Source organism: Sceloporus occidentalis, unplaced genomic scaffold, assembly GCF_023333645.1.
Source record: "Sceloporus occidentalis isolate IW3139 unplaced genomic scaffold, rSceOcc1.0.p SCAF_22, whole genome shotgun sequence".
NCBI classification, from domain to species: domain Eukaryota; kingdom Metazoa; phylum Chordata; class Lepidosauria; order Squamata; family Phrynosomatidae; genus Sceloporus; species Sceloporus occidentalis.
Window position 1 is genome coordinate 3,700,062 of NW_028317002.1, and position 144,179 is coordinate 3,844,240.

At 40.3% G+C, this 144,179-nt stretch overlaps 4 protein-coding genes across 4 annotated transcripts; 1 reads left to right on the forward strand and 3 right to left on the reverse strand.

Annotated features, from left to right (window-relative positions):
• Nucleotides 1–4,190: 4,190 nt before the first annotated feature.
• LOC149300899 (zinc finger ZZ-type and EF-hand domain-containing protein 1-like) lies at nt 4,191–57,997 on the reverse strand. The gene is made up of 56 exons (XM_089484469.1): nt 57,782–57,997; nt 54,261–54,405; nt 52,936–53,130; nt 52,552–52,723; nt 48,577–48,776; nt 47,929–48,139; nt 47,586–47,702; nt 45,798–45,973; nt 44,483–44,581; nt 44,071–44,162; nt 43,567–43,712; nt 42,405–42,516; nt 41,991–42,221; nt 40,876–40,970; nt 39,012–39,157; nt 37,805–37,938; nt 37,535–37,605; nt 37,304–37,418; nt 36,330–36,489; nt 35,885–36,006; nt 35,668–35,790; nt 35,193–35,362; nt 35,007–35,088; nt 34,684–34,885; nt 34,111–34,253; nt 33,432–33,672; nt 32,860–32,939; nt 32,224–32,308; nt 31,088–31,571; nt 30,687–30,851; nt 30,383–30,502; nt 30,117–30,278; nt 28,631–28,760; nt 27,737–27,875; nt 27,150–27,315; nt 26,643–26,905; nt 26,153–26,328; nt 25,732–25,852; nt 25,306–25,436; nt 16,957–17,237; nt 16,374–16,548; nt 15,750–15,882; nt 15,355–15,551; nt 13,972–14,091; nt 12,253–12,447; nt 11,693–11,793; nt 9,833–9,968; nt 9,543–9,546; nt 8,734–9,107; nt 7,692–7,835; nt 7,003–7,171; nt 6,448–6,546; nt 5,097–5,262; nt 4,683–4,833; nt 4,473–4,544; nt 4,191–4,265 (listed from the first exon to the last, which is right to left on the reverse strand). The coding sequence occupies exons 1-56, from the start codon at nt 57,821–57,823 to the stop codon at nt 4,191–4,193; spliced, it is 8,556 nt and encodes a 2,851-aa protein (XP_089340595.1). The 5' UTR covers nt 57,824–57,997.
• A 3,938-nt stretch (nt 57,998–61,935) lies between these two features.
• On the forward strand, nt 61,936–65,359 carry LOC149300900 (neuferricin-like). Its single transcript, XM_089484688.1, has 4 exons — nt 61,936–62,212; nt 63,621–63,761; nt 64,048–64,231; nt 65,149–65,359. Exons 1-4 carry the CDS (start codon nt 61,936–61,938, stop codon nt 65,357–65,359), a joined length of 813 nt encoding a protein of 270 aa, XP_089340814.1.
• A 2,015-nt stretch (nt 65,360–67,374) lies between these two features.
• LOC149300901 (ankyrin repeat and FYVE domain-containing protein 1-like) lies at nt 67,375–92,401 on the reverse strand. Its single transcript, XM_089484470.1, has 25 exons — nt 92,323–92,401; nt 85,821–86,013; nt 83,234–83,352; nt 82,718–82,853; nt 82,314–82,437; nt 81,952–82,101; nt 80,805–80,970; nt 80,098–80,302; nt 79,041–79,109; nt 78,144–78,343; nt 77,904–78,001; nt 76,412–76,637; nt 75,948–76,046; nt 75,258–75,411; nt 74,601–74,769; nt 74,123–74,241; nt 73,236–73,392; nt 72,423–72,623; nt 71,785–71,961; nt 69,463–69,610; nt 69,166–69,256; nt 68,652–68,776; nt 68,147–68,293; nt 67,801–67,891; nt 67,375–67,507 (listed from the first exon to the last, which is right to left on the reverse strand). Exons 1-25 carry the CDS (start codon nt 92,399–92,401, stop codon nt 67,375–67,377), a joined length of 3,576 nt encoding a protein of 1,191 aa, XP_089340596.1.
• Nucleotides 92,402–97,129: 4,728 nt separating this feature from the next.
• LOC149300902 (ubiquitin-conjugating enzyme E2 G1-like) lies at nt 97,130–114,113 on the reverse strand. The gene is made up of 6 exons (XM_089484471.1): nt 113,964–114,113; nt 107,583–107,652; nt 100,250–100,352; nt 98,494–98,591; nt 98,111–98,289; nt 97,130–97,216 (listed from the first exon to the last, which is right to left on the reverse strand). Exons 1-6 carry the CDS (start codon nt 114,111–114,113, stop codon nt 97,130–97,132), a joined length of 687 nt encoding a protein of 228 aa, XP_089340597.1.
• Nucleotides 114,114–144,179: the final 30,066 nt, after the last annotated feature.

The window sequence follows — 144,179 nt, forward strand, 5'->3', positions numbered from 1 at the left end:
GACCATCAATCATTATGAAAGACAAAGACTCTGAATATGTAGCTGCATGAATTAAAAAAATAAAAAACACAAAAAAGATAATATATTACAATGACAGCAACCTTTTAATAAATGCCTGTAAAAGCTCTACAATATTTATAACCATGTATACTGAAGCCTTTAAAATCCATTGTAGTTGGTGTCAGATAAAATATTATTATAGTGGTAGATGTCTACATAAAACTTTTCACAAGGTTTGGAACTCCTTCCTTGATCTGAAAGAAGATAATAATGAGGTATATTTGCAGTGATTTAAGGTCACTCCTGTGCAGTTATACTTTTGACAGAGGAAATCCATTCAAATACACTCTGCAGAGAAGTAGGTTGAAAAACGGTGTGGTATTTTTGAGCCAGTAACGTAATATTTTCTATATTAAGGCCATTAATAAATAGCTTGTACCCAGGCTTCACTATAGGGAAATATTTTCCTTTTCTCTGGGAACTGGTAACATTGTACTGGCGCATTCTATTGAATTACAGATGATCATGTGACTGCCCGCACCACGCAACTTTTTTTCCATGTCCACACATTGTAAAATAAAACAAAATATTGCATATTCCTCTACATTCCTTCACGATCTCACATCCTGCTCTTATTTACTGTTGGTATCACATCATATGCTGCCTAATCTAAGGCCTGGTGGCTGCACATGTGCAAACCATGCTTCACTGTAAACAGGCACTGCACATGTGAAGCCAGTGAAGAGCAGATCTGTTGTGATATTGGACAGGACTTTTGGCAAGTGTCACATAACTTCTGCTCAAGTCTATCCTGTTCATGTCAGCTGGACAAAAAATATAATGTACAATAACATAGTATTATATTTACCACACAACATAAGAGGTGGAAAAATGAGCTAGTTCAGTGCCTCTAAACTTTGCACTTCAAGACACTGGGGTCTGCAGCCTTTTCACCAGCCGGTTACACACCCCTGCGCACACCAGCCCGTGTTAATGGAAAGAGAAAAAGTTAGGGAAGTGAAGAAGCTAAACAGCCAATCAGGGCACACTCTGTGGCCTAAACCCCCGCCATTCCTGCTTGGGTGCAGATTGATATGGACGAGGGTATCTGTCTCTGCACTGGATTAATCGGGTAATATACATACCTGCTATAGAGCCAGCTCCTACCTGGTAGTATCTGACAGCCCCACACATTAATCAGCTCACAGGTAGCACAGGTTTTGACAGAAGTGATCTACTCTTTACTTTGACTCCTTCAAATTAATTAAGTCTACAACAGGATGGGTACTCAGGGCCCCCCTCCCACTCTGGGGCTCTGGAGCAATCCCTTCATGTGTTTCTTGGTGAATCCGGTCCGGTATGACACCATACGCTGACACACACTTATACTAATACCATATGATCACATACATTCACACACTCTAACTCTATGTACTTATACATACACACATAACCCTCTCATACCTCCTCCTTATCTCTCACCCTCTCTCATCTTTATCTCCTCTTCCTCTCAGTCATCATTCTCTTGCCCTCTACCCTTCTGCAATCCACAGTGCAGTCACTTTCTCTCCCTTCTTTTTACTTTGCTCTCTCTTCACTGCAGCTTGCTCTGACTTGCAAGCCCTTACCTACTACCAAGTGGTCATATAATGCCCTGGGCGCCCATGTTAGAGCACCCCTGCATATCACTATGCTGGTTTATTACACACATACACAAAAGAGTAATTGTTACTTTTTTCAACAACAACAAAAACCTCACCCCAAAAAGCAGGTTGTGCAAGTGTTCCTTTGTGCATAGAAAATACGCTTAAAATTTGATATTTATCACCATTACAAGCCTGATGGTTAAAATGATATGCAGTGCTATTACCTGTCAAACTAAAGACATGTTTATAAAACATTAAACGTCTGCTTTCCATTGTCCTCAGCATCTCAATGTTGTTGCAACTGCTAGTTTAGTAAACGAAATAAACGTAAAACAAAAACAGATGCATCCACTTTCATTTTATTAGTGATTTTTTTTACAATATATTTCTCTTAATATGCACATTATGCAGAGATAATATCTATACCTTTTTACAAGTGAAATTTATATGCTATTTTTTCTTTACAACAAATAAGAAAAAATAATTAACCCAATAACAAAACACAAATTAAAACATTTTTTTGTGTTAAAACATGTAAAGAAAATCTCAGAAAACAATGTTAAGTACGGTGTGTTTCGATAATAAAGTGTACATATTAGGCACATTTTGTCAGCATACCATTAAGCCAGTAATGTATTATTAAATGGTAGTTGCCACATTAGAGCACATGATGTTTCTATGCATCATTGAACAGTCATGTTTTGCATCTTGCTGGGCACCACAGTGTAAATGACTCTGAATATCATTGGAAATACTAGTTTATGGGCTAGTCAAGGCATTCATCGCATTGCATTCAAGTGCAAGAAGAGAGCTAATTATTCTTCCTTGAAATTTGCTATAGAACTTACATATTTCTGCATATGAAAAAGACAGCAGGCCATTCATGTGAAATCTGTAAATCAATTGTTTTCAATGTAGAAAAAGACGAAAGGAATCGTGTTTAAACACTGTTTTGATGGCAGGCATACATTATGCATTCCACTCGTGCAATAAGGAGATATCAGGTAACTTTGATTTGGGTTCTTCATGGGGAGAAAAATAAAATGACAGCTTATAATGAAATCGGCACATCATCTATATCTTAAACCCTACCTGTCTGCAAAGTGTTAAGTCTCTTGCTAGAAATTGGCTGAACAAAAAGTAGAAGAAACCCTTATGTATTAGACTCCTCCATATTCAGAGTGCGTTAAGCTTACTCGGGTCAGTGTGGTTTTCAGGGCACTTACAAGGAAGTGTGTTTATTGGCGAAATAAACTGTAGCAGACAAAAGTACTTGTATAATTAAAACATTGTTTAAAGTTCACATCATAACACGCAACTCTGTTTGTTTGCCAGGAAATTCATGCGTTGTGCCTGCGCTACAAACACAAAGAAAGAAAAACGTATTGTGGTTCATGGTAAAAGGTTGCTCGCAGAGATCAAGGTCTCTCCGGACTAGCTGGCTAACAAGCAAAAAAAAAAGTCTAGTCTATCTGAATGGGATTTATAATCCAAGCAAAAGAAATCCAGGGCTGTATTTACCAAGGCGTAAGTGGAGCAAGTCCGAGGCACAGCGCTTCTAAATCAATAAGCAGCAATACTCCAAGGGTTGCTATGGCCGCTGCCCCGTCTTGGTCTGGATAACTATGGCCCGATGAGATTAAGACAGGATCAGTATGCAATATTATAAAAGTTTGAATGTAAACATTTTATACATCTATTTGGATTTGAAAAAATATGCTACCAACATCTTAAGACTGTGTAATGAAAAATAAAAGCAATACCTATACCAACAATTCAAGCATTCCTCCACAGGGAGCTAGCCAGATTATGTGCACTGTGTGAAGTAACTGCGCTGAGCCATGTCTGTGTGGTAAGTCGATACACTGTTTATCTGCACCCGTTCATAAACAGAGACAAACTCAAACGCCAAGTAGTCAGAAGTTGAGCAACGAACAGGAATATTCCACTGGTGTACCCGGTGATCACTTTCCGCATTCAGCACCAGAATTGCTCGTTATCGATAACCCCATTTTGTGGTGAATCAACCAGTCCAAAAGCAGTATGCAGGGAGTTGGTTGTGAGAAAGCTGCGACAAAACTTGTCAAGTTATCAATCAATGCCAAAGGCAACATATACGCATACATCAAGGGGGCGCTACTGATTGACACACTATTTTAGGGGATTTAAAATTAGACCTTAACAAAAAAAAACAAAAAAAGGATTTAAAAGTTACTTCTGAAGGACTTTAAATGCACAGAACAAAATATTTTCCCAGTTTTCCTACATTTGTAAAACTCGCTAATCTCCTTCAGATACCCAACCAACGCTGCTTGCAGCCAAACAAGGCCACCGCTCCATAATAAAGTCAAACCGATCACGGCTCTGGTCTTTAAAGCTCACTAGTGCACACGTGTTAAGCAGCAGGTGGAGTTTGGGACGCGTTTCCGATGCGATGTGCTTTCACAGGGCTAATTTACAACGAGGTGATAATCCATACGGCATGCTGCATCAGCTTGAATGTGAACTCGATTCCAGGCTACATGACACTTATTCACCATAAAATCACACGGTCCAGACGCTTGTTGATTTGTTTGGATAGTTCATGGCAAAGCTTATGGCAGCAATGTTTTTCAGTGCCTAAAAACAGTAAATGATTATTAACACTTGCTTACTGGGGGGAAAGCCAGACAAATCAATTAAGTGTATAATGTATATAACTGAAGACATCCAACCTTGCAAATTCATGTACAAATACAAATATTAAAAGTCGACCCATGAGCAGTAATATTAACAGCAGCAGCAGCAGCAGCAGCAGCAACATAAGGCATTTCACAAGAGACGTACCCGTGTCGTATAATTACACAGCTGCTCTTCTGTGGTTAAAGCCAAGAGATAATCCTGCAAACAGCCTGACTCCTGCAAACAAAAATGTGAGAGTCCTGTGTATTCACTGTGTGGGTGAAAATGCTTTTGTTGCTTTTTTTTTTAATTAATTCATATTTATAATATTCTAATCATTTAAGTCCATGTTTAGTATGAGGCTATCACACTTACGTCTGCTCTGTTCTCTGCAATATAAAAGAGCTCAGTGAGCGCCCGATGCAGGGGAAGGAGGACTCCGTTACTGCCAGTGTCTTGACAAGTAGTCTCCTCTAAACGGGTAAATATTGGCCACAGCGGCTTTAACAGTTTCAGATCAAAGACCCTACAAGAACATAGATATAAGAATAAAATCACATATACGAACGTCGAGATTCACCCAATCAATACCTTAGTCAACCATTGAGAGGTAGCTTCACTATAACCCACAGATGAAAGAGAGAAAAAATGTATAAATATGGTAATCAAATAAAGAACTTCACAAAAATAAAAGTATCTATTGGGAGGCACTGTCCCATGTTAACAAAGATAACTGTGGAGTTAGGTCCTTCAGGGTAATTTGGTAATAGATATATATATATATCCTACCTCACAGGATTAAGCTGCAATATCTTTAACAACAGATGGATCGCCTTCAGCCGCTGGTGACCAGTCTGACGACACGCTACGCCAACTTGCCAATCCCAGATGCTGGACAGAGGAAGGTGGGGGACGACTCTTTGATCAGACAGCATCTGCTTTATAATTTCAAATCCTACAACGTAAGATATATCGATCGTTAACAACACACCCATTCTTACACAGAGGTGCTGGTGCTTTTATTATTAAAACAAATTAAAAGCTATTGAGCTTGTACACATCTCAATCTAAAAATTTTTTCGGCATGCAATGTAAAAACAAACCTCTGCCACTTATATCAGGAAACATATATGTATTTTTGTATTTAATAAACATTTTCAAGCGCAATAATGACTACTACATAACAGGATGCAGATTACTCTCTCCACCTTATGTATCAGTTTGTCTTAGTCTGTCAATTCTTGTCTTGTCATAAACCTCGAATATATGCGTCGCTAAACGTAGGATGCCTCTTCAGCGGCGTAAAGCATCATTACCCACATACAAAAAAGGGTTTTGTAAAACTGAGGAGCTTAGAGTAACAGAAGAGGAGATATGGTGTGTGCCACTTATTATAGCTGGCTCCTATTCACCTCCTTGCCAGCAATTAGGATGCTCCTGAGATGATTCCCTTACCAAAAAATACCTCGTTGGTCCTTGTAGGAACTAACAAGTGTGTGCACACCTACACAGCTCAAAATCTGTTTGCATCATACATTTGGAAGCCAATCCAGACATAGTGACTGAGCCTGGAGACAGGGACAGTTGAGCCTCGGGGATTGTATATCAGCACCTTAACAATACACTACAGATAATGCTGGCCCCTAATATAGTCCCCCCTTTAATACGGTCCTGTAGTCACACTGACTCACGATGCTTAATTAGAAATTTACAAAAGATGTACAAAAAATGGAGTAATATGGAATACAACAAAAGTACAAGATCAATGGCAAAACACAAGATGATCCCAGTTGTTAGTGCCTTTATTTGGAACAAAATAGATATTTCATGATACAGTTTCTGTGGCAAATAGCCAGGTACTTGCCCTAAAAGCTCGGTGGCTTTTGGCATTGGTTTTCCGTCTCTGCACCTTAACATATGCTCTCTAATCTACAGCAGCAGCAACTTATAAATGGGAAAAAAAGCCATGTACATGGAAAATCACATGGTCCAGTTAGGATAACTTAGGATAACTTATGAGTTGAAAAGGCGGTAAAAAGTCAAGAAAATGTAAGTTTATTTAAAGCAGATAAGGTAAATATTTAGAAGTATATTTATCGGTGGTGAAAAGAAGGGTAACCAAGCGTGACATTGCACCAACCTGTCTGAAAACGCCCTCGGTGTCCAGCAGCCACGGTAAATTTGTAGCCCCATTCAGTGCAACTCATGTCAGATGTAAACCGGTAGAACAATGTGTCCCCTACACAGAAAAGTTAATATTGGAGCATTAGCAAATGCATGCAATACAATTATTTTATTATTCTACAAGAAAAAGAAAGCATCACAGAAATACTTGAAATGAATGATTACTGCAAAGATTGTGTGTGAAGAAAACAAAATGGAATGCGTCATATTCCACGCGTACATTTCTACTTATCCAAATTCAGTACAAGCTTTTTTCATTTGTGTTGCACTCAGAAATACGCAGTAAATCTCCTCCTTTCTTTCTTATGTTATATGTTGAAGGAGCCAGGAGCCTTCATGCAGCCCAAACTAGACTCCAGCTATGGAACTCAAAATTCACTGTGCGTATGGTGAACGGAACATCAGAACGCTTTTACTCCTGTGATAGCGTTTAGTACATCGCAACCAAGATGCTGAGCGCATTCTGTACTGTATTACGGTAAAACAAATGCCACATAAATGATTAACCTACCTGGAAGCTCAAAGTCTATCCACTTTTTGGGTGGCCCGCTAAATCTGTGCAGGTCTTGTTTCAGGTCAGAAGAGCTAGAGATGACCAGCTCATCACAGCCCTCTTCTGTGTTACATTGCGGGTCAAACTTGACCGAGAGGTAAATTGCTCCAGGTATGTGAACCTTATCCTGTACACAAAGAAATGTAATATCTTAACATGATTTGAAAAATAAATTTATATATATATTATATATATATATATACATACATACATACATACATACACACACACGGTATGTGTATAGCCCATTATGTGGTTACATTACATATCTGCACAGATGACATTCTAATTAATACTTATTTGCTTTCCTAAACATTGGTTATCTAGTCTCACGTCGCTTAGTGAAGACATTAGCAGGATCTACCATTTGCACTTAAAAAGAACATTCAGTGAGATTCTATTCAATGTTAAATATTACTGAATATTAGTTCAAACCCAAGCTTCCATACATTTTATAGTTATTTGTGTGTAAAAGCAGATAGTATGAGCTGCATAAAAACAACATACTGACAAACAACCCTGCCAGTTTCTTGCCTGCCAGATACTCCACAAGCCCATTCACTGTGTAGAACGTGCTAATTTAGAGCCTACATAGAGCCTGGTAAGATTGTATTGTTGCATACGATGTTAGGTTGTAGCCACCGTACCTCAAAGCTGGTATTGTTGTTATACGGATGTTTGGACTCCCGGACCTGAACGGCTGTCCCAGGCTCCTCCATGAACTGACAGGCGGTGAGAGCTACGGTCCCCAGCATACTGCTGCTACAGCCACCAAGCACTTTCTGTAAAATCTGAACAGCCACAAGGACTTTGAGCATTCACAAAAAATACTAGATCAAAACCAGACTCTTAAAAACCATGCTGGGTGAGTGCTATTGTACGGACTGATGGTAGCATGAGAATTAAACGTGCAAATCACATGACACGTGGGTACACGACATGTGATACCGCTAATCACTCTCCATGGACATATACAGTATAAGTTTCTTAGAAAGAAAAACCCGACTGCAGAAAAGCCAATATAATTCTGTACACCTTACCACCTGCCGTACAAATTGAAGACATATTAAGTGCTTCAACTTGTATTATTATCAAGACAGCATCACCCCTATCCCATATGTGTTTAAAGGAGAAGTTCCATGGAAAAATAAACATTTTTCATAGAGGGTTACAAAGAGCGCTATATACAGAAATATAGTTTAGTACTTGGGAACATGTAAACTTTACACGACTTGTTCCAATACACTTTCTTAATCTGCAGACCTAGAGGTTGCTATTGTAGGCAGTGTTGATATTTTGGGTAACTTTCCTTTATGACTCTTAATGGAATTGATAATGTACAGATTGTACAAACAGAATGGAGTTCTGTTTGTACAATGAAGTTCTTTCCTCCATGGACTTTCATGAATTATTCTATTGTTTGCCACAAGGCAATGAGATAAGGAGTCAGGGTGTTTCTCTAGTAGATCAGTAGATAACAGAGCTATAGCACATACAAACGGCTAATATGCCGTCATTTCAAAACATTATGTTTAAAAAAAAAAAAAAAACCAGCACAATATTTTTGAACTCCTATTTTTAACCAGACACTGGTCAGTTGTATCTATAAACGACTAGAGCTGGAAGGCTGATCCACTTACACAATCCTCGATTCATATAAAGAGGATTTAACCACAAGGTTATTACTACCTTTTCCCACAGCTGTTTCTCCTCCAGATGCATTAGCATATTCAATATATATGTTATATGGGCTGCTCCACTCAGTTCCAGGATGTCTTCATTTAGCGGGACTCCATCTGGCCATTCAGCCAGTAGGGATGCCAGTACATGCCGGGCATAAACCACGGCTGTTGCCTCGTTGACATGATAAAGGTAATCGCGCACGGCTATTTTGCTGCGTGAATCGAGCTCTTTGCGGAGCAGGAGAGAGCTCTTGGTGCGCCGTTGTCTGGCGTAGCTGAGTTGAAGGTCGCTCTCACTGGTTATAATTAGTTTTTGGCTGACTGGGTTTGTCTCCTCTGTTGCCTTTTCACATTGTGTTGGTTTTATCTGCAAAATGGAAGGTTACACATTCAAGAAAACCATTTTCACTTTAAAAACATGTAGGAGCACTAAAACCATAGGCATGGGAAGCAATGGTTTCAATACATTCTTTCTTTGTACACGTGAAAAGTTTCCAAAACTTTTTACGTAAAATAAGTGTTTCACTCTTATGCAGTACAAAGATTTTTATACATCAGTGAAACAGACCAAATATACAATTTCCACCTGTACCCAGTGGCGTATTCAGACCTACATTGATTAGAACTAGCCCAGGGTGGAAGGTCTAAGGCAGTCCTACTGGAGGATCAGGCGTCCTGGTTTGCTTCTGATCCATAGGAGGTTGGGGAAATCTCAATTTGCACTATGGAGGTCTGTGCCCATCTCAGTAGTGCTCTCCCTCCATGCCGCACATCCTTTAGAGGACCTCATGTTTTATTGCTCTAAACAGAGGACATATGGCTTGAGGACCTAAGGGGAGCGGGGCTCAACCTGGGTGAAGACCCACTTAAATACACCCTTGTCTCACTCCAACAAGATTATGGAAACCTAGACTGTTGGAGGAACCCAAGTGATGCACAAAGGTCAATTTTTCAACATTGCTCCAAAACGTCAAGGCTTATTAAGTCTTTAGACTCCAAACACCATTTTATAAGCAATTTGGCTATGTGTTTGTTTGACCATAATATATGGAGGAATAAAAAAAAAATAGATAACCAAACTTAAATAATAATTGAATCACACATACCATGCAGAGTGGGATAATCATATCTGTGTCTGTCACACTCAAATTCGGCTCATCAGATCTTGAAAGTTTGCACGGTTGCCATTTTTGTGCCATCTTCTTTACCTTCTCATCCATCAAACCAGTGTTTTCATCAAACCTTCGAGAAGACAGGGATGCAAGTGCGAGATCTCCGTTAATTATTACATAGTAAGATAAAACAATCAGCAGATATTTAGTTTGTTTACTTTAGGGTCAAATGATACAAAATGGCATTTTTGGGAACTACTACACTTGTGCATTTGGATTTGTACAAATGGAAAACGAAGCAGAGAGCTCTGAATTTAGTTTGTATTGTGTTGTGTTGTTTTTTCACTCACTCACTCACACTCTCAATGTCTCTCTGTCATCCGCGTTGCCGTCTCCTTTTCCGCAGCACTGCTTCTTCTCTTGTTCTTCTGCCTTATTTCTTCAGCCACTTCTCCCCGATATAAGGCAAGAATAATGCAGACGGATTTGCAGATTGGTCTACATTATTCTGGTCTCTTGGAGTATTTCTTCAAAAGGTGGAGCCACAGCGACACCACAGATCCTCAAATCAGGGGAAAGGGTGTGCGCAGAGTCTCCACCCTTTTGTGGAAGCGCTCCGGGAGACCTGGTTAACAGAGCTGACACCAGGGAGAAGCGGGCGAAGAAAGAAGACAGAAGAACAAGAAGATCTGCAGAGAAAAAGACAGGGACACAGGAACGGTAGACGGAGAAGGTAGGGAGACATTGAGAAATAGCATAGCATAGAGATAGCATAGCATAGAGATAGCGTGAGTGAAAAGGGAAAGTACCGTATTTGCTCGATTATAAGACGACCCCGATTATAAGACGACCCCTCAAATTTTGGATCTTATTGGGGAAAAAAAAGAAAAGGCCTGAATATAAGACGACCCTAATGGGAAAAAAATCAAAACCACTGTTTTTGTGTTTTTTTCTTTTTTCTTTCTCACCTGTCAGTGGGAATAGCAGATCTATATGTCCCATCAACATGTCCCATCAACATGTCCCATGCTCCTCAGTCACGCTTAAAGGGGTCTGGGAATCATGGGAAATGTAGTTCACTAGGTTGTGCCCCTAATTGAACCAGCTATGCAAATCATTCCTACCTGACAGTCTATGCTCCTCTTCACAAATTGTGAACAGGAGCACAGACTGTCAGGTAGGACTGATTTGCATAGAATCATAGGCACAAAACGTAAAAAACGAAGCTGGGTCAGGTGAGAACAGCGCGACCCACGTGACCCGCGCATCTGTTATGGTCACAGCTTCCGATTCGGCCGCATCGGAGGATGCTGAAGCCGCGGATTACGGAGGCGGCGGCTGCTGCCGCGGATTATGGAGGCGGAGGCGGCGGCTGCCGCGGATACGGAGTCGGCGGCTCCCGCGAATACAGAAACGGCGACGGCTGCCGCGAATACAGAAGCGGCGGCGGCTGCCGTGAATACAGAAGCGGCGGCGGCGGCGGCAGCTGCCGCGAATACAGAAGCGGCGGCGGTGGCTGCAGCTGATACGGCGGCGGCGGCTGCCGATGGAATTGTGAGGTATCGTGGGGGATGATCTGAGGCCTGATTACAAGACGACCTCGATTATAAGACGAGGTCGGTTTTTCAGAAGTTTTTTTCTGGAAAAAACCTCGTCTTATAATCGAGCAAATACGGTATTTTATTTTCGGAATTGAAAGAGCCTTCCTAACTTTGTCTGAACCAAAAGAGCAGGAAAACAAATGGACCAAAGACAAAACAAAAAAGTTGTCCAAAATGTTTTTGGTCCATTTGCACAAGTTTAATAACTAGATAGCTGCAAGTGCATGATTGCCAAGTCAATTTTTAATATTACCTTTTGTGGACCTCCTGAAGGAAGGAATCTGCATTTTTCATCCCCATTTCATATATTGCCCGCAGAATGTGTAAAGGTACATTGAGTCCTTCATGAATTACCTAAAACAAAAATGATACAGACATATGTTCACCACTAATATAAAAATTTGGATTTCTATGGAACTGCTCAACATGTAGAAGAGGCCTCAATGCTGAAGGCTGCAGACAGGCAGAGTGTTCAGAAAAAAAAATGCGCAGCTGTTAAATTCATTAGCAATAAACAGCCTGGTAACCGACTATGTTAACATCTTAACACATCATATGATGATTTTCAGGAGATTTATAATAAAGAATATGTATCCTAGTATGCAAATGCCCGCTCATCTCACAATCCTGATTAACACCTTTTAAATGTATGTTTTACAACGGGTGAAAAAGCTTCATTCCAACAAATCTTAAAAGCAGCCATCTGATGTGGTAATAATAATTAAAATAATTACGTAACATATTAAAATGTTCATTTTTGGTGAAGAAAAGAACACATCCTTGTTGATTCAAGCAAATAAACAAAAAAATTACCTGAAAACACATTTTAGTAGCTTCATCGAGACCATCTAATGGATCTGGTCTCACCTCACCCTGATCCAAACTGGGTTCTCCAGACACGTCTTCATCTTTGCAGAGGTCTTGTTTTTCTGGTTTTTCAGACACCTGATCCTTCCTTTCAGATACACTCATGTCCTTCTTTGACGAGTACAGCATGATAGATAAGATCTGATAGTCCAGGAAACATAGTGTTACATTCAGGTAATCACTTTCATAATACAAACAGTAAATTGGAACTTCAAAAGAAATATAACAAAAGCTTTAGAAACACAGGAGTCTTCTAACCAGTACATTACTTCCTTTAGCCCTTGAATACAGTATGATGTGCAAGATCCTAGGTCTTTAACCACTTCATGACGATACGCCTAGTACTATGTCACAAAATTCTGACCGTTGACGCAGTACTACGTCGTGGTCCTTTAAGCAAGCATCGGCAGGGCTAAATCCATACCTGTCCACATCAGATTGGTGTCCCCAAAATGTATGGCCCGAGCTAATTGAATATTTAAATGCCATCACTGGGATATTCCCTAACTGACGAAAATCCGAATAAGTCTGCAGTGACACGAAATCGGGTCTCTTAGCAGGTGTGATCAGGAGAGCGGGGCTGAGCAGCTCTGCTTCCGGATCACATTGTAATCAGAGACAGGGAGAAATAGCAGGCACCGTGAAAGGATGCAGGAGTATGGAGAAAGAGCCTCTAAAAAATAAAAACAGACTCCATATGGGACCTCTAGTTATGGTACACTCCTCTCTAGAAGAGATTTATAATAATAATAATAAAAAATAATCACCCATGCCACTCACCTAAAAAAAAACAAAAAACCTATAAAATATACTGCCTCACGACAAAAATAATTAAAAAACGCATGTTCCAATTTTGGTCCCATAGCTTTCCCCAAACTTCCCAACCTTTTGTATGTTGGGCATCGCTGTACTCTGAGAATGTTGCTAAAGACGAATTGGTGTTTGTTACTGCAATTGCACATATCCTGGGCAACAAATCCAAAGCAACATTGCAAAGAGTGTTTGAATTATTTATTTTAAACAGCTAGTTTTGAATAAAATTGGTGGGGAAATAGATGCATGAAATATGTCAAAATGACCATAGAGCAATACCCTTGTTTGTCCTTTATCATTTTATGGAGTGGTTTTGGGATCTGTGAGTCTTGGAGTTAGAGACTCAGAATACCAAATTTTAAAATATTACAATTTGTGTAATTTCTTTTTTAGATTTGTTTCCACACACAATAAACCCCTACTGAAAGAAACAAATATTTAATTTGTGTGGGTACACTAAGTGAGGAAGAGGGAAATTAGGGTTGACCAAGGACATAGTAGAAACAATGAAAATGCTGTTGTCCGCAAAGGACAAACAGTATAATTGTAACTGAAAGTTATACATATAGGTTTTCCATTCGGCTTCTTGCCAGTTAATATTTGCATTTTACTCATTATAGTTTGTAACATGCATAGTTATAACGTTTTCATGTAAGAGTTAATTCCGCTGAATGTACAAATATATATTATATATAGTTTTCTAAAAAAAAAAAAAAATCACAGACGACGGGGTAATTGTACCAAGAGGTGAAAAGCTCAATATCATGGGAGACTCCACAGAGTATCTTATTAACACTCTGTTCTCCGCTTGCTTAAATCACTCTCTGCAGAGAAAAGGTCCAAAAGTCTTACCTCCAAATCACGAAGGAGCCATGTTTTACTGAAACCAGTCCCTTTACTGCATTTCTTCACCAACAATTTCAGTAAACCGGACTGAATGAAGGCATTTTGGAGCTCTGCAAAATCATGACTCTGCATAAAAACAAAATCTTAAGTCATTACAGAATTGCCATTTACCATTTTGATGAAAATATCATGAATTGAATAAAGTTACTTAACCATCTCACTTAACCACTTGATCAGTGTGTGTTGTATTCATTAGGTGGATTTAATATATGCTACTAAGAAAACCAACGTTCTTCGTATCCAGTCACGCTATATGACTAAAAGTATTTGCACACCCGACCATCACACCTATAGGAGCTTGCCGGAGATCCCATTCCAAAACCATGGGCATTAATATGGAGTCCCCGTCTCCATTTGCAGCTACAATACACTTCTTTCTTCTGAGAAGGCTTTCCACAAGATTTTGGAGTGTGTTGGTGGTAATTTTTGCCAATTCAGCCAAAGGAGCATTTGTGAGGTCAGGCAGTGATGTTGAACTAGAAGGCCTGGTTTGCAAATCAGCGTTCAAATTCATACCAAAGGTGTTTAATAGGGATGAGGTCAGGGCTCTGTTCAGCACACTCTTGCTTCTCCGCACTAAACTCATCCAACCAAGTCTTTGTGGGCCTTGCTTTGTGCACTGGGGGGGCAGGAAACAGGAAAAGGCCATCCCCAAACTTCCAACAAAAGTTGGACAATTGTCTAAAATGCCTTTGTATGCTGTAACATTAACATTTTCCTTCACTGGAACTAAGAGGCCGAGCCCAAACTCTGAAAAACAAACCTAGACCATTATCCCTCCTCCATCCCATTATCCCTCCTCCATCCCATTAACGGCGGGCACTATGCATTTCAGTAGGTAGTGTTGTCCTGACATCTGCCAAACCAAGATTTGTCCATCAGACTATAAGCTAGTGAAAAGTGATTCATCATTCCAGAGAACACATTTCCACTGCTCCAGAGTCTAGTGGTGCCGTGCTTTATACCAATACAGAGGACATTTGACAATGTGCATAGTGATGTTTGTGGGCAGCTGTTCAACCATGGAAACCCATTTCATGACACACCTAAACTCAATAATTAGGAGGGGTGGCCACATAAAGTACGGTTTATGACCAAAAGTATTTATGATCCTAAAATACTCCAGCTCTAAAGCACACCATCCCCTCTGCAGTCCAAGTTTTGTGGCAGCTGCTTGAAGGCATCTACTCGCAGGAGTAAGCACCCACTGTATATTTATTTTAAATAATTTAAATACTGGAAAACTGTGATATTTCTTGAGGTATTGTGCATGGATACGATGTGGTATATGTAAAACATGTATACGTATAGAATAACGTAGGCCTTTACCTTAAGTGTTTTGTATAATCCCTTAAGAGCGAGTGACAGAACCCAAGTAGCCTCCACAGCTTCTGGGCTGCCATTGTCCAAATCTGATTGCAAAAGGTAACTTGAGATGAATGAAAAGTGTTCAAGATACTTCTTCAGCTGATCCTGCAAGCCTTGGCTCTCAGTATCCTTGTGATGCGTCAACTGGTAATCTTTTACTAAGGAAGGAATTCAGTTGCAAATGACACAATATGCATACCACATCAAAAAAAGGTATTGTTCAGCTGGAATTTTAATACAAAGAATGGTGATTTCCAACAACCATGTTTCTCTTTGATAATATTATACATTATCGCTAGAAGCTGGATTTAACACTGAAAATCTTATTTTTGTTCATCCTACACATACATAGCTACCTGTTTTTCTCTTTCTCGTTTTTATGTCCACAACAACAGCTCTGTTCTTCTCGGTAAAGTGCTTCAGTATGATGACATCATGAGGCTCTTTGGCATTGTCCATATATACAGACTGTGTTCCCATACATAGTACCTGCAGCGAGAAAGAACACAAAACACATTTACACAAAATTAGGAAACAACTAATACAAAGGAAACCACATATATATATATATATATATATATATATATACACACATACACACATATTTACATACACACTGCACCATTTGAACACATTAAAAATGTCAAAATAAACAACTACCAGGAAAATGAGCTATGGCGCTAAACAGAAAGGGGTATAGAGAATTCCAAGTCCGTGTGACAAATTCTCAGGAATATAAATGCATATTTCTTTTCAGAAAACAAGCAAAATGTTATTAAACACAGATATTTTGTTAAACTGTCAGAATGGTGTACCTAGCATGCATTGTTTATGGGACAAGTACATTGTTGTGGCAGTTTCTCAGCCGTGACACCGCTAACAGGATCGCAGAACTGACCAAGGCTACATTTCACATGCTAATTAAAACCAGTTATGGACAGAAGACAAGAAACCCAACAAATTAATAAAATATACTTTACCTCCGGGAAACCAACAAGCACCAGTAATGTAAAGATGTTGGTGTTTTTTAGCTGGTGCGGCAGTTCTTTCATGCAGTGGTCGGTATAGGATGCAATCACATTGTGCCATTTTGAAGAACCGTTTAACGCACGTAGAATATCTGACATTGTGCAGGCCCAGTCCAGGCCGACTTTGCTACAAGGGTAGTAGTAAATTAACAGAAATAAGTTAGTTCAAATTTGTCAATGTTGTTGAAATAATGCAACTACAGTTACATACTAGTTACAATACCGCTGAGACATCTTGATATTTGCTGTTGCATGTACCATGGCTAGCGTTGAACACTCCACTGTAAAATCCGCTAGGCTACAGTGTTCACCATCTATCGAATTATTCTCATCTTGGATTGTTTAGCCCATGGGTTACCAATGCCACATCAAGTATCTGACTCGATTGGATTTTAAGGATATCATTATTGCCTAAGCACCGCTCAAGTCAATTAGCTCCCTTGTTTTGGTGACTCATCAAAGCCTATATCTATCGTGAGATGGACTGAAACAACTTCACACACTTTCAGAAGTCAAATGCAGGTAAGCGGCTAACCTGTCAAGACACGCAGCCCCCAAGCTGAACAGCAGCTGAGTAGTAATCCACCCTTCTGGAAAACTCTTGAGCTCTTCACCTTCAGCAGGACTGCTCTGCTTCGACGACAGGACCTTACTAACTGCGTCATCTACCTCGGCAGGAGGTAGTCTCAGAATTAACTGGCCCAGAAGACCAAGGGTTAAATGGTATGATTCATTTAAGTGCCCAGCATTGGAAAGGACAACCTGGAACATCAACGGCAACACTTGCTGAAGGCTCACAATAGGAACCACTGTGTCCTAAAGGGGGGAAAAAAAAAGTTATGTTCTGTTTGCTGTAATATACGTCACAACGCCTCCAACACTTAACCCCTTAAGGACCGGGACCGTTTTTTCTTTTTGTACCCTGTGGGACCGAGGCTGTTTTAATACTTTTGTGGTGCTTGTGTTCAGCTGTAATTTTCTCCTCACCCATTTAGTGTACCCACATAAGTTATATATTGTTTTTTTCAGGACAAGATGGGCTTTCTTCAGATACCATTTTGATCGTATCATCTTATTTACTATAAAAAAAATAATGAAAAATGGTGAAAAATTGAAAAACATTTTATGACTTTTATTTGAAAAATCTTTTACTCACCTAAAAAAGCAAGTAAAAAAATTAGCTAAATAGATTCTACTACTTGTCCTGAGTTTAGAAATACCCAATGTTTTTATATTTTTTTTGCTGTTTTTTGTAAGTTATAGGGCAATAAGTACAAGCAGCGTTTTATGATTTCCAAACCTTTTTTAAAAAATCTGGTCAGTCTGCCTCCATCTCCTCTTTGGGTATCTTTGAAGCCGGTTAGCTCAATTTAACCCATTCAAACCATATATTTTTAAAAACTAGACACCCCAGGGTATTTCAACTGCTGTTATTTTAACCCTTTCCATGCAACAGTTATACAACTACACTTTGTCAAACTTTGTAATAGTAATTTTTTTTATTTTTTTTTCACACAAATTGTACTTTAGTTATAGATATACAGGTCCTGGTATGTGTCACTGTCAAACAACCCCCCAATATGTGTTCAGGAACATCTCCTGAGTACAGCGATACCCCACATGCATGGGTTTGTCAGATTGTTTGGCTGGTAAAAGGCTACTTTTGGGGCATGCGTAATTCAGGTGGTCATTTGGTCATTCTGCCTCCATCTCCTCTTTGGAATATCTTTGAAGCGGGTTAACTCAATTTAACTCCGTCAAACCATATATTTTTGAAAACTAGACACCCCAGGGTATTCCAAATGCTGTTATTTTAACCCTTTCCATGCACCAATTATTCAACTACACTTTGTCAAACTTTGTAATAGTAATTTTTTTTATTTTTTTTTCACACAAATTGTACTTTAGGTATAGATATACAGGTCCTGGTATATGTCACTGTCAAACAACACGCCAATATGTGTTCAGGAACATCTCCTGAGTACAGCGATACCCCACATGCATGGGTTTGTTAGATTGTTTGGCTGGTAAAGGGCTACTTTTGAGGCAACACAGACTTTTTAACCCTTTCCATGCACCAATTATACAACTACACTTTGTCAAACTTTGTAATAGTAATTTTTTTTATTTTTTTTTCACACAAATTGTACTTTAGTTATAGATATACAGGTGCTGGTATATGTCACTGTCAAACAACACCCCAATGTGTGTTCAGGAACATCTCCTGAGTGCAGTGATACCCAACATGCATGGGTTTGTCGTGTTGTTTGAGATTTAAAATGCCACATTTGGGAAGTGCGCTTTTTTTCTCCATTTTGGTCAGTCTGTACCTATGTACCCTATCTTTGAGCTCGGCCACTCCAATTTACCCCATCAGCCATTTTTTTTATATATATTAGACACCCCTTGGGTATTTGAAGTGCTTTTATTTTAACTCTTTGTTGAGATTTTGGAGAAATTTTAGCACTTGCTCAAAATAATAAACTTTATTTTTTTATTTTATTTTTTTTAATACTTTTTTTTATATATTTTTTTTACACATTTTGCTGGTACTGGATGGTTCATCTAGTGACATCACGGCATAATTATTTTTAAATGTTAGCAAATTTTTATTTTTTTCCCCCCCATTTTTTTTTGGAATATTTTACTAATCACATTGTGATTAGAAAGCTGGGCTCCATTGACTTGCATGGTTGAGTGCAGTACCTGTATTCAACCTGCAAGTGGAGCCAGAGTTCTCTAGATTATCTCTCTTTTTTTTTCCCGGGCTTGCTGATGGCGAAGATCACCGTTGATCGCCTCCTAAACGCTTTTAAAACGGGCGTCCGCCGCCATACAATGTATGGCGGCTGTTGACGCCCCGGGGAGGGGCCAGACATGGCCCCCGATGCCGATATCGGCCTTGCTGAATGCCTCGACATCGAGGCATTACAGTAACGCCGTTTAAGCGAAGAAAGTGATCGTTTCTAAGCTTATTTAATTTTTTGACGGTTCAGGACCGTCAAATGTCATTAAGCGACTGTTTTTCCATGACGGTCCTGAACCGGCAAAGGTCGTTAAGGGGTTAATGCATAACAACTTAAGAGTACAGCACTAACATGACACAGTCTCAAGATTGTACGCTTGCGAGCAGGGCTCTCTCCACCTAATGTATCGGTTTGTCTTAGTCTGTCAATTCTCGTCTTGTCATACCCCTTGAATATATGTATTGTATTAAGCGCTGCGTAAACTGTTGGCGCTATATAAATAAAACAGTATTTTTACTACTGCTGCATTAGTTAAATATAGAGAACTGCTCCATTTTATTGAATATGTTTTTATATACAACTGCGCACATACAGATATGCAACAGGCACATTTTATAGATATGTATTGATTTGCTTTCCAAAACTATAGAGTCAGAGACTTGGATGTAACACAAGGAAGTTTTACATCACAGAGGGGTGGTAGGCAAGTGACAATGCCTTCCACCAGTAGTGGACTTTCAGACATGCATGGTACAGGCACAAGGCTATCCCGAATATAAGACAACACCGAGGACCAAATACGTTTTGAGGTTTTTATAGCACAGGAAAATTAGCAGACTCGATGGGGTGAAAGGTTCTTATCTGTTGTCAAATTCCATGTTTTTATGATTAGAACACAAAAATAGTAATTTTACTTACCGTAAATTCTTTTTTCCTTAGTGTAGTGTCAGTACCACGGGGGTGTCGCTCTTCCTGGGACAAGGACCTAGAACCGAAGAGGTTAAGATACCTCCTAACCCCTCCTACTCCTCCCTATAAGAGCCCCGGCAACCCTCATACCTTCAGAAAGTACCAAGAAACACAAGATAGCTTGCAAAAAATAATTTTAATACAAAAATGCACAGGGAGGGATATATGTACTGACACTACACTAAGGAAAAAAGAATTTACGGTAAGTAAAATTACTATTTTTCCCGTCGTGTAGTGTCAGTACCACGGGGATATAGCAAGATGACCCCTCCTGGGTGGGGAAAAAAAACGGTCACGAGGTAACTGCCTGAAGCACCTTACGCCCGAAGTCAGCATCAGAGGAGGAGAAGATGTCTAGCCGGTAATGCTTGATAAACGTGTGAAAGGAAGACCAAGTAGCTGCTTTGCATATTTCTTCTGGAGATGCCGAAGACCTTTCAGCCCAGGATGTAGCCATAGCTCTGGTGGAGTGAGCAGTAATGCGGGATGAAAGAACCTGACCACTGAGAGAGTAGGCTAAGCGAATAGTATCGGAAAGCCATCGAGATATCGTGTGCTTGGAGGCCGCATTGCCTGTGGATCTACCAAAATAATTAACAAACAATTGATCCATGGAGCGGAAAAAAGCAGTGCGGTCTATATAAATTCGTAGAGCTCTGTGGACGTCTAAAGTGTGCCAGAGTGATTCTTCCGGAGTTGAAGGAGACGGGAAGAAAGAGGGCAAAATTAATGGCTGATTGACATTAGCTTCAGAGATAACCTTGGGCAAAAAAGAAGGTTTAACATACAGGACGACTTTATCTTGGTGGAAAATAGTAAATTCTGGAGCCGCGGAAAGAGCTTGAAGTTCACTGACCCTCCTCGCTGAGGTAATGGCCACCAAAAAAGCCGTCTTGAGGGATAAAAATTTTAGAGATACCTCTTCCAAAGGTTCGAATGGTTCAGAGCAGAGTGCTTGGAGGACCAATGACAAATCCCAGGAGGGAAAATGCGAACGTCTGGGAGGCCGTTGAATGATGGCAGCCTTAAAAAAAACGTCTGACGAGAACTTGGGACGCCAACTCCGACAGGAGAAAATGACTCAGGGCTGAAACCTGTCCCTTAAGCGTCGAGACTGTGAGACCCGCTGAAAAACCTTCCTGCAAAAAATCCAGAACAGAACTTGTGGGGGGAGAAGAGAAATCCAAACCTTTGGAGACACACCAGTGGAGAAATTTATTCCAGACTCGAAGATAAATAGTGGACGTAGATCTTCGTACTGAACCCAAGAGGATTTCTGACATAGAATTGGAAACGCCTCTGCTCTGGAGGATCATCCTTGCAGCAGCCAGGCCGTCAATCTGAACTGCAGAAGAACATCCTTGGACAGGTTCTTGTTTTCCAGAAGATGGGAGGAAACTGGCAGCTCCCATACTGAAATCGCCATACTGAGCAGCTCCGAAAACCAACTTCGATTCGGCCAATAAGGGAGAATAGCTAAAACCCTGGCTCTGTCTACCCGAATCTTTAGGAGGATCCGAGGAATCATGGCTACTGGAGGAAACACATAAGCCATCTTGAAAGACCAAACCACTGACATTCCGTCTAGCAGGGGGGGATTGTCCTGCCTGTAAAGGGAGGCGAAAACTGGCAATTTCCTGTTTTGTCTGGTCGCCATAAGGTCTATATCTGGTAGGCCGAATCTTTGAACTAGGAGAGAAAAAATGCTCTTGTCCAGGGACCAGTTTGCTTGGGAGCAACGAGATCTGCTGAGATCGTCTGCCAGACAGTTGTCTACTCCTTTGATATGTGTCGCTGCTAAATCCTCCAGGTTTCTTTGGGCCCAGCGCATGAGATGGTCTGAAAGGTCCTGTAGCCTTGGAATCCGAGTGCCCCCCTTTCTGTTTATATATGAGACTGTGGTGGCATTGTCGGACTGGATTCTCACAGCTTTCCCCCGTAATCTTGGACCGAAGGTCTTGAGTGCCAGGAACACAGCTTTCAGTTCCCGAAAGTTTGATGATTGGGCTTGATCGATTAAGGACCAACTGCCCTGACTGCAGAGGTCGAGTAGATGAGCTCCCCAGCCTACCTTGGAGGCATCCGTGGTGAGGGTGATCCAATGACGTGGTAGAAAAGATCGCCCTTGGGTGAGGCGCTCCTTTGCTTTCCACCAATTCAGCCGGAGTAAAACCTCCCTGGATACCGTGAAGGTAACATCTAGATCCTCCGGTCTCCTGGACCACTGTTGTAGGATGTCCCATTGCAGGGGTCTCAACTGCGCTTTGGACCAGCTTACTGCCGGAATACACGCTGTAAGACTGCCCAGGATACTCATAGCCAACCTGAAGGAAAGGGTTGGATTTTGTTGCAGAAAGGAAACCTGATTCTTTATCTTCTTGATCTTGGAGCGTGGGAGATAAAGTCTCGAAGAGACGGAATCCACTATGAGCCCCAGAAACTGGATCTTCGTAGTTGGAATCAGGTTGGACTTTTTGTAATTTATGATCCAGCCGTGTTCCCCCAAGCATCGGGTCGTAAAGCTGAGATGTGCCCGGAGCTCCTGAGAAGAACTTGCTTTTAGCAGCCAATCGTCTAGATAAGGGACGACTGTGATCCCCTCTTTCCGTAAAGCCGCTGTAATAGGAGCTAAAAGCTTTGTGAAGATCCGAGGAGCTGACGACAGGCCAAAAGGGAGAGCAGTAAACTGGAAATGACGAACTCTTGTCCCGACTCTTATGGCAAACCTGAGATATTTCCTGGAGGCTATGGCGATAGGCACATGGAGATAGGCATCTTTTAGGTCTAACGTAACCATAAGGTCCCCTTGTCTCAACAGGCGGGTAACCGTGAGAATGGATTCCATTCTGAAGTGACGGTAAGGAATATATGCATTGACTTTCTTTAAATCCAGAATTGGACGGAAGGACCCATCCGGCTTTGAGACCAGGAAGAGACGGGAATAAACTCCCTGAAACTCCTGATACTTTGGAACAGGCTCTATGACACCCTTTTTTAGAAGGGTAAGGCTTTCGGCCAACAGTGCTGAGTTCTTCACCTGAGAGGGGTAACACGAGATCAGGAACAGAGGACGAGGAAAACTGGAAAACTTTATCCTGTACCCGTCCGCAATGATCCTGAGGACCCAGGAATTGTTTGTGGTTTGCCTCCATTTTGGTAGGAACCATTGCAGACGACCTCCAACACCGTCAGAACTTCCTACCCTCTGGTTTCTTAGGGTGTTCCTGAAACTTTCTCTCGTGTTGTTTACGAAAGGCTTGAGTCTTGAAAACTGGTTGAAAAGGCCTGGAAGGTCTATACTGGTATCGCTTGTTCCATCTGCTTTTCCTATCCTGAGGAAGTGCCTTTTTAGTATCAGACATGTGTCTGATCAGTTCCTCCAAGGAAGAACCGAATAGCTTGGTTCTTTCAAAGGGCAGATCGCATAGAGTAGATTTGGAGGCAGTATCTGCTGCCCAGGAACGTAGCCATAATGCCCTTCTGGCAACGGAAGACAAACCCATGTTACGGGCTGAAAGCTTAAGGCCCTCTTCTGCAGCTTCCAGCAGGAAGCTATTAGCCAGTGTCAGGTTTTTAAATAGTTTAGATAAACCTTCATCCATAGATTCTGAAAGACTGCCCTCTAAGGACTGCAACCAGACACCCTGCGCTTTAGCCACAGATGCGCTAGACAACGCCACTTTACACTGGAATCCAGATGATTGGTAAATACGTCTGCAAGACGTTTCTGCCCTCTTATCCATAGGATCCTTAAGACCAGCCACTTCACTAATGGGAATGGTCGTACGTTTGGAAAGCTGGGCTATCTGGACATCTACTTTAGGGATATCTTCCCATTTTTCATCGCCCTGAAGGTAAAAAAGCTGCTTAGAGTGCTTTGATATAAAGGCTCTTTTGCCTGGATTATTCCACTCTCTATACATGAGATTCTGCATGTGAGATAACATGGGCAACCCTTTGGGGTGCGCTGACAGGTCTGAATCCTGAAAAAGCCGTGAGACTTCCTTAACAAATTTTCGCAGCTCCTGTGGAGGAAAATTGGTCTCATCCTCTGACTCCCCACTAGATGAAGCTGAATAGGATGAACTAGAAACCTCCCCAGAGGATAAATCAGAATGAGGGGATAATACCCTCTTACGTTTGTGGGATTTAAGTTTAACGGGTTCCACAGGTGTAGCTGCTGCTGCTTTAAACGTTTCAAACGTTTGCGCCAGGTTGTCCTGGAACCAACCTAAAAAAGACTGCATGTCTTTTTGTTTTTCTTTTGCCAAACTCTCAGCAGAGCAGGCATTGCAAAATTTCTTCTTACAACCATCCGGCAACGGAGTGGCACATTCAGTGCACGATAAATGTTTGGTTTTACCCACAGCCTTTTTGGAGCAGGTGTAAAAGATTTCTCTTTATCCGGCCTATCTGGTGAAACCGGACCAGACATCTAATATAAAACACAAAAAAAAAAAAAAAAAATTTAGTAGAAAATATACAGGGCAGAGGATTTGACAGGGTAAGATTAACCAAATCCTACCTTACAACTCCTCAATCCGTGTGGGGGGGCTGGTGACACGGAAATCCCAGTGTTGACAAGCTCCTCTGCTGTCAGACTGGGCAGCACAGCTATATATATGCGAAAACCAGTTAGTTTTCGCGCCCTGAACAAGAGAAACTGAATCACGCATGCTCAATAGCGTGTCAGTACTCTTGGTGGAACGCAGCGCCCTCTGGCGTGCGTTCCACCGCTGTGCGCATGCTCCAACCTGCCGGCATAAGAGCGCGCCGATGCGGACGTTACTCCTCGCTCTGCTCACCACCCGGGGAGCAATCGGAGGGAACCCCCGGACACAACCCGTGTGCCCCACCACTGAAAAAAAAACAAAAAAACAAGGTCCGTCCCTGACAAGGGACAAGGAAAGAACTGAAGGTATGAGGGTTGCCGGGGCTCTTATAGGGAGGAGTAGGAGGGGTTAGGAGGTATCTTAACCTCTTCGGTTCTAGGTCCTTGTCCCAGGAAGAGCGACACCCCCGTGGTACTGACACTACACGACGGGAAAAATACTGCTTTATTACATGCATGAACCTACCATCTATACTATGAAGTATCAATCAGTTGTAGAATTGTAATAGGTAATGTTTTACACCCAAATAATGATAACCAAATAGTCATTACTTACTGATTTCATAGGAGGCAGCATGGCAGCTATGAGTCCCAAAATCCTCTCCTGGGAGCACTCAGCAAAGACTTGATCTGGGCTTGGAGTTATGACCTTGTCAACTATGTACGTATTAGACATTTGTCCTGCAACTACAGGAAAACAGAGTAAAAGCTTGGCCAGCCATAGGAGAAAAAAAACAAGTTACTAGTCCATCCAACTTATACTCATGATAGGCAAGTGATACTACTCAGTACTTGTTCACAATCCAATCAAGAAATTCTAATCCATTAACATGGTGCTGTTGATATTGTCCTCAAACAGTATTACATTACCAATATTTTGATGGACTTTAACAAAAATGATTCATTATTCCATCAATTAAAGCATAAGCAAATAATAGGTTACAAATGAATCAAAGTGTAATGTTCGCAGTTTTTGTCTTACACAAATACGTGTCTGGAAAGTCAGGTTCTCCCTCGGAGCATAGGTCTTTGGTTTGAGGTTCCTTAACCATGCTGTGCTCTGCAGTCTGCGCCGTTCTTTGTTCAGAAAGAGCACCTTTACTCTGGGGATCAGAAAAACAGGAAACGGGCAGATATAAAACATGCTATTGGTCTGTGTGTGTGCTACCAACATGGAGTGGAGCAAGTCAACTAGTATATGGAATGATAGAATTAACTCCACTCACTAAAATGCATAACATTTGTATAAAGAATTGAAACCTTAATGAAATGATTTGAAATGGCTCTGCAAAGAAGAAATGGGGAAATCAACAAAACTGGTGCAGAAATCATGCATTCTCTCTAAGCTTGGAGTACACAACATCTCTCATCATCTCGCTGATCTTAATGGTGGTATCACTCACTGTGTGTGAAAGAGCAGGCTTCTCTGGGATGTCCCCAGGCTGTGGGACCTTATGAGGGAGTAAATCCTTCTCACTCTCCGCAATGCTGTCACTGAAAGAGCTGACAGAAGATGCCTCGTTTTCTAAGCTGGAGTCACCATTTGTCCATACGGAGAGTAAGGAAGATGTCCTGAGGTCTACGGAAAAACAATACCTTACAATCTGGACATCAGCACATAACAAAAGATTCTAACTCATTTTCCTTTCTCTTTTTCATCCGTCTAATGCATTCACCTTCAAAGCAGTTTGAAATTTTAATTTGTTTTTTATTTTTTTGGGAGGGGTGGGGGTTGTCTCCACTTTGCATTACTGACATACAAATATGTTAAATAACCTTGGAATTTTAGACTAAATGTCAATTGTACTTAATTTATATATAAATCGATTTATAAAGATATATATATATAAAGCTTTATCAGAACATGACTTAAAGCTGTAGAAAAACACTCACCTTTTCCTTTCTGAGCTTTCATCAAACAGCTGGCAACGAGATCTGTGCAACTAGCTTGCAAAACACGAGCACTAGATACAACACTGGGATCCAGCTTCTCACCATCCATGTCACCTTCACTGGCGATGTCTGAAGAATACAGAGCCAGAGCAGTGAAGAGCAACCAGGAATAGTTGTGGATATAAGGTTGGATTAGCCGCTGACGGTCACTGACTTTGCTCGTTACCGTTGGATATATCGTGACACTGTGAGTGGGCAAATGGCTGGAAACAGGAAAACAAAATTAGCATGGACATAAAAGAGAATTCCACGAGATGCTGGTACACAGAAGACAAAGTGCAATTTACATTGTGATCTCAATGTTACTTACGCAGCACAACTATAAAAACTTAAAGAGGCGCAATATCACTTGACTTATTGTGAGCTTTCATTTACATAAAGAATCATGTTGAACAGATTGTCTTACATTGTGCATATGGGTAAAGATAACAATGTAAGTTGATGTACCTTTCAGAGTACCTCATGCCAACATAACACCCATAACACAGGTCAAAGTCTTCACACACGTTGCAGTGGATTCTGTGACCAATAATAAGTCCTTGGCAATGGTCGCATGCAAATTCCATGTTTACCATTTCGTGGTCATCTTCGTGTCCTTCAGGCTTCACACCCCCTGTAAATGAAACACAAAGGAGTGGTGTGATGCATATCCCCATCTTACCTAAATGAGTTCCCATAGTACATATCAGAGAAGAGCAAATGCCCTCATTGTACCAGCATTCAACATTTTTAATGTGTTCTTGTTGAGATAAATTGTTGGTGCTGTTTGATGCTTTGTGCCATGCAGAAAGAACCAAGTAAATCAGTGCAAGATACCAACGAAGTTGCTGCAGGTTCCTGCGTACACGTGAACTATGAAGCACAATGGCCTGGAAGCCTGTCGCACAACATAATGTTCTGTCATTATAAATAAGTGCAAACGCCAGGCATTTGTCACGTAAAGACCACCTAGAAGTGTTCATTGAAAATGAGTCATTTTAGGCTAAATCCTTTTTTCCCCATTAATCGTCGCCGAGGTTTAAGTTTGACCTTACCCAAGAAGCACGCTTTACACAGATCCATATCATTACACTGCAGGCACCGGTAGCGATGCCACGGTGCAATTTTGTCACAGCCATCACAGGAGATTTCCACATTAAGCAGGTCACAGTAGCGAGCTATAAAAAGATGCATCTGTAACAACAAGAAAGAAATTTAAAAGATGGCATTAGTGACCAGAAAAAAAAAACCAAAAACTGTGTTTCAAGCTTATATTTACATATATAAAAGGTACCTATAACATTAGAATCACACTGTTTATTAGGACTGATCAAACAGCCCCTCCCCGGAGCACGAATTCCACAAAACTTATGTCAAATTATATTTATAGGACTAATCAAACAAAATAATATAAACATGACAAATGAAACAAAAACCCTCCCTCGGAGAATCGATTCCACATAATTTATCGCAAGGAGTCTGACTGCAATATATGGCATATTCACATTGTTGACTTCTAGTTAAGGTATACATCCCAACTGTCCTGCTTTGCGCAGTGATTTTGCCACTCTATCCAGATATCCTACCAAGTTCTACCTCTGTCCCATTTTTATGGGACAGAAGTAGGGCTTGGTGGGACAGCAGGATTCGGGACAGCAACCCCGCGGCCCTGATTTTATTCTCCAGTGAACCCATTCTGCACATGTGCAGACTTGTGCACAGAAGTCCTCCCAAGCTCCGCCACCCTGTGTCCAGATTCACTGTGGAGTAAAATAGGGGGGTATAGTTTAGGAAAACTCAAGCAGCAAATGGGGGTTGGGTGTCAATTTACCAGTCCCATCACAAGAACATGTTCTCTCAGTCTATTAAAAGGTTTACATTCATGGACAAAACCAGTTTTGGAGAATTAAAACCTACCCTGGTAATCTACGGCAATATCATCAGCTCACCTTCCTCCTAACGTCTGGTTCTGCTTGCTCCAGCTTTTCATACCAGGTCTCAAACAGGCCATCTTTGCACTCCTCCAACCATAAGATGTTCTGCCTGTAATCTGCCCTTTCATCTTTTTCTTCCCACCGACTGTAAAACACCACATTTCTCTAATATTACACTATGCATGGTTATTACTGCCTTTTACTAGAATGCTCACAGAGCCATATTTATAAACAGGCAAGGCTGAAGCCACATGCTTGCGTGACGACAAGCTTCTGGCAGGCTCTTCACAAATGTTGTCCTTCAAACACACAGAAGCTTCTCTGTCTCTGTGCAACTTGAACTTAATGCTGGCTTTGTGCACGTGTGTTGTCTCCCAACATGACTACCAGCTTACTTAATAAACCTTTTAAATCTCATCATAAAATTAGTATGCTCTTTACTGCTATATAGTAAAACAGGAGGCAGAAATCACTGCTGTCATTTTAGGGCTGATAGGGTTTATTCAGAAATGGTCATTTTTTTGACATTTTGGATCTCATACTTCCCCATCCCAGTTGTGTGCCTTCACAACATTTTTGCATTGTGGTTTATTGAATAAACTGGAAATGTCTCAGATGAAACATCTAAAATCTAACTACTGTATTTCCCCAAGTATAAGACGCACCTTAATTTTGGGGCCCGGAATTAAAAAAAAAAAATACATATTACACAAAGTTATTGTACTGGCTGCCTGAATAGGAACGGAGCGGAGTCATGTGATGCGATGTGCATTCATTCCACTGGGTTCCTGTGTTGCCTTGATGGATCAAGAGATGCTGCTGAGCAACACAGAGGTAGGCAGCAGGTCCCCTTTCCGAAAAAAAAACCAAAAAAAAAAAACTGTATAAGACGCACCCAGTTTTTAGACCCCAATTTTTCTAAAAAAGGTGCATCTTATCCATGGGGAAAAACATTGTGAAGGGTCAATCCCAACAAATCTATTGAGTTGGTCCTGCATAATACACTGTAAAACATTGGGCATAAAATCTATGCTAAATCTAGATCTATATTAGCATGAAAACTTTATGTACTATAATGCTTCATTGTACATGTGTATAAAGTCTACAGTTCTGTGTAAAAATAATCAAATATTGTGACATTTTACAGTAAGTTGATGAGATATGATAGAAACAGCCCAACCTAAAAAAGGAATATGTTTTTCTTTACCCTTACACACAGGCTTACAGTTAAATAAACTCCCTTGTTTATTAACTATTATAAAATAGCAGGTTTTGTATGATGAAGTTACTAAAGTATGGTTCAATCTACACGGATGTATTTGGCCTAACAGGTCTTCTGCTACTGGGGATTCGGTAGAATACCCCCCCCCTTCCCATGTGTTTGCAAAAGGAACACCAAGAACATTAAATTTCATATGAGGTTTTAAGATATAAATGTTTAAATGTTTGCTTAAAAACATCTTTATAGCCGAAACGTAGTATGAGGCAGACCATCACATACCTTACAACACTGTCATGGGTGCTTATATTCTCTTGGGACATGGCTAACAGAAGGTCTGGGAGATCAATGCTGACAAAAAACGAGATGTCCTGTGGTTCCCAGCTCATGTCCATCATATGTAAAAGAGCAACCTGCACGCATGATAGAGCAGGGAGGAGAGACCTGGAAGAAGCATGCAGCCAAGATTAAAAGGCTTCATACCATGGAACTGCATGACAATATAGTGATACATCATATAAAAATGGTTTATTGTTCACAATCCATACCTGTCTTTGATGCAATGGAAACTCTTAACAGCATTAACCAGGAGTGCGACAAGTCTGTAGTAGGCTTCTCGAACGGCTTTGTGGAGATCCACACCACAACCTTCAAGGTGACCAAAATAGCTAAACAAAATAGTGAACAGAAAATATCATTATATGTACCGTATAAATCATCTGCTCATGAGCAAATTGTATGATTATCATCTTTCTAACGCTTAAACCTTAAATATGTTTTTAAAAAAGGGGGCAAATCAGGGTTTGCCATAATATACATTATTAATAAACTTTTGTGTGAAGCCAAACTTACGTAGTGAAGTCCTTCTGACATGCGAGCAGCTCCATTAGAAAGAGCACACAGGAAGGCTGGAAGAAGTGGGGTTGCCCCAACGTCCCCAGACATGTCTGGATTATCTTCAGAACCTTAAGGATGCTTTCAGCTTGAGCTTTCCTCAGGGACAGGACCTGTAAAATGCTATCAGAAGAAAGAAACATTTCTGCCAACCAGTTACCAAAAGCACAATAAAGTCCTTTATGTAAAAATGGATTTTCCCCAAAAGCGTGAATAGCTTAGTGCCACATTTGTAGAAAAAATGGTCCGACCCGCTTACTATGTGGGCAATTCCTTTTATATGTAACACAAACATTATCATAATCTTCAATAGACATTTTTCACATACGTAATATTAGAACTCATTTTTTTTTTTTTACCTTTCATGAGAAATCGTGGTATCCTTTATGAAGTCTAAGATGTTTCTTAAGATGGGATATTTCTCTTTCACGGTTGGCAGCACTTTTGCCTCTTCCATTGAACGGAATGAGAGCAGTCTGAGCCTTGCACGGTTAAAGGGCGCTTTACGTGTTGGCGTCGGAGGTGGAGAAGAAGGTTCCTCAGCCTTCTCGGAGGTTTTGCTTTGGTTCCCTGGTGGCGTTTCATACCGAAAAAGATCAGCCTCTTGTTTTTTGGGAGGACCAGGTTCAGAGACAGGTAATTTCCCTGTGACAACAGGGTAGACGCTTTCTGGAGAGGAACCGGCAGCTTGAAAATCGGATTCTACGATGGAGCTTTTCCTACGCATATGTTGGCTGCGTATCAGATCACTGTCATCAGCTGAACTGCAGCTCACAGGGGACAGCCTCGGCCTTGGCGGTAAAAACTTCAACAACAAGAGACTCTTCTCAATGCATTGCTTAGCTGTGTTGCAAAAGAAGACATTTAAGTTTAGGTATGCTTAAAAGTTAAGGATGCCAACAAACAAAAGGCACGCGGTTTAGTGTGAGCTGCGGTTGAGATCAAGTAGTGTGCTGGGGAAGACAAGCATAGTTACACGGGGGGGGGGGACTATAAACGCTGGGTTTGCTTTAACGTAATCACATAAACATGCAAATGTGAAAGCAGTAGTAGCTGGTTGCAAAACCTGCATAAGTAATTACATCTCGGTCCTCACCTCCCTTCCTCCTTCTAATGGGAGGATTCATTTAGGTGAAAGAAAGATTGCTGCAAATTCTATGTAAGTAGCTATGTTTTTGCTTAACTGGCGTGAAGGCATTTGCTAAATCTATATTTTATATGTATTATATATATATATGTATGTATGTATATATACACATATAGCGTGTGTTTTAATATTAGTTTTACTATATGCATTAGCATATTTGTACAGATCCAGCTTAATGCAATAGATTTCAGGGATAAATGTCTCCTAAGTACGTTGGTTAACAACATTTTGAAAAGAAGAGCCATTTGCTTAGCGTATAAGTGAAGCGTTTTATGATTTCAGTGTATTGCATAGCATCATGAAGCATTGTCGCTCTTAGCGATGAACACACTTCGTCCACATACTCACCTAACGTCTCTGGATTCACTTCCACTAGATCCATGCCAGGCTTTTCACTTCCACCGCCATGAAGAGACTTTTGTTTCATTTCTAGCTGCAAATAACACGTTTATTTAGAACACACTGCCTTGTGAAAATGGTAATGGGTTCTACGCATTGAAACCAAGATTTCCCTAACTTTCTCAGTTTCTACTATTATTATTATTTATTGACTTATATAGCGCCATCATGTTCCATAGCGCTGCACAATGTGTAAACAGGACCTAACACAACACTTTCACTTACAAAAACAAAAAGGTAAGGAGGGCCCTGCTCAGATAAGCTTACAATCTTGAAAGATTCTATGGCAAGGACCTATATATCAGTGTCTGCTGTTGTATCGCATGACATTTAAGCATTCCTGGCAAAAATTACGAATGAGGAAACACTGTACATTAATGAGCCATTATATCTCACAATGGTTAGGATTAACCAGTGCTAGGAATGTTCCTGATGCTGCATTCAATGGTAAACATCCTACATTTAACAGAGCAGGTGGAACGTCACCAAAGAAATTGACACGACAGTTCAATAAATTGCGAGAGCAATTAGTACATCTGTTTTAAATATTCGAATGCGATACCCATAATCAAATTAAATTCCTACCATCCATATCCTAATACCATCAGCCAGGGCAAAGACTTGTGCAAACTCTTCAGATAAAGAAAGATTCCCTCCACTGAGCACTGTGTAATGACAGACATTTAATGGTTATTCATTTATTTATATGCAGTCCTGCACCAATGTGTCCCATATCCCATATTTATCCCATGATTTTGTTAATCTTCAGCAGTAACTGAAAGCCTTGCTTATAACAGTCTTTGCAAATAATGACATCCACTTTCACGTGATTAAGAAATTATTTCTGCAAATTAGTTCGAAAAGTAGTTTTTTACAATACAATATGAAGTCTTAAAGTGTTTATAGTTCTAGTGGAAGAACAGGAATAATTGCAAAAATCTTTTATCAGAAAAGATGTGACATTCAATGTCTTGGAATGACTTTGTAATCCACGATCACCTGATTACACTTACAATGCTGGTCAACAAAAAATGGATCTAGTTCTAGTATTGCAGCAACAAGTGTATCTGCTCCAGCTATGTTATTGGCATTTCCACACAACCATTGGATAGCTGAGCAGAGGCAAGAAGAGCATATTAAATGAGCTGGTTATTTACCATACTTCTGCAGTTTTCCATACAGTTCTGGAGTTAGATACACCAGAGCAGCAAAGGTGCAGTTCACTGCTTGATCAACCACGGAACCCCCTACTATATCATTCTTTGTCGCTTGTTTCCTAAACGCCTGCAGGAGTCCTTTGAAAAGCTCAGAGTTAGGGCCACAGTAATCCTGGGTAGGATCTGAGTTTGCAAAGTCAAGGAGAAAGTTACGACAGTCATCTGCATGAGAGTTCTTAGTCTGGAAATAAAATAATAATGTAGAAGAGCATTTACATAATATCATATTGTTAGGGATATTAATGAGACAATTCTTATAATAAATTCACTTTATTCTCAACCTTTTTTTTTTTCCATGCGTATCCTTCCTTCCTTTCTGATTCAAGATCACAATTACTGAGCACCTTTGCATTCACAATATATAATTTGATATTTGGTATAATTCTAATTTAGTTCTTTCTTGACCAGTACACAGAAGCACACGGTTCAAATACCGTTTCACACGTTCTTACATGACTTCATTCCCCAGGCTTCAACTTCCGCAAGGTCAACAATAAAACTTCCTAAACTAACAATAGTTTGCATTTTGAAATGCCAATTACAAATATGAACAAATAAAACTGGAAATGCCAATTACATATATAAACAAAGCGCAACATATGTCATAAACATATAGTACCTCCTCTATTCCTCCTGGATCCTGAACGGGTAGTTTTGGTTCAGACTCTGTGCACATCTGGTGCCTGAATACTGGTTTCCATAATGGAGATGTAACAACCGAAGCTACTTTTGCAGCAGACAAATCAGCAAATGGCCCTAGCTCTGGGAAAGGAAGAAATGCATTTCTCATTAAATATTAACGAGCAATTTAAAGCCCAATGAAACAACATTTGGAAACTTTAATATGCCTAAGTACCACATTAAATGGCATGTGGCATTGGCTACTTGTGCACATAAGTTGCCACAGTCTTTTTTTTAAGTAGCCAAACCCCTGCTTAATATGTCATCATGGGGACAGACACATAACTGTTTGATTGAGTGTGTTTTTGTTTGAGCTATAAATTTAAAGTCAATGTGTCAAATTTGTGGAAACGCATGCAAGGAGGGCTAAGCTGGCATTGGAATATCGAGTCATTTGTTAGGAAAAGTCTTCATGGAAATATATTGTAAATATACTCTAGTACCTTAAGGCTTTTTATTGAGCTTCTCATGATAGCCTAGGAAAATTGCAACGGAAAAGAAAAGCACTTACCACATGTGGATCTTAAGGCCATGCACCTGGATGCCAGACGTCCCATGAGCCTAGCCACAAGGAGCTGTATATCTGAAGCCCATGACAAAGCTATGTCTGGAAGCCCATAGGCAGTAACTGTGAACTTGTAGCCCCACTCATTATTGCTACTGTCTGAGAAGAATTCAAACTGAAGTTGTGGACCAGATTTAAAGGTTACTTTCTGTAGGACATCAAGAGAGGAAAGAGAAACAGTCAACTTAGGTCTTGCGCGGGTAATTAGTAATGAAAAGGGTTTAGTACAGGAATGTTATGACTAAACTGTTCGCCATTCCTAAGCTTACCTTTGGCCATTTTTCTGTGCCTACTTTGTGGTCATAGCGAATTTTGCCACCTCTTGCATCTATAAATTCCAGATAATCATACCTGGAAAGACACGTCATGGCAAGTTCACAACGGGTTCTTTCAATGCAGAAAAGAAGGAATGATTTCAAGTCATCAATGCCATGCTTCTATCAATAAACTCTTACCTCCTTTCTGTTTCACACTTGTCATCAAATTCCACCTCAAAAGATGTTGCCCCGGGGCAGAGGAAGACTGTTTTCTCACGGCAGTTGTTCTCATAGTTATGTGGGGACTCTAGATGCCATGTTTGTAGTATCACAGGTTGCTGAACCTGGTTCCAAGTATCCATCTCTTCCTACCCAAAACAAATCATGGAAGAAAAAGCCTTTAAAACCTCAGATCAAAGAATTTCATTTATCATTTTAGGATTGTTACATAAAAACTTCCCTTGCCTTGCGGGTAAATAAGAACCAAACAGCTGCTGAACTATTTGCCTTGAAAAGTTTATGCAGCATTTAATCAAATGCATCTTAATTTTCAGAAATACAATAGTAAGTTACACTATATACAATGTAATCAAGCATACGGAGATACACATCAAGACACAGCAAAGGACATAAACCCAACGATAACATGGGGAAAGGACAAGGAATAATCTACCTTGTTAGAACCTTCCGTCGGATCACCGCAAAGGTTTTTTAACAAACCGGCTAGCGTGCTAAAAATCTGGAGCAGAAATCGGTGCGGAATGTCAAGGGTGCAAACCTCCAGCAAGAAGGTCATCTAGCACAAAGCAGAAAGAAAGCAATTAATGGAGGCCTGAAACAAAAACACAGAGCATAAAACGGCATGTAAATGACGGTAAAGTTCATCATACCAGTTGACGAGTTGCTATGGCAAAAACAGATGTGCTCAGTTTTTCAATGATCTCCTTTCTGTTACAGTGTTGGAGAATAGGTTCCAAAATAGTTCTAGTGTTTGACAGAAAAAGGACAATATCTACAGGAGAGAAAAAAGAAATGTCAATATCATCGCTATTTCAAATATAATATTATATATATATATATATATATATATATATATATATATATATATATATATATATATATATATATAATAGCCACTTTGTGGTAGTGTGTTGGGAAATGAATCCATACATTTTATTAGATTTATGGTATCTAATTTTAAACATATTGCAGAGGTACGGCTGTCAAATAAAACAGATTAAAACACAAACATATGTAAAAGGGAGTGTTACTATAACCGTCCACTGTTGTAACTTCATAATAACCATGTACAAGCAGAAGTCACCAAATACTTACAGTTAACAAGCAGATCTCTGGCTTTTTGCACAGACAAGGAGTCATCCCCTTTCAGCTGACAGTAACACCAAGACAAAAGGCTTCCTTGCACTGCCCAAAATAACGAATGCAGAATAGGTCCACATTCGCCCCGGGAACTGTCTGCAACCAATAACTTGCACTGAAAAACAATACAGCACAACGCAATAAGCCCTGTTGGATAAAACCTTATAAATTATGGTGGTAAATAATGTCAGAGATGTGAACACCACAAAATTGGCAGATTTAATGCAAAATGATATTATTGTTAAATTAACATTCATGATAATGCATGAAGAAATTAGGCACATTTCCCCTCTTTCTCCAACTCCGACTGAACACACATCGTGCTTTCCACCACACGTACACACACAATATACTCATTTCCAACCTTTCCCCGCATTTTAATACGCATTCTTTGGTGGTGAAACTGTATACGGGTATTAGAGTGCCACAAGTTATTAGTTTATTTAGAAACATTGTGACTGTTTGAAACGCTAACAGTTGTCCCCATACAGAGACGAAATCTGCGTAGGTTCAAACATTGAAGTTAGTAAGCCAGTATGGAACGTAAAGCTGACCAATCCCATTAAGGACAAAACAGCTGTCCAACAGTGGTTTCCAGGGGATTCTGCAGCTCTGTCCCGGGCTTTGTTTAAAGGCTGTCTAGTACAGCGTACATTTGCTCCAAGGAGGGGTCCATGTGTGAAGCAGATATAGAGGCAACGTTCGGGCATTTCCTCGCAGCGATGTGAATTCGGTTGGGGAATCCTCTTCATACGGCAGGGACTTGCAGGGTTTGTACAGACTCCAATCTGGACTCCTGCCATCGTACCATGCTGACCGATTGCACAATTGGAGTCTGTCACATGTCTTGCATACTTTTCCTCAGCTAAGGATATTAGGATTTAATATGCACATCAGATGCATATTTTGTACTTGCAATCAGGTCTTACCTCTCTTTCGGCCATCAGAAGAAGTTTTTCCATGACAGACTGAACTTGACCAATGTCAAAATCTGCAGGGGCTGCCATATCTGGTAATAATAAAAGTCCACTTGGATCTTGCTCACTGCAAAGAAAACAGCAAATTATTATTAATTTCAATGATATTTAAGTGTATATATATATATATATATATATATATATATATACTTGGCTTGTCTGATGAATATTCAGCAGCCTTACCTGAAATAAGAGCACAGTGACTTGAATGTTATGTGTGTCGACTGTGGCTGGACTTCTTCTGTAATACTTTTCTAGTAAGGAGAAGCAAAACACATTACACGTCAGTATACTAAAATTAACTGGCGACTATGGTTTAACATCAAGAACCACTGCTTTCAATTGACATACATGCTACAAAGCCTCAGAAAAGAGAAATATAGATAAACATGCTAAATCTACAGCAAGATAATTGCAAGTTCTTTTATTTTGACATTGCTACTGCACACGTACCATCAAAGAGAACAGCCGATCACGTCTTGTCCGGCTATCAGGGAAGAAAATAGCCGCACCGTTCAGTAACGTGTTGGAAATTTCTTCTCTGAGTGCATTTGAAGACAGAGACGTGCTGCTCATCGTGTCCAGTTCTACAAAAGCACAAGTAAAACGAAGAACGAATAAAAGGTAAAAAAAAAATATAACAAACTTATATAAACAAAATATAAAAAAAACATTATTGTAGATAAGTCACTCAAGTTTATTTTTAATATCATTATCAAAATTTTTGATTCTCATAAATGTAATGCAGCTTCAATATCTAAGGAGCCTGGTTCAAGAACAACACTGAGCCAAGCGACCACGTTTGTACCTTGTATGACCTTAACTTCTTCACATACTCTACTTAATGAACCCCTACTATTTTTTGTCAACATAGAAGAAAGAAAAAAAAAAAAAAAAAGAGTAAGAAGAGTAAGAAGAGTAAAAAGTTTTTGTTGGCCTTCAACATCATCTAAAAAAGTCTGTAAATTAAGGGGTTGGGTAATTTCACCAAATGTAACTTTTCTTTTTCAAAGATTTCTAATGCATTTAATGACAATATTTTCTTATTTCATATACAGTCATCATCCACATGTTGCTGTACAGATGATTTGATTGCGGTCTCTTGTACACACAAACAAATGTAACATAATGCCAAGGGAGGAAAAAAATCTATTTAGAACCTTATTTAAATCCTCCCTACATTTAAATATTTCTATTCTATGTGAAAATGTACTACTAGAAAAAGAGTGGAAAGGCCTGCTCTATAAGTGTAAAACTTTACTTTTATTCTTTGCTAAATAAAATATAGCGAAACCGAATCTCAAATGGTACGAATATCAGCAAAATTAGCTCTTTTCCAAATTTAATTACATGCCTTGTGCACTAAGCATTCTAATATAATAATAAAACATAAATATAATGAAGAAATTGAAAAGTCGACTATAAACATTAGCATATCAACTGTTATAGGGAATCACATATAGGATTAAATAACCCGTTCACAACAGGCCTAACGCATTTATTTTACACGGTTTCCTTTGTTTTATTTACCAAAGAATAAGTTTTACACTTTATTAGCAGGCTTTTCAACTCTTTTTCTAGCCGTTATTGTCAATTTTGGAGTTATTCCTCGGATCAGCCTTTATATTTAGTTTTTTTTTCAGTATTACGTAAACCCTACCATCACAGAGATGCTGGTATAGCTCCTGAGCAGCATGGCTTTGGTCAGCCTTATCTTTATCTGTAGATCCCGAAGTCAGAATACTGGAACAGCTCAGGAGCAACTGCAGGAGAATTGCCTGCGCAGAGACACATTCCTCTCTCGGACTAGGGGGAAAAAAAGGTAAAAGTTACATGAAAACCTAATACAGAAATATTGCAATTGGTCAATGTTACAGTGCTGTGAAAAAGTACCCCGCTGCTCTTACTTGTCACATTTAAGTCTTTCAGAGCATCTAAGTAATGCTAATATAAGATAAAAATACAACAAAAGTAAACACAAAATGCAGCTTTTATTTTTTTAATAAAATAACCTAATAACTTGGTGGCAACAAACGCGAATGATTGCGTTAACTGGCAACGAGTCTTTTTCATTTCTGAGGAGGAATTTTGACCCTTTCATGTTTTCTCTTCTTCATGCTCGTTTGCAACCATGCCGCAGCATCTCAAGTGGATTCAAGTCAAGACTTGGATTATGCCGCTTTTGAGCCATTCAGAGGCGGACTTGCTTGTGTGCTTCAGATCATTGTCTTGCTTCATAACCCAACTGCACCTCAGCTTTAGGTCACGTGCATGTGATGGCCGGACATGCTCCTTCAGGAATTTCTGGTAGAATTCATGGTTCCATCAATTATGGCGAGTCACCCCGGTCCTGAAGCAGCAAAGCAGCCACAGACCATCACACAACCTCCATCGTTTTTGACTGTTGGTATGATGTTCTTATTGTGGAATGCTATGTTAGCTATATGCGAGAAGATCCATGTCTTCCAAAAAGCCTTTGTGGTTTTCTTTGGTCAGCAGTGGTTTTTGCCCTGGAGGCAATTCTGGGTTCTTTGGCAACCTCCTAGATGAGTTGTCAATGCGCTCTTGTGAGGGATTTTGGTAGGCTGGCCACACATGGGAAGATTCACCACTGTTCCAAGTTTTCTCCATTTGTAGAGAATGGCCGTCACTGCGGTTCGCTGCAGTCCCTGCCTATATATGGCTTTGTAATTCTTTCCAGACAGATGTCAATGACTTTATTACTCACGTACTCTTGAATTTCTTTAGCCAACAGCGTAATGTACTGCTTTTTAAGACCTTTTAGCTTACTGCACTTAACAAGTCAGGTTTCTATGATGTTTAGATTCAACATGGGTGGCAGTAGATAAATAAATAGATCGTTAAGTTCTGTTTTCTTTTTTGATTTCCTTCGTAGAGCCATTAACCATAGGAGGGAAACATGAATTGGATATTCCTAGGAATCTTTGCTGGTCTTTTTTTTGAGGGGACTTTCTTGATGAACTGAGTAGTATTAGATTGGATTTGGTGGAACTTAATTATCTATATATTCTTCTATTTATTTATTAATTACTCATTAATTTATATCAAAACTTTTTTTATGTAATTATTGCACACTTTGCATATGATACCATATGTTATTGATATCTTAACACAAATTTATTTGCACATATTTATTACTTATTTGTATAATTTATTATTTGTTTGCACAACCTACTTATTTCCATATATTTGTAATACATTTGTAGCATACTATTTTGTTCCTTTTTACTGGCGCTAATCATGACTGGCTGTGTCTATTGAAATTTAACCTAATTATTTATTAACAAAGGGAGCACTTACTTTTTCACATAGGGCTAGGTAAGGTTGGATAGCTTCCCCCCCCCCTTCCATAAATGAAAATCATTTAAAACTTGGCGTTTTCTCTACTTAAAATTAGCTTGATGATCTAAAACAATTAAGTGTGACAAATATGCAAAAATAGAAGAAATTGGTAAGGGGGAAATACTTTTTCACAGCACTGTACACCACGTTATTGAACATACTTTTTCTGCAGTTTCTTATAAAACATCCAAAGGAGCTGCAAATCCAGACCCGAGAAGTCAAGCAGTGACTTGGGCTGTGCTCTGTTGTCTTTTTCCTGCAAAAACAGACAATAACAGATGTTTATTACACAACAAAGTATTGTAAAAAAAATCACTTAAACCTGCTCTTGCAAGAACTCTTGCATCAAACCTACCAGTTACGTAACTAAATGCAACATTTAAAGCATCCTCGCTAGTACTTGCTGCCATATAAGACAGACGTTTATGTAATTAGACAGTCGGAGGTGGAACCATGTCGGTCACTGACCATCACAGTAATACATGGATTACTGGTCCTTAAATACTGAATAGAGATTCAATTATGCAACTCAATAAGAAATAAGCAATCGGTTTTTAATTAAAATGATGGCATTGAATGGCATGGTTTTTTTTTAATTGTATTAATATTTAATACACTAAGTCTTTACTTTCTAAGAAAAAAATGATTTCATATGAAAAGTGTGCAATTGCTTGTGTGTAAATATTTTAACTTCTAATTTTAGTTTTCACATATTTCGGAAAATAGAAAATTAAGGAAACAGGAAAAAAAACATGACCATTCGATGCCCCTACCTATTGCGTTCTTGGATTCATGGCTTGACTGATGTCCTTGATACCAACCTAGCCAAACTGAATACTCCTTTGCCTTGTGCTCTGTTCTTTCCCAGACACAAACTGTTCTGTGTACTCTAGTCAACATTTTACTGCCTCAGAAAAACAACAGCGTCTTTAGAAAGGATGCTGTAATATATTTGCATTAAATGTATTATGAATCTGGTAGAACTGTTCTGAAAAGTGTGGATCTTCTGCAGAAATCCTGCATGGCGAGAGCTGTCCTGCATGAGGACCTGGAGCTAGCTCATCCTCCGCTTGTAGCCTTCCACTATTGGTGAGCCGGGTCAAACTAGCCCACACTGACTCCTCTAGCTATATTACCTGCTGAAATCTCCACGGTAAATCACATTTTAATTCCTTTATGATGGAAAGCATTAAAAACTAAAGAGCAACCAAAAGCACACGGTAAAATAAGGTGACATCTTCCTCATACAACTGTATGTATCAAAAAGTAGTAATACGCAGGTGTAACTTACGATATCATGTGCAAGCTGCTGGATGAACTGCAGGGTTTTCAGAATCAGTGTCATTCCACACACACTGTCCTCTGCCACGTCTTTACATTTCAGACACGTCACATTTATACTGGCCTTTCCTTCCAGTGGCCTTTTGTAGCCAAAAGCACTTAGGCCCTGGACTCCGAGACGCTCAGCTGTTTCTTCCCTTGTGCACAGAAACTTCACCATCCAATACTAGGGGAAACTTGTTTTTATAAATTATAATTGCAGTTTGAAATAATAAAATGATATAAAATATCACATTAGCATGGCACAGCAATGTCAACATGTGAAATACGCAATGCAATGTAACACTCATGGGAGTGACGGCAGAGCCGTTATTATAAAGAAGTCATGAGCTTCAGGATCCAGGCTCACCTGTGCAGTTTTACATTGGGGCATTTGGACATCCACTTCATCCCATTCCTCTTCAAGTTCAAACCAAGCTACAGGGTCATGTTCTTCCAACTCTGGACATGACTTGCTAGTTCTGCAAATATAAAATACACTTGGAAAAGAGAATTGTGTAACACAAAAGATGGTACAATTTATATATACACTACTGTTCAAAAGTATGAGGGTCACTTAGCTTTTTTCATGGAAAGCAAGGAAATTTATACCTGTGCTAATGTACCGTATTGGCTCAATTATAGGCCGCACCCTTAAAGTTTGGTGCTATTTTAAAGAAACATTTATTTTTAAAGAAACAATACACATTAGTGGAACAGCATATGATTATATATATATATATATATATATACATACACATACACACACACACACACAGAAATTTGGAAAGCCATTTTAAGGTCCCCCTCAATTCATAATGCACCTTACTTATAGATATTCCCCAGGAGTGATGATTGCTGATAAGAGGGCCTCTGTACGTCTATGAAAAGATTCCATTAGAAAACAGACGTTTCCAGCTACAATTAACGTCTACGCTGCACTTCTGATCCATTTGAAGTCAATTTAATTGACAAAAAGTTCTTTTTTTCCCCTCTCCTTCCAAAAAAAAACCAAGGACAATCCCAAGTGACCCCAAGCTTTTAAAAGGTAGTTTATAAACATACAAAATGACACATGCATGCATATTAGTGGCTGCCACATTTCAAATTCACATTTTCACTGCAGGAAAAACTACCATCTCCACATAAGAAAAGAAAAAACATTTCATAATTAACTATCCTAACCCAAACTGTTAACAAAAGTTATGGCGGGTAAAGGTGATGGAAAACCCTTCCACTTAAAACGAAGGGGGTAGTAGAAGCCATGTATAAAGTGGATATAGAGGCAAAAGGTGATAATTGTTGACCTTATTTGCATGTGCCTACCCAGAATCCCCTGTGGTGGTGGCAGCCCCATTAGATTTCAGAGGAAAAACAAACCTTCTGGCTTGTCTGGTGTCTGTAGATGAGTGTTTAATAATACTTCTACTGTATAACCAAACTGTATAACCAGTAGCTGTGTCAAAATGTACTCTCAATTAGACTAAAATGAGAGGTTTACAAAGACAGGAACAACATAACTACTGTTTTACCTTTCTTTGAGAAACTGTCTAAATTCAGATAGCTTCCATGAATCATATTTCTCAAATCGTTTGAAGTGTTCCTCAGCGTGAAATTTGTCCGTAGAATTGTAAGCAAAAACCAACCCACATTTGGCACCAATAGCACCTCTTCGAACCTTAGAAAACAAAGGCACAATAACATGAATCCCTCCATAAAGGAACTGCTGATCAATGAAACCGCTCCAAATAATGATCATGTTGTCAGCTCTGCTAATTAACAAAAGGAAAAAGAAACTACAGTATCAACGACTATTTGGATTACTATGAAAGAAAGCGGTGTCTAGAAAATGATCTTGGCGAATAGTTCTTCTTCATAAATATATAATCAATCAGTAGGTGGGCATGAGCAGTCTATGTCTACTCTTCAAAAGTACTGTTTTTATTAGAGAAAAATGCATGGTTTAAAAAGAAAAAAAGTATAATGCTTGTGCTTAATAACATATAGAAAGTTCAAAACATTGAGACATCACTCACTCTGAGCCTCATCTGTGTAACTTGGAAGGCTGATTCTGTTCCTGACGAAAGGATAATGCTAGCCCTCGTCTTTCCATTCTCTGTGAGAAAGCCTACGGGGCACAGACACAAGTGGTATCAAATATAACCCCTCTCCGTCTGAAGCATAAACCTTGGAGATCTCAATAAAAAGTATCAACTGTAACTAAATAACATTTAGAAGATGCAAATCACTTTTGTGTTACAGAAAATCCTCCTGATTTGGCAGACTCTTGTTGTCTACCAGTTACCTTGAAGCCAATTTTACTACAAGGTCACAAAGGTGCAAACAGAAGAAAGAAAAGGATGAAAATGTGCCAAGTATTAAAATGGCACCACATTGGTACTTAAAGCTCTACTGGCCACGTCATGCGTCATTTGGGGATTATCATACCGTCGCCTGTCCACTGTTCCATCAATAGATTTTCTGGTCCAGATTTTTCACCCTTGCCTTTCACATCACAGGCAATCAAAGTAAACTGTAGTTGTCTCCCTAAAATACAGGGACAAAAAAAAATGAAAATAAGCTAGTAACACATTATGTGGCTTTAGAAAACGTTGGATAAAGTGGCCGATTCGCCATTCCTGGAGGAACATATTCATCCATTGTTTCTATCATTTTCAATGAATGTGTTCATTTCAGACAGGCCAGTAGTGAGGACTAGACAAACACACAAAAAGCTAACTAAAAATTAAATTGTATGTTACTCAAGGCAGTAACCAAAGGTGCAGCCACGACCATTTCTTCCAGGGATCAATATTGCCTCTGTTAACCAAAAAGTATTTCAATGAGAAATGCTGCAGTTGCTTACAGGCATTTTGGGGTTTATTCACTAAAAGGGAGAGTGGTCAGAAAGAGCTTTATTATGCTTTCTACAGAGTCAGCTCAGTGCTGTAATAAGGGAGTCCGAGAAAGGCATGATTCATGCATAGGACGTACATACATTATAACATGTATGAAGTATAAAGTAAAACACACATTTTCCTGAATTTAGCCCACTAAAAAGGTATATTAAAGCCAGGATTTGCTTTATGTTTTATGTAGATCAGATTACTTTTTTTAAATGTATCACTACATACAACTGATTAAAATGTACCAATTAATTTATTATTGCATTTCTAATGCTTCCATGACAAACTATTCAATACAAGCCTACAAAGTTGCATTATATGGTAAATCACTGCATTCCCCTCTAAGATTAGTACAAATGCACAATAGAAGAACACTACAATTTCATAATATATTAATATAAACATACAATTCAAAAAACAAAAATAGTAGAAAACAAGCTTCATGTCTGCTAAACATACGGCTACAAACAATATAGAACATATGCATACACAAATGCACGTGCATACATAGTGTACCTAAAAGGAATATTTTGGGGCGGTTATTTCAAAACATACATACAAAGGATAGTATAATCCTTAACAGGGTTCTCAGTTTAGAATGGAACCAAACGAACCAAGCCAACTAGTGAATAAAATATTTCAAACAAGGCTGTAACTCCCACAAAAGTTTCCCAGATTTGAAATAAAATTTTCTATTTTTGTAGCTTTATCTTTTCAGATTTTGATTTAAATAATTTAACGCATGATTTAAAAGGGTACTTAAATCAATAAGACCCCGTCTTTATTGTTTATGGCCATTAGTTCATGCCATCTGCTGGTTAGGTACTTTCATCAGTATATGAATACTAGGACATTACCATATTTAAAAAGAAGATTCATTCTAACCAATTCCATGGAAGAGACGAGCGATGATGCTTTGTATGATTGATCCATATGTTCCAGGATGTTGCAAAGAGATGTTATCACTTTGGCAATGTTACCTCTTGCGAGAGCAAAAGCCAGTAAGTTCAAGTCAACATCTGGGGTCGAACAGCTACTAAAAAAGTTAACACCAGCAGGAGGGAAAGAAAACATTTTCAGCTAAAAGTGATATACAAAACTGCAACCATATGTATTCCACCAGAACCCCACAATGCATCTAAATTAATTATACAGAGGTGTATACAGCTATAGAGTTCATCATTCAGGGGCCTGTCTAGGATACTGTAGTGTCCCTATAAAGTATTATATAAGTATATGCAGTAAACCATTCTCAATATTGCCAACTGCCCCAATTTTCCCAGGAAAGTCTCAATTTTTGAGGCACTGTCCCCGCATATGCGTCTCTCACCTCTCTTCACTGAGCCGCGGAGACTCAGTACAGCTTGTGGGCGCGCCACTGCCGCTGAAGAGTTTGCCAGCAGCGCTCCAACAAGCTTTTCTGAGTATCAGTGGCTCAGTGAAGCTGTATCTGAAATGCACATGCATGCCTTCTTTCTCCTGGCAAGGGCTTCCGGAGTGTTTCCTCAAATGGACCGAGTCTCCACAAAGACCGTCTTCCACCTTTTTGACGAAGTTCTCAATAAGGCCATGGTCAGCGGAGCTTGTAGCAGGGAGCAGAGGACAGAAGAAAGAAGACAGAAGAAGCGTAGGCAAGAGAAGAAGTAAAGCTGCAGGAAAGGAGACAGGAACTTTGAACCGGTCGGCAGAGAAGGTAGGGAGACATGGAGAAAAAAGTGTGTAAGAGTGGGTGAGTGAGAGGTGTTCTCTCACTCACCCACTCTTACACACTTTTTTCCTCAATGTGTGAATAAATGTGTGAGTATGAGTGAGGGAGCAAGAGAGTGTGAAAGCATGAAAGTGTTACAGACCATGAGTGAGTGTTATCATGAGTGACAGTGTAAGAGAGATCATGAGTGAAAGAGTATGAATAAGAGTGAGTGAGAGTATGTGAGCATGAATAAGAGTGAGTGTGAGACAACGTGAGTTTGTGAGACAACGTGAGTTTGTGAGAGCGAGAAAGTAAGAGAGCCTGAGAGAGCATGAGACAGTGTGAGTGAGAGTGTGTGAGAGAAATAGGAACAAAACGCAAATGAAAATCATGATGATCATAATGATGAGAGCTATGATGTATCGCCAACAATGTCTGATTTGCTATATAACTAAAGCTGTTATACTGTATCACCATCTGTGTCTGGCTCAATATAAAATGATGGGAGTTGTGCAGTACAACCATCAGTAACTGGCTCACTATATAATGATAGGAGTCAAGTTGTACCACTGTCTTTACTTTCCTCAATATAACCACTGTAAAGGTGATAAAATTCACCTGCTTGATATAGATCTAACGCATATCAAGGATGTATGGTAGTGTTGGCAATATAATCTGCCATAATAACTAGGTGGAGGTAGATTATGCTAATTATGTGGGTTGGGAGAGTGGGTGGAGCTTTGGGGACAGTGGGCGTGGAACATTTTCAAGCTGTGCTGCAAAGTGTCCCTGGACTGTTTTTTCAAATGTTGGCAACTGTGCATTCTGTGCTATAGGATAGTGTATAAAAAGTTATTCCGGTGCAAAGCTTGCAAATAAAAAGTAGTATACCATTTCATTATTTGCCATGTAGTTATGTTCAATGTATAGTTATTGCTGCACATTATCAGTTTACCTTGCTGTCCTCAACAGGAAGCTGTTCACCTCCTCCAACACATTTGCAGACAAGAAGTTAGGGAACTCAGCAGTGCCGAGTGTTAAAGACAAGGGTGGCATATGTTGCAAAGCTTTCCTAAAATAAACAGGAAAAAAAAGAATCATATGCAAGGGTTAAAATGTATTCTTCATAATAAAGCTTATGCTGACACAAGCAACAACCATACACATTTTGCTCTGCATTGATTGTGTCCCCATCAGGCCCTTCAATACCAATTGTATCTTACACCTTAAAGACGGGCAAACTTTTTTGCCATATATTTGTTTAAACACATATGGATAAATGTTAACCCCGCACTTACCGTGTGTGTTGTTGGACGGCTTGGGCAAGGGCTGGATTTGTGTCCATGGACGTTGTGACAAGTGACGTCAGGAGAGACAAATACCAAATTGCAGAAGCATCTGATATGGACACTGCAGACCTCTTAACTTTCTGATAACCAGTAGCCCTTAAGCCATGGATTCTGGTATCACAACCGTCACTTAGGCAGCGCTTTATATTTATCTGTACATCTACAAGAAAAAACATTCATAAAATCACTTGTAAACCCTTAGTTAGTTTGAGCAACAAATAAAAAAGAAGAAGTACCTTTACTACGGAATTAGGACCACAATAGGAAATTTAAGAAGCTTATGCAATACAGAGATAATCATCACTATGCGTCTCTTTAGACATATTGTTATAGTTTGGTAATATATTTTCTGTTTTAAAACGATGTTGGCTCAAAAAGGTTTTTATAAGGGACTGACACAACACCACATATTTTATGCTAGTAATTGCCAACTCTCTCAGTAGTCATTAATTAATTTTTGGTGAAGTAGTTTTGAACCGTTTGCTCACCAGAGTAGGCCCTGCATTGAGGAAACCTACCTCAATACTAATTCACTGGACGCAAACATGGGAATAGGAAAAAGACGGAAAAAAGATAAAAACTGCTTCTTTTACTCACATGGCTGATTAATGTTGCCATTTTCTAGCAATGTTACAAAGCCTGTTATATGGCTGGGGATGTGAACCTCTCGGACTTCCATGAGATTGCTTGGACTTCTACCCACAGCAACAGCTACTTGCTGGGGCATATAACTCTGGTCTGCAGCGCACACCGAGATGGACAGGTGCCTCAGAACGACATTTGGCTTTAACCTTAACCTGAGAAAACAACGAGAGGGAAACAAGTACACAAATGAATGATGTGCAGGGGATTTTATCATCTGTGGATTCAAGTTGGACCAGCTCAAAAACCAGAACTTTCCACTGGTTTAGAAAAAGTCATTCATAGATGAGTGGACGACAGGGTAACACTAAATCATTTTAACAACACATTTCTTCAAGTCACTTCAAATATTTTATTTTTATTTTGTAGATATACAAATTAACAACATATATCAATGCGATACAACAGGAAACATAACATTGATGTAGTTATCACGTTAACATGGTATATTGTTCTAGTGTTTACAGCTTTGAGTGTTGAGTTTACAATAAACATGTTTTGCAAGTAATTAAATTATTGGTAAATACTTCTACTTATTTATCTCTTTGGTAACACACTGTGTTCTCACCTTTTTTTTTTTTTTTTTTTTTTTTTTTTTTTTAGAAGGGAAGGTATGGCCCTCATAGTCCCTCCGTCATCGCCTCCTCCCGCCCCCGGCAGCATCCCGACAATATGACATTTGTCCATAAGACTGCAATTGTGTGTGTCATAGGCTATCCAATGTCAATATTTTTGTTTAGGGTAGTGCAGTAACCAATGTTGCCACGATTGCACACATTTATGACCGTTGCCACTTTGCCAGGCAAATGTTTCTTCATACATTTGTGTCGTAGACACTTTATTAATGATTTCTGATATAGAAAGGACAGTCTCAGACTTCCAATACTTGGCAATGCTAGATTTAGTTGCTATGGCAATATGGCAAAGCGGTGTTCTGATGTCTATCAATTTTATCTAGGTTAATATTCAAAAGGAACAACTCAGGTGTCCATCTAACTTTACCCTGAGATAGGAGATGTAAAAGCATATTGAGATCTTTTCGTAGCTTATACAGTTTTGGGCATTCCCAAAAGATGTGTTTGAGAGATCCCTCGCCTCCGCATTTCCTCCAACACGTGGGGGAACAGTTCTGATACATTGTGCGGAGTCGTGTGGGAGTAATACCACCTTGATGTCAGTTTGAAAAATTGTTCCTTATGCGCTATACATTTTGTGGCTCGTTTGAATTGGTCTAGAGCTCTAGACCACATTTCTTGTGTAATAGTCAAGTCTAATTCTTTCTCCCATTTCTTCCTATACTCTAGAGGGCATATGGATATATCCTCATTGAATAAGTCATAAAGTGTTTTTGTGGAAACCTTGTCCAGAAGATCTGAGGGCAGCTCAATAATGTTCCATAATAATTGTGGAAGAGAACTTGTGGCTGAAGGGAATTTATGGAGGTGTGCCTTAATGTCATTGTATTCTTGGATATCCGATTCCGGTATACCAAACTTCTGACAAAGTGTATTGAAAGGGAGCAGTTTACTTCCTGTCATTAGGTCAGAGATGTGCCTAATGTTAAATTGAGCCCATTTTTCAATGGATCCCTGTCTCATAAACCACTTTAATGATTGGAAAGGTATGTTTGTTACTGATCTCATGTCCGAGGAGGGGCACCCTCCTAGTACCATCCGATGCCTGACGCCCGGGGGTGAATCCTACTTGGTCAGTGTGGATTATATGTGAGGTAATCTGTTGCAGCCTTGATGCTAAGATTTTGGCGTATATTTTTAAATCCTGGTTAAGGAGGGAAATAGGTCTTAGATTAGCAGGTTGGTCAGGTGATTTACCTGGTTTGGGCAGGGTAATAATCGTGGCGTTTAGCACGTCTTTTGGAAATTGGCCGGAAGAGAATGCATGATTAAACGAGCTTAATAGAAAGGATGTGAGCACGTCACAATATGTTTGATAATATTCTGCTATAAATCCATCAGGACCGGGGGATTTATTCTTTTTTACATTTTTTATAGTCGATTTGATTTCAAATTCTGAAATCGGTTCCTCTAGGATCTTTAATTGGTCTGATGTAACTTGTGGGATTTTACATGTTGATAGGTAGCTAGTAATGTCCACTTCGTTTGGATGGGGTGTACTGGAGTCCTCTTTTAAATTATATAGTTTCCTATAGAATAGGGCAATCTCCTTTGGGTGGAACATTTTTGTATTGTTAGTTTTGTTTATTAAATGAGGGATTCTGGATTTTATTCTAAAACCTTTTGCTCTTTGAGGGGTAAGTTTAGAGGGTTTATTGATATGTGCATAGTATATTGATTTCATCTTCCTATCATGCCTGTCAAGTTTTCCTGACATTAGGCAGTGGCGCTTGAGTCTTTCATCTCATGTTTTTGTAGGAGAATCAGGGAATTGTTCTTTTTGTGAAGTGACTCAAGGGACCTCACTTTTGATAGTGTGTCAGACAGTACTTTTTTGATTTTTTGTCTGGCAGCATGTTGGATGAATAATCCTTTTATAACTGCCTTGTGTGCAGCCCATAAGGTTGAAGGGTTTTGTACTGAGTTCATATTCAGTCTAAAAAATTCCTCCAAGCCTGAAGTGATTTTTTCATTAATGTTGGGGACCGTTAGTAGATAGGGGTTTAGTTTCCACTGAAATGAGCTGTTAGGGTAATCAGGAATTTTTACTTTTAGTATTACGGGGGCGTGATCGCGCCAAGTAATGTTCCCTATCTCGCATGACAACACATCTGTCATATCTACAGTTGGTATGAGAAACATGTCTAATCTCGAATACATGTGGAAAGTGTTAGAGAAAAATGTGAAGTCCCTTTCGGAAGCGTGCAGGCATCTCCAGGCATCGTTAAAGTCATTGGAATTTATCCAGGGATTAAGGTCTGGTCTAGTTCTCTCTCCAGAATAGGTGGAATCCAGACTAAAGTCCCCAATCATATTAAAGTCACCGCAGACTATCAGTGATCCTTGTTTTATCTTGTTTGCTCTACTCATAACTTTGTTTAAACATTTTATTAGGTGAGTAAACATTAAAGTGGTTGATTTATTGTTTAGAGAGCATACTAGAATGATGTACCTGCCTTGGGAGTCAATAATGGAGTCAATAAGGTTGAAAGTAATAGTATCTTTAGTCGCTATAACGACACCTGCCTTTTTCCTTTCTGCACAGCTATTGAAAATATGAGGAAATGATTTATTTTTGAGTATGGGATGGTCTTTATCTCTAAAGTGGGACTCCTGAATGCATACCACATCTACGTTAGACTTTTTCACTTCATTCCATAGGAATGCTCGTTTTTTTAGGGGAGTTTAGGCCTCTTACATTAAATGACATTAGATTGATAGCCATGTTGATTCCGAACTGTCGTCCCGAACTTAATCCGGATCACAGATGGGAATGTGTGTTTTTTGAGTTGTGTGCTCAGTGCGAGCTTACCTTACACTTCAAATATTTTAATGTAACATTTATATATTATGACAACCTGTAGAATGAATATGTGCGTGTCAACAAATACACCAGATTATTCATTTTTACAAATGGTGTATGACCTTAAGAGCAGCTGCTATATGACAGGAGGAATATTTGCTTTAAAGATAAATCAGTGGCAATGTGAATGAAATCTGCTTTCTACAACAAAATCCTTTGCTCCATAGACTTTTATTATTGAGAGTCTGTGTGAGTGATTAAGACTGAGCCGTTCTATTGTTTAACCACAGACAGTAAAAATGGCTAAAAAGCACCAGCCTGAAAAACTGAATTGTGCAAACACTAGACCTATATTTAGAAAAAAAAGTGACACAACACTCATCTGATACGAGTAATACAAACTTTTGTTGGGAGTTCCCATTTAAAGATGTATACATATAAAACTGATCAAGCTAAACGCTGGACCAACATGGTTATGACAATAGCCCTTACCGAATCCAGTGCGAGCGAGCACTCCCATCTGACTGCCAGTAAGAGGAAGTTTCCCCATTTGTCATCTTATCAATGTCGGAAGAATTGGATGATGTTTCTATGTTACTATAGCACTTTGTAATGGTTTTGTATTTCAAGGAGTCATCTTTGATATCCAGAACGGCAGGGCGCTCTTCAAAAAAGGAATGGGGATTAATCACAAGTCATTTTATATTGGTATGTATTAGGCATACCAAAGTTTAAAATCACAATTTTCCCAGAAAAAACGGGAAAGCATTTGCTATTTATTACATTTTCACTCTTGAGAACAGTTATTCCAAAACAATAAAACATTGATAAATAGTAAAAACTGGTATCACCGTTACAGGAATAATGTTACTATACCTTTCTCTTTCTTTAGCAGCTGATCAAGGTAGTCCTTCAGGACAGAAGAGCGCATCGTGCAAATATTATTGCAGCACTCCAGTATCGGATAAGGGATCACTGTACTGGGGACTCTATTCCGGTGTAAGAAACGGAGAGTCTTTGACGAATGTAAACCGAGACGTTCTTTGGATTTGGAGAAAATGTCTATGAATCCTAAAGAAACAGAGGGGAGAGAGAAAAACGTGAGGCTTCAGCATATTCAACGGATGTGTGCTCATACGCTTCAAAATGTACTTTGTGATTCAATGAGATTCCAGTTACAACCGCTCGACAAACTATGGAAATGTAAGGTATGTCAGACTGTTTTTCAAGCTTATTCCTGCTGTCAACAGCAATGTACTACAGAATGAAGGATGGTAAACATAGGATTCAAAAAGATGGGTGTACTGGGCAAGAAACAGACACGCAAATGAAGCCGCTTTGTCAATAGTAAAGTTAAGTCAACGCCAAGGGAATGTTGAACCGTCTCACCTGCCACTGGCACTAGGACACAATGAGGCTTATTCCCAGAACTGTGAAACTGAGGGATGGTGAACCGCCTCATCTCATGGCTTATCTATACATTAAGGGCCAATGCCAATCATTTTCTCCTACAGTATCAGCTAAATAGGCCCTGTAGAACACTGAGTGAAGAAATAAGATCAGCAGTTTAAGGGTGTGTTACGCGGGTCCAACTTGGCTGTTCCCACAAGATGCAAATGCATCCGCCGTCCCTTCATACGGCATAATAAACTTATAAATGGTGCATACAGCCCCATGCAAGAGAAAGAAATCTGCATCTGAAACGAACAAGTAATCAAAGGGAGGCCAAGTTCTGCCAATAAGGATCATGAGCCATAATGTTAAAATAGACAGAGCTAAGCTCTTCAGGGACAAACTATACAGGAACATCCTGGGAAAATAAATAAATGGCCCACCAGCAGTCTGTTTGATAAACATACAATGTCTGATTAGTTATGCTGAAGTTTGATGACACGTGGATGTGTGTGTGTGGAGTGGAGGGTAAGCAGACCAAGAGCAAGGTAAAGGTTTGCTACTGCAGAAACACGTTCATAACACACTGCCTGAAGCCGCTAACAACACAGAAACCAAGCACAAAGTACGCAGAAACACTCTGCGGCGGATACAGACAACATTCCGAAACTAAAACGTAACCCTTCCAACTAATAAGGCCTTCTTTCAAATCTGAGGAACCACATGGGTTTCAGTTTTGAGCAGTTTTACATCTGAGAAACGTAATAATATTAGCACTACGCAAATGACTATTTTCCGTGTTATGTTACCTGGCGTGAGAGAGCACGCTTGCAGTTGTCGGATCACATGACTCAGCTCTCCCTGAAGATTGGCACCACTAGAGGCTTTGACAGCTTCCAGCATGCCCTCCAAGTCCACCACCTCATCTCCTTCAGCATCAAACTGAGCGAAAGCCTGTCAAAAAAGATCCAAGATGTTCCACGCTTAATGTAAGCCATTAATTAGGTCCCGCTGTAGTGATCTTTATGTGCACAACTACTCACACTATTAGTGCCTACAGCTAGTCACCTTTCTGTTTTGCTCAGCAAGATATCATTTTATCAGTGTTCCTGAAAAATTACGAGCTGGTGTATTTGTAAATTGTTCCATTAGTGGAGAACCCTGTACCTAGACTTTCTCATGCATGCATGAGAGGGGATTTCTCAGAACCCCTGCCTCCAGCTCCTGTGCCTTGCAGGCGATGCCTTTGGCCAAATGCACCTTCTGCACGTATGCGAGATACTTACCTCCGGCCAGCTTCAGATTGCACAGGTTTTCCGAAGCGTGCTTGCGCCTTTAGTGATCTCACTTATTGTGCGCCTAGTGACTGACTGTCATTTTAACCTTAGAACTAGATGACACTTGTGGGGCTGAGAAGGTTGCCAGTCATAGCAGGAAGGAACCTGGGTAGATTTTCTTTTGTGCCTCTAACACAAGTCAAAACAAAACTTTCATCTCGAGCCAGAAATCAACAATTGGGTTTTCCTAAATCAGGAAACTATGGTGTGAACAATAATCTCAATGAGACGGCACATACATCAAAAGATTCTCCAGAGGAAACATGTAGAGGATGTCTCTAAAACACTTGTTTCTAGATAATATGCCTAAAGTCTAGATTAGATGTCAGCTATGCTGAGCTGAATGAGAAATATCATTTTTAACCTGATGAGATCCTTCTAGATAGAGAGGGGTGTGCAGGTAAGCGACTGAAGGGGCGCAGTCCAGGACACCGGACTTTATGCTTGGACATTTATTGCTTTTATAAGCCAATGAATGTCAAATTGTGAAATTATTACTTTAGTGATATAAAAGAGCTACTTTGTTATGTAAAGCTTCATAAACCCATTAAATAAAATATAACAGAACGTTTACTTTCTTCTATGCAAGTGGATAAAGGTCAATCACAATCTTCATGTACACTAATTGACTTTAGATGCAAGAAAGTACAAACTTTCCAGTTGCATGCTGCCAAACCAGATTCTATTTGCCTATACCAAGTACAATCAAGCTCGATCGTCATGTAAATGCTACCTGCACTAAGCATGAGTCATTGTTGCAAAAGCAAAGTGTAAAGTACAGGGCAGGGTGGACTACAAATTATTTTTTTGTGTGTTTCGTAAATGATTTTTAAAAGTACTTTAAAAGCGTGTGTGCTTTAATGCATATGGCAGGTGTGTGGTCCCTTACAATCTTTGTGGGGGCCCCCAGAATTCCTCCATTTGCCACCATGCCCCCCCCCCCCGTTAGTTCTGGTAGAGGAGATGAGTTTCCACCAGTCAGCTCCAATGCTGGCTTTGCGAACACTGCAGATGGGGAGAGGAGTCAGGTTGGAGCTCATAAGCCCCCATTGACTTCCATGCCAGTGCTTTCTGTCACTGATAGGAAGCTTGAAGCAGCCAATGGGTGGCAAGAATCGTCACAGCATGGAGTGAGAGCGCTGCTTACTTTAGGCAAGCAAACTAAAGTGCTTTATTGTTATGTAGTTATGGTGTCCCTTTCTAAAAAAAAACAATTTAAAAAAATCTCTATGTATTCACTAAACCAGGAAAGACTACACAAACAACTCTACGAGCAGCGCCTCTACAAGCAGGAACTATAGAATGGCAAGCAGTATTTTTTTTTTTTTTTTATCCATGAGAAATCCTTTAAGAATGCTGTAGATATTTTGGTATCATGCAGTGACACGTTTAAAAACCACTCAATGATGCTTCATACTCAAAATAAAGTTATTATAAGGTTCTAGATTATAAAGAATCTCAGCATTTGAGGTTCTCTTTTATCTTCCAAAAACGGATTAGAACAGATCGTTTACTGAGAAAGGGTTAACGATAATATATATGTCTTTTTTGTATATTTCTTGTAATACTGCCAGAAATGTACTGCCGACTTGGGTGCGTTGGTAGCAGGATGGTGATTTTTTTTAGCAGTTCTAACCAATAAAAGAAAGATAAACAGAGCGTTCCGGGCCCCATTTCTTACAATCATACTGCTGTATGTTATCTCGCTAGAAGCCAGTGGGGACGATGTAGCTCTAAGACCTTTATATACAGGATCTATTGCATTGCATTATTCCATAACATCTGGCCCCAGCAGCCTAAGCTTCCATGCCGATACATTTGGCCACCGAGACGTTTGCTTCCCGCTCGCTGTTTATCCTATCGGAGCACAGATCTTGGTGCATGCACTTGCATGCGCGCTTTTACCCCTAGCAGCTGCGTTCGGTAATAGACCTGGGAACAGTCTGCTGTGTCATCTCCAAGGAGGCCTGCTAGACAGCTTGGCATGAACCGGAGGCAGCAAGGGGTGAATAAAACAGGTTCTGCATAAAACAGATTCACGCAAACAATCTGTAGAACACAGGAAGACGGAAAGTAAAAGAAACGTTTAGTGTCGTCGTCCCTTTAAAGGTGTTCTATACATCATCGGTATGCTTGGTGTAAGGCAACCTTACCTTAAGGGTAATTGCTACCTTTAACACGCAGAGCCTCTCATATATAAACATACATACACATACACACTTGAATTGTGGCATGTGACAGGTATGCAGTCACTCTTGAGAAGTGGGATCATTAATAAGAATATAAGAGCATAGTAACGCTGCGCCGTTTAGTGTCGGGCCCCTTAAAGAAGCCACACACGACAGATGACTATTAGCACAGGTCCCTACTGTTACCTGCCTGACCTGCGCCTTGTTAGAGTGAGGGAGTGCTGGCGATGACATCATAACTTGGCACGGCATTCCTGCACTCTCTGGTAGGCTGAAGGTGAGATTTGAGAAAGGTGGAGCAGGCCCTGGACAATGCACAATTAAATCTAGATTTCCTCAAGCCTCATTTGGCCGTATGAATTATGCATTATGAAGGGTCCATTCTGTCATCGTTTAGGAGAAACACACAGGGTGGGGCCTTGGAGAAAACAAGTGTTTTCGTTTCACTTCACGCACAGTGCCCGTGACTGGTGCAGTGTGATGTGCCGTGTGATGGGCACACCGCGCTCTGTAGATCCAGATCCCCGCTGGCCTGTGGTGTATAATATGGAGTAACATCTAACGCGATCCGGTGAGAGGCTCCTCTCCACGCAAATAAACTCCTGAGATCCACGCTGCGATAGTGTCCTGTCACGGCGCCCTCGCTGCACAGTAGTGCGGTGCATCCCCCACGTTGCACTCCTGACTACCTCACTACACACAGCCCCGGTGCAGCGTCTAATACACCAGCTGCGTGACAGGAGCCCAGATCCCGCCTCCCGCGGGGCAGTATTATAACACAGGTAATATGGGAGCATTTTTTACCTCCTCGCACTCCTCCCGGGTGCTGGCCCTGCTCTCCAGCATCTCAATGAACTGCTCCCGGCTCACGGTCTCGTCACCTCGGCTCAGCCTCTCCTCCAGCCAGCGGAGCAGGGCGCTCTGGTGCCGGGAAATCACCGACTCCGGGGCTCCTACCTCCCTCAGCCGGGCAGCCGCCTCCCTCAGCCGGGCCTGCTCCAGCAATACCGCGGGCGAGGGCGGCAGCAGTGGCGGAGAGACCGGGCCGGGGACTCCAGGCAGTGCTGCTGCTCCTGGTGCGGTGCCAGGTGTCCCAGACTCCTGTAAACAAGCTGCCCCGGCGTCTTCTTGCTCCATTCCCGGATCGTCTTCATCTCCGCTGCCGCCGCTCACTACGTTCCCCATGATGATGGCGGCGCTCTGCCTTTCTGAATGTCCGGGGGGCCTGTGAGGCCCGGGATGCCTCTGCCGCCTCTCCCCGGCCAAGGCCCGCCCAGGGTCCCGCCCCGAGCCGCTCTGACAGCTCAGCGCTGGCACCTGTCGCACAGAGCTCGGCCCGGGGACGGTGGTGCTACGTGAAAGCGCTTACAGGCGTTACTAATGCCCGGCTGACAGAGCCGCTCCTGGAGCTGGGGGCCACCATTGCTCATACCTCCACCGTGTCCCCTTCTCCCTCCCCTCCCCTCCCCGGGGTCCCTCTTTCCTAGGCGCTCACAATGCTTGCTGGCTGTGAGCTTATCGCTGTGTTCACAGTAATATATATATATATATATATATATATATATACACATATACACACATACATGTATAGAAACAGCTTTACAGACGGCCTCTAGATTGTAAGCTCCTTTTAAACAGGGCATTTCTCACCTGTTGTTTCTGTATTGTTATTATGCAATGTCCTGTCTACCCATTGTACAACGCAACGGAATATGATGGCGCTATATAAAACAATAATAAACTGTGTCTATACATTAAACTGTGCGAATTAAACTATTTTGTTTTCTTCCAAACATATATATATATATATATATATATATATATATATATAAATAAAAAGCTATTTCTAGGTCACAGAATCACATGAAATATCTTGGTTAACACAAATGTATGAAATGTTTTTTAACTGAATATTAAAATGCGCTATCTTTAAACTTGCGTTACCGGTGAGTAGTTCCATTGTTCCCATCATACTAAATGACAGGGTCTTAAAAATACGTTACAGAAAAAAATTACCTTTCATATGGATTCAGAATTATTATTATCTTTTATTTATATAGCGCCAACAGTTTACGCAGAGCTTAATACAATACATAAATTCAAGGGGTATGACAAGACGAGAATTGACAGACTAAGACAAACCGATACATTAGGTGGAGAGAGCCCTGCTCGCAAGCTTACAATCTTGAGGGAATGGGGTGACAAACATAAGGCTGAGAGAAAGGGTGAGAGGTAGTGTGGGGGTTACGTCAGTGACAGGGACGTTCTAGCAGTGGTGCGGCTTCTCTGAAGAAGTGGGTTTTTAGATGTTTCTTGAAAGTTGGGAGGGAGGGAGAATGCTGAAGCTTCGTTGGGAGTAGATTCCAGAGATATGGAGCAGCCGGAGTGAAATCTTGTAGACGGGAAGAGGTGATAAGTGAGGAGGAGAGCCTTAGCCCATGGGAGGAACGTAGGGATCGAGTAGGAGAGTATTTGCTTATGAGGGCAGAAATGTATGGAGGAGCAGGGTTATGGAGGGCCTTATATGTAAGCTTGTTTGAGCAGGGCACTCCTCACACGGATTCTCTGTAAGTCAATTTGTAATGTTACATACTACTTGTTATGTCCTGTCTACCCATTGTACAGCGCTATGGAATTTGATGGCGCTATATAAAACAATAAATAATAATAATATGTTAATACCAGGATTTTAAATTGAATTCTAAAGGTAATAGGGAGCCAGTGGAGGATTTCACAGAGTGGGGAAGCAGAAGAGGAGCGGCGTGCAAGAAAGATAATGAATAATTGGAAGGCCTACTAAAACGTGCTGTGTCTTTTTTTCCCCCCAATGAATACACATATAAACCAGGGTGGGCTTAGAAGAGCCTCAAGCCAGCTGCTTGTTTTGTGTGTGCGGGTGGAGGGCACAGTGCACTGCGGAAAAAGAGCTGGTGTGGGATATACAAAGACATATTTAGCTATATGAAACCGCTGCTTACATTATATCTGGTTGTGTAAGCTCTTTTCATCTTCATTTGTTTTTTTTTAAACAAGAGAAGACTTCGGTGTGGGCAGCAAATCCAGAGGTCAAAGTCTGATGGTGCTACTAGGTAATTAGCACAACAACCTTAGATGACACCTCTTATCTTCTCATTTGTATCACATGTATCCTCATACTTCCAATACCAGAAAAGGACGTTATCAATGTCTGTGGACAATAGGAAAGTGTGGTCAACCTGTCCCCAAAAGATGCTGACAATTAGAAATTACTGTAAAACCACCCTTCTATTTCTTTGTGTGCGGAGGCACTTTGGTAATAGACATCCTGAAATATACATCGCAGTGGGTAATGGTTATTTGGTTTGCTGAGAATTAAAAAGATGTCCATATTGAAATTACCATTCCACATGTAGACATGTAGGCATCTTGAACAACATTAATCATTTTCTTATTCATTGTGGACTTTTGATGTAGTCCATTTGCATGTGCCAATTGTGTTGGCAAGGAGTAAACTGTGAGATACCATGTCACATGTCACATCAACCAGCTTTGTTAGGATGCAGCTTTTCTCCATGCTTCATCCTCATACTACGTAACCTGCTGCTTATTCCTCACTTTTGTGGTGGTCCATTTTTGTTTATAAAGAGGTGTAGTTTCCCATTAGGGGATAAAGTGTGGTCTTTACAGGACAGTCTGTGTCTTGTTGGGTTTCACTTGGCCAAGAGTTGGTATTGCTAACCATGAACCTGGTGTATACTCTCTGAGCCGAATATTAGGCTCAAACCCAACTGTACAAATTAATGGCCCACATAGGTTAACAGGTTTACATACTTGTAGTTCATGTGGGCTTAGAGAGGGTTATATTTGCCAAAGGTGGTCATTTTTCTTTGCCTCATCTGGAATTGACAATACCAAATATGAGGATGAAAATCTGCAACAACCAGGGGGAGGTTAAAGAATATTAAGATAGCATGAAGGGGCTGTGCATGCACATATGCGTCAGAGTCCTAAATCAGCTCCATTAGTTATTTGGCCTGTGACTAAAGATTTTCAATGGCTGAACACGGATTAGTCATATTACATGGGAAGCCATGAGTCACAGCCTTTGTGGTCAGGCTGGAAAAGCAAAGTGAGTACTTTCAGTGTAAAAAAAAGACATTGAATCTGAGCAGGGGTGGTGTAACTATACATGCAGATTAAGCAGCTCCTTAGGGACCCCATTGGTCTAAGGGCCCCTCAAAGGACATAGGAGAGGTGAGATTTCTTTATAATGTATCTAGTTCATTAACTAACTTGTGCCCATTAATTATTATGTTCCTTTAAGTATAAGTATTTGTTTTCATCAATGATATTGAGGATGAGCCCCTTAAATATTTTTGCTTAGTGATCCTAGAAACCTAGACAGCCCTGAATGTGAGCATTTTAGTTTCAGTCACGGTTTTCGTGGGACAGTCCTGATTTCCCAGCACAGTGCCGCTTTGTGACCACTATTAGTGCCATTTGGTTAACACATTTGGAGAGTAACTACATAAAATCCCAGGTATGACTCTGACTCATTGTGAAGCAAAGGAGATGGGACCAGTTCACTCATCACCAAATAAAATGTAACATTATAGGATTGTCACTTTACTGACTGATCAGTAAAAATAGACATTAACTACAATAATAAGAAAGCAAGAATCCACAGCCTTTACAAAGACAGAATATGGAGATTCAGTATATATATGTTTTTAATATATATAATGTATATATATATGTTATTTTAATAGCTCTCTATATATGATTAGGTAATGAGTCTGGATGAGAGCAGCTCTTAAACCATGCAGTTCCCCCAATGTCCTCTAGGGGCTTTCTTCTGGCTACAATGCGCAAGTCGTTGTCTTGGCCCTACCCTATGGTAGCCGGTATGTCCCTCCCTCTGCGCCGTACCGGAAGAAGCGCCGTATGCGGGTACTTATGCGTTGCCGTTGTCTGCCCCCATGCTCGGGTACTTGGCAGCCGCTATTCTGTGCACGGCAGCGGTGCTGCTCATGCGCATGGATCCGGGCTCCTTTCCCAAGGTGCCCGGGCTCAGCTACCTCTTTCCGGAGCAGTGCGGGCTCTCCGGGGGGAAGCTGCTCAGTAAGGAAGAGCTGGCTCGTTACCGCGGGGGCCCCGGCAGCCCTGGCACGTACCTGGCGGTGCTAGGGCAGGTGTTTGATGTGCGTAAGGGGGACAAGCACTATGGCCCTGGTGGCTCCTACAGCTTCTTTACAGGTACCGGTCCTTATCCTTTAAAGGTCACAGGGCAATCGCAGACATCATCTGGGCTACTAAAACCCACCGGTACCCACTACAATGATGTGTATTTCCAGCTGAAGCTCCCAGCTTACCGGAATGCTATTATTCTAATGCTTTTAACAGTTCTGTCTGTTAATGGCAATACACCGATAATCCAAGTAAAGAAGAATCAGTGATGAAGGATGTACATGAAATGCAATTTTACTCCTTTTACCTTATGTTTGGTTAAAAATGTGCACAAAAAATACAAACAGAAGCACACCCTAACAAGCGAATGGATAGTGATTTTGGGGTGCTGCTGAAATTAATATTATTTAAAAGCACCTATCCGAAGCATAAACACTGGGTATTCCGTCACACTACATGGACATACGGCAATGCACCCCAATTTCGGCGAGACCTATCTAATCCTAACATATCGCTTACCGTGGAGCTAAATCAGTGGGACTGCGATTTCTTGTGAGCCCCTGAGACTCTTTTGCAATACTTTGCAGAAATATCATTCCCTTGAAACATTCCTTGACAATTCAGAACTCTTTGATATGTAGTTTTGAAGTAAAATAATATTTTTGTGCATATAGATTTGTCAAAAAGGACTGTTTTGTAAAAAAAGAAAAGAAAGAAATCCTCCTTTCTCTGTAGTCCTTTGTATTTCTTTGAAAATTGTTTTAAGGGACATATGCCCTTTCAAGGGATCATCCAGCTATCATGTGCATTACAGGGGCCAGTGGCTGGACAGGGGCAGATGCATGTCAACGCCAGTCAGACTTGTGCGCATGCATGGAAAACGCTCTCATTGATTTGAATGGTAGGTCTTTCCTGCCACTAATTGGCTGCTTCAAGCAGCCAACCCAAGTTACAGCCCACGGACACTGGTCCCCAGTAATTGTACAGTGTTACTATAGCATCCCATGACACTTACCAGTACCTGGTCAACATGGGGAAGAACGTAGAAAAAGGCGATATGGAAATGTTTCCAGCTTACTGAACAGGCAGCGGGAAAATGATCCTCTTCTTCATAAATAAGCACTTTAAAGGGGAAGAAATGAGGGCTATAATGTGTGCTAATTAAATTGCTAGCAAATGTATGATGCATATAGCCACCATTAGCTTTTAAGTTATCCATATCACCAAATGCGAAGTGGGCTACAGTGTTTGCAATAGGGCACGAAGGAACTCTGGCAGTTTTACATACTCATGATACCTAGCTAGCAATCCAGCTTGAATATTACATTGACATGGTTTGAGTTCATCCATGAAGCAGATTTGCTCATTCGTGGATGGCATTCATTCACTTTAGCGCTTACTATGTCATATCTACAAATATTTTAAATAAAATGTCTAATGGTTCTCATTTAATGGTTATATATGTATTTCTTTCCAGGCAAAGATGCGTCTCGTGCTTACGTTACTGGTGATTTCTCAGAGAAGGGCCTTGTGGACGACGTGTCTGAAATTTCCCCCTTACAAATGCTTCACCTCAACAACTGGCTTTCTTTTTATAAGAAGAATTATAACTTGATTGGTAGGTCCTAAATGCTCCACTTCAAACTTTTTATGTTAAACGCTGTGCTTCTTTAGAGACAATTCACAAGCAAATAGTCATTTGGCAAAAATAATTTGCTTGTGCAAAAAAGTCACAGTTTATCCAACGGTAAACATGTGCTAACAATTTTATGTTTTTGTTTTGTAGACACTGTGTTCAGTGAACCCTATTTATACTGTGTGAAGAATTATTAAAATGTTTGGGGTTTTTTTGTATGTTTTGTATCTATTAAACTACTTGTTTTATTCCATTTTTATCGATACAGGAAAAGTAGTAGGAAGATACTATGATGAAAATGGAAGCCCGACAAGAGCCCTAGAGGATGCTATGGCAGTTATTGGTGAAGGATTGAAGCTAAAAGAGCAACGACACGAGGAGAATAAGCAGTTTCCACCTTGCAATGTAGAGTGGACTGCTGGCATCAACAGAGTCTGGTGTTCCAAACACAGGTAATGCTTGTCCACACGGATCCGCGAGGCTACACGTATCAGCTGGGTCACTTATGCAGAGATGCCACCGGTATAATGTAATGTAGAAAGACCAGACTGCTCTGCAAACCCACATCAAGTTACTTTTCCCCCGATACAAATGGGAGTATTTTCACAGATAAAGGGAGAACAAACTATGCTTTAAGTGTCCTACTATCAGCACTCCACTGTAGTGGCATAGTTAAGATGATCTTTAATGAGTAAATATACAATACATTTAAAACAGTGACTATTGCTTACAACAGTGATTACGTTATATATCAGAAGTAATGCAGTTTTTAATCTAATTTACATAAATCAATACAAATATGTTTTATGCATTATGCATTCTCAGGTTAAAGTGTGGATGTTGTCGACAAGTTACCCTTAATTGACTAGGATCAGGCAGTGTGTGTGTGTGTGTGTGTGTGTGTGTGTGTGTTTCAGGGACAGACAAACAAGCAGCTTTTAAACACTTAAGGGTGACGCTTAATTGGAGTTTTACTGATCTTTTAATACACCTTGGATGTGCAATTGCCTAAGCACTAGAAACGCAAGCATTTTTTCATTTTAAATCCTTCTTAATGAGAAATACATTTTGACACTTAAAAAAACTTAAAAACTATTGATATTATATAATATGCTCTTGCCCATTCTAAGGCAAGCCGTTCACCCACGTCTGTTTCAAAGATTATAACGTTGAACCAGTAGGTTTGGAAATATTCTAAGGTTCTTTCTTTTAAAGCCTTAAAAAAATTAGTAGTTTGTTTTTTTTTTTAATTCAACAATATCCAGCCCTTAGTAAGCTTCTAAAAGTTACCACTCTGCTGCGTATGATTTTTGTTTCTATGTGCCTTCTAGTTCAATAAGAATATAGTGTCTACTTTGTTTTTCTCTAGTGGCGGCATACAAAGGGACTGGGTTGGCGTTCCCAGGAAAATGTACATCGCTGGTGCTGACAGTTACCGCTGTGTGTGCGTGAGGGCATCAGGACCCCCCTCTGAACACCCTGACTCTACAGAATACAACAGAGGAGACCTGGACAACCCCTTACTGAAGGAATACGAGGACTGTAATCCACTTTTTGAATGGTGTTTAGTCAAACAATGAGAAGTGATTAACTTTATCTGAAGACGCCTTGTTCTTATAATTTAAACCCTGTGGGTTGAAGTTTTTCCTCATCATTTATATTAAAGCTCCTTGTCTTCCTTCATAATTGCGTTTTCTTTTAGTCTGATTTAAGCAATATAAAAAAAAAACCTGGTACAGAGCTTGATGCAACATCTACCGGTAATTTCTGACAAAACATATTCCACGCACAGCCTTCAGGTCTCCTGTAGGCCACATGTACTCAGCAGGTGGAGTATGGCCATACAGGCTTTTCTACAAGTTGTTAGGCCATCCGAAGTCATATTGGCCAATTTGAACAGTACCGACTTACATAAGTTAAACAACACTATACGCAAGTCATGTTCTCGTATACATTGTCCTTGCGTTACCAGTAGACCGGTGCATTCAGATTTGGTCGACTGGTTCTGTGCTCCAGTCATCTTTGCCACAGCTTTGCTTCTTCTCTTGCCTCTTCTTGGTCTTCTGTCTTCGTCCTGTTCTCCTCTCCGTCTAGTTAGTTGTCGAGGCTTCTCCGGTTTGGCAGAGCCTCTACGCACACCTTCTGCCCAATTGAATAAATGTCCACGGGCTTCCGCCCTTTTGTGGAAAAGGTAACTTCGACACGGAAGTGTTGTGCGAGAAAGTGATGGAAAAGGCATCGCTGATCCAGAGTCCGACTGCCTTAGAATCAAGAGATGGCATCACTGTCTGTGGGTTTTCTTCCTTCTGGTTTAACCAATATGGGTTTGTGGAATGGTTGAACTTAATGAACTGTATGTCTTTTTCAACTTAAACTATGTAACTGGTACTGGGAGTGGTTGTAGGAGATCAGACTGCTGTGATACATAGAGAAGGGCTTTGGAAGAACGGCAGGACTATGTTCCTAAGCAGGGCTTATCTGGTGATATTTTATAAAGGCCTAAACAGCACCTTTAAAATATACAACAGAACTACCATTTTTTCTATTCTTTGTATCACCTTAATGCTTTTATCTTCCCAAGTACCAAGCTCAGAGTCATCTTTCTCCAATGTACCATCATTTTCCCATACATTGCAATAAAATGATTTAACATTTATCATTTTAGGATTAAAAAGGCAGCTTTGAAATTATTTGGTACAAAAGGGCCCCCAAACTCACTGTGCCCTGCTCAGCCCATCATTGTATCAATATGTTAGCATGTAAGAGTACAGAATCCTAAAGAAAGAAAGAAAACTCACGCCTTTGTAATTAATCCAGGTATTTTGGATATTTAATCTGTATAAGAAATGATTAGCGTCAAACATTTTTTGTCACATGTTTAAACTGATTTATTTCACAGAGCACCAACAAATTAATAATGCTGAGGAGCAGAGGAGAAAAAGTGCATATGGGAGACTGATGATAAACACAAAAGGGATGGATCTGGTCAGTGGAAGCGATGAAAGTGGAGAACTCTGGAGGCTTTTTGACAGCTGCTATTGATATTTTTTTTGATAATGCCGATAACAGGAGATCGCCCTTCGTCACCAAAGCAAGCATTCCAGAGTGCTTCCACAATTTGATTATAGTGTTAGTTATAAAGCTTATATATTAAGGCCACAATTTAATTGGCTTTCCTCAAAACCTAACCCTGTTTTTTCTTCTTCTATTAAAAAACAAAAAAAACCCACAACTTTCCTCCCAGATTCAGAACATTTATTACACAATTTTACAGAGATGGTGGGTGTTAGTCTAAGACCTCATGAAAGGGTGTGTGAGCAATTCTTCTGGATAGAGAGTTGCTCTGAATCGAGCGTAGGTTTAACCTTCCAATATACTGTCCAGCTTGACATTTTCACGCATTTATCACTCGAATTAAAAAGTCCAGTTAGCATCTAGCAAAGCCTATACATGTACAATCATACAAATTGTTTATATTGGAATATATAATGTGGTCCATTGATTCCATGATGGAAGTGCACACCGCTTCTGCTTGGCTGGGCTGATGTCTAACTTCCGTCCTTTAAGCAACAAACTCTCTCCTGTTTACAGAATACTAAGAAAAGCCTCCCAGCGTCAACACATCGAAGCAGATGTTGCAAACCCTAACAGGTTTGTTCAGGTCAAACTTTATAATGGGAATCTCCTTGGTTGAGCATTTATAGCAGAGGAGACGGCCACAATGTCGGCTGTACCAGGGGAGAAAAAAGAAAGGGAACGTATCATTAAGTGTCCTACTAATGATCCTACATCTCACATAAAAAATTATAAGGTGCCAAAGCTACATTCTATCCTACTACGAATAATTATTTTGTTATTACTAGAATTTATATAGGGACAATATCAAGCACTCAAAATATGTTTTAGAAAGTTAAGGCTTTAGGTGGGGAAAAAAAGGGACTTTTTAACTTCCAACAACTCTATTAACTATTAATATAATAATAATATTATTATAGTACATTTCATAACTTGCAGCTCTTACCAGTGGTGCTTCCTGGTGGTGACCCCAAACTTAGCTGTGCACTCATAACAATTTGAGCCATCGCACCACGGAGGCTCTTGTGAAAGCATGTCTGAAATGAAACAGCGAAGAGAGTCGGATTTGGTTAGTTTGTTTTCTATATGTTCGCTATAAATTGTTCTCATGTATAGGTAAGAAGAGTTAACACACAAACATGTTTTGGATACCTTAATGAAACGTATTTGAGTAAATACCCAATGGCCCATGGAGCTAGCAATTTCACCATGGTATACATTTAAATGATCAATGGAAAGAAGAGCAGGACATCGGTTCGCACTGTTATAGCCCAGTTGTGGCTACTGCTTACCCAGAAGTCTAAATAGAAGCTGTTTCGTAGCAACTTGATAGTTAAATATGTTGACTCCTTGATTGTTATTTACACCGAGCCTGGCACCAGCTTTCACAATGGCTCGACAGAGGTTGGCATTTCCCTTTATGTAGGCCAGAAGGAGTACTGCAAAACACAAAAACAACCATCAACTCCAACCTACCATGAAGAATTAAAAACATACATTTACACACAAGCCGCATTAACTCCTAGATCTTATCCTGGCCATAGATCAGACTTAAAAAAATGTCTGAAGCACGTGCAAGTCAGTCGTCATTGTCTAAAAGACAAGTAACATCATAAAAAAAAAATAAAAAAAAAATTCAATGAGGCAAAAAAAAAAAAAGAGAAAAGCTAAAAAGCAACACACATAAGTAAAGTAGGGATAGGGGCCAAAAATTTGTCAATCTATCCCCACAATTTAAATGCTATACAGAATGTTATAATGCAGCAAATGATAGATTGTGGATAGAAATCCACTTACCTGTGTTTCCCTCCGCATCCGGTTTATCAAGTGGGTACTCCGGCATACATTCTAAAAAGAGTTCGAAAATAGCAGCTGCGTTTTCCTTTCCGTATTGGCCCAAAATATGCATTGGTGATTGACCTCTGTCAAAAACAATAAGTCTTAACAACTCCACAGCAAGGCTGGTGACAGCCCTCACCACAAAGCCACAGGACAGAAACAGTGTAATTCCATTTTGCTGACACACAATAAACGGCTATTGACGATGAAATGAAAGAGAGCAATGCTGTTTAAATTAACATTTAATCCACATGAATCATGAAAGTTTCATTAAAGTGCATATGATGGCTGGAGTGTCCCTTCTAACAATGTAATCATCATTATGTATTGATTTATAAAGCGCCATCATATTCCGCGGCTGCCCTGGACCACATGTAATACTGGAGCAGGGCAGCTGCCCATTTTTGCCTATATCATAAAAGAACAAATGAAGATTATTTAGACAAAAAAAGGTGAACGATATTTTTTCTACCTTAAATTCAGTGCTTCTGCGTCCACATTGCATTCATTTAAAAGGCAACGGATATTGTTCAAGCGACCATGCATTACAGCAAGGTGGAGAGCTGCAAATAAGCATACAGAAGATAAATACAACTATAAATAGATAAATAAACTATAAATACATAGTTTATATGTTGGCATATACTATGCCATCATCCACCATAGTTATACATATATATGAAAGCACGTTGTGCTGAGCTGGCAGCCACCAGTTGGAGAGATCAAAGATTTCATGTTACTGGGCCTATGCAATGCTCACAGTGCTTACCATTATTCCCGTTCTCATCAGTAGCTGCAAAGTCCACTCCGTTCTCCAGCAGAACAGAACATATAGTGGGCATGTCCTGTTGGGCTGCCAAGTGAAGGGCAGTCTGCCGGTGCTTTGTTAATTCATTCACCTTGGCTCCTGCAAGAAGCTGGAGGAACAGATCATTTCTTGAGACGCTAATGTCTCTGATGTTAGCAATATCCTTAAGCGATAGTTTAGTTTACCCTGCAAGTTTTGGGACACCCTTTGAGGTCTTCAAAATCAATATTGCGTTTTAACGTCTGTTTCTTATAATCTGCATCCCGTCTATACAGACCTTTAAACACCTGTCAGCAGTATGCAAGCTGCTACTTTAAAATACAGGGTATTCTAGGTATATCACCATCAGTTATTTCTAAAATCTCAATGGCAAGGTATGGTCATTTCATTTAAAGTTACTGAAATCCACAGGTTTTAATAATCCTCCAAACTGTCTCTTTTCACCTCACTCAGCCCTGTTCGTTATCCGCGAGTCAATAAAAGGAGGTACAGCCTCACCCTCTAGGTAAATATATCTCTGGACATTAGCCGCACCAGGGTGGAACCCAAGTAGGGCTGCAACTAACGATTATTTTAATAATCGATTAGTTGGCCGATTATTTTTTCGATTAATCGGATAAAAAAATTAAATTTTTTTAAATTTAAAATAATGTAATAAAAAACGTACAATTTACACTTTCATCTCTTTATCACAATGGCCTCTCTCTATTCACCTTCTTATTTTACTGACATAATAATAAAAGCTACAAGAACCCAAACAGTGTTTCTCAAACTAGGTTTTAATACAAAGTTATTAGTAAATATTAATTCATATGTTAACTATTTTTCATATTTAATAAAAACTATGAGAAAAAAGCCGTGTTTATATTTTCTTTTATTTACCAAACTGTCCCCAGTTATGCACATCTGACCCCCAGCTTGCCACTCTGCCCCCATATATATGTCTTATACCTCCTAAATGCCAGAGATTCCACTGTGCCCCCTGATATGCCTTATACTCCTTATATTCCAGTGATATCCAACTGAGCCCCCTGATATACCTTTTACCCCCAGATATGTCTTATGCCCCTCTCATATGCCTAATATCGATATGCCTTATACCCCCTATATGCCCTGAAATTCATAATACCCCCCCCATACACCACTTTGGATCCTCCCCCTCCCATACACCACTTTGGATCCTCCCCCTCCCATACATCACTCTGGCTCCTCCCCTCCCATACACCACTCTGGCTCCTCCCCCTCCCATACACCACTCTGGCTCCTCCCCCTCCCATACACCACTCTGCCTCCTCCCCCCTCCCATACACCACTCTGCCTCCTCCCTCCTCCCCCCTCCCATACTCCACTCTGCCTCCTCCCCCCTCCCATACTCCACTCTGCCTCCCCCCCTCCCATACTCCACTCTGCCTCCTCCCCCCTCCCATACTCCACTCTGCCTCCTCCCCCCCTCCCATACTCCACTCTGCCTCCTGTCAGCAACGGAGGTTCACAAGACACCAGGGAGCCGGGTAGAGAGGCAGAGTGCCGTATGGGAGGGGGAGGAGCCAGAGTGGTGTATGGGAGGGTGGCTCCCATACACCCCTCTGACTCCTCCCCCCTCCCATACACCGCTCTGCCTCTCTACCCGGCTCCGTTGCTGACAGGAACTTTCACTGCAGCTTCATAGAAGCCTCAGCGTAAGTGAAGGCCAGTAACGGAGGCTGTCTGTGCGATGCAGACCCCCACTGGCTGACAGAGAGGATGATTTTCTGTCAGCCGGTGGGGGTCTGCGCGATGCGCACAGCCAGCCTCCATTACTGCTCTTCACTTACGCTGAGGCTTCTATGAAGCTGCAGTGAAAGTGCTTGTCAGTAACGGAGTCGGGAGAGAGGCAGAGTGATGTATGGGAGGGGGGAGAGAGACGGGGGAGAGAGACGGAAGTGAGAGACCGGCCGACAGTGAGGGGAATCCAGGTCCCCTGCAGCGGTGCGGGGGATCTGGATTCTAGTGTTATAATCCGATCTCTGTTTGAGGTCGGATTATAGAAGGAGAGGAGTTTTTCAGAGCATTTGCTCTGAAAAAAACCTCTTTTTATAATCGATAAAAATCTATTCGATTAATCGATAATGAAAATCGTTGACAACTATTTTCATTATCGATTTTATCGATTAGTTGTTTCAGCCCTAAACCCAAGTATCCCGGGGTCCAAAATAATGCACACATACAAAAGGACAACAACTCTAAAAATAAATACATTCTGACTGGATTAATCTCTTCATAACTCCGCATCTCACTACTTACCAGGTTGCGAACTATGATCTCTGATCCTGCCTGCACAGCTAGGTGCAGAGGCGTTAATTTAGAGGCATCCTGGACTCTGGAGTTAACGTTGGCTTGTACGCTGATCAGGAACAGCACACTCTCGATATCGGAATTCTGAACTGCGATATGCAGGAAGTTCCTCCCTTTGTTGTCCACCTGAAAAGGAAAACCAGTCGAATCAACCTAAGAGGAATACATTATCCATATCCTCAGGCACATAATCTATCCAAAGCTAATTTTAATTCATAGCATCCACTGCCATGCATACCACCAGCTGAGTAGTGTCAACACCGACTGCCACGGACAGTCATATGGCACTTTACTATACCCAGCCCCAATGAGTTGGCAACACTAATGGAGTTTTAGTGTATTTTGGCCTCAACAGGGCGCATGGATCAGAGTCTTTGGATACATTTGGTCCCAAAAGGGACAGCATTTTTAATGGTTTGTTATACCTTTTACTAGATGGGATCTTGTGGTTATGAGAAACTTTTCATACTAAAAATAGTTGCTCAAACCAGAGCTCAGTAAAGTAACCACTACATTAAAGAGCATACTTTCACAGCATTTTATTAATACTGAAATGAAGAAATAGCCTGCATCACTGTATCCGTTACCTGTTCAGCTGCTCCGGGCTCCCGCTTCAGGATTGCTTCTGCGGCCTTGTTATTTTTGAAAGTCATGGCGCAAGCAAAAGGGGTCATGCCCTGTCTGTCGCGTACATTTAGCCTGATATCAGGGTGTGAAATCATTAGCTGAATAATGACACGGTGCTGGTTAGTGATGGCAACGTGGATTGGAGTTCTCCCCTCGGCATCCTGTGGTCAAAGGGTTAAATGTTATTAGGCAAAAAGTAAAAGACGTGTACTTTAACTGCACATTTGGGTACTACTGTAGTTGTAGCTTCATTAACTTTTAACCTTTTAAATATCTTGTCAAAATGGCCCTTTTAACTGTAAGGTTTTATGTATGATACGTGCAGGGTTCTCACGGAAGGTAACAAATACTTATGTATATATTTGACTGCGCCTTGATTCAATGCAATCAAAACTTTCATGTTCTCTACAGAGCTTTTTAGTTTTTTTTTGCTATTCCACATTTAGTGTTTAGGGCGTCTGGAATAATAAAGGCGTCAGGCAGCTTTTAAACTACAGCTAGATCCCTCTGCTTTTAATGCTGTTCTATGCAGTCCCTTTCAGTGAGTGCCTGTTGGACCAGACGTGATGAGTGCACATAGGGCATGTTTTAGGCGAGCTTTGTTAATGCATCGTGTAGGTTCTTATTCACTTAAACAATTATCTATACAGAGAGCCGTCAAAACCCTGAACAAATAGATCAAAACATATATAATACAGTCACCTACGTGATTGTAAAATCAAGGTTAAATGAGTGCATATATCAATAATTGCAGATTTACCAACTCCTCATACCTGGGTATTTACATTGGCACCAAACTCCAGAAGGCACTGCACCACCTCCTCCAAACCCCAGCATGCTGCCAAATGCAGGGGTGTCTGTCCATCTCTGGCCTCTTCTTCCCCTTCGCCATTAGGTCCAGGTTTTCTAGGACTATTTACATCACATCCACTGAAGAGAGAAGTTGTGAGATTCAAGAATCACAGACTTAAGAGTGAAATAGGCAGCCCATCCTGCACAAGAGTCCACACCAGCTATACAGCAGAAGCTTCAGCAACACCCTCTGAAGTTTGGGAGCATGTTCCATTTTCAGCTGGAAATTGATCCAAAGCACAAAAACATTGGAGCGAGCCAGTCAAAGAACTGATCTCAATCATACTGAGAATCTGCAACTACTTGGAAATGTGTTTCACAAACGATATCCATTCAATCTGAAGCAAATTTTCCAAAAAAGAATGGGTCAGAACCACTCCAAGAAGGTGTGTAAAGCTGGTATATACTTTTCCTAAAAATATCAATGTTATGTGAATGCAATGTATTTCAGTTTTTTTTTCTGTAAAAGAAATAAAAAATTCAACTAAAACCAAACGGCTTACGAGAAATATTTTGGTGTTTTAAAATATTATATCACATGCCAAACACAATTGCGATGTTCCATTCCTCATTCAGTTATACGAGAGATACACTTAGCAATTGAGTAATGTTATCAGCCACTATGTAGCTCATCTGCAAATATTAGGACTGCTTCACCTTCTCACGGCTAATTAAAAAAAACTTAATTGCCATGATTTGCAGGGAAAAGGAAATTATATTTTGTATGGCTGACAGTAAATAAGTTGTAACTGAAGACATCTGCCAAACAACTGAAAAATGTAAGACTGAAACCATGTCACTGTCTAACCTGCGGATAAGGAAGCAGGCCACTTGCTCTTTGTTTTCATCAATGGCCCGATGAAGAAGAGTTTGCAGACATCCAATTGGCCCTGGTCCCCAAAACGTTGCATCACACCCATGTCTTACCTAAGGGAATAATAATAATGCGACATTAAGTATTTCCTAAGGTAGCGAACGTGCCTTGAATGAAGTGATTCAAAACAGCCGCCATGTCATAATAGTTTTTTTTCCCCCCATGTACATTTCATTATTGGCCATTGTCCTTCCATATATTCCACCAGAGCCTTAAAACGGACATCACAAACGTTATACTTGTTTTATATCCCAGGTAATTTTTATGAGATCACCTGATAGAAATGTTATTGAATGACAAATAATCCGGCCTCAGCCTGTAATGCTGGTGTCTGAGTAGCCTGGGACGTGACCTGGAACGATCTAGCATGTCATTGGGATAGCTCTTTGGCCATTCAGCTGAATAGACTTACCAGGGTTGACGCAATGTCTTCCAGGTCATTTTCTAGCGCAAGCCATAGGGGAGGATTCCCTTGATCATCGGTAACAGACATATCCGCCCCACGTGTGCAAATAGCATCCACCACCAATGGAAGCTTATTTCTAATGGCCAGCTGCAGCGGAGTCTCCCCATCCCGTGTTCTAAATCAAGGAAGCAAAATGTGAGAGCCATTGGAATCTGCTGTATTTCTGGAAATATGAGCTGACACAGGAGTGCATTGGTTTTAACAGTCTACAGCATTCCCTCCAATTCTCCCAATCACCTTCCCCAAATGCATGGGGTTAAGCCCCGATACCTGTCCTGTTCTTTCCCTTGCATAATATGCTCGTCTCTGCAGGATAAACACACGCTCTATTTTGGAATATACACAGCTGTTGCAGAACGTACAACTACTATAAGAAAACACCGTTGATCATAACTATTTAAAAAGGTGTACACAGGCTGCAATACTAGCCAGGCTAGCTCAACAGTAAATCCCCCTTAATCCAGAAGCTATCACATTTTATGGCTGGCCTCTAAATCACCGTTGCTGATCAGCTTTCCCTACGAAAAAGTGCTCAAGATAAAACGACTTCAGAAAGCACAAACAGGCGGATACAGAAATGATTTTGATTAGTAGATATAATACCTGACATTTATGTCGGCTTGGTGTTCTAGCAAGAACAAGGCACTCTTGCTGTCTTGTCTCTGTATTGCCATGTGTAAGAGTGTCTGTCCGTCAGACATGGTGTCATTGATGGATGCGCCAGACCCCAGGAGTTGGGCAGCGATGGTGTGCATGCCTGAGAACACAATCACACATTAAAGCATTCTCAGATTATTAAAAAACAAACACTAATACGCATTCACGTATACAAATAAAAATCAGATGCTTTAAAATTAAAGGGGACAAAAACTATGGATTCCTACCTTATTCCCAGCTTTAAATGTGCCCCCCCCCAGACAGCTCACTAGTGACACCACAACCCTATTGCGTAATAGATAACTGAAGAAAAGAATATTTAATACCAAACCTTTTCCTAAGGTTATATTCCTAACTAAGTGCCATGATGCCAGTTGAGTAGCTTACTTAAGTGCTGGTCTAAGGGATAAAAAAAAAGGTTCAACAATATAATAAAATGGGAATTTTAAATACATAAAAGAGATACTGATGGAAAGCGCCAAATGTGGAGCAATCGTAATGGTAATCTCACAATAGGTGTAGTGACATAGACGACCAAAATATTGGTTTAGAGTTCCTACAAACCTAGAGCGCGACGAATGGGAAGAAAGGTTAGGCTGCATCAATACATATGTCAGTTACGGTCCTAATACCCACCCGTCCATAAGGCCAGACCCAACACTGTCTGTTCTCTAGAATCCTTCAGACTGAAGTCCGGGATGATCTGGAGATTATTGGTTGCATGAAGAGCATTAGCTGTAATAAAAAGTAAATGCTTGATATAATATAAAAGATCCACTACTGTTGAAAAGGATATGGCACAAGACAGAAGTGATATAAAGAGAGAATGACAAATACTCATATTTTTATCTGCTATATCTACATACTCTGGTAATGTAATGTAATATAGATGGGATTTTAAATGAATAAATGACAATATTGCTTTAGAGGAATAAAAAAAAAAATTATATATATATATATATATACATACATATATACACACAAACAATTCTGTAACAGCTACGAAGAGCAGATCTTTGCATTATCTGAAAAAATGCACATTTAATGGAAGTGTAATAAATAAAGTCAGATATGTAATCACCAAATAGGTCCACACACACCTTTTTGCTCCAGTATTACAGACACAACATCAGGGTGGCTATAAGCTATTGCCATGTGCAGTGGTGTTTGTAGAGAGATATTAGCCGCTGGGTTATTTTCAGCTGACGCTTTCAGTGAAGGAACAGCCTCTGTAGTTTGGATGTTTGGGTTGGCGCCTTGCTGTAATAGTTCTGCTGTAAGATTGGGCAGCCCGTGCCTACATGCAGTGTGTAACGGCGTCTCCCCCTAGGTGTGCAAAAAAATGATTTTTGGCAAAATAAAGCAAAAGTGACATGTACTAAGGTGAATTACTTTTCACACCATCCTACCAGTCAGGTACAGTTTATTGGATATGTATACAGTGTTTAGCATATTTAAAATGTGCTGCTTCAGCTAAACATCTTCTATTAGCAAACACACCATTCAACCAAAAGTTTGTAGACACCCCTCCTAATTATTGAGTTTAGGTGTTTCAGCTGCACCCATTGCTAACAGATATATAACACCAAGAAGCCATTGACATGGACAAAAATTGGCAGTAGAATGGGTCACACTGAAGAGCTCAGTGACTTTAAACATGGCACTGCCAGAGGATGCCACCTTTGCCACAAGTCAGTTTGTGAAATTACTTCCCTGCTAGACCTGCCCCAGTCCACTGTAAGTGCTATTATTGCGAAGTGAAAGCATCTACGAGTAACAAGAGCTCAGTAACAAAGCATTAGGCCATGAACACTGACAGAGTAGGCCTGTTGAGTGCTGAAGTGCAAAGCGTGTAAAATTCTCCTGTCCTCTGAAGCAACATTCACTACAGAGTTTCAAACTGCCTTTAGAAGCAACATCAGCACAAGGACTTTGTGTGTTGGGAGCTTCATGAAATGGGTTTTCATGGCTGAACAGCTGCACACAATCTGAAGACCACATGCCAGCTGGAGTGGTGTAGAGTACACCACCACTGGACTCTCGAGCAGTGGAAAGATGTTCATGAATCATGCTTAACTTTCTGGAAGTCTGATGGACAAATCTTGGTTTGGGACATGCCAGGAGAATGCTACTTGCTGGAAGTGCTTACCATTAATGGGATGGATAATTGATAATGGCTTGGGGCTGTTATACAGCATAAAAAACCATTTCCGTGCTTCCATCTTTGTGGGAACAGTTTGGGGAACTGCCATTTCCTGTTCCAGCATGACTGTACCCAAGGACATAAAGCAATGTGCATAAAGACACGGTTGGATGAGTTTGGTGTGGAGGAGCTTGAGTGTCCTACACAGAGTCCTGACCATAACCCCACTAAACGATTTGGGATGAACTGGAACACAGAATGAGAGCCAGTCCTTCTCATCCAACATCTGTGCCTGACCTCACAAATGCTGGACTCTTCCTTGGCACTTGCAATGCAGAAGCAGGGTTACTGGTAGAAAGGACAGAAAGAAGCCAGCCTAAACTATGGAAACATTCATAAGAATGGCACCCGAGTGCTGTATGTGTGCACTGTTCACCATCGGCACTTACCCATTTATTTTTATGATTGACTTTTGCACCATGAGTTGCCAAGAACAGAGCAGCTGCCTCATTTCCTGCTCCTGCAGCTCTTTGTAACAAGCAATTGCCTGCATAAAACAATACATATAAATAGGAATATAACATACAAAACAAGCAAGAAACATGCACTGGTCAAAGACTCGGGTCCGGAGTTAAGACTCATGTTGAAACTCACATGTGGTAATGTGAATACAAACCTCTTGTGTTTACCTGTTACTGTGTCAGGTGCATCTGTGTTGCTTCCCCGTTTGATAAGTCTCGCTGCAAAGCTGTTCTCATCAAAAGAGGTTCCGTTCACTACAGGAGCATCATCGAAGGGATTAACGGATTGGCCAGACGACACTGTTATATACTGAACCGCGAGCCACAGTGCTGTGCTTCCCTCGTGATCCTTGAGTTCTAAATCTAATCTAACATAAAACGGACAATAATCATGCCTCATTTAATATCACTGTGAAACAGTTCAGAAGACTGATTAATAAAATTGCGTGTTTCACATCAAATTAATGCTCCACCCTCGATAACACACATATCATACATCTACAGAACTACAGTGCTTGCGGGGGCTGCCTGCTTCAGTAGAAGTAAGTAAAGAAGGAAGTAAAAGTCACATAAGTGTAATTTTCCATTTCCCATGAAACAGGTAAACTTCATAGAAAAAGAAAACTGGGATGGGAATGTCCGTTAAGAGCTCTGCTTTGTTTCAATGTTCCCGCAGGTTATGCCTGTACTGCAACTGCCATGAACTTCACCCCCCCTACAGGGTTTCAGCTACTTCACAACACCAGAAACACACAGAGAAGATTCTCCTAGGTGCATTTCTGCAAATATTAAATGATCGGTTTTAGGTTTTCTGCCCAACCTAAAGTGACAATCATAGTCATTGCTATGAATAGGGATAGACCCATATAACCACCTGTATCTAGGTTCCATATTAACTGCAAATGGTTGTATTAGAAACAAGCTACAGAAAGACCGGAATTGGTTGATTCTCTCATCAGGAACAGACTGGGGATTTAAATTGCCCAGTGTTAGCAAATGGGCGTACAATCTACAAACGCAGCATCATATGAAGAAATAGCAGAAAAAGATTTATCCCATACATACTGTTTGCACTGAAGCAGCTGGTTAAAGACAAACTCGTTCCTAGCCAGGATAGCTGAGTGCAAAGGAGTCCTGCAGATAAACAGCACAATGAAAGATCATCTGTATGGAAACACAATTGCCAAATACACGCAGCCCGCAGACTTACAACCAGCTTCATATTCCACAAACCATATCCAAAAAAAAACAACTTATATATGTAGAGGATGTAGCCGTATTAGTCCAGTGGTGTCAATATCAAATAACAGATGGAATAAGTATCTTGTGATAATACCTTTTTATTGGACTAACAGAATTAGGAATGACAAGCTTTCGAGAGCTCTTCTCCCTTTCTCAAGTCTAAAACATTTCTGAGCAAAACGACACATAGAATTCGGGGGGGGGGGGGGGGGGGCTTACTACTATCTGATAAGGGAGGGTGAGATGTTGTAAAAGTATGTGTCCCTCCAGAGGGTCATAAATGTTCTGTGTAGGGAATTTTGAGGGGGGGGGGGGTTAGCACTGCTAAACACAAATATATATATATAGTACTTCTGGCAATACAAAACAGTTAATAGATTAATAGAAATATCTTTGTTTTATACACTAGATAAACACACTATGTTCTTCTCACACCACCTTGGAGGAAACAATAGAATGTCTCAATCCTAATAATCCAAAAGGAACTTTCTAATCCTAATTAAGGATTATGGGGAAAGTGACCTCATTAATGGAAAGGGGGCCTCATTAGTCACAAAGAGTGATCTCAGCGTGGTGTTCTGGAAATGCTAAACTAAATATCATGACTGCCTACAATGACACTGTGAAACAAAACCACCCAGGTCTCTTCAGTGCTTAACTACACTACTGTACACAACAAAATATTCAAAACGCACACAAACAACAATGGGCTCTCAACAATTGTTGATGCTTTTGTTTTCTGTGCTTTGATACATGAAAAAACTGCATTCACTGTTACACATCACATGTTTAACCATGTATCAGCCATAGTTTAGTTTGTTTCAATTGTGCAATTGTTACAACCTGGTAAATGATGTTAAGTCGTGCCGTTGATACTTGCCTTCCTTTGCTGTCCTGCATGTTGGAATTAGCCCCGGCATGTAAAAGTGCCTCTGCGATTTGTGCGATGTCAGACATCACCTCCGGGGAGCGGTCCTTCACTGAACAAGCAGCTACCAGGTGTAGTGGAGTCTCCTGCTCCTCCAATGTTGCAGCGCTTACTCGCGCGCCATTTTTTATCAGGAAGTTGGCAGCAAATTTGTCATCTTCAATGAAAGAAAAAACAGAGCAACACAAGTTGACATCAGACAGGGCCTCTTCAAAAAATTATCCAGAACAAGAGAAGGGAAACCTACAACATGTCACCTATGAAGCCCAAATTCTAATGATTTAGTGCTCGCTGTTACGACATGTTTCGGGTCATTTGCCTATTTATCTAGCCTTAGTTTATCAGTTTGTTACATATATTTAATTTGTCCCATAAGTAACATAGCAAGGTTGAATGTACAAGTGCCCACTTATACTTGCATTGCAGACGTGACTGCAATAAATCTTATGAGACGTATGAGTGAGCTCTTGGATTTTTTATTTATTTATTTTTATTAGCATCAATAAATCCCAATACTACCATTTAATTGCCGACATAATTATCTAATACTAACTAGAGCGCCCTTTGTGCAGCTGAAAGAATATTTACGAGTGGGCATTACATGAATCTAGTATCCTGGTGGATATACTCGCTCCATGTTGCTAAAACATCATCCTCACCTCTTTGAATGGCTTTGTGCAACAGGCTCCAACCTCTACTGTCTACCATATCAATATCTGCTCGGTTATTAACCAGAGTTGTAGCAATGCTTTCCAGCCTTCTGGAAAGGGCCAGGTCCAAGGCAAGGTCTCCATTTTGATCGAGTTCATTTAATTTTCCAGGTAACTGAAATAAACAAAATGTCACTGGTTTTGTCTTAAAGCTATGGCAGTTTACATACATACTTAATACTTTCTCCCTCGTTTCACTTTGACCCCTGCTGCAGCTGATCACAGAGTGATTAACAAGCAGAGTTCTGTAGCCCAGCCTTGCTGATTGCAGTAGCTGAGATCACCAGAGGTCCCTGCAGCATCTGGATAAACCCTCTTGGGAATTGTTTCACTTTGAGTTTTGGTTCTGGGTAGATAAACAATGCTGACAAAGGATGCTTGAACAGAATTTCAGGCATTCAGCGTCATATAAGTGTAAATGGAGCCTGCACAGAGCGCCGTTAGTCTTAATCTGCCAGCGATTCTGGCCCCTGCTGACTGGGAGACCCTAGACTGTCTTATGACAGAGACCATACTTTTTTATCCTAGTTACCACCTAGCATAATACTTAGGACAAAATAGTACGTCCTAAGGTCATTAAGTGGTTATCTGTGGACACCTATGGACCTTTTATTCAGAAAAATGCTGGTATGTAGGGAGTAGTGTCAGCACAGGGCTTGACAGACAGAAACTCAATGTATTAGATTTGCATTTGATAGTGGAAAATGAATATCTATTTCCCATGCTAGCTTGCCAAACAGTTCAAATGGGCCATGAAGGGAAGACCCTCTGAAAAGGGTTTTACTCTGAGGATATTAGCACTTGATCAAAAAAAAAATTACACATGCTTCACAGATCGAAGCTGTGCAGACTTTTTATTTAGTTTTGTATTTAATATGGTGTAACATGAATAAATCATAACACCTCTTGTAACATTTGAGCAATCTTAGCCTGACCTTGTTCTACCTCCAGCACTAGTAACCATTGTTGCTGTGCTTTCATATTATTGTACAGACTATTAAGTAGTCACCACCGCTAAAAACGGCCAGTGTTTTACTATATGTACTCTAACGCATACACTATCTTGTTACTCCATAATATCAAAACCTTACCATACCTGGGAATCCATTTCTATTAGGTACAAGAAAACCACATCTTCTCTTTCCACCTTAATTGCTTTGTGTAAAGGGAATTGAGTCTTCGATTTAATCATTTTGTATAACAGCTGAGCACTCATCAAACTGAAGTCATCCTTTCTTAGGTCATCCTAAATAATGGGAGCACATAAAATATTACTGGAGATCTTCCAATTGTTGCATGCGACTGGATTGAAACAAATGGAAATGGCATTCAATTTGAAGGACCTCTATGATCATATTCTGGAAAATGTGCCTTTACTAGATGAATTTTCTGAACTTATACCTAAGGAACATTAACAACGCAAAGCAGCCCATTAGATATTCATCTAGACACTCTTACCCAGTGACTGGCAATAATTTCTCCGCAATAATTTAACAAAGTGCTGGCATTCAGTTCCTCGGCTGTTTGATAGAAACGTATGCAGTTCCTCACGTTCACCAACGACATCACCCCCTTTTCACACCTGGTATAAAAAGTGCTGAATGTAAAAAGATGCTCATAGAAGAAACAAGTGCTGTACAACCCATCTATATACTGTTCATGCTACGTTTTTCTATTAGGGGTATATTTTGCCGGAACAATTATCTCTAGCCCCCCTGTTATCTGCAGAAGATCCAAACCCCTTCATTCAAAATCAAATAATAACTGAGGTTTTGAATGCGTGAAGGCAAAATGTATTGTAGCTTACCAAAAACAGGACCACACACACACTAATAAAAAACAGTTTAATTCAAAGTGCTTACCTTTCTCGCAGGGTTTGAAGCTGAAACCGATTTGCTAGCTTCATCAGCTCTGTTAGGAAAAGGTCATCTTCTCTCAACTCCAGTTCATCTGTGTAGATCCACTGAAGCATAGCCATAGTCACCTCAGGGTTTGAGTCTGAGTGGAGGGGTAAAGAGGTCAAGCTTCATATATACTAAACATTAGTACAGCACTGCAAACGTTCTACATCACAACCAACGCGGCCACCGAACCAGTGTGTTAAATGTGCAGTGGTTTTAACCCCCAGGAAATGAATCTTGCAAAAAACAGACGAGAGAGAGAGAGAGACACAAAGTCTGTGAAAGTTGCTACAGATTTCACACAAAATCGTATTCTACGCATAACTGGGTTAATAAAATAAATATATCATATTATCTTCCCATGCATGTTATATACTTAGTGCAATATGAAGAACAATTCTTGATCCATACCATACCAACATAGTAACACTGGCCTTGTATGAAAGAATCCCTGAGTGTAGCCACCTGAATGCTCACCTGACAGGTCAAGCTCTCTGGTTGAAGCCAGGTTGGCCAAGCTCCACACATCACTCCTTGCAGCCAGCACAAATTTGTGAGCAGCGATGTTTTGGTCCCCAACCTTTATCTTCAGATCGCTGACGTTTTTACATGGAAACAAAAAAAAAATTGACATAACTCAGGTTTTCAATGTAATTTACTGTAATGTAATATAGCGTTTGTCTGATCCCAGAGAAACAAACAAATCAAGCACGTTCACTACGACAATATATGTAGGATTATTGGCATAACATATACCGTAATTCTGGCTGTAGTTTATAGGAAGCTTTCAGTATTAAAGGTGCAATTCCTACTGAATTTATCGGTTTTGTAAGTAAATGCTATATTATAAACGTAATGAATTAAAAATAAAGAAAACACTGATATTTAATGCTGTTAAGATCCAATCTACAAAGCAAAAGCTAGGGGGGTGTTGCAAGAAATAAAGGCAGTGTAAATGTAGTGATGTGCTTGGAATTTAGGAGCCATTTACAGATTAATAGGAGCCAAGATGACTTGGGGGGAAAAAAAGGGAAAGTAGATTTGCACCTATAAAGTTTTATAAGAAAGTGACAGGCATAAATAAGTAACTCTCTAACTGCTTAGATTCTTGGGGCTAATCATCAAATCATTTTCCACAGGACAGCAAGTTACAAAACCGTTTTAGTCATTTCACTTGATACTCAGACAGACACAAGAAGCTCATTATTACAAGTTACTACGTAAAAGGAGAAAAAAAAGTTGGTTGGTTTTTTAATTCCAATCTTGAATTTACACATCATGTACAATGGACCTCAGATGACTGAACTGTAAGTTGATGAAATACATTCACTCATCCCAACATGTCATAAGTCTTGAAGTGAGGTCACCAGACTGAACAAGAAGGCTTTGAAGCTTGTGGCAGCCAAGTGCCACAGCGACAAAGAGCAAACAATTAGTAGAGAAAGAACATGGGATACGGATAACTAAACTAATTTATCCATCCATAGAATGAAAACAAAGCATTCACTATAACACCTGACCAGAGGAGAGTGGTACCAGGAAATTGCAGAAATATAAAAAATCTATTTAAATACATAAAAGCTAAAGTTTTTATCACACTATAGAATCCAGAACACTGACCACTGCAAATAAGATGAGCAAAGCAGAGACCTGACTTTCCTGTTCTCTGGGAAATGAGAAATCTGGTGTTTGGTAACATCCTGTGATAAAATCACAAACATTTCCTGGGATGGATAACAGGAACCAGACAATATAAAGTTATGTTTAAGGACGCAGCATATACAAACGTTATCCTAGCCAAAGGTCGCTCAGTGCAACATGGAAAGGCTCTACGGTAAAGGCCTTTAGTAACAAATGTTTATCTGAAGTGGCTAATGAAGGTCTGCATGAAGTTTGTATTTTGTTTATTTAGCTAATTACATATTTAAAAGGACATGCAGGTCATTAAAATAACAGGCCACAATGTTTTTCTATTTCTCTCCTCCTCCTCCTCCTCCTCCTCCTCTCGCTTATCTGCTATCTACTGTCCAACTTGCTTTCCTTGCTCCAACAATGATCACCGCGCAGTGATACATATCACCATGCTGCCTAAATGCCGAACCAAACATTGAGTAGCAAGCGCACTGTGACTCCACCATGGTTTTGCTTTAAGTCCTGTCCAGCATGACTTTTATATGTGTAGAGATCCCTTTACAATTAAAACCGAGCCCCTTCGGTCTCCTAGTACCGTGGCAGAGCTTTATAAATCAGTCCTATCAATTCTGAACCTAGCAGACACATGCATTGATTTTACAGCTCCCTGGGCTGGTCAGGAGAGATCAGAGGATCTCCTCAACGAGCCGATGCTCTGCACTGTGGGGCAGCTAGGTAGGACGGTGCCTGAAAGCGGAGAGCCAATGTAAGGCATTTTTTGGTTTGGGAAAGTTATGGGTCTTTATTTTGAAAATAGTTCCAACATTTGCAAACAGCCCTTCAAAAAGTTTGCAAGTCTTCAATCGACTATTTTCCTCTCTGTTAATGAAAATGTTGAATTTCAGAATAAATTGCATACATGCTTTGGAATCTAGAAAGAGGAAAAAAAAAATGAACATAACCCTGTCTATTAGATATCCATCTAGAAAAGCCTTGGGGATTCATGGTGTGTGAAAGAGACTCTGGTTTCATCAATGCACAATCCCCCACTTCCCACCCTTGTCTGGTGTGAATGCGCCTGTCTTGACAGATTGAAAAGCATTAGCAGAGAAGCGAGTAGGACGTGGCGAGAATTTCATGTAAGCACCTATACAAGTAAGTACCACCTTTTCGACGTTCTTACAAATGCAAGAAGCATATTAATCATTTAACCACATCAGTAATTAACAGCTCCACCGAAGCTAAACAGATGATTTACACGAAATAGGGAGTACTGGATTATTTGCCTCTTCTTAAATAAACCGATGTAATCCAGATACAATCACCAACTGAAACATTCATGACCTAACTTTGGAATATAAACACATATAGAGCAAAAGAAAATATTCTCCTTTATATACTGCAGCATCTTAGTGCCCAGAAGTTAACCAACCTGTACTGCTCCTGGCGGAAGAGCTGGGCCACGATGGTGAGGAGTCGGCTGATGAAAGTGTCACTGGAAGCATCTTTGTTGGCCTGGGCTGCAAGCAGGGTACATCTCTTCTCTGTTTCTGCCAACTTCTGCTGCATTTTCACATACTCCTGGCGCAGAAGCGCCAGGTGCTTCTGTAACTTGCCCACCTCCTCTGTAGCACATAAAAGTTAAAATCAATGGCAAGTAAATAAACAATGACAAATGGGCAAACCCAAACAGACGTGAAAATCCAGGCGTTACACAACAGTGTTAATACCGTGGAACAGAACGAACAGTGAGTTGAACAGTTATCTCAAAAGTGCCCAATTACAGAATACCAACTTCCCTTCCTGGAATGTTCTACAATATATAGTTTATCGTTCGATTATAACACAAATGTATGGAATTGCTGCAGCTGGCAAACTTTCTTTTAGCTTATGTTTTCTGAAGAAATATTTGGACCAAGTTTAATCTGCTACTTTCACTCAATGGTTTCTCAAAGTGGTATATGGTACAAAAAGCCAACACATACTAGTGTGTTCTTCTGTAAAGGAACCCTCCATGTTTTTGTCATAGGTCAACAACTAAGATTCCTTAGCTGTCCACTCCTTTGAAGTTCTCACGTCGCATGCTAAAAAATTGCCATCTCCCATTTCAATCTACAAGTAAATCTCGGTTGGTTCATTTGTTGAACACAAATAAATCTGTAGTTGCCTCCAATTAGCTCACACCATCAAACCCTCTATTACTGAACGGATTCAGAGGGCCGAGAAGATTTGGTTATTTATTGTTTTATTTAGTACCATAATATTCTGTGGCGCTGTACAACGGGTAGTCAGGGTATAACAAGTAGTGTAATAATTTGACTGACGGAAACAACAGGTAAGGAGGGCCTTGCTCTAGTTTACAATCTAGAAGATATGATGGTTATATACGATTCTTTCTAAAGATCTCACTGGTTATCTATGGGCTTTTTCTCCTGCAGTGGCCTTGGGCGGTACTATTCATATTTATACTTTTCCTTCCCTTAATCACTTTCTCCACCCTTGGCTGACATCAGCACCCAATCAGGTCTAGAAGGAATCCGTGCCAAAGATAAGGACAGACAGCCCACCTTAGCCCAGTTTGGTGTCCAACACAGTAATATGTCTAGCCACGTAACTGCTTAGATTTATATTCTCATTCTTTCTACATGAATATTTGTAAAAAGATTTCTTATTGGAAGGAAAACAATAGTACACATCAGGTATGAAGCCTCAGATACACTGCAAAATCCTAGACTGAAAAGTGGCTCAAAAATATTACATTTTGCATTTTTTGTTGTGAATTTGTCATAATATAATCCAAAAAATAAATGGACTATATAAGATGTGTTGGAACAATGTTGGGAACACTTTAAAAAAGAACACACACAATTCAGGTAGTTTTCCAAGGGTTAAAACATATGAATTAAGTTGCAACAGTTAATGTCACCAGTCGTTATGGGTAAATGTTCCATAAGTAGGTATACAAATTCCACATGTTTTGTACAGATATTTTTTTTACAAGGAAGGTTTTAATTTGGAACACCCTTGCAACTACATACAAAGGGCACGTGAGCACAAGAACTGGACTACAGAGCAATGGAGGAAGGTGGTCTGATGAATCAGGTTTTCTTTTACATCACATGTATGTACTTGGAGAACATATGGCACCAGGATGAATCCATGGAGGTCCCACCTCTCGCAACTTACAGGACTTAAAGGATCTCTCCTTGGTGCCAGATACCACAGCGCACCTTCAGAGGTCTAGTGGAGTCCATGCCTCGACGGGTCAGGGCTGTTTTGGTGGCAAAAGGGGGGCCTACACAATATTAGGCAGATGGTCATAACGTTTGGCTGATCACATTGATGCCCTTGCACTGCCATACAAAGCATGCATATTAAGGAAATTTGAATTTTATAATGCATTCATCGTGTAAAAAAAATAAAAATATTTTTGCTGTGCAGCAACAAGCGGGAGATTAGTTTCACTTAACGTATCTCCTGCAAGCCACACAGCTTTTGAAAAGGGGAAGAGGGTAAACGCATACGGAAATTTGCTGTATTCTTCCGTGTGTCTTATAGGGGGAAAAGTGTTAAAGAGGACACTCTGTTTTCAGATGCATTAAAATGTGTATGATGGTTGGAATGTCTCTTTAGTCAATCCTCCAAAATTTGGTTGGATAACTTTTTAACTATTTTTCTATTGGGTCTCATATATTATTTTTACTATAATCCATTTTCTGAATACGAAGAGGAAGACTGGGTTAAATGTGATGGCTTTTGAAACAGTTCACTCATGTCTAAAATAAAGCATAACGCATAAAAAGTGATTCCGATTCTTCTTGAAAAGCAGTCCAATAACCATAGTAAGGAGAGACTTTTCATTGGTTGCTATGGTGAATAAATCCCCTTGCGCATGTTATTCAACAACCATCCCTGTCCTGTTCCATATATTTTACTGGAATGTGAAGGTGAAAAGAGGTCACCAGCGGCACCAATGTGGAGGATGTAGACAAGTCATTTGAGAAAAGAATATCCATGATGATTGGAGTGCCTGCACTGGCATTGACAGGGTTGAAGATGTGAAACCTCCAAGTCTCAAGGGTCTCATTGAGGCTACGTTTCTCTTTAAATGGTCATTCACAAAAGGCCCATTTATCCATACAGAGTGCAAAGATTAGTATTACTAAGAGAAGAAACATGTTATTTTATACAACACTTTCATAAGTTTACACATGCAGCCATCAAATGCCCTTTAATGCATATGGTAGCTGAGTGTTCCTTTCATATTTTCACGGTGCCCTCTTCCTATATGTATTTACCTCTTTCCCCAACCCCACTATTTAACCTTGCAGATGTGTTCCACCTCCTCCCTTGTGATATACGTACTGCCACTTAGCTCCAGCATGCACCCCGTTGATTCCTATGAACCGATTGGCAGTTGTACAAAACCTCGGACTATGGAGAAGGTGTTGCACTACAGCTGTTGCTGATGGTAAATGATTTTGATTTTTTAGCTTTTGTGAACATATATTAAAGTACACTATATGGCCAAAAGTACGCGGACACCTGACCAACACACCTATATAAGCTTGTGGGACATCTCATTCCAAAACCATGGACGTTAATATGTTGCTCCACAGCCCTTGCAAATTTGGCAGCCTCCATTCTTCTGTAATGGCTTCCCACAATATTTTGGAGTGTGCCTGTGGGAATTTGTGCCCCTTCGGAGAGTATTTTTAAGGCCAGGAACTGATGTTGGTTGAGAACAGGGTTCTGTGCGGGTCACTCAAGCTTTATGCGCCTTGCTTTCATGAGGCTCCTGACATATAGTGCTTGTGGTGATCTTACTTCCAGAGGAAGATTAGAATTTCGCAGTGAACGGTGCTACAGCGGCCAAGCGGTATTACTACACACTTTAACACTTGGCAGCCCCACTCTGAGTCCACTTCACAATAATAGCACTTAGAGAACTGGGGTAGATCAGGCAGGGCGACATTTAAAATCACTGAGTCCTGCAGTACCACCCATTCTACTGCCAAAGTTTGTCTATGGAGATGGCTGCCTACGTGGCTGACTTTATACTAACTTATACTGTTTACGACTAACACCCAAATGCATTAATTAGGAGGGGTGTCCACATACTTATGGTCATATAGTGTACTTTAATATGCATTCATTGTTGGGGATCATGTATGGGACAATGAAAGATCATCAGTAATGTATTGTAGCTTTCATACTCCATCTTTACAGAGCTTATTAACCTAACCCACAGTGGCGGTAACTAGATGGCAAGAGTAATAACGGCAGATGCCTGAAAAAGCAGGAATTAATGGTTTACAATAAAGTCACTACAAAGTTAATCATAAAACGACCCTCTAATGTCTGTTACTGTGTAAAAGCCTAAACTACTCCTAAATACTGATTTAAACATACATTCAAATATCAAGTTCAAATACTCCAAGAAAACTTTACCAAAGAAGTTTTCTTTATGCAGATGCTGCTTTATAACGATTTGTTAATCATTGTCCTCCTGGTACTTTCTAGATAAGTATCGATCAAGACTTTATCCCTTCTATTAGACTGCACTATTGTAAGCTAATATGTGTCAAGTATAAACCTTTGGTTAAAGGTCATATTTCTGCATTCAATCAGCACGGCATCACAAGACCTTAGGTATGTACATCTCCTAGTATTCACTGAGCTGTTGAGATTCAGTACCCCCCACCTGGGGTTATGACTATGGCTTGAAATATAAATTCTAGATTCAGAACAAAAATGCAGAACCAGAGTGCAAAATGTTCTGCAATGCTGCTGATCGTATACTTTCTACCAAGCAAGCACATCAATCATTTCAGATCAACCTCAGACTGACAAGTTAATGAAATCTACTGTGTGCAAAATGTATAAAATCCAAAACCCGCTCTACTTATCTTCAGGTGTGATATTTAGACTGTGAAGGTTTCCGGTTTTAATAACTTTATTGCAAATCGACTTCTGTTTCTTAAACAGCAGCTTTTCAGGAAGCACTTTTATTCACCAATGTTAGTGAAAACCAGAGCCGACCAACGAAGGAAGGAAGGAAGGAAGGAAACAACCCTTTCACTATCTCCGTGAAGCAGAACGATCAGCGAAAATGAATAGGATACTGGAATAGAGGAGAGGCGGTGCGGAGCTTCGGGGTACTTAATGAACCATTTCACAAGAACCCCAGTGCTCCATCCAGATTCCTGTAAGACACTGAATAGCCCCACTGGATAAATACAGATGGGGCAGTATTGCTTGGTACTGAGAACCATGCATAGTTTCAATGCACAAGGCAATGTTTTACTCTGAAACTTGGGACAAAAGCTCGATTTCATTTTTTAAATTACAGATGGATTATTTGTTGAACGTACATAGGTGCTGATCTGTATGCAAAAGAGTGGTGTTAATGATAGAAAGGTCTGATTTAGCTAGAAGGGCTAATTATCGTCCAGTACAATTGGCGCTGCGCCCAACAGGACAGACCACCGTCACAGGATTAACACCGGTTCTCACTAAGGTCTTTGGACACTGTAATATAAACTATGGAAGAGTAAAAAATATACTCTTCCAAGCAGCCAATCCCATGACCTCATATATACACACACACATACACACCTACATATACACACTTTTTCCTGTGCTTTAGTGAATAATTGCACTGGACACACTGAGCAGCCAAAAGCATGACATTATATCCTACTAAAGATATTCGTACTATAAGCCACTGCAATAAAACTAACTAAAGCTGTCGGTTTATTTTGTGTGTATATTTGCAGGTTTTGATTTGATTGCTGGTATAAATAAACAAACACGGCTAAACTTCATGTCATAACACCATACAAGCAGCTGTACGTCACTACAAATTAATGTCATCATTCAATTAGTGATTACACTAGTCACCAACATTCATGGGACCGGCGCGTGCATCACACACCCATTAGAACCTGGGACCGGCGCGTGCATCGCACCCACAGTAGACCCTGGGAGCGGCGCGTGCATCACACACCCATTAGAACCTGGGACCGGCGCGTGCATCGCACCCACAGTAGACCCTGGGAGCGGCGCGTGCATCACACACCCATTAGAACCTGGGACCGGCGCGTGCATCGCACCCGCAGTAGACCCTGGGAGCGGCGCGTGCATCACACACCCATTAGAACCTGGGACCGGCGCGTGCATCACACCCACAGTAGACCCTGGGAGCGGCGCGTGCATCACACACCCATTAGAACCTGGGACCGGCGCGTGCATCGCACCCACAGTAGACCCTGGGAGCGGCGCGTGCATCACACACCCATTAGAACCTGGGACCGGCGCGTGCATCGCACCCGCAGTAGACCCTGGGAGCGGCGCGTGCATCACACACCCATTGGAACCTGGGACCGGCGCGTGCATCGCACCCGCAGTAGACCCTGGGAGCGGCGCGTGCATCACACACCCATTAGAACCTGGGACCGGCGCGTGCATCGCACCCGCAGTAGACCCTGGGAGCGGCGCGTGCATCACACACCCATTAGAACCTGGGACCGGCGCGTGCATCGCACCCACAGTAGACCCTGGGACCGGCGCGTGCATCACACCTTTAATACAGTAGCTCCTGTGTGTCATATCCCCAAGCTGTACACAGCACTCCACTATACGCTGGTACTGTTGTGTACAAACCCACAGCTGCACCTGACGTTCCATTATTCACAGGCACAGATGTGCGCATCCCACTCCCAGTGACATCCTAGCTGATTAGTCTTTAGGCAACACACTTCCATCCCTAGCAGTCACCGCGGATATATGTCACCGCCTGTCACACTGAGCACACGCCACTCGAGACGACTATGTCTCCCTGCCTCACAAAACAGAGCGCTGTACTGGCCGCACAACCCCATTCTTTCGCCCAATAACACCCCCTAGGCGACACCACGGGCCCAATATCGTACCTTCAGCCATGATGGATCCGCCCGGCTGATATCGCGAGACAGGCGGGGAGACGTGACGTACCATACAAGGGGCGTGCATGGGGCGGGTCCCGGAAGAAAAGCTTGAGAAAGTAGGGTCAACAAAAGACCATTAACCCCTTCACAACTTGATCTGCTAAGGCGCGTGTTTGGCGCCATCTAGGGGATAACGTGATCGGTTCTTGTATAAAGACTTAGCGGAAATATTACTTTCTAGTATTACCGTAATTAATTAGTTAATTACAGGGTCCGACATCTAAAGGGATTGTACTGATAATAACGGCTTTATTAGAACCGTAGTGATCGGTTAGAAAAACATTGTATATGTATGTGTGTAGTGTCAGTAGGGCCCGGACTGGGCATGATGAGGCGGTGCTGGCACTTGTAGCTGGTATATGTGTAGTGTCAGCTGCCATACAACCCTTTTATATGATTTGCCACCAAAACTGACAGCAACCTCCCGGTATTATTAGTTCCCAATAATTTATGGAAATAGGGCTCATCATGGCAGAGCTGACAAAGGGCAACAGGAGGCCAAAAGCAGCAATGTTGGGCAGCTACTTGCAGTGACGTATCCTGGTCTAGGCCAACAAGGCCTAAGCCTAGGTCAGCAGGCCTAGGTTGACAGCAAGGGACAGATCATACTTTTGATCAGCTCCCCCCCTGCTCAGTTGGCTGGTTACTGGGGATCTTGCATCCGTTCCATTTACACCATGGAAGCCGTGCTGCCTCAGCCCAGCTTCCATAGACTAAATTAGAAGGTAAAACACAGAGCTTCAGGATATAATGTACTATCCCAACATGACCTTTTAATGGCGGGGCAGACGCCGACTTAGCAGGGGATGGATGGGGGCACGCCCCTGGGTCGGTAAATACATCTCCGGTTACCTGGCGCGTTTTGTCTCGCCTTTACTTGCTGTTCCACGTACAGACTGAAGGGTGTCTGGAGGAACAAGGCCTTTAATCAGTAGTTAGAGAACTTGTCCCATTTTGGTAATGTTTTGTGGTAGAGCTGGCTAGTGCACATTGAGCAGGTGTTTCAGGTTTATTACTGGGCCACTTGCCTGTACTGCTTGCACCACGGGCTTAAAATTGTCAACCTTATCCTGAGACTTCCACAAAAAACATCACAACGGGCTATATCCTTGCATTGGCATCAAATATGGACGTGATCAATAAAAGCCCTTAAACCAAAAGGTGGAGGCCACTAATGAGTTGTCTCGTATGGAAGAGCTTTGGGCTTGCCCACATGTATTGAATTCCTCTGAACCTGTTCCTGCACCAACATTAAGAATCATTTTGAAAGTTATACTCTTTCGTTTCTTGGGTACTCTTAGTCAATACGTGATCATACACCTGGACTGCTAAACGGCACCTAGCCCTCGCCCAATTCAGGATCCCGTTTTGTATGCCTCTTCCAAGTAATGCACACATCCCCATTCATTCATTTCTAGTATACTCGCACACACAACTCGTTTCTTTTAACCGGACGCATCTCTTAGCCGACCACAGCATTCCAACATTTTGCGGAGTTTAACCTTGGCACCTTTGAGGATCTTTCTTGGCTAACTCATGGAAATGTTTAACGAAGGTCACGTTCTGGATGCTAATTGACAGTAGGATTCACTAAAGCGGCACAACGCACAAACTCCAGCTGGCCTGCTCAATTTTCTTTGGTACGCAGCAGGTACATGTTTTGTGACATGGTACCTTTAATGATGGGTGCAATAAAAATTCCAGTCGTGAGAAATTGACTTTACTTCAAAGAACCCTTTAGCACCTTAAGACTTCTGTTACAAACATGTAAAACTAACCTTTACTTTAGTTGGAAAATTACATCTCTAGGAAAATTGTTTCACTAATAATGCATTAGCGCATGATCTTAAACACGCTCTAACATACACATCTTTTGGTTTTCTTCAAATAAGCCCAACACACTCATACAAGCTTCATCGTAGATGACAGAAATGTACATTTTGTGTAATGACCTGTGTTTCACTTCTCTGCTAGCGCACAGACCAGACAAGGAACATCTTTTGTAAAGCAATCGGTAGCCAGCTGGCTGCCGTGAAGACTCCTACCCAGCTGGAAGCTAGGCACGCATTCTCACTGTGAGTAAGGCTCGGAAATCTATTGTTTGGCCACTAACCAACTGTCAGGCTCCGCACACTGATTAGTAGAAAAGGTCATAATAAAAAAAAAAAAAAAAAAAAAAAAAAAAAAAAAAATCACTGGTAATTTGAAGGGTGCTGCACAGGATGAAAATTGGGAAGGGGGAATATTGTACATACAAAGTGACCTAACAAAGCAAACAATAGTTATTTTTAATTACTATCAGGAGGGGGCATCATTAGCATTCTCTGGAGAGGGGTGTTAAATGCAAGGATCGCACAAGACGGGATTTTTTTTATTTTTTAAATCATTTCTTTGAGACATCTGCTGCAAAAGATGGTACATTAACCCTTGCCAAAATGCATTGCATGGATTAATGAGGAATGTCTTCTGCTAGGTTATTATATAGTTGAGTGATATTATATACACACCATATAGATTAAATATCAGGGGTTTTTTTTGGCCGATTCTCAACGCATTTTGTTATAAATCATGCATATGTACATATAAAAGATTTTAATCATATTTAATTTACTTCAGGACTGGAATGTTATTTAGAATAAGATTAAAAAAAAAACAAAAAAAAAAAAACTGAAAAAGTTATGTCTCCTGCAAAGATATGAAGCAATTATACTCTTGAAGGGTGAGGGCTCACCTCTAGCTTTAATATGAGCGCCCTCAACAAAAAGGATTATACTGTACACCCTCTTCAGTGATTCAGAACACAAGGTTTTTTGTTTTTTAATTTACTATAAAACCTGCATATTAAGCCTACATTTAGTGCACTGATTTGTGGCAAAGCAGCAAAATAATGGTCTTTCCATACTGTTAATAAAACAAGACAACAGGCATATTGGAAAAAAATTATATTTTGGAAGAACGCACTACAGAAGGTGACAGAATTCCAAAATCAAATTACATGAAAATATACATCGCAATTTTCTCTTTGTACATTAAGTGAGGAAAAACTGCAATAGGACGATAAAAAGGTCAAAAGGATAATCGGGCATTGATGAGATGACCAGGATTGTGGTAAACTAAGATGGATAAAAAGGGAGACACAAAAAAAAAAAACAAAAAAAAAAAAAAAAGAAAATGCAACATGGTCAACCCTGAATAGACTTTGATAAACCAATACCTATGCATGCTTTCCTTTTTCATTACCAGGCATCTATGGAAAAGAAGCAGACAGGAAAGTCGCCAATGCTTACAGGTCAGTTCATTAAAAGCAGAAGTTTTGGGGGCTCCTGGTAGAAAGATGTCTCGCTTCCACCTTTAGGAGTTCACTTTTGCAGATAACCTGATGGGACGTTTAAATATTTTTCTACTATATTACGTCGGGGTTTTCTGTAAAGTAACAATAAGGCACTTCAGGAGTTTAATTACCAGCGTTTTTTTTCCCTTAGGGGTTGTTTGTGGGTGATCACTTAAAAAGGTAACCAAATTCCTGCAGTGACCAAAGCTGAAAAAAAGTTCAGAAACACCAGTTTTACAGGGTTCTTTTGAGAAGTCACTGGACATACTGTATATTGTTTTGTGTGTACAAACTCCTCAAATGTATAATCTCTTAAAATCTGCTGCATTGAACTGTTAAAAGTTGGGGGGGGGGGGGGTTAATGGTAATATCCATCAACTTCACAAAGTGGCCTTTTTCTGCATAGAGAGGACAGTAGGCTTCGTAAGGCCAGAAGGAAGATACATTTTTGAAAGGCTTTAATGGGCTCTAGCTACCTACAGGGGACTGAGAATACCGTAAACCTAATAGATCCCAACCTCACATGCTTTTATTTTTTGTTTAAACAAACTAATAATCAATTCACAGCTGCAGAGATCAGACCGAACAAAAGGACCGGGAAAATCCAACATATGCGTTTCTTCCTTTTCTTCATATTGTCGTGTTCCTTTTTTAAGCATTCCCACCAGACTTCACATAATTCTTACCCTAACATCAAGATAGCATTATTTGGTACAATGTGTATTTATGGATGTACATGAACAGTATATATATTATCCGGATCATGTTGTGCTATGTACAGGTCTGTACAATTCTTCCTGAAGTTTAAAGCAGTTCATTCGATTTTGAAATGCGAAATATCACCTTTAAAGTTGGCACTTGTTAGGCTCTTGTCAGCATTGATAACTGGCATGTTTTATTGCAACCCAGTGCCAGCCAGTGTCCGCCAACTTATTACAACAAAAAGTCCAGCAAAAAGGTGGGTAGAGTGCAGGAAAAAACAGTGCCTTGTTTCTCAAATGGAGACCTGGAGAGAAAGAAAAACAAAAAAAAACAGCTGAAAGTTATAATGGACGTAGAGGTACAAGAAGTTTGCTTGTTTTCTTTATGCTTTCAAATCTGGGGGCAAAAAAACAGCCCACAAAAACTATGGCGTTCTGCGATACTTAGCAAGATGAGAGATGTCAGAGGTGGTTTTGGTTTAACTGTGGATGGAGGGACACACGTCTGGTGAGTGAGCCCTTTTATTAGAAAAATACAACGAATCCATTAAGATATGGCTAGGAAAATACCTTCATTAGAACCTGCGTTGGCAATTTATTAAAAAGCTTTATACATTGTACGGGTATAAGGCAGGGGAAAAGCCCTGAAAGTGAAAGGCTTAGGAATAAATAAAACGTAGTTACCCTGAAATCATGAAGCTACTAGCTGCCGATTAAAATGTCACTCAAAAGCAGTCTCTTGGCTTTTTCTTACACAGCGAGCAACTTTTCTTTTAAATTCACCATTGCGATCTTCTCTCCATTCTTTCTGTATATGGGGGGAGGGGGGGAGGAAAAAAAGGTTAATTGAAGTAACCGATATACACAGGTAATTTAAACAGGGAAGTGCTACACACAGTCAAATGAATTGATTTATGCCTTTGACCATAGCTTGCCTTGGTGTTGAACTGACCATAACTGGCCAAGAGTTTACTGTCCCTGGCAGCCCTGCTAAAGAATAATGCATTTTAAAGTACTGCGAGTAATTTAATACGCATTCTTAAGAGAAAAAAAAACAACAAATACACACGACTTACCTGAAGTATCACGTGCAGGTTGATGTGTTTGATCAAACACATCCCATGCAGAGAAAACAGCACTGGATGGGCAAGTGGCGCAAAATGCATATGGGAGGCATTCTGTAGAATCCCCTCCATGCATCTTCAAGAAGAAAACCATAGAAATTGAAGGATATCTCAGCTGCCACATGCATTAGAGTGCACGGAACAGTGGAAGTGTCCCTTTAACCAGAGCCACAGTTTCATTTAAGAGCACATTTCAGTTTATTTGGCTACAACCTATCAGCACCTGTGTGTGTTACACAGCAATTAGACATTAAAGTTTAAAACATTCCTATGGTCGCATTAAACACATTAAAACTTTGGGTTTTCTTGTTTAATGTATACATGAACAGCTGAACATTTAACCATCATACCAAATAACTTGAAAAGCAGTCATCCGAGGATTATAAGAGTAGGGTTATCTTGGGATCCCCAGGTGTTCCGGTCACTACTGACATGGAGACAGAAGTAGCTCAACTATTGGTAGTTGAAGACTTCATAAAACTTACAAGCCAGATTCACAGCAGTTATTCAAACCGATTACTGAAGTCTAACATTTGGAGGATACATATTTCCCAGTCATAAGCATAGAGAGGACATACCGCTGCATCCACATTGGCTGGAGAGTCCCCGTTGGGGTCTGCTAGCATAGATATGACACTGATCATTATGGTTTCCACCGTGTGAATCGGAAGCCAGCGTTCCTCAGGTTTCTCGTAGCCGTATTTGTCCTCACCAGGCTCATGAAGAATGGAAATACATACATCTCCATTCTTATCGACTAGAACAAAAAACAAACATCAGTGCTTGTGTTAAGAGGCATTCTGAAAGAAACACAATGTATGTAAGATAGATGAGTAAAGAAAGAGGAAAAAACCCTCCAGAATGTTAATATTCTGCAATTAAATGTCAACATTCTATTTTATGTAAAAGCCAAATAATAATTTGAGTAAAAATAAACGTGTTCTAGGTTAATAGTAATTACCATTTGGATGCCATATCTCTGTTATAAACTTCATCTTCGGCGGCCTGAGAGGGTAATCTCTTGGAAACGTAAGGTGAGCCTTGAAAACACCACCCTCGCTATAGGGCAAAAAAATAAAACAAAATCCCAACCATGAATATAAAGCTACACAGGTTTTGTGTTTGTTTTATTGAGAAATACAGAATTTGAATTATTGAATTACTATGGGAGAAGAGAAGAGTGGCACCAGGTAAAGTTGTTAATGATGTGCAGGGAAATCATAATTTACACACTTTGAAGTAGGGCTGCAACGAACGATTATTTTAATAATAGATTAGTTGGCCGATTATTTTTTCGATTAATCGGATAAAAAAAAATGCAATTTTTTTTTAAATTTAAAATAATGTAATAAAAACGTACAATTTACACTTTCATCTCTTTATTGCAATGGCCTCTCTCTATTCACCTTCTTATTTTACTGACATAATAAAAGCTACAAGACCCCAAACACAGTGTTTCTCAAACTAGGTTTTAATACAAAGTTATTAGTAAATAATAATTCATATGTTAACTATTTTTCATATTTAATAAAAACTATGAGAAAAAAGCCTTGTTTATATTTTCTCTCATTTACCAAACTGCCCCCAGTTATGCACATCTGACCCCCAGCTTGCCACTCTGCCCCATATATGCCTTACACCTCCTATATGCCAGAGATTCCACTGTGCCCCCTGATGTGCCTTATACTCCTTATATGCCAGTGATATGCAACTGAGCCCCCTGATATACCTTTTACCCCCAGATATGCCTAATATCAATATGCCTTATACCCCCTATATGCCTTATAACTTCCAATATGCCACTCGCCCCCATTTATGCCTTATACCTCCCTATATGCCACTGTGCACCCTGATATGCCACTCCGCCCCCCATAAATGCCTTGCACCACCCTGAAATTCATTATACTCCCTGATTAACTACTCTGCCTTCCCCAGATATGCCACTCTGAAATTCATTATACCCCCCATACACCACTCTACCTCCCCCTATACACCACTAACTCCCCCAGATATGCCATTCTGCCTCCCTGAAATTCATTACACCCCATACACCACTCTGCTACCCTGAAATTCAATATACCCCCCATACACCACTATAACTCACCCATACACCACTCTGCCTCCCCCCCCTCCCATACTCCACTCTGCACGATGTGCACAGACAGCCTCCGTTACTGCCCTTCACTTACGCTGAGGCTTCTATGAAGCTGCAGTGAAAGTGCCTGTCAGCAACGGAGGTTCACAAAATACCAGGGAGGCGGGAGGAGTCAGAGGGGTGTATGGGAGGGGGGGAGGAGTCAGAGCAGTATATGGGAGGGGGGAGGAGTCAGAGGGGTGTATGGGAGGGGGGAGGAGTCAGAGGGGTGTATGGGAGGGGGAGAGAGACGGAAGTGAGACCGGCCGACAGTGAGGGGAATCCAGGTCCCCTGCAGAGTTGCGGGGGATCTGGATTTTAGTGTTATAATCCGATCTCTGTTTGAGGTCGGATTATAGAAGAGGAGTTTTTCAGATTTTCAACGATTTTAATTATCGATTATCATCGATTTTATCGATTAGTTGTTTCAGCCCTACTTTGAAGTTTTGCCTAAAAAATGAAGTGGGAAAGAGGCAACATGTTTCTGTCCATTTTTGTTCTCTAAACCAGAGATATTATAAAATGTTTAAGCAGACATTCCTGGTTTCCCAACAACCACTTCATCATTCTTACACATACTTACTATAATGTATCAGGCGGGCCAATTATTAGAACTTCCCATCGATATAGATCATTGTCGTCTATGAGTCCTGCTGAAAACCCTTCCACTGGATTCTTATTTAATTCTATTAAAAAAAAAAACCATTAAAAACATCGTTACTATACATTTCCTGTGTAATATGTCCATTTATGAAAGATTACGGTTCTTGTGTTTTTTTTAAATACTGAAGCTCCTGCAGCGTCCTCATGCTACGCAGAGCTTTTAACCCCTTTTGCTCTCCACGGTCACATAGTTGAATGGACTGGTGGCAGGAGAGTTCATTACTAAAGCAAGCCCAATGAGTGGGCATCAAACCAAAAATAAGCAAGCATTGCCGAAAAGATGAGTACAACGTAGATTTTTGGTATTTTTTACCTGTAAAATCTTTTAGAAGAGACACATCAACCCAAAAGATTATAAACAAAACATGTACATTACATTAATTTATAACGCGTCGGCAGATTTAAGGAGATGTAAGGAGTCATACTCCTAAATTGGAGGGCCACTCGGATTAAAACGCAGTGCAGTTGAAGCCAGTTGCAATAAGCGACACCATATATGAATGGCTCACTGTGGTAGAATTTTCAGGGTACATTACGAGCACGTCGCTTGGCAGGAGGCGATACGGTATATTTGTATATCTTTAAATAAAACTACAAATCTGCTCTGTAGATAGTAGCTGCTGAGCAATGTTAATGAACAACTCGATAATATTGAAGTATCTACACAAGGTATAGGTTGTCCATATGGCTTGAATTCTTAGTCCGCCAGTGCCGTACGAAAGCCGCCGGAATCAATGCGATCCTCTGATCCCGCATAGACTGCGGCGTTTTACCCTGTCTGCTATTGAAAAGCCTCTTGTGCTTTGATACACAAGCAGCACCTGTGTCAATGGTACACTACTCCGTCCTGAGAGACGTAAAAAGGACGTTAAAGCAAGTATGATACAGATGAGGTCCCTTTGAATGCACATAGAGCCCCCTTGCACTTGACCCTCTCTTCATCTCTAGCGATTTGCAATGAAGGAAACTTACTTAGAAGCCTTGCACTAAAGGGGCTTTTTTTCGCTTTTGTTTCTGTATAGAAAATCATGCAAACATAATGACAGCAGACAAGATCCATTCTGCCCATTTTTCCTGAACCGGTCCTTGGTCTGGTGTCGGATTCAGGATCCTTTATGCAGATCTCATGCATGTTCAGTTGCCTTGTTGTATTAGCTTCTGCTGGGGGCTGTTGAAATTACATTTACACAGATGTACATACACCATACAAAGTACAGAAATCTTCTGTGACGGAGCGCACACAGTTCAGTTTATATACCATTTCTGTTCCCAACGGGTGCACATTAACAGAGGGCTGCAATTGTTTTACAACGTGTAGGGATTCTAAACGCGTAAATGAGCAACTCCGCAACAGTCCACTGCTACGTCTTAGCGTCAAGCCTCCCCTAGTGCATACAGGACATATTGCAGGCATTCAGCTCAGTATACCCTGCGGACAATATATTTTAGACACGGTATAATGCGCACGACCCAACACTACGGATGTCAGCGGCCCACCTAAAACCACAGAAGTCTGCCAATGGTTTGAGAATATGTTTTCATATGTCGTGCACCAGCACAATGTAATAATCCTCACCGTAAGGCACTTCCGTACGCATACTAAAAAAAAAACCAAAAAAAAAACAAAAAAAAAAAAAACAAACTTTAATATCTCTCTCCCTCCCTAGTAAACAGGTAGAAGAGGACAAAAGAAAAAAAAAAAAAAAAAAAAAAAGCTTTCTGCCAAGGGCATCTAGAAAAACTTATAAACCAAGCACCAAACTTTTATTACAGACACACACTACAGACAGGAGCTCGTCACCGATTTTCATGGCGCGGCAGCCTGGTTACGTTACGGGCTCCTGCTGCCGCTCCAAATTGCTGCGTGCACAGCTGGGGGGGCTCATCGGATTGACCGGTAACCCAATCCGGAATACATACATCCTGCGCAGAAGCCAGCGACAGGTGCATTACATACTGCAGCATTCCAAAAACTCGGTGTGAAATAAAGACCGCTTGTTAAGACATAACTTTCCGCTTATATTCAAAGAGCGTATCGGATAACCCACGGTTTCTAATTCCAGCACTGCTGCATGGTAGAAAACACCGAGTCAAGCGCACGCGAGCGACGGAGATCTACGATGACAGTGTAAGCGCACATGACAGTTTAGATAGAAGATCCAGCTCCACAAATAAGGGTTAAAAAAAGTGTAAGCGCACACCTACGAGACAAGGCGCGCTACGGGAAAGCTGTTCTGATTTACTTTGGCACTGGAAGCTTTAACGTACAGAAAAATTGTAAACGCTGCTGGTAAAATATAGCCCACCGCAGGGCAGCAGATTGTGGAATTACTAGGCAACTGCTTCAAATTAGGATATTTAACACACATTCTGGCCTAGCGGACAGATTGTTGCTCGGGGGGCCGCGGCTAGGGCAGCGCCCTATGGTAATACCGTATGTGCTCGATTATAAGACCCTGATTATAAGATGACCCCCAGAAAATCTGAATATTAATTTATGAAAAAAAGAAAAAGCCTTAATATAAGACGACCCTACAGGAAAAAAGTTTTACCAGTAAATGTTAATTCCTGTAAACTACGTGAACTTTGTTTTTAATAAAAAATATTTTGATTTCCTTTTTATTCTTCAACCTGCCCCCCCAAGGCATGCCACTCTGCCCCAGAAATGCCTTATACCCCCTATATGCCACTGTGCCCCATGATATGCCTTTTGACCCCCCCTATGTGCCACTCTGCCTCCAGAATTGCCTTATACCACTATATGCCACTCTGGCATTTAGGGGGTTAAAAAAGGCATATTATGGGGCAAGTGGCAAATAGGGAGGTATAAGGCATTTCAGGAGGCAGAGTGGCATTAAGGGGGTTAAACGGCATTTCACAGAGCACTCTGCCTCCAGAAATGCCTTATGCACCCCATTTAACACTCCCCCGCCCCCCCCCCCCAAACTTACCGGAGCTTCTGAGTCCCCGGTGCGTAGTCCGGGCAGCGTGTAGAGCTCTACGCGATTTGCGTACACAAATTCCGCTGCATCAGGGAGGAGGTGCGGTTAGCAGCCGGGGTTGTCTGCGTCCATCGCGCAGACCTTCCCCGGCTGTCAGAGATCACGGGGAAGGTCTGCGCAATGGACGCAGACAACCCCCCGCTGCTAACCGTAGAGCTCTACACCCTGCCCGGACTACACACCGGGGACTCAGAAGTAACGGTAAGTTGGGGGGGGCATTGGACAGGAGGATCCAGGTCCCCTGCATCGCTGCAGGGAATCTGGATCTTAGTCTCATAGTCAGACCTAGTTGAGGTCCGATTATAAAGACGACCCTGATTATAAGACGAGGGGTATTTTTCAGAGCATTTGCTCTGGGGAAAACCTCGTCTTATAATCGAGCAAATACGGTAACTTTTTGGAAAAAAAGCATTTAAACAGTAGAACTGCCGCTCATCTCTGTAGTAATGAAATACAAATAAATGACCAGATTTCTCATACTGATTACCGCATCTCAAGTTGTTTGAAGTGCTGCTGGTGACGGGTGTCGATATTGTAAGAAAACGGAACCTACATTTTTTCATCCGAGAGTCTCAGTTTTAACAGATATCCCCTACTTGTCGACACATGCAGCATTTCGGTGCTTATAACAGTTCGGATTTATTAAACATGACTAAGCAGAAAACCCTCTGGCTAAATTCAGAAGCTATGAGAAGGAGCTAAACGTTCCATCCTTGCTTGCACCGTCACCGGCCAACCATCTGACCTCATGGAAATACAACACGGACCTCAAGCAAGCCTGAAAATCAGGAAAGGGCTGTGGTTTCACTCCGCTGCACTATTTTAAGCCATCTCCAAAACCTTTTGAAGAGCGTGTTTCTTAAAGATGATAAAGTTATATGCTTAACGTGAAAAACGCTTCATAAGGACCTTCATGTGGAAGGGCTGGATATAGTTGGCTCTTCAAATCCAAAAATCAAGATTAATGAGACTGCGCTGAAAAGTAGGAGAAGAATAAAAGCCCCCAATTAGAATCATAAAGTGCAGGATAGGTCAGCCCTTTATAAAACCCATTAGGTTAGGGTAATGGAGTAACAGTTAAATTAATGCTGAATATATACGTGTGATATATAAAATCATATCACACACAACGAGAACCATTTGTTCCATCTAGCCTTCTTCATCGTTTTAGACCAGCTCTACAGCGAAGTATGGTGGAAGCATTATATTGTGGGAATGGGTCAGTCTATTAAAAATATTGGGAGGAAACTCAACTTTTAGCAGGTCAATGATCCAAAAGCAAAAAACAAAAATATTTGGAGTGCCTAAAGAACAAAAAGGTAAATGTCCTCATATCTTGGTCGACCCAACCTGGAGCAAATGTGCCAGGAAGACAGCTGTGCCAACTATTGGGGGAGGGGTGAATACTTATACAGGTATCATTCAGTTTATTTCTCTTAATTCAATTTTACTGAAGTAACAATTTAGATTGGTTTAACACAGAGAAATATAGCTTTTTTTCATAGGACTTTTTGTTGGTTTCCTTGTTCAGTGGAAACTTGCCTGGCACTTCAGATTTAATAAAGTCTTATGGGATTATATGATGATTTTCCTTTAAAAGCACAAGGGACAGCAACTTCCAAGCGTTGATGGTCCTCGGCTGAGCTAGTGTCACATTTACATTTACAAAGTTTGAAGAAACAGGTCCTTTGAAACATACTGCTTAATAAATACAGTACACAGCTGACCCAAATGCACACACACATTTATATATATATATATATATATATATATATATATATAATAGAATTTCTTGTTTTAATAAATGGGTTTATTTTGGATAAAAAAATATTTTCCAGTTGCTATGGGCAGCACAAAAAACCCAAACACACCATGAATGTCGATTAAATACCCACTACTAAATGCAGCAGGGGTGCATCCATAGCAAGAGGCAATTTAACAGAAATTTTATGTTATTATCATAAACATTCCAAGACAAAATCTTAAAAAGGTAGTGGTGTCCTAATTTTCTGGAATCAGAGATGCAAATTACAGGCTGTAGCAGCTAATGGTTTGATGAGCATTTAAAACTTCACTGCGAATCATGAAAGACAAATCGTGCTGGACTTCTCCTAGAAGAGGGGCCAGTAAGACCTGCATGGTTAATACGGGGGGAATCTTTTAGCCATTTTAGCTCTACATCATGGAAGGCTTGCTCAGTCCTCGTAATACATGTTGAGTTTGGAAAGTTTAAGTGTTCATCCCTAGACATGTAGCTCACAGTCACCACACAGCTGCCTCTTGATGCCAGTCAGGTACCGGCACATCATTACCAGCATGCAGGGAACCACAGAAGACTGTCAGACGTTGCATGGCGCTGGTGCGTACAAAAGAAACGTGGATTCTGTTTTCTTTAGCGTTTCATGGAAGAATTATATTTGGCAAGAGGAATGGACAGATACTCAACTTGGAATTAGGGAACCGAAGGGGAGTTAAACTTTTAGTTCAGCAGAACCCCTGTTTAATCAAAATATGCATAAAGTTAGACTGATCTTGCATGCAAAAGATACAAAGACAATAAAAAATATCTAGCTGCATAATAGTAATCCTCTAACATGACAGAGACTGGTTAATTTTCTATATATTGAGTCTAATTTAGCAACAACCAGATTAGTTTTGCCTTGTTTCATGATCAGTGTTCCTAAATGGTCTGTTTGCCTCCTAACAAACTAGATTAAGTCAGATGATCTGAGAGAAGGCAAGGTAGAGGTTTACCCAGGGCCGGCCCTACCATGGAGCAGAGTGGGACAATTGCTCCAGGCGGCACTTTTGAAGTCCAGGCCACCCCAAGCCCCCTTTTTTATTTATTTATTTTTTTACAGAAAAAAGGTGAGGAGGGCCCTACTCAAAGGAGCTTACAATCTAGAGCGAGTTAGGGTGCATTACACAAGAGGTAAAAGTACCGTTGTTATGGATGGACCAATGTAAGTATTGCAGGAGAGGGACTAGGAAAGGTGAGCTAAAGGAATATGGGAGGAAGTGTGTTAGTGTGCAAGGTTGTAGGTGTATTTAAAGTGGGTCTTGTTGGGAGATATATAAATGTATTAATGTATGTCAGCATCTGGGGTTAGGGTGCATAATGGGGAACCAATTCCTTATCCATATAAGTCGAAAGTAAAGCATTACTAAATTGTACCTCAAATATTTTCCATAGAGAGTGTTAGAACAAGAGGTCAATCTAAAACTAAACATAAAACCGATGAAACTAACATTTGTATTGCAGCCCCCTTACAAATACGGAACAACGTGGTCATGTGATATTTGGTCAACATTATGTAAAGCAGAGGGTCACTCTGCGTAAACACATTCCATCGATTACTACAACAGCTCGCAGAGAAAACGTTTGTGAAAAAAAATGGCAGACACGGAAGGGAAAAAGCGCTTATTTTAGACATTTTACAGATCACACAGACACACATTATATATATATATATATATATATATATATATATATATATATATATTATATATACACACAGATATATACACAATATATTCCTGTATAGAGGTGTAAGGACTAGAATCAGAATAATAGAAGCTGCAGACACTTTTCTGCATTTCACATCATAAATGACAAAGGAGTGAGCCATAAAAACTGATTCTGGCGTATCTCTGAAACATCTCTGAGAATAAACAGCCCGAGGTATTGATAACGTATGCCCAGCGATTCTTTTGTGTGTAAAAGCAATCCCTTGTCAAACTAGTACTCCAGTTACCAAGGCCTGCAGCTTGCCGACATCACAGGGTCACATAGTGAAGCTAGTTAGTCACAAACACAGTCCTTGCCTGCGTACACAAGCACACGCTTACAGTGCGCTTCCGCATCGCAGCAACATTCAGAACTGAAGCCTTTTGCTGGTGCTGGAGATCGGCTAAACGAAAAGGCCTCTCACGTACACACGAGAGGGAATGTTTCACACACTTGTAGACGTCCAACATCCCTATCTGAGACCTCAAATGAGCAGCTGCAGCCCAAGGCAGAGACGACAGCGCGTGTATTTTGACAGCCACATGATCGGGAAAATAAAATGCATTTCAAACCGGCCCGGTTAATCTGCTCTCAGTAGAAACAGCTAAGAAATTTAAAAGAGTATTTTTTGTTCTCTCTTTTTTACATTTAGCCCTGTGGCAGGGTTAGGATCCCGGTCACCTGCAGCACTGCAGGGGACCTGGATCCTCCTCTCCGGCAGCCGTCTGCGCGATGCAGACAACCTTCGCTGCTGCCGGCACTTCCGATGCGGGCTTCTATGACAAAGCCTCGGCATGACATGACCTTCCTGTGCTAAAAAAAAAAACAAAATTAGCCAATACAAACTTGCACGAATATAAAGTTATGCCAGTACATCGTCTAAATGCATTAAACTGGTTCTACAAAGCACACTTCATAATAATAATGGTTCTCTTGGATGGAGCCAAGTGGTCCTTGCTTTTGTTTGGTGGCTTCCAATGACTGCAAAAAGGCCTCTTACAAAACACACTTGCTGTCAGAGGGCACAAAAAACAAAAAAAAAAAACACAAAAAAACGTAAGGTCCATTTAGCTCCTAGTAAACCAAACCATTTAGGTGGCTAGTGGCACACACAATAAGGCCTTTTTCCTCCCTAAAATAATCATGTGTTTCACACAGTCATCCACCCGCATTCCCACCCCTTTACTGAAGGAGCCCTGGGACTATTCAGCATACAGCAGGCAGATTATACATACTCTCCACATTGCACCGACAGAAGCCAGCTCTGTTGAAGGCTTGCATTCTCCATTTGAAGTCTAAGGGGTGGATGCGTCTGACGTAGGATATTCCCAGTTACCCAACATCTCAAACACATAACCTTTAATACATGGCTGCTTCATTAGGACCAGGCCTAAAAAGGCAGCTGGGCATATTACAGTATATTTAATGTGATATTTAAATCCTCAAAATCTTCACATGCATACAAGCACTTTACTGATGTAAAACTCATCTGTGTGCAAGTATTCTTATTAGCAGCATACCCGCTCTCTCTCTAACTCCTTTACTGAGGGTATTAAGTACCCAAAAACCCAGGTCTTATTTTGCAGTATTTCCTTAACCATGATTCTCTTTTTTAATCTGTCCTGCATCCACACAATATAGATATTTTTCCTTCAATGGCCGCTTTCTTTGGATACCATTTTTGGATGTGTAGTCCAATAGATTTAGTATGAATATTACATTAAAATAAGAATATTGGGTCCAGCTATGGAGGTTGGGAGCCTTCCGTTTTAATTTTTCCTGTTTGCCTCATTTCTTTATCTCCTGACGCAAATTATGCTGTTTTTCATTATCATTCAGCGATGTTCTACTATTTATTTGTGTCTGATGTGATATTGATGTCTTTACTCACCTTCCATCTACGGACTGTATTGATTTGTAATGCTGATTGTAGTTGTATTGCACATTACTACTATTATTTCAAGTAACACTTTCCCGATTAATAAAGAAATTAAGAAAAAAAAAAAAGAATATTGGGAGGGGGATTAGTTCAGTTGACCAAACTACATTAAGGTAAGTGTCCTGATTTTGAAAATACATTTTTTATGGGCCACAAATTCGAACACGTCTGTTAAAACTTCAAGTTTGAAAAGGTATTTTGCGAGGCATGTATGCGAGCCATAGGCCCTCATTTGGGAAGGTTGAGCAGCCTACCAGCTCAGAATCCACCCCATCACCACCATAGCACAGAATATATTTTATAGAGAGCAGACAGCCCAGGCCGTTTCGCTAGGAGAATCTGGCATCCATTTGGTCGCCAATCTCTGGTAATTTTTGTGGCTTTTTTCCCCCACCAACCTTTTCATGTTTCTCAGGATGGTTTGCAAAGATTACATGAAAATGTAGACATCCATTAGTTATTGTATCATTTTGGAAATCTACAGGGCACACCACATCTTACACTCATTTCACTACACAACACGCAAAATAGGGTAGTGTAAATACACAAGTAAGCCAGCCTTTTGTGCAGACCACAACAGCTTTTTTATCATTTGCTTTTTTTTTTTGGGGGGGGGGGGGTGCTAGATGGGGCATGCCTGACTGCAGGGACAATAGGGATCAGACGGTTTCTCCAGTGTGCCATTCTATTCATCTGTCCTTGCCCTACCTGGCTACACCACTTACGGATTTAAAGTGTTTTCAGGGGACATGCACCTATATTTTAGAAGCTATAAGGCCTTTCAATCAGCTCTGCATTGCTATCGGCTGCTAAAGTAAGAGATTAAGCGCACACGATTTCAATCAGAAACCAAATATGTGACTTTTCAAAGTTCTTCTGTACTGCAGCAAGAAAACAGGACATCACAAACAATGCCTCAAAACAGGAAGAGGAAGGGTACTGGAAAGACAATTATAAGGAGGGTATTACAGCTCATAACCACGTGGGTTTCTGAGCTACAGTAAATGGTACAGCTACAGAAATGAATATGCCTACAAAAAAAATAAACTATTTGGCCCTTGAGGTTGGTGGCCTGCACTAATTGCTACCAGAATTTGTAAATTGTAAGTTCCAATAACATGAAATTAATGGAGAATATCCCCAGTCTGGTGGTTTATTTTAAGTGTAAAATGCAGTGAAAGATTCTTTAAGCTTTCCAGTGCCAATCACATGCGATACATGGCTGGCAAAGCTGGTTCAAACTGTCACCCATATATATCTTATACAGACTGTACAGGCAAAACACACACTAAGGAGGGGGGTGTAGCAAATCTGGACATGGATGGTGGTGGAGTCTATATTGTGTGTACAGTGCTGCAGAACACAATTGCGCTTCATAAATAACCACTTAATGTTTTCTTAGGGCAGATTCTAGCATTAATGTTATCTGGAAAGCTGTCCAGATCCCATCAGGAAGTCAGACACCAAGAGCATCCAAGCAGGGTATCTTCAGGGAATGTCACAAACCCTGTCCTGGATGACAAAATCCCCAAGGGAGCAAGTGTTGGGTCACACAGAGGATGAGGCACCTAGCATCTCCAGAGTTGATGTCAGAAATATGCTCAGGTTTTTATTGTAGGCTGCGTAACACCACTAGCTGTAAAACCATCAAGTACCAGGATGTACATTCATCTTCCTGCCCGGGGAAACGGCTAGACCTCCACCAACGGCTCACAAGCTACAAACCATAGATATTTTTTGCTGTCTTGTGCGGTAATTTTCAAAAATCTAGGTTTCCAAAATACAGATGAACTTGCTAAAGACAAAAAAAAAACACTATTACACATTTATAAAGTAAAAAAAAACCAAAAAAAAAAAACCAAACATGAACTGCCGCCAATAAATGTTGCGGCCTATATTTACATTTTAAATTTTAAGATATATTTAGTTATTTTTACATTTCACTGGTCACATTTTTAATATGCTTTTAGCAAACTCAAAGTTTAAGGTCATATACTTGGTCCCATCACACCAGTGCAGAATAAGTTACAAATAATGTATTTCCATAACCAAAGTAAGAGAAGCTCTATTTGGCTGATCTACCTGCTACTAAATAGATGACTGCAAATTGTGCTGCGCTGGATTATGGAACAATCTAGCAGCAGAGCAAGTAAAAAGAATTCCTACCCCGTTACTACTGGGGCCAACAAAGAGCTTAACAACTGACTGCGAGAGACATGCAGAAAACAGGATCAGTATAGACAGGCAGTTTAAAGCCAAATTCAGCGAGGATTTACGTCCACACTCACATCGACCTTAAAACGAATAAATTAAACTTTTCACAACAAAAGGATACCCACAAGACTCGCGTTACAAGTCATATTTAGCTCATAAGACTCATGGGGAACACGGATGTGTTTATATAAAAAAACAAAACAAAAAAAAAAAAAAAAAGCACCAAATATTTTTTTTGCAAACAAGCAGAAGAGATTTCGAGCGAGTCCTGTGATCCCACAGAACACAAATATTGGCAACCGATCCCAGTTTGCAGCCTTAAAGCCAACACACTAATGTTTACAGTAGCCAAGTAGCACTTAAATGAATTGCTTTTGATGGAAGTCCGTAGAGTGGATTTAGGAGAATCCCCTCTATGCTTTTGCCTGCCCACCTAGCCGTATATAATGCAGGATTTGCGTTTAGACAAACATTTACGGCGCTGGCTTGCGCAAGACTTCCAGGGAGTCCAAGGAGACCCCCAGCGTGAACGTGCACAAAGTGCGTCCAGCAATTTCTATGAGCCCCTTCTTGCTAATTGCTGGCTGCTCCAAGTAACCAATATTGCCACACCACGCTGGGGCATTTTCATCAAGTAAGGTAAGGAAAGTAATGCATAGTTGGTTAATATACATTCTTGGGGCCTACACATGTATGTTTCCAACCATGCGCAATATTACTGGCCCACAATGCTTTAAAAGCCCTTGAATTTCCAAATGCATTTATTGATGCCTTGTCAGCTGAGGAATGCACATTATATACGCTTCAAAAGGCACTCTGGCAGATGGGTAATCTTACTTCCATCGTGCATAAGGCTGCCCGAAAAAGACATGTTTGTTAAATGACCCTGATGTACCGGAGACTGCAGAGTCAATGTCACGTATCAGCTTCGCCACTGTTTGTCCCGCTTCGCATTCAGCGATTGTAGTCAATATTTGACAACCGTGGCAGATTTGCTAGATTCGAGTTTCAAAGTATTGCTGTATCTTTCACCCTCAACAAACCCGTCATATAACAGCATCTAAGAGACAGCATTGTAAAAAGCTACAGTGTGGCTCAAACCCTCACGGGATTCCCACTCATATAAAAATTAAAGTCACACTGTGATTACAAATATTTGCCGGAAAAAAACAAGCGGAAACCAACGCTCACAGAGGAACACAAGTGCAACTGCTAGATTAGTATAAGAGTAAAAGGAATGTGTCAAGCCCAGAAGTGTTTACACACACGTGTGTGTATCATACTGTACCGCCATCTGTTTCTTCACACCGGTAAGCCCAAGGTCTGACTTCCTTGTAAGGTGTAAGTAACAGCGACTCCAGCATGACCGTCCTATCCACTAAGCAACAGGTTACAAAACCCAGACACCGCTCACAAGAGAATTACACCTTGAATAAGCACCGCTTCATTTCTCAAGCAACGACGGCGCGCACACATGTAAGCAAAAAAAACAAAAACCTAGACACACAAAAAAATATATATTCACTCTGCAGATTCCGTAGCAATGTTACAAAGGGACAGCGGAAAATAATTATTTGAAATGTATAAAATTAACGCGCATCGAAGCACGCCAGTACGAGACATAAGCCCTGCTCTTGCAAGCTCCCAATCTATTGGGTGTAAATGCAAATCGAGCGGACTAGAATTAGCTAGAAAGAAAAGGGTTATTTTCCAAAAGGCTATGACCATTCCTAAATTAAGCAAAATATTGTTTGATATTCCTTCCATTAGCTCACATTCCCTGTCCTCTACCGAAGCTGTCCAGGTGAGCAAATATACACTTTTATTTTGTGTACACTATTTCCTAACCCCAGAAGCAGCGTAAAATACAGATGATACTATTTTAACAGCCAGCTGCCAGGTCAGTCAGCTTTGCCCTGAAAGGGTTAACGCACAAGCTTGCAACACACATCCAGCGAGCACTGAAGTAAACGCGTTGTGTGCTTTCCGAGGGCTTGTGAAAGCTGGATTGTATGCAGCCTCCCTCTTTTCCATCCCCCAGAGACTCTCCGGCTGCAGCTCGCTGCTGACAAGCTGCTGGTTCCTGTCTCTTTAAAGCTGGCAGCACATGGAGCTGCATTGTGAGGCCCCTGTGTGAGGGGTCAGTGCGCATGCGCACAACACCGGCCTGGGCTGTGTGGTCACTGGCAGCCTGAGCCCTGGGCAACACCAGGCAGGGGCTGAGACAAGCTGACACACAAAGGGGAGGGGTGGCAACAACAACAAGGGAAGGAAAATAGCCCTTTTTTATTTAGTGTAACAGTTGGACAGCCACAAACATTACACTCCGTCCCGGTTATTTTTCTGCTATCTGCCATGAAAGAGGAGTGGGTCTCAGGGCAGTGAGTGGTAACACAACGCCCTGACAGCCCCCCATACTTCCATGCCAACCATGTGAACACTTCCAACTGCATGCCCCCCGCCTCTATTAGGGCAGCTTAGAGACACAAAACAAAGACAAATAGGCAGGATTACCCCTGCCCCCTCCCTGTATAGGGGGAGGGTAACTAAGGGTTGAAAGGGGAATTCTCCACAGAGAATATGACATTATGAATTAAGGGGTGTAAAGACTGACCTCCCTCTCGAATACAAGCAGCCGTGCCATTAGAACGAATGCACAGCTACAGAACTTAGCTGTCACCTTACTACAAATGAAAGTGTCATCCGCTCGCCCAATGCCATTCCCGCTTACATTGCCGTACACACTGGCCCCATTGCAGTATTGCCTCACTCCTAGTCCTTCACACAAGATTCCCCTCCTCCCCGCCACCCCTACATGTAACACAACCCCCGGCTCTTCCCCTTTAAGATATCACAGCCATCTGCTCCTCTTCTGGATTTAAAACCCCTGAGTCTGGGGTATTAAGGGCAGCCGTATTTCAAAAAGGCGGTAGAAGGAAGCGTCAAAAGCCTGCCTTTTGTTACCCCCTACGTGATATCCACGAGTAATCAGCAAGCAGGCTGGGTGATACTTGCGCAACATTGTCCTGCAGTCCCCTTCATCTGATCCCCTTGTTACCCCGAGGGGTATATTACCTGCGAGCTGCCTCCGCAGCAGGAGCGCTGACTGCGGCTCCGTCATACTGTCCTGATAGCAGAAATGCCCCTATAAGTGACCCCGGCACTAAACTATATTAGAGAAACAGAGCCCTCGTAGCTCTCTCGCCCGGGCCGTCACCGCTCTCTCTCCGGCTCCTCTCTTTTAGTATATCACTCTGCACTCGATAGGACGGCGCATGCGCAGATATAACCAACTCCCCTCCCCTCCCCTCCCCTCCCATGAAAGAGCATCACACACTCTGCGTGACATCGCGTGGAGAGAGCAATCGGCCATCTTAAGAGGGTCAAGCTCCTAAATGCCTCATAGGCCGTCTGGTGTCTTTGGAACACAATTTTTTGTAAACTACAAGTCAGCCTTACTATACTACATGGGCTTCTTAGGAATGAAACGACTCTGAGACTATTAAAATATTAACGCATAAATACTAATCTTGAAGCTTCTGTTTCAGGGACTCAACAGTGATGAGAACCCAATGGGTCTAATAAAGTTCCTTATGGAAACTGTTACCATGATAAATATTCTGAAATAACTTTCCCTTTTTAAGCAGGAATTTCAACTTTGATATAAGTGCCTTTTACAGGATAAGCTCACGCGCCATTAATAAATGCCAGGGAGTTAAAATTACTAAACAACTCAACAATGTTCGACACGGATCAAAACCCAGAGCTGGTCTTCATGTCTAATTGCAATTGTTCCCTAATTAATTGTAAATGTAAAAAATAATATATTTGAAGAGAAATGTAACAAGATGAAGGTTATCATTAAGTAATTTACATAGAAAATAATGGAATAACCCTGTGGATTGGTGTACAGGTGCAACAATCAACCTGTAACTTACCTTAATGGAGAAAACTAAATGTAAACAGCATTGTCAATTAAATCGAGATGCTATGAGTTTTGTGAAAGAAACCCAATATGAAACAATTCTGGTGAAAGTGCTGTGGTGATTACCATAGTTTGCCCCGGAATTGACCTTTTTACAAGGTATCTGACTCCATGACTTTGGTGACAGCGGAACTCTAGCCTCTCTGACAAGCTTCTAATGGCATAGAGAAAAATGCTTAACGGTAGGATTGCAACATCAGCCATTTTTATCTGGGACACATCTCATGTTCAAATCTTGGTAACTACCAGGTTGGTGACTACCAGCTCCAGTGCTACTCTGTAGTATGTGGGAGAGGCACTTAATAGGTGATTGCCAGCAAAAAATGGATATGACATCCTTACGCCAAAGGTTAAACAAGCAGGGACATTGAACCCAGTATGGTATGCTTGGTATTTTATATATATATATATATATATATTTATACATATATATACAATCACTGGCCACTTTATTAGGTACACCCTTTTGCCTTCAGAACTGCCTTCATTCTTTGTGGCATACTTTCTACAAGGTGCTGGAAGATTACGCAGTTGCTGCAGATTTGTTGGCTGCACATCCATGATGCAAATCTCCTGTCCCACTACATCCCAAAGGTGCTCTATTGGATTGAGATCTGGTGACTGTGGAGGCCATTGGAGCTTTGTGATATGGTGCATTATACTGCTGGAAGTATGGGTACACTGTGGTCATAAAGGGATGGACATGGTCAGCAAAAATACAAAGTTAGGCACATTTAAAAGCTTTAAACAATGCTCAATTGGTGCTAAGGGGTCCAAAGTGTGCCAAGAAAATGTCCCCCACACCATTATACCACAACCATCAGCCTGAACCGTTGATACAAGGCAGGATGGATCCATGCTTTCTTGCTGTTTACACCAAAGTCTGACCCTGCCATCTGAATGTCGTAACTGGAACCAAAACTCATCACACCAGGCAATGTTCTTCCACTCTTCTATTGTCCGATTTTGGTGAGCCTGTGTGAATTGTAGCCTCAGTTTCCTGTTCTTAGCCAACAAGAGTGGCACCCGGGGTGGTCTTCCACTGCTGTAGTTCATCTGCTTCAAGGTTCGACGTGTTGCGCGTTCAGAAATGGTATTCTGCATATGTTGGATGAAACAAGTGGTTATTTGAGTTACTGTTGTCTTTCTGTCATCTCAAACCATTCTGCCCATTCTCCTCTGGCCTGTGACATCAACAAGACATTTTCGTCTACACACTGGATATTTTCTCTTTTTCAGACCATTCTCTGCAAACCATAGAGATGGTTGTGCGTGAAAATCCCACTAGGTCAGCAGTTTCCGAAATACTCAGACCAGCCTGTCTGGCACCAACAACCATGCCACGTTCAAAGTCACTTAAATCCCCATTCTGATGCTCAGTTTGAACTTCAGCAAGTTGTCTTGACCATGTTTACATGCCTAAATGCATTCAGTTGCTGCCATGTGATTGACTGATTAGCTGTTTGTGTTAACAATCAATTAAACAGGTGTACCTAATAAAGTGGCCCGTCAGAGTATATATATATATATATATATATATATATATATATATATATATATATACTACCCCTTTAAAAATGAAAGAAATAAAGAAAGTACGCCCTCTTTGAATTCTATGATTTTACATATTAGGACATAATAACAATCAGTAGGTCTAAAAGTTTGGTAAATACAACCTCAGATGAACAACAACACATGACATATTATACCATATCATGATTTATTCAACAAAAATAAAGCCAAAATGGAGAATCCATGTGTGATAAACTAAGTACACCCTTACTGCTTCCATAGGAATTAAGATGATAGGTAGCTGACTGGTGCTGCTAATCAAATGCCCTTGATTAATTGACCATCAGCATATGTGACCACCTCTATAAAAGCCAAAGTGTTAGCAGTTTGCTGGTCTAAAGCATTCAAGTGTGCGTTAACACAATGCCAAGGAGGAAAGACATGAGCAATAATATTAGCAAACAATTTCCAGTCTGTCATTCTACAGTTAGAAAGATTATTCAAAAGTGATAAACATTGAAGACAGTTGCCAGTCTTCCCTGGAGTGGACATCCCAGCAAATTCACCCTGACACCAGGCCGTACAAAGTCACAAGATATGATCAGTTAAACTCAAGCAAGTTGCATAGCTCTCTGCCGTATGGAAAAGGCAAGGAGTATGTAGATAGTTTGGAGGTGACCATAAGCAACTACACAGATGTGAGGTATAGACTACACAGATGTGAGGTATAGTTATAGTTAGTATAAAATGGCAGACTTAGGAAATTACGTTTGTTTTGATTTCTTTTCCCTAGTGGAACATGATGGGGTATATGTCAGCGATTGTCACCACAAAATGAATGAATATTAAAGGTTAACTCCACTCAGGTATAGAATCCACTGATGCCACTGCATCGGAGACTTTCTAGTAAGAAGCATGTCCCACAATCCCTCACAGTGTCTCTCCATAATTATTTTACTATGCTTTAGAATGCAACGTCAGTGCTGGAACATTTCCTTACAGTGTAGTAGAGATTTCTGAGACATCACCTCCAATTTCACAGACTTCATGTACTGATAAAAAAAAAGGTAAGATGTGTAAACTCTATGGGAGGAAGCATTTATTATGGACTATGCTTACAGGCGTGATTTTTGAGGAAGGTCATAAAGGTTGCAAAGATGTCTTCTTGGAGCGACAGCTCGCAGGTGAGCCTTTTTTTTTTGGCCTTGACATCTTTAGATGCCATGCAGGAGAAATTATATTATTTAAAATATGTACTAAGAAAGTTGGCAGAATGTTGCATTGAAAGTTTCAGTAAGACTAAAACAAAAAGGAAACCACTGTGGTCCTCCACAATTGTTTCACAAATATTCAATGAGAAGAACTACCGTATAAGCAGACTCACAATGAATACGATGACAGTGAATAAAAAAGGTAAAAAGTCATGTTAGCTGTAGAAAGAAAAAATTTGGTAAAGATGATACTTAGCTGACTGAAGTATAATAGATTGCAAGCTTTTAAGACTATCTATGTCTCTTCTTTAGGAATATTATACATTTGAAGCAGAAATTGATCATAAATTTACACAGTAACATACAGAAATTCACAGCAACATACAAAGATTGTGAATCAAGATAATACTAACATAGCAATGTACGAGGGAAATGCAAATGACTTCTTTAGACTTTTAGTCTTAGTGTTAGTGTGAAAGGCAATATTTGGCACAAGCAGTCTCTTTTGGTGTAATAGATTGTCCCACACTACGGATCTGTATAAGACTGATTGTGTGACATACGTTCTTAAACCTGAATTAAAGGTGTGACATTTTAGCATGCGTTTATACTGACATACACTCCTTTTTCTCTGTGTCTGGAAATTCCTTATTAATATAGTGACCCTTGGTGGTGAATTGACGCTGAGACTCCAGTAGCTCAAGCTGAGGCCCCAGAAACGGATCTCTGTACCCAAATGGGTATATCTGCTAAATCCAGCTTCCTCCACTACTCCGACCACTGACTCTCGCTTATTATCGGCCACGCTACTGCCTTCCCTCAAGAAACATCAGCTGGGACTACATGCTTGAGGGTAAAATCATGAACTGAGCTTAATAGCGAATGCGTATTTAAAACTATATCAGTGAATAATTTACATACAATAGTAACAGCCAAACACACATAGTACCCAATCAGGCCTCCTTTGCACAGGTCTCAGTGTTTGCACTCAGCACACCTCAGCCCAGTAGGGGGTCGCTATTGTAGTCTGTGGTGAAGATGGTAAACACAAGCGGTTCCCTGGCTGAAACCAGCTAGATATGGCAAAAACTGGCCATAGAGGTCTCTGTCCTGAAAGTCCTGACCTGATGGAGAGTAACACACCACACATAATACCCCCTCCCAAAATGGAGGTACCCCAACATGCCACTCTTTACAAGGGGAAGAAGCATCCCAAACGAACCCCCTGTACCCACCTCTCCAAAAACAGAACCCCTTCCAAAGCCAGGGCCCATAGTCTCTAGGGAAGAGACGGCTCTCAGGAGCCCAGGGCACAGAGGCTTCTGTGACAACCCCATCGCAGTCACTCAAATATTATTTTGCTACATTTTATTTCAGGACGTATTACCTATTGTAAAAATGTATGGTTGTATACTTTTAGTAGCATATACCCATATCACACTTTCTTTGTCTGGATCACTGTATAAACATAGGAATAATGCTGTACCACAATCTGTGCCTGGATCACTATAGAAAGTTAGGAGCCATGTTGTACCACTGTTGTTGTCTGTATGACTTTATAATGATAGGGGCTATATTGTACCTTCGTTAGTGTCTGGATCACTATATTATGATAGGAGGTGTGCTGTGGGGAGTAACTGTACCAAGTAATAGTGAGCACATGTACAGGTAGGCTCTCAGTGGCCTGAAGCTCAATCTTGTAGGGTAATGAAACATTGAGTGGATCTACCCCTTTTGTGGCTCCGCCATTTCCGATCCACAACTATGGTTGGTATTTTTTTTAGGAAAATGTGGCAACCCTAATCCCTAATCAACCATAACAGGAATAAGAATAGTCTTTTAAATTAGCACCTATTTGAAGTAGTATATTACACTTTTGTAACATAATTCTTTTAAAAATAAACTCTGTGGAGCTTTTTGCCAGACATGCTCTCGTTATAAAAATAATATAGGCTTCCTTCCAGTGAGTGTGACATGGCAGACCTAGATGTCTCTGGCAGGGCTAGACAGCTTGGATGAGGGAGGTACACGTGTGCTATGAGTGAATGTTCTAGTACAAGATGCCATAGTTATGTGGGTTTAATATGGAAAAAAAAAACATGTTCACCTATTGGTCTTTGTCACTGTAGGCAATGTGTAATGTAAAATTATAAATACAGGCACCATTCCTGTTAGCAAAAAGGCTGTTACCCATAAAAATGTGTGTTGCAAGGACAGTAGCAACCCCGTGCTATATATATAGTCATGAAGTGAAAATCATTGTAAGAAAATATGTGTCAGGAGCCAGAGTTACTTGAGTAGAGCGTCTGCTCCTTGCTTGGTTTGCAAGGAGCAGACAATACTCTTAAAGGGGCTGCATCATAATCATTTCTATGTCAACAGGGGGCTGGACTATAACTATTTAAAACCTGGCGCCTTTTTCAAGGTTATCATTTGTTGCTCTGGTGTTGCTTGCTGTAATGTGGCTCTCTGATATCTGATTCAGTCAAGGCCCTGCTCCTGCTCTTGTTCGTGTCCCAGCCCCTATTCCCTACTTTCCTCCACTCTGTTCCCTACCCCATACCCTTGGCCTGATACAGTCCTTGGATTTTGTGTTTGGACCTTATCGCCCGAGCCTTGGATTTTTGATTGCCTTCTGGTTTGACCCCTACCTGCTCTCTGACCTTTTGGATCTGTGTTACTCCTGCCTAGCCACTCCAACCTAAGCCACCAGTCTAGAGACTCCAGCCTAAATTGTTAGTCTAGAGCAGGGGTGGGCAATTAATTTTCCCATGGGGCCACATGAGAAATTGGAATGGTTTTAGAGGGCCAGACCTCTACAAACTACAAACTCCGAAGCCTTGTCCATTTTGTTAACTTATGTGCTGTTTAATAAAGTTATTCAAGCCTACGTCATTGGTAGAGGTGCTTGAATAAGTAAGGCCTGAATAACTATTAGCACAGCACAGAAGTGAACAAAATGAACAAGGCTTCGGAGTGCATACCGTATTTTTCGCTCTATAAGACGCACCTGCTGATAAGACGCACCTAGATTTTAGAGGAGAAAAAAAAGGAAAAAATATTTTGAGCTAAAAAATGGGCTAAAATATTTATTACAATAACTGAATAAGCTATGAACACAGTAAGACACACGCAGTAAGACACACACAGACACAGTAAGACACACACAGACACAGTAAGACACACACAGACACAGTGAGACACACACAGACACAGTAAGACACACAGACACAGTAAGACACACACAGACACAGTGAGACACACACAGACACAGTAAGATACACACAGACACAGTGAGACACACACAGACACAGTAAGACACACACAGACACAGTAAGACACACACAGACACAGTGAGACACACACAGACACAGTAAGACACACACAGACACAGTGAGACACACACAGACACAGTAAGACACACACAGACACAGTGAGACACACACAGACACAGTAAGACACACACAGACACAGTAAGACACACACAGACACAGTGAGACACACACACACACAGTAAGATACACACACACACAGTAAGACACACACACACACAGTAAGACCTCCCTCCCTAACCCCCCTTCTCAGTATCTCCCCTCTAACTCCCTAACCCCCCCTTCTCAGGATCTCCCCCCCCGCCCCGGTCACTTACCTTAAACTCCTGTGTTGGAAGCGTGAGGCGTTTATCTCGGGTGCCGGCGCTTCACTGCTGATCGCCGGCGTCTGACGTCATATGCCGGCGCCCAGCGTAAAGCGCCGGCACCCGAGACAAACGCTTCCAACACAGGAGTTTAAGGTAAGTGACCGGGGCGGGGGGGGACACCGGACTCATTGGTGAGTCACCAGGACACTCTTTGCGGGCCGGTCCGAGCTATTCAGCGGGCCGGATGTGGCCCGCGGGCCGTGCTTTGCCCAGGTCTGGTCTAGAGTCTGCTGCCTAAGCCTTCTGCCTAGAGCCTCATCTTTACCACCTGCCCAGATTAACCAGCATATGTATTGTTCTGGAGACTTCTGTTTTCTGAATCTTGCCCTGTCTACTATGTCATTCTCTACTAGTGACTTGTGGTGGTCACTATCTGCATAGGGTTCCTACTTCCATGTTAAACTGTACCAGGCAGCTCATACTTGTAGCATGTGCTCACTGAAGCAAAGACTGAAGCAATGGGGGTATTTTGGCTGACATGGCACCATGCTAGGGTCAGCATACTTTCTGCCACATTACAAGGGACAGACCTCCCACTAGGGGGATCAGAAACCTCCCTTCTAACAAGCTATTTAAACTATGAAGGTCTCTGTACAACAGACACAGCCTCCATAGCATCCTTTACCCACCTCTGCACATGCTTTAAGAAACAGTCTAATGTCCCTGCAAAATGTAAAAAATTTTAAAAATGTTTTAAAAATGTGAAAAAGAAAGTCATAAAAAAAGCATAGGCCAGGAGGATGCCTTTCCATAGGCCAGGAGGATGACACATCAAGATGTTTGTTTGTATACCTCAGTGCTCAACAGCAGTGGTATACTGCATTTATCATGCATTTATTATGTTCTGATTCTACACTAAGCATCCGGTACATACACCAAGTTGACTTTGCAACATGTGGCTTTCCTTAAAATCTTCAAATCCATTACCATGGCCTCCACAAGGCTATAGGACCACCTATAACACACACCCCAGTCATAACCCTATTTTACAATCCTTCCATGTACTTGGTGAAGGGCTTGGTGAAGCCAAGGTTGTGCTAACCTTAGCTTAATTGAAGGGCCTCATTACTCTCCGGTTGTCAAAGCCAGCATAGACTGTGGTTAGTTCTCATTTACCGACAAAGTTGGCACACAAAAAAATAGGAAAAAGCCTAATTTCCAGCTGAATGAATGTCGTGACAGATCCCCTGCATAAATATTTGGGGAGGATCCATTTCCACTTAACAGATTAAGTATATTTGTGAACTTCACTTCATACATATCCACAAACGTGTAGTTATTACAGTACCACTGTAATCAGTTCCGTAAAACCTTGAACACTTCATCTTCCATATTCCCAAGCAAACAGCCTTCACTCTGTAACTAGGAAAACTATAAATCATTTGATAAAGATAACAAAGCATTTTATTTTTGCAATGTATTTAAACATGAACTTCCTAGAATATACTAGAAAATAGTAATATTATTTAAGTTTGGCGATTAAATATAAGCCCTATTTGTCATGCAAAACATAATTTTGATTTCAAACTATTTTTACACATACTGTCTGGAAATTGGGAAAAGTTACCATGTTATTACAAAACAAAGGAGTGGTGTTTTTAAAAAAAGTCAGGTGAATTTGTTTAAAGTAGTGATATGCGTTGTACGCTGGCCTGGGCAGCACATGCTCTGAATGTAACAGCTCTTAAAATCCATGAAAAGAACACTTTTGGTGCCCAGCAATAATAATATGACTTACTTATGGTCATACCTGGGAACTCTCCAGGTTTAACCCAGAGTTTTAGTGAGGCACTGGCTCCCTAAGTCTCCAGGTTACTCTTCTTTTTCTCCAGGGCAGGCAAGCAATGTTTAGCTCAATTCCCCTCCCACTCCTAACTATTTTAGTGCCAATTTGGTCTAGCTTTGCATGACTAACCATTACTCCTATGTTCCTAGCCACAAATCCTTGTTAAGCCAACCCTTCAGAAGACAGAAAGCTCCGGGTAGCCTTCCCTGGAAAGATCCCAAGTATGGTGATGAATGCTTCCCAGTAGAATTAGTACAAGAGTAGCAGTGAGGGTATTTAAACATGCATGGTATAGGGACAAAGCTATCCTAAATCTAAGTCAATGCCAAGGACTGATTAAGGTCTGATGCTTTGCATCAGGAAAAATACAGACTAGATGGGCTAAACTGTTCTTATCTGCCATCAAATTCTACGTGTCTATGTCATCATAAATGTAGAAAAGTAGGAAAAAGGTTTAAGTAGAAGTGTAATCTCAAGATGCAGGTACGGTAACAGACAACACAGGTATGATGAGCAAAGTGAAAAATATGGTGTATTGTTATTATTGATCTATATAGCACCATCAACTTTTTCAGCATTGTGCAAAGTAGAGGAAAGATATTGGAACCTAAAGATGATTCAATTAGGTATTTAAAGGCATGTCTTTGATGTTCCAAAGTGCTTAGATGTCTGGAAAGGCCATCACCCCAACTCCACTGGTAGTCAAGGATAGCCCTTTCAAAGATTGTTTATCCCATGATCATAATAAGGTATTGTGGTTGTACTTAATACAATAAAATATTTTTTCTCATATTACAGCCACAAGAAATGAATGCACATTGTAGGCTACTATTAACATTTAGAAAACCTGACAGTTGTTGTAATGATGGTGTAATGACGGTTAACAGTCTACTAAAACCTAATCTGGTAGTTTTGATTCTTATAAAATTTTCTCCATAGCCAGGATCTGGCTCATAATATCAACCACTTTAGTTATAGTATAAAGAGAAGTCATTCAAGTTGTAGCATAAGAACAAATGAAAAAGGGTTATGTAAATAATTATAATTGTTAGTAAATTTTGCCATTTTTTTTAGTAATTTGCCATTCAGGTAACTCCTACCTGCTTTTTATATAATTAGGCTTGTCATTTTTGTAGTTTTACTGGTTTGTGATATAGGTTACGGGGACAGTATACCAATTTCCCAACAAGGAACAGCCCATTGTGTCTGAGAGCCAAGATTACCTTTGTATGAATATTGCTTCCGAATGTGATTCAGAATTTCCAAGCCACATAATTTTATCAACTGATATAAACTTGTAACTTCACCAATACCAGTTAATTCCAATACTGGAAAAATCTCTTTTTTGGCTATATATATATATATATTTTTATTTATTTATTTTTTTATTTTTTTTTGGCAAACACGGATTTTATCCAATTTATGTCTTTTTAATGGTGATGTTATGTTGTGCTGTATGCAAGATTAACAAGACAAAAAAGCAATGATATGGTTTGTGATATCTTGCAATCCTTTTGTCAATCAAAGAGTTCAGATAAGCAGCACTTCCTTTTACACTCTGATCCTGGCCCACGTGGCTGTACAGGTAGATAGCTTTTCAGAAAATGTTTTAACCTGTACAAGAAAGGTGTAGCGTTAATCCGGAAATGAGTGTTAACCAGTTTACTTTCTTTAGCATATCACTCTTTCTTTTTTTTCAGCAAATCTATGAGGCAGTGGACAGAATAGCAGATTAATTGCATAATTCATACCAAAATCAATTTTATGTAATTTGCACACTTAACTTTTATTAGTTTATGTAAATTTATAGAATGGACAGACCAATAAAACTTAAGTATATTAAATGAAATGGACTAAATGGTGCCATCTGGTGTCCTCATAAAACTAAACTAGAATTGCAAGCAATTTCTGGACAGATACCAATGAGCATTGGTATGTAGATATTTAGAAGACTTTTGTAATCAATAATAATTAAAGGGGTTCTCTAGTCCACAAAACATGTAATGCATGCTAGACTCCATTTGGCACATCAGTACATGCATTCACTAGTTACTGGTTTCAAAAAATAACACTTTTGTCTCATTTCCCTCCTCCTCCTGAAACCAGGAAATATAGGCAAGAAGCGTACTTAAATATGTAATAAGTAATAAATTGAACAACCTCCTATCAAAGGTGGTAGAGGCTAATACAGCGAGGGAATTGAAATATGCATGGAATAATCATAAAGTTATTTTATACCTAAAACAAGATCAAGGACTAATTAAGGTCTGGGTCTTTACATCAGAAAAAACTAGCAGACTAGATGGGGCAAATGTATCCTATGTTTCTAAGTATGGGAGGGCTACAGAGATTGTACAGGAAGCATACTTCAGTATTCTTAGTGCTTTTGGTAGAAGCATCCAGTGGGATGGTGAATATGAGAAAAAAAGTTTCATTTTCTTGCTAAAATAACTAAAGAATGCATGCAGTAAGTCCATGAAAATAGCGCTGGAGTGGACCTTTAAATACCGGTAAATGGCAAAATCAACAACACCCCAGTGGCCACTGATGGAAAAAAGCAAGGTCCTTCCATGTAGGGAAAGGGTTCTTAAGTAGGTGTAACTGGACAGTGAATGGTTTAAAATGCCTCTCAATGGAGATCAAAGGACTGCCCCAAATCAGCTGTGCTACAGGTAGTTATAGTAAGGAGGACTGGAAAATGGGTGGCAATTGTCCTTTTTTGGGGGTGCCACAGAAACAGTTTTAGTAAACGTAAACTCTACCCAGGATTACATTGACCTCCATTAACCCACTTTTTGGACCATCTTAGTGACACGCACAAATCCTTTCATTTAAGGTTGTGCTATACACCACATAGAGGCTCCATTATAACACACTCAGGAGCTTGTAGATTTAAGTGTGCTGATGATTTGCGACTGGTATTTTGGGGACCAGTACAGATGTATGCGCCCGCATCAGCGTTGCAAACCCTCCCCATTTTCTCTAAGACCACTTGTCTTTTACAATCACCTATTTCCATTTTCTTGTCCCATCAGTGTCTCTCCTCCCAGTGTCCAAACCCCTCTACACCTACTTGGGATGATGCCACTGCAGCTACATTACTAAGCAAGCTTGTTTTCAAGTGAGGCCTAGGAATTTATAGGGCTACTTCACAAGTGGGCAGACAAGGTAGTTGCATATAGGATGCGGATGTTTCACACCTTGTCTTAACAATTGTAATTAAGCTAGACAAGAGGGCACCAGAAAAAGGATATGAAGACAGGCAAGATTGAGACATACCAGAGGAAGCAAAGGGTTAAGCAGAAGATGAGGGGTTCAGGGTGTACCAGATGAAGTGTGGAAATTTGCATACCAGTGTAAGTTTTATACTGTATGTCCACTTATGAACATACCTGGGAACTCTCTGGGTTTGGCCCGGAGAACCTTGGGAGAAGCTCCGGGTCGTGGGAACGGGGTCTTTACACACCCTACTCCCCACCCTTTTCCTCTCTAAAGAGAGGTGTTTCATGCGATGTCAGCGGGAACACCCACTGACATCAGTGGGACCAACCACCAAAAGTGGAAAGTCCTGGCCACGTCTCACAAGGGTAGGCTACAGGTAGCTGGAGCCCACAAGTTCTCAAGCATGCTTATGAAGAGTCCACTTGGGATGAGGCCACTGCAGCTACATTTCCAAGCAGATCTACCTGCTAAAGCTACATCCACTGACAGAAATCTTGGGGTCCAGTATAGACCTCCCATCAGCCCACCCCATGTCCATCCCACTGTCCCACCCATGCGCCTCCCATCACCCCATCTTATGATCCACTCATAAGCACATTTTATCAGAGCAAGGGCAAGAGCAAGGACATACCTGGGAACTTTATGTTTCCTGGTACCGGAGCACTCCCTCACTCCAGTTGATATCAGTGGGCGGTTGTAATTTGACAAAATTAATGAAAAAAAGAGACCAAAGTTAAATATAAAACATAATTATTATTATTATTCAAAGACGTACTACAGAAACACAAAAAATTGGCCAAATACGTTGATCAAAAAAATGGCAGGCCATGCCTAAGTTTCACAATTTGGCTATTTATTTGCTCTCTTCCCCCATCATACACAACTTTCTAATAGCAGATAATCCAATGCCTCCTGTTCTGAGGGGGTTTCACTATAATTAACGCAATCTAATGGGGAGTCGTGGAGCCCACCAGTGCTTCCCATTCGTCCTCCACATGGCCAGTGAGGTAGAAAGGGTTATATTTGAGCTTTACCCTTAGGGGAGACATTGTGCCAACTAACTGTCATAATAGTCAATGGTAGATGCAATGCATGCATGGGTCAGTTGTGGACAGGGGTATATATAATATATATATATGCACCCCCCACCCCCCCCAGAAACAGCACCCATTTACATTTTTCACTGCTTAAGCATGTGGATTTTTCTTTTTAATGCATAATTTTTTGGGTGGATGTAAAGCAAATATATTATTTACCGGTATGTCCTTCTTACAGAAAGCATATGCTGTGTAGAATGTGGCCTCAGATAGAAAGTATATTTGCTGTGTGAATGCTCTGATAGATAACATGCATTTGGAAGACAAAAAAGTGTGTTAGATAATAGTATCTAAACCCAAGTGCACTATGGAAGATGATTTAATGAACTTGACAATATTTGTGAATTTGTTTGTAACTTCTTTTTTTTTATTTGTCTTTTTTGTTTTTTTAATTTATAAAGAAGACAGTAACAACTCATTTAGTCCAAAATAAATGACAAGTTTTGTTGCAACTGCTGTGGTGCCTTGCACCCACCAGCACATAGTAATACCCATGATTCAGTTAAACATTGAAGATCTGTCATGAATCAAAAAATGTGGTCTAGTTAATATGCAATCTGTCAATGATCTACAAGAGAAAAAAAACATAATAATTCCACAGCCAATAGTGGAACTGAACCAACGGATTGGGTGGTTCTATGTGGTTGTTAATTAAATCAGTTATGGTTTAATTAACTCTCCGTAGAAAGATTATTTTGACTAATCCATTTTGAAAGGACAGTCACATTTGCCCAAACCCCAGATACTTCCTCTTGTGTGTAATTATTTATGTCTCTTGTTGAGTGTGCGTGTTTGAGGTGTCCCCTTCTTTTGGACAGCGAAGGCACAGCCAGGCCTAATTGTATGACTAGGCATTGGTGGCGCATGTACTAACCAAAGGCAAAATCATCCCTGCTGTCTCTTTCTAGACCATTGGGGCCAGCCTAAATAATATCTGCTCAGGTATTGGAACAAGTGAAGTACAAATCCCCAAATTATTTTGATATGAGACCTCCCTCAGCATACTTAGACCAATGTATTTAAAATGAATAGTGATATGGGGATGTAGCATACATTTACATGGGGCAAAATGTATTTGACCATTGTGGGATGCTTTCTCCTTGTAAAGAACGGCAGTTGTTGTTCAGTGCAGTCTCCAACCCTGGGGTTCTTAACCTGTGGGGTATGCCTCCCCTGGGGACTTTTGGACCGACTCCGGGGGGGGGGGGGGAATAGTTTTATGCAAACACATCCAGCATAAGCCTAAAGTTTGGGCCATTAAACCATTGGAGGTGTGGGCCATAAGATTATTCACAAGGGAAGTGTGACACCAAAAAGTTTAAGAACCACTGCTCTAACCCCTTGTTACATGGCACATGGCCCTAACTGATCAAAAGTAGTAACCGAATGCAGAATCCCTAAAACTGATCAGCCTTCATAGAATTGCAACAACTAAAGTTTAAAAGTTTTGCAGAGTCAGAGCAGGATGAGGGAGACTGATAGGGATAAAGAGGAATGCCAAATTGTGGTGAATAATGCATAAATTCTATTTAGTGTTTAGTTATGAATGGAATTACATTGATGGTTAATTGGGGATTAAATCAGTGGCAAATGAAAAAAAAAGAAGTGATAGAAAATATTATATCATATATGTCAGTGATAATGGCAATGAGGGAGTGGAACTGTATAATGGGTGGTGTAATGAAGTCTGAACAGCATAATATGACATCATTTTATGCGCTCAGACATAGCATGCGAGGACCTTGAGTAAGCAATAGAGCTGGCCGTGACCTACCCCCTCCTGAGCCAACAAAGGTAGATTGTGTGTAAGTGTAAATAAGCATGTTAGTGTGCAAAAGTATGTTGCTATATGTGTGTGTAAGGATATTAGTTTGTGTAAGTATGTTGCTGTATGTGTGTGTGTATGTTAATATATACGGGTGTAAGTATGTTTCTGTATGTGTGTGTACATACTGTTGTGTTGAGTCAGTGTGTGTATTTTACTGTCTATCTATCTATCTATCTATCTATCTATCTATCTATCTATGTATATATATTACAGTTAAAATTCATTTATAAATGAAGAATAAACAAATTACATTGTAAATGAATGCCTTAAAGACCATATGGGTGCACTATTACATCCGAAAAAAAGTTTGCCCTTAGAAAGCAATACTTCTTCCTACATTTATTTACACCAGCAGGGGCAAGCGTTGCCACAAGCTCACAACTTCAGTGTAATGTGTTCAGTGCAGACTGGCTCACCAACACTAATAGAATGTCTGAACACCTGAGGCAGCGTAGTAGAGACCCTGGAACGTCTGTAGAGGACCTGTTGGGGTTTCTGATGACACCTCCTGCTGGCTGAGTTTAAAAAAAAAAAGAGAAATAGTTATAAAATGTATATAAAAATGTATTATAGTGACTCCAAGGATGACACCATGACATCACCCTGATACAAGAGAGAGGTTTTCTAGTCATGCCGCACTAACAGTAGTGATAAAAACCTTTCCTACCTCCAACCCAAAAGGATTAACTAAAAATAAGAAACAGGTTTGGCTTGGATTAGCACAAGCACCCTCAAGCCTCTGTAACCCCAGCGGTGACCCAGGTCTCTTGGTGCCTGAAGTGAGTACCGGTAATTTAAAATAGGCCCTAGTCTGTTGTTAAAACACATAGCTTGCTCCAGGCCCCAGGATTTTTTGTTACTCCACTGCATGCAAGGGAAGGTTTCCTCCCAATAAAACGTAAAAACTCAATGCATGACGGGTAAAAATCCCAAGCAAACTCGCACAAAATATTTATTTTTCCCCCCAACAATTTTGCACAAATTAAGAAGGAATGTAATTTTATTAGTTTACCAATAGGGGGCTCTGCTTTTCCACGATTGTAAATTATTTAAATAACTTGCAAGATCCTAGTAAAGTGCTTCATCTAACTCTCTACTAAACTATTACTGTTTTTTTAGTTAAAGTGGACAATTGCCTTAATCAAAATTAAACATTAATAATGAAAAATAAATAGTTGAATTATTGTAATGAACAGAACATTTTTTATTGAATGTTAGAGACCTAGTTATCCTTAGGTTTTAAGCAACACGCTGTAATCATGCTCTGCTCTTGCATTCACATTTAAAATGGAAAATAATATATAAAATGAATGTTTTGCGCTTTTCTTAAATGCTACATTTAATTTAAGTGTTTGAAAGGTAGACCTGTCTTGTGTCTGTGTGTCTTCAGGATCTTTATTCTGGAAGTGTTTGCTCCAGAGTTCATTTTATTGTTGTTATCTGTCAAGATGGATAGTTGGGTGATCTCAGAGGAACTCAGGATGCTCTCCTTCGTGAAACCCTTCTCAGAGGTGACATGTGAAATTATAGCTCGGTGCTTGACTTTAACCTGTCCCGCATTGTACATAGAATTTTATGGCTGCACATCTTCTCTGAATTCGAAAAAACAAAAATAGGTTGGTTTATGAACATGACTCTTACCGCTATAAATATTTGTAATCGATAACTTTTCTTTTACTAATCAAGGTTGCTAGCTAAATGTTAATTATTATGTTTTTTGTTTGTTTTAAGGAGCTCCAGTATATTCTAGCTCTGTTTGCCTGGTTTGCCGGATGGCCAATCAATCCGTCCTTGGGCGCACATTAATGATGCTCCTCAAATTAGGATTAAGTACATGATATACTCATTCTCAGTAGACTGTATTTAAATTGCAGTTTTACAAATGAAGATGAATAATGTAAGTATATGTATCAAATAGATCACTAAACCCAGGTTTTGAGGGAAATAGTTTCTCTTTAATTTAGAAGGAATATGTGCTTAATAGAAACACTTGTTTTAAAATAACCCCTTGAGTAATTGTTAAAAGAGTTTCACTGGGGATTTGCTGGCACTTTGAGATGAATCGAATTAAAATCATCTGGAAATTAATTTAGATCAAACCAGCTAGATAGCACTTAATAACATTTGTAATTATCTGGAGCGTAATTGCAAAGCGTCGCTCCTATTACATCTCATGAGACATGTTTTACATGTTCATTTGGAATAATCTGACCCACCCGGGTATCCCTGCGTCACTGCCACTAAGCTATCCATTTTGAGGCGTAAGGGGTGTTCTGCTAAATTTGAGGTCAATCGTACATATTTGTAGATATTTATAGAACATACTCTTGAAAATGTCCCTGGCCTCCTATACGGTCTCATATAATAGGGTATCTGGATTTTGTCTTTAAAGGGACAGTCTATTGCCACAAACACCCTCTCCAACAATGGATGTTGAAGGTCTTAATAAGTACTTTAATATGCACTTAATAATATACTGCTGTTTGCTGATATGACTAGTTGCTAAAAATGTAATAAAATGCCTTTATGTAATTGCATAGAACAGTCATCGGTTACATACATGCCCGGTTTATCTACATATGAATACTGAAGGGGAACCATGTGCCACTATTTGATTAGGTCATTGACAAACTTCTGGTCTTTGCTTCTGTGATCTTGCCTCTGTCAGCCTTATAGCTTAGGGTCATCACCAGGGCAGATGTCAGCAAAAAATGCCAAATTTTGGTAAAACTGATTAACATATTTCAAGCACACCCGGTGTCTTCATATCTTTCTGACCATTACAGTGAACGACATGTTTTTTGTTACCTCTGTTCCACAGAGTCATTTCTTAACAGGGACAGTACAGTTAACCCTTATTTTATTATTTATTTTTTTAAAGGAGTACAATTCCCAGTACCTGCATGGTTAAATGTCATCACAGTAACTCACTAGTCATCTTTGCAATTACATGAAAATTGGCTGCGGATTTATGTTTTCCATGTGACATAGCGCAGTATAATTACATATCTACTCTGAGCCCAGCACTTTTGCATCACTCCTATAAAATAAGCTGTAAAAATAGATACCAATGACTGAAGTGTGTCTAATTATGGAAGAATATACTCTCAGGGAGGAAACATTTACCCCCTCGTTGGATAATTAACAAGTCCTTGATATAAAGCCAGAACTTCGGTATTTGTGGTAACGAAATATAAAAAACATAATGTTTGGGGTACTGCACGAGACGCTAAAAGTTGTTTAAATATCAACTCAAAAACCCTTGGAATCCCTGACCCAGTGTTTTCCTTATTGATTTACAGCATAACATCCTGTGTGTTTTAAGTAATTAAGGTTTCTGGAGAAGCAGTTGCAACCTTCTCTAGATTGTAAGCACGTTTGAGCAGGGCCCTCCTCACCTGTTGTCCTGCAAGTCAAATTGTTATAATATATACTATTTGTTATGTCCTGCTTACCCATGCCTAGCCAGAATGATTACCATACCCTGTTTCCCATCCCCAACACATTGGGAAGAGGCCAGTGCAGGGCTGGGCTTGGAATTAAAACCAGCCCTAGAAATAATTCAATACCGGCCCCATATTTCATGGTGTCATTTTTGGGCACCATGATAATATGGGGCTGGTATTCAATTATACCAGACATGAGCCTCGTGTCCATAATTGGACATTTTAAAAAGTATATTTGAAAAACACATTAGGCATAACTGAGATACATGTGAAAACACATAGTTCCTAGTAACTCTGACATGACATCGTGTAATGGGTTGATGGTTGTGATGTCATATCCAGTGTGGCGCTGACTGGCAGAAGCGCAGTGAGAGGAGTGCTTTGTCCCCAGGGGAGGTGGCCTACCGGAAATTTGTAAAGGGTTTCACTGTACAGCTTCCTCTTAATATTTACAGGCAATGTTTGTCAAGTAGGGCACAGACTTGATTCGTGGATTTTGAGGCCAATGCCTGCACCATTTTTTGAGTGTATTTTACATGCAGCGATTGTTGTGTGTAGAGTAGCACTGGACATACAGGATGTTTGGCAAGCTGTAAATTACAGGGTAATTAACCACACTGTTTGTACAATCTGATTCTGTCCTAAGTTGCACAATGTTTATGATTTTTTATAAAAAAAATTACAAATGTCAGTGTAAAATACAACCTGATGTTAAAACATTTTTTATTTCCAACTTAAAATTAAAAGTGTTTTCCAAACACATATCCAGGTGTCTTGTTTGTGTCAAGAGTCTGCATGTTATGTTGAATGGAACATGTTACGCTGAATGGAACATAATTATGTAATTAAAACATTGCTAAAATTTTTAAAGCAAAACGAGACATCCGCTTATCTTAGAAAATTAGACATTCTAGGCACGGGCGTAGGAACCGGGGGGGGACGGATCCCCCCCAGGAAATCATGCGGGGGGGACCGATAATATAGAAATCCCCCCCCCAGGGTGAGTGCACTCGGGTGCAGCTGTGAGGGTGCTCACAGCTGCCCGATCGGCAGCTGCAGCCTGCAGGACTGGTTAGGGAAATCCATGATCTCCCCAACCAGTCCTGCAGCTGCATTAAGGTCACACTCACCAGCTGTCTGTAACTGAGCGCCGGGCGACGGGATATGACGATTATATCCGGCCCCGGCGCTCAGCAGAAACAGCTGTGCGCAGCCGCACTGCACAGACTGCGAGCGGCAAACAGAAGGAAAGTTAGAACAGAAATCAGAAAGCAGGAAGCAGGAAGAAGCAAGAAGGAAGAGAAAGCAGAAAGGAGGAAGAAGGAAGAAAAGGTAAGATTTGTGGAGAACCAAGGTGGGTGGGTGGTTGATTATTGGGGGGTCTGATGTGGAGAACGAAGGTTGTGGGGGGTCTGATGTAGAGAACGAAGGTTGTGGGGGGGGTCTAATGTGGAAAACAAAGGTGGGTTAGGGGGGTCTGATGTGGAGAATGAAGGTGGGTGGGAGGGGGTCTGATGTGGAGAACAAAGGTTGTGGGGGGGGTCTGATGTGGAGAACAAAGGTGGGTTGGGGGGGTCTGATGTGGAGAATGGAGGTGGGTGGGAGGGGGTCTGATGTGGAGAACAAAGGTTGTGGGGGGTTCTGATGTGGAGAAAGAAGGTGGGGGGGTCTGATGTGGAGAACAAAGGTTGTGGGGGGTCTGATGTGGAGATCAAAGGTGGGTTGGGGGGGTCTGATGTGGAGAATGAAGGTGGGTGGGAGGGAGTCTGATGTGGATAACGAAGGTGGGGGGGTCTGATGTGGAGAACGAAGGTGGGGGGGGTCTGATGTGGAGAACGAAGGTGGGGGGGTCTGATGGTAGATTTGTGTGTGCATATACATATGGTAAGGCATGTGTATGGGCACTTGGGCAGTCATATGTGTATAGGGCAGCTGTGTATATGTGCGTGTATGTGCATACGTCTGTATGGGCAGTGTATATGTGTATGTGTGTATGGGCAGTGTATATGTGTACGTCTGTATGGGCAGTGTATATGTGTATGTGTGTATGGGCAGTGTATATGTGCATACGTCTGTATGGGCATTGTATACGTGTACGTCTGTATAGGCAGTGTATATGTGTATGTCTGCATAGGCAGTGTATATGTGTACGTCTGTATGGGCAGTGTATATGTGTGTATATAAGGAGTGTATTTGTCTTATAGTGTATACGTCTTTGTAAGTATGTGCAAGGGCAGTGTATATTTATGGGGAGGCGTGTGTGTGTGTGAGCAGATTATGTATGTTTGGGCAGGCGTGTATAAGGGTAGTGCATATGTGTGAGTACTGGCAAGTGTGTATGTGCAGGCAATTGCAGCGTATACGTGTGTTTTTGTGGGCAGGCATGCGTAAGAGCAGTGCATATGTGTGTATGAGCAGGCATGTCGTACTTAAAGGGAAGATTATGATTCCCTGTAACACATGGTTAACCCATTGTGTGTGTGTATGTAAGTGTGTGCATGCGTGTGTATGTTATTCAAGTGTTTAAGTGTGTGGATATGTTCCTGTGTGTATGACGTGTTAGGAGTCTTAGATGGTTCCTTCAATACATCATAATAGTCTCTGTGGCCGTGTCCAGTGGGGTCCATCTGTGGTTGTAAGATTTGTCTTTTTTTGTGAGTTTCTGTGGGAATTTTCTCCCATTCATCCAGTAGAACGTTTTATGAGCTGAAGGTGATAAACCAAGACATTTTGGACAACACTATGCTTCTAACTTTGTTTTGGGGATCATGACTGTGCCCCAGTGTGCAAAACATCTACTTTGCACCATAACCACTACAGTGCGTTGGTTGTAGGGTCTTACTCTGCCTGCAGTTAATAAAATATTTCTATAAGAGTATTTAAGTGTTGTCTGCTCCCAGACCACAAATGCGGAAAGGGTTAATTGCATCATTGTATTTCTGTAGGATCTTTTGTTAAAATTTTGGCAATTGTGCATTACTTAAAGTATTATTACCAGTTGTTCTAAGTGAAATAACTGAAATATAGGCCAAACTTTTGGTTAATTTTCTTTGACCTGTTTGTTTAATAAAGAGCTTCTCTGTGAAAACTGAACATGATACTTTTTTGTGAGGAAATTGTACATACACACACATACATTTATATAAAATTTGCCATGAACAATTCCCAGTTTACTGAACAAGAATATACCCTACCAGTAAAAATGCTATCCCCCCCAGATTTTTAGGGGTTCCTACGCCCATGATTCTATGCTCAAGTTTCAAAACCCTTATTGTCTGTAAACCTGTATGGTGCCATCATTAATGATTTGCAGAGGTGGAACTACCATGCGAGAAGACTATGCAGCTGCTTAGGGCTCCTACTAGTCTAAATGGAGAGATAAGACTCCTCATAAAATAACATCATTAAAAAATCTCTTCTACTAGAGATGGGGTTCCCTAAATAGATTTTAAACCTGAAACCCCCCCCCTTGATCCAGTGGAAAAGTCAGTTGTGTAGATGTTTGTGCATAAATATTTCAACTCTTGATAAAATCAAGTAATTCTTTATATTTCTATCAACTTAAATGCTTGGAATGAATAATGAAATGCATACCTTTGAACAACACTATCCCCAGGATTGGCTGTTTCTATACCTATATGTTCTTGGTTAAGCTGCTGATGTTTGTATTCTGCACGGTGTTGCAGTTAGCCTTGTATGTTCTATGTAAGTTCTGACCTTGAATAAACCAGTCGAGGCACTGCAGGTATGGAGTGGGAGCCCAATGGGGTGGCAACATTTGGTACAATGAGTCCCTGTAGGGTTATTTTATATTTAAACCCCATCCCATTGGACATAGATTTTTTATTATATTTATACTTTATAAGGGAAGATGGGTGAGAGGCTAAGATCTATGCCCATCTAAGGGCAAACTATAAGGTCTGTATTAATGGGTATGTTTATATAGGAGTGTGTTAATTGGGACCCCCTTTTTTAAAATAATATATTAAGTGGCAAGGATTTCTTGTTGCCTGGAGTAGGTGAGGAGAAATTTGCAAATTGAAGCATTATTGATTTATGTCTATAATTATGAAAGTGATAATTGAGATATTTTGCAAAGTATCCCTAATGTACTGTTCTTAAGTATCACATAAGGGTTTTATAACGAGTTTGAGAACGCATTAGTGATTCATGGATCTATAATCCATCGATCAAAATCTGATTCCATGTCAGTTTTATTGCGATTTTTAAGGTAAAGGTGTCAACAAACATCTTTTTTTGAAATATAATCATCTTTAAAAATTCCACTGCTTTTATGGACATTTTAAAAATGTAATACATTGAAATAGGTCATTGGATTTAAAATGGAAACAATAAGAACTGATTTTTTTGTTATTACAGATAGATACTTAACACAGTATATTAATATACTAATATATATATATAATATATATATATATATTATATATATATAATATATATATACTAATAATATACTTAACACAGTATATTAATATAATATAGTATGCAAGGTGCTGTACAATTTTAGGCTTAATTTGGAACTTTACGTTTCCGTAACTTAACTTTATGGATGTATTGTTTCAATTAGACACCCTCTGGACGCCAAAGGACACGTCATGTAAAACCATACTGAAAATGTATAAAATGTACGATACCCACCAAGATTAGACCTTGATCTGTCACTGTGAAAAGCAGTAAATATTAGCATTTATCCACATATCTGTGGTGGCACTAATCCGTATTTGAATTTTAGCAAACAGAGCACTTTACCTCCCCACCTTCTTTGAAGCACTTGAAGCAAGGTGTCCTTTCATCTTATCGAGCGTATCGCTGCTAGTTACTAGAAATCACCTCCAATTAATCAAGCACTTCAAACATACCTCAAGAAAGACTGTCAAACTGTGCAAAACCTATCCATTAATTCATTCCTTCTCAGCAGTTTTTAGGCACACATACAATTTTAAAGCAATTTTCTTCCCCTCAATTCTCTGCAATCACATATCAAAAGCTCACATTTCATTAATTGTAGTGTTCTAATTGGAGTTAGTTTAAACTTGCTAATGGATACGTTTAGCAAAGTTAGAAATATACTATCTCGATCAGCTGAAGCACACCATCCACAATCCAATTTGTACTGGGTTTGCCTTTATTCCTCTGATATTGGGTTCCCCTTTGTTCACTGTTGTCCCTTATTAGTTTATTACTGATTGCTAACTCCTTTAGCTTTTCCATCTCTCTATATCTTGTTGACTTTATTAGTTCATCATCAGTCCCTGCTTTGTATTAAGTTTGAATGGTCCATTGATTGGTCTATTGACTTGTGCTGCATACCAAATATGAGTTCACAATACAAGCAATGTGTCATGTACTTGTGTCCCAAATAACCAACTGGTGTTTGTGTAAATAACAAAGCTACCCCCTTAGTCAAATAAACAGTAGAATTCATCAAAACTAAAATCTAATCTGGTAGGTGCCATATTGCTGGCCATTGATATTCCAGAATAATTGTCAGTATGTGCTGAAGAATATTAAATATAGAACAAAAATATAGTTTATTTAGGGGTAAATTTCATTCCAGCCAAATCAAAACTTAAACTAATAATGTTAATCACTGGGAATGTTATAACCAGTCTTCAGCAAAAAAAAAAAAAAGGCAAATTTGATAGGCCAGTTCTTACGTACTATCAGATTCTATATTTCAGAGATGCTGAACTCATTTTTTTTTCGCAGGGAATCTTATCAACCCCCTTTTTATGAGATGGGCACAATCTAGATGCCTTCCCAGCTAGGGTGCGATTTTATCTTCACCGATTGCTTGTTCCCTTCTGTCTGCTGTAATGTTAGGTGCAACTCTTGACTCTCTCCACCTAATGTATCGGTTTGTCTTAGTCTGTCAATTCTCGTCTTGTCATACCCCTTGATTATATGTATTGTATTAAGCACTGCGTAGATTGTTGGTGCTATAAAAATAAAAGATAATAAGAATAATAAATGTGTAGTTTTTCCTCCTTTGGATTCGTGGGAGACACCTGCCTATGGAACTGAACATGCAAATAAGGTAAGATTGTCCTCAAATATAAATGGTAAACCATAAGGTTCCATAAACCTTATCTTATCAGTATGGGTCCACACATGTTACCTGTACACTGCCTGATAGAACAATACTGAAAATATGACTGGCGGTAGATAGATTTAAACATTTTATGAGTCGTTAATGGAGAAGGAATTACATGTGATAGACCGGAGGACACTCCAAAATGTGTACCAGTATTCAACTCAAAGTATATTTTAAACTGCTGTCCACTTCCCGCAATCCTTAATTAACCAAAGATTAATAGCTAGCAATGAGAAGCCATTTTATCTTGGATCAAGGTGAAATTTAATCACAGCTCTGTCTGTCAGACAACATATATTGAAATTGTATAAAAAAAAGTATATAAATGGGAGCCGATATACTTTTAATAATATAAAGAATGTATATATATATAGAAATCAGTGTCATCACTTCAGGTTCAGCAAGGTTAATGAAATTGTTAAAGATTACTCATATCCCTACCAGAGTTTCATGACGAGGGTGAAACCTGTGAATACAGACTAGTAGGAATGCATGTGACTTTATTTTAAGATTAAGTGAGAATTACAAAGGGCTATAATATCAGTTGAGGAGGGGGAGTTTTTTGCTGGAACCGTTTAATACAGATAACAGTGACAAATGAATAAAGATATTTGCACAATATTATCATCTATGTATGTATATAGCTGAATTGGACCAAGAAAAGATCGCTTTGCATACAAACCGTACTAACCACCAATCTTAGATACAGTAGAGCTCACGATATGGTGCTATAAATGGATTTTTTTTTTGTATTGTGGCTTATGCTAACTGTTGCTTATGGAATAGTAGTTTGCAGTAAAGGTTTATGTTTTATCTCCCTGACTTCGCCATGCATTAAGGAGAGCTTCTCCCAGACTGAGGTGACTTCTTCAAAAGTCACCTCTCTGATTTAAGTATACATTAAGCAGGGTGAGCTCAGCCCTTCTGGCTGGAGAAACTTGCTAAGTCTTGCCCTTCTTAATGCCCAACTGATCCCCACCTGTGTTTAAAGACTTCTTCAGTTTGGACCTATTCTGTGGGATACCTACTTACTCCATACTTGTTGTTAAATCATAAATGATACTCATTATACTGCTTTGAAATCAAACAATTATAGTAGCTATCAACTAAACAAGAACTTATATTTTCCGATCACTTGTAACTAAAGTTTTTTTGCCATCATATTGGTGATAGGCTCCCAGTCCTAGCTTGGGTTTATAGAGGATTTGTACATATTGTGTTTGAAGACCTTATCTGCCTGTACATCTTTTGATTACTGCCATTGATCTAAAAGGCATATGGCAAGCATGTTGTGTATTTCTAACAAAATAGGATTTTTTTTTTAATTAAATATAAATATTACATTTACTGTATGTTATTAATAAGTCATGTGCCTATTCAATCAATATTTCTAAAAACTTGTATTCAGAATTCCGCAAACAGGTGTGCAGAGAAAGGACGATTTAAGTACACATCCATATATTTTCTTTTCTTACACGTGACAAATATTTGCATTGAAATTTATGGGGTAAATGTTTCTTCACCACTTCATACTCCAGAGTTGCTAACATAGTGAATTAAAATCTTAAATTAACAAATCTAGCACAATTTGCAAAGAAAAACATCTCAAGAGGTGCACTTCAGAATCGTGCGCTCTAAGCCTGGGGATGACAAATGGTATAGCAGTAAAATTGGCATTGTGCTGCATTTAGCAAACGCCTTTTGTTCTAGGTTTTAGTGAGCTTGCCAGCAAAATAAATGTGCATTCTCCTAAATTCTGCTGTGTCTAAATGTGTAAAGAATGCTGTAGAAATACTGTAATAATTACACAGCATAATTTGCCCCTTCTTTAACCCCTTCGTGACAAAGGCTGATTTTACTTTTTGTACCCTTCGTGACAATGGCCGTTTTAACATTTCTGCGCTGCTCGTGTTTAGCTGTAATTTTCTTCTTTCCCGTTTACTGAACCCACACACATTAGATTTTGTTTTTTTCAGGACAAGAAGAGCTTTCTTTAGATGACATTGTTTTGATTGTATCATATTATTTACTATTAAAAAAAAGTATAAAATATGGTGAAAAATTTTAAAAAAAATGATTTTCTAACTTTTTTTTTTTTTTTTGGATCAAGGGGTCTGTCTGGGTGATTATTGTTACCCATAAAGCAGAATGATAATTCACTTGGTTTGTTTTTTTTTTTGTTTTTTCCCCCTTTTTTTCCTTCCTTTCTTCCTTTTCCTTTTTTTTCCTCCCCTTTTTCCTTTCTTTTTTTTGCAGTGAAAAATGTCTTTATTGTTTAACCTGTTATATATTATCTAACAATATGCAAAATTACTCTGCTCTACATGGCAAGGGATCTAAGGGCATAGAGAATTTCTCCAGATCCTCCAAATTCCGAGGTTGATGCTGGTGGACTCTCCTCTTCAGTTCACCCTACAGGTTTTATATGGGGTTCAAGTCAGGGAACTGGAATGGGACCTTGATTTTATGGTCAGTATATTTTGGATCATTGTCCTGCTGGAAGATCTAACAACATCCCATTTTAAGCTTTCTGTCAGAGGCAGTCAGGTGTTTCTTTAATATCTGTTGATACTTGATAGAGTCCATGATGCCATGTATCCTAACACAATGTCCAGGACCTATGGCTAAAGACATCCCCAAAACATTAAAGAGACATCAATATATTTAACTGTGAGCATAAGGTACTATGTGTTACCTAATATTTTTTTTTTTTTTGTTTCTTTCTTTTTTTTTTTTTTTTTTTACAAAAACCCCCCACCCCCCACCCACCCCCTCAAGGCAAGGTCTGGGGGGGAAAAAAATAATAAAAAAAAAAAAAAATTTTACCAAAAACTCCAAGTGAGGTAGAACTCTTTCTTTTTCTTTTCTCGACTCCAAACTTCTATAATGTTCGTATTTTATAATTCGTTCTATCAATTTTAGCCACTGAGCAAGACAAGGGGCTTTTTTATTAAACCAATACCTAAGGATCAATAGTCTCCCCAAGAAAAAAATATTACTAAAAATTTTATTAAATCTGCCAAACTGTTCCACATCTCCTAAGATCACGACCTTTGGGTCCATTATACCATTACATCTGAATTTTGTTTTGACAAAAGTAAATACATCTTCCCAAAATTTTTTTATCATAGGACATTCCCACCAAAGATGGAGTAGACCCGCATCAAGGTAGCCACATCTAGGACAGTCTGCGTTTTCTTTACACTTGATTTTCCATAGCTGAAGTGGGGAATAATATAACCGATAAATAATTTTAAGTTGTGTAAATTGGTATTGTTTATTTATAGTGCAACACCCTGTGTATTTTAATATACGATTCCAAGAGGCCTCATCAATAGTACCAATATCCTCTTCCCATTTCTTCTTGATATTGCCACGAAACTCTGTTTCGATTTCTCTAATCAAAATTTTATAAATAAAACTAAGTGTCCTTTTCCTTTTAGCATTTTTTTGCAAAAATTCAAACAAATCGTGTGTCCTAACATCAAAAATCTTCTTTTTTTTCGTGGAATTATGTGCATGTATTAATTGATTATACCAAAATTTATGTCTATTATCTAATTCAAATTCAGATTTAAGAAGGTTAAAGTCCTTAATCTGTCCCATAACAAACAATTGTTTAACAAAACCAATCCCTTTTTTTTCCCAAAAATCACTTCCTAATCCTTTGTGAAATTCCTGAAATTTTACATTGTGCCATATTTGTGTATAGGGTAAACTCCCCTCAATCTTACAGATATGTTTAATTTCATCCCATATTTTTCTGTATAATTTCACCGAAAGTGTGTTTTCCAAGTCCCCTTCCAGCTGTAAATCTGTCTCCATCATTTCGGCAGGATTAGAGATCCCAGTAAAATTTAAGAGAAATTGTATTAGAGGTCCAGGTCGATTAGCTCTCAAATTCTGAGCTTTTGAAGCCAAAAAGTAAAATTTAAAATGAGGCAATGCCCAACCACCCTCCCCTTCAGGTGCAGTAAACTTAGCATATTTCAAACGAACTCTACCTCTGCCCCACAAGAGTTTACTCAATGAGGCTTCTAAGCCTCTAAACCATTTATCTGGAATCCATACTGGTGAGGCAGAGAGAGCGAACAGCACCTGAGGGAGAACAATCATTTTAACAAGACCCACCTTATCTGCTAGTGAGAGTGGAAGTTTAGTCCAGATCGCTACTTTTTTTTAAATCTTAGTGGCTAAGGGAATAAGATTCTGCTTCATAAACAAATTGATTTTACTCAAGATTTTAATCCCTAAGTAATCCATAAGGTCTCCTTGTCTCAAAATCCTAACACCCTCAACCTTAGGAATTTTTGCTGAATTCAGGGGCGAGAGTATTGATTTATCCCAATTGATTTTAAGACCTGAGAATCTACCAAAATTCTCTACCGTATTTATCACTATTGGGAGCATTTTTTCAGTGTCTTCTAAAAATAATAATAGATCATCTGCGTAAAGTAAAACTTTGTCTTCATTGCCTTTAAGCCCAAATCCTCTTATTTTCTGATTGCTCCTAATACTCAGAGCTAATGGTTCAATATATAGTATAAATAAGAGGGGCGAAAGTGGGCAGCCCTGCCGAGTACCTCGGCTTAACAAAAAAGCCTCTGAGAGAGTGCCATTTAAATTGATCCTTGCTACTGGAGAGCTATAGATAAGTTTAATCCACCTCAAAAAATCCTCCCCAAAACCAAAAGTTCCTAATGTGTGCCACAAAAATCCCCATTCCACCCTGTCAAACGCCTTCATAGCGTCCAAAGACAGGATGGAATGGGAAGAATTCCCCCCCAACTGAAGATTGGCAAAAACTCTTTCGAGATTAGAGTGTAAGAGTCTTCCTGGTACAAAACCTTTTCTAACTTTTTTAGTTGAAAAATCTTTTACTCATCTATAAAAGGTAATAAAAAAACCTGCTAAATAGATTCTACTATTTGTCCTGAGTTTAGAAATACCCAATGTTTTTATGTTTTTTTGCTTTTTTCTGCACGTTATGGAGCATTAAGTACAGGTAGCGTTTTGCTATTTCAAAGCCATTTTTTCCAAATCTGGTAATTCTTCCCCCCATTTCTGGTATCTTTGAAGCCGGCCAATGCAATTTACCCCATCAAATCATATATGTTTGAAAACTAGACAGCCCAGGGTATTCCAAATGCTAGTATTTTAACCCCTTCCAAGCACTTATTCTACCATCAGCCTTTGTCAAACTTTATGGTAGTAATATTTGTGCATTTGTTTTTTCACACACATTTTACTTCAGGTATGAATAAACAGGTTCTGTCAGTATCATA

Coding starts and splice junctions, on each gene's coding strand:
- LOC149300902 (XM_089484471.1), bottom strand. CDS start 114,113: ATGACGGAGCCGCAGTCAGCGCTCCTGCTGCGGAGGCAGCTCGCAGGT. Junction 100,353..107,582: donor AAGTGCCGGCAGCAGCGAAG/GTTGTCTGCATC, acceptor TTTTTTTAATAG/AATTAAATAAGAATCCAGTG. Junction 98,592..100,249: donor GGCCCGCCTGATACATTATA/GTAAGTATGTGT, acceptor TTTGCCCTATAG/CGAGGGTGGTGTTTTCAAGG.
- LOC149300900 (XM_089484688.1), top strand. CDS start 61,936: ATGCTCGGGTACTTGGCAGCCGCTATTCTGTGCACGGCAGCGGTGCTG. Junction 63,762..64,047: donor GAAGAATTATAACTTGATTG/GTAGGTCCTAAA, acceptor TTATCGATACAG/GAAAAGTAGTAGGAAGATAC. Junction 64,232..65,148: donor GTCTGGTGTTCCAAACACAG/GTAATGCTTGTC, acceptor GTTTTTCTCTAG/TGGCGGCATACAAAGGGACT.
- LOC149300899 (XM_089484469.1), bottom strand. CDS start 57,823: ATGCTGGAGAGCAGGGCCAGCACCCGGGAGGAGTGCGAGGAG. Junction 47,703..47,928: donor GCCGTCCAACAACACACACG/GTAAGTGCGGGG, acceptor TGTTTATTTTAG/GAAAGCTTTGCAACATATGC. Junction 14,092..15,354: donor GATTATACAAAACACTTAAG/GTAAAGGCCTAC, acceptor GTTTTTATGCAG/AGTCATGATTTTGCAGAGCT.
- LOC149300901 (XM_089484470.1), bottom strand. CDS start 92,401: ATGCACGCCCCTTGTATGGTACGTCACGTCTCCCCGCCTGTCTCGCGA. Junction 83,353..85,820: donor TTCCGCCAGGAGCAGTACAG/GTTGGTTAACTT, acceptor TAAAAACGTCAG/CGATCTGAAGATAAAGGTTG. Junction 76,047..76,411: donor TGTAATACTGGAGCAAAAAG/GTGTGTGTGGAC, acceptor TTTTTATTACAG/CTAATGCTCTTCATGCAACC.